This window comes from Stigmatopora argus, chromosome 22 (assembly GCF_051989625.1).
Source record: "Stigmatopora argus isolate UIUO_Sarg chromosome 22, RoL_Sarg_1.0, whole genome shotgun sequence".
NCBI classification, from domain to species: Eukaryota; Metazoa; Chordata; class Actinopteri; order Syngnathiformes; family Syngnathidae; genus Stigmatopora; species Stigmatopora argus.
In genome coordinates this window covers 236,655-372,500 of record NC_135408.1, presented here as the reverse complement: position 1 = coordinate 372,500, position 135,846 = coordinate 236,655, and the positions used below count along the sequence as shown (strand labels likewise).

Sequence of the window (135,846 nt, the reverse complement as noted above, 5' to 3'; positions counted from 1 at the left end):
CCATCTACAGGAGGAAGCTGGAGAACCAACTCCAGAGAGGCAACACCAAAGAGGTCTGGAGGAGCTTGAGGACCATTTCGGGCCATGGAGGCAACAGCGAGAGAGACCCGGAGTCCGGCGGCAGGGAGTGGGCCAATGAACTGAATCAGTTCTTTAACAGATTCAGTCCTGCCCCCACTCCCCTGACCCCCCAGACCAGAAGCAACGCTCACCCCTCATTCTCCTCCTCCTCTTCCTCCCCCTCTTCCACCGGTCTCTGCATTACTGTCGATCAGGTGATAAAACAGCTAAAGAAGATCGAGGCAAGGAAGGCTACCGGTCCAGACGGCCTCAGCTCCAGACTATTGAGAGAGTGTGCGGATCAGCTTGGTAAAGTGATTCTGCATATTTTCAACCTCAGCCTCAGTCTGCAGAAGGTCCCCACCTTGTGGAAAACTTCCTGTGTGGTCCCAGTTCCTAAGACTGCATACCCCAGGGAGCCAAACCACTTCAGGCCGGTAGCATTAACCTCTCACCTGATCAAGACATTGGAGAGAATCATCCTCAATCACCTCAGCCCCCTGATGAATGCAGAGCTGGACCCTCTGCAGTTCGCCTATCGTCCAGGCATTGGTGTGGAAGATGCTACCACCTACCTGATGCACAGGTCTCTTTCACACCTGGAGATCATGGGAAGCACGCTGAGAATGATGTTTTTTGACCTCTCCAGTGCGTTCAACACCATTCAGCCGGTCCTACTGAGAGGGAAACTGGAAGAGGCTGGAGTAAGGAACCACCTAGCCGCATGGATCATCGACTTCCTCACTGACAGACCACAATATGTGAGACTCCAGGACTGTATGTCTGATGTGGTAGCTTGCAGCACGGGGGCCCCACAAGGCACAGTGCTCTCCCCACTCCTCTTCTCCCTCTACACAACGGATTTCAAACATAATACAGACACCTGCCACCTCCAGAAGTTCTCTGACGACACCGCTATTATTGGACGAGTGACGGACGGGAACGACCTGGAGTACAGGGGAGTCATCACAGCCTTTGTTGACTGGTGTAGGCAAAACCACCTCTACATCAACACCAGTAAGACAAAGGAAATGGTCATCGATTTTCGGAGGAATCCTCAACAGACCACTCAGGTGAACATCCAGGGTACAGACATTGAAATCGTGGAGAATTTTAAGTACCTGGGTGTTCACCTCAACAACAAACTAGACTGGTCCACAAACATAGATGCCCTGTACAAAAGGGGCCAGAGCCGCCTCTACCTACTGAGGAGTCTACGGTCATTTGGAGTGTGCAGGACACTGCTGAAGACTTTCTACAACACTGTGGTGGCATCTACAGTGTTTTATGCAGTGCTATGTTGAGGATGCGGGAGCACGGAGAGGGACAGGAACAGGCTGAATAAGCTGGTCAGGAGGGCCAGCTCGGTTCTGGGCTGTCCTCTGGACTCTGTGGAGGAAGTGGGAGAGTGGAGAATGCTGACCAGGATGATGTCCATCATGGACAACACCTCCCACCCCCTGCATGAGTCTGTGGAGTCCCTCCGAAGCTCCTTTAGCAATAGACTGCGGCACCCTCATTGCAGGAAGGAGCGCTTCCGCAGATCCTTCCTCCCATCAGCTGTCAGGCTCTTTAACAAAAAAATGGCTGAGTGTTGAGACCTACCGTATGCATGCATGTATATTTATGTGTATGTATGTATATATGTGCTAAGCAACACGCTTATTTATTTATATATTTATTCATGTATTTATTTATTAACTTACTTTTACCTATCTATTTATGTCTAAAATGCCTTTCCTATTCCTGCATCCTCACCCTCTTGCTACTGTGACAACAAATTTCCCAAATACGGGATGAATAAAGTTATCCAATCCAATACACATATACACATACACATATACCAGTGGCGGGCCGCCAGGGCCTTCAAGGCCTTCTCTGCTGGCCTAAGAAATATCTGAATCATATTATATTTTGTCCATCAATACTTATTATTCCAAATGGTCTGTTAGCTTCCTTTCATTGCTTTCCCCCCTTGTTGCACTGCTTCCAGATGTGTGTTTTCATATTGAAGCATTTAACCAATCACATTTCAGCCATTATTTGTTGCCAGATCAGATCTGCCTCAAAGCCTTCACAATCAGTTTTGCGGGGTCTGCTGCATTAAAAAGACTGTTGCTTTTAACCAATCAGATTTCGAGTTGGCAACCCCACAATGATTTTTCATAGGCGTTAGCATTTTGCTGGCTGGGATACGTCATTGCTTTTGTTACACCCTGCATTTAATCTTGAAAAACAGGGAGAAATAATCAGAGCAGTGATCCATTGTTGTTTCTTCAATCCAACTTTTACTGTAATAATCAACACAAAAACCCATAACATACAATTACACCTATATATATATATATATATATATATATAATATATATATATATATATATTATATATATATATATAATATATATATATATATATATATATATATATATATATATATATATATATATATATATATATATATATTATATATATATATATATATATATATATATTATATATATATATATATATATATATATATATAAATGCACAATCACACTCGTTCAACACACGGTCATAACTTGATATATCTTTTCTTTTTACAACTTTGAGTAGTCCTACTATTCCACAGGGCAAACAATGCAATATCAATAATATAACATCCTTTCTATGACCGTTATAGACACTGTCCACGATAATGGTGGCCGAAGGTAGCATGCTAAATGCTATTCCATGTGCGTGACCCGAGACTCGCACATTCACGCCCGTAATTCAAAGGTAAATAAACATTAATAAACATTATCTATTTTCTCACACGCTAAACAGTGTATATTACAAACCCCAAACTCAACCAGCCTTTACAACAAACAGCATACCTTGAAACACAGGGAGAAATAATCAGAACAGTGATCCATTGTTGTTTCTTCAATCCAACTTTTACTGTAATGATTCAACACATCTCCCGTGCCTCAAGCTATTTGCTAAGACATCAATAATCGAATACCGATATTCTTTAACATGTCCCACACTTGCCATGTGGATCAAAGGATCAACAATCGAACACCGATAAACACATCCAATCCAAACTTGTTGTACCTTCTTTACATGCGATCGTTAATAAATCAAACACTCTAGCATGTCACACTTTCACCAACTATAATTGGCTAGTAGGCGGGCCAAAGCCATAGTGAGGCAGACTCCACCCACAATGCCGGAAATATGACAGGACAGGCTCGACTTTCATCATTAGCTTCGATGGCGATAGAAAAGAAGGAATAAAGAAAGGAGGATGGATATTGTGTACAGTTAAAAAGAATTTTTGGTGAGTATAATATGGCTATATTCCTAAATAATATTTCAATTTTGGGCCTGGTTGTGATGTCTAAAAAGCTCCAGTATTTGTATCTAATCAATAAATGCTGTTTTCGGCTGGATTTTACCCCATTTTCGGGCAATGTTTGCCCGTACGCCATTGGCGTTCATCGCTGTCTTTCCCCGGAAAAATCGCCCCCCTGGCCTGGTTTTAATGTCTGAAAAGCTCCAGTATTTGTATTTAATCATGAACTGCTGCTAGGAAGTGGATTTTACCCCATTTTTGTGCATTGATTTATTGATTATTTTTTATGCGACGTCCCGGTTCAAAATCGAGAAGTGCATCAGGAGGAGCCCCAATAGCCAAATGACTGCATTTAGTGATGTTGAGCTGCAAGTCCCAAAGGTTCGACCATCTCCACACGTGTTGAAGGCACCTACGCAGGTCCTCGAAGTCACTCCGGGGAGCAACGAGCTTCACATCATCAGCAAAGAGGAGAACCCGCTGGGAGATGTGCTCTGGCAGGTCGTTGACAAACACCACAAACAACAGTGGTCCAAGAACGGAGCCTTGGGGGACACCGCTGGGGGCGTTGTGAGTCTCTGAGAGTATGCCGTTGACTTGAACTTGAAAGGTGCGGCCAGCCAAAAACGCACCAATCCACCTCACGACCGCTGGGTGAATTGCATAAGCTTCCAGCTTGCGGAGTAGCAAGCGATGGTTGACCGAATCGAACGCCTTGGCGAAGTCCAGGAAAACCAGGTCGGCAATTTGTCGATCGTCCATTAATTGACTGACCCATTCCTCCATCATCAGCAAGTTGGTGAGGCAGGATCTCTTGGACACGAAGCCATGTTGACTATCGGAGATCACCGCTGTGTTCTGGAGATGGGCCATCATGGACGTTTTGATGATAGATTCGAACATCTTGCAGACCACTGAAGTGAGGGAGACCGGTCGGTAATTCAACGGGTCTTCTCGGTCTCCTTTCTTGTAGATAGGGCAGATGACGGCTCGCCTCCAGTCTTCGGGGATGTCACCTGATTGCAAGGACAGTGTGAAGAGATGAGCGAGGGGAAGTGCTATGGTCGGAGCGAGTGCCTGGAGGACCCTCGGGTGAATACCGTCAGGACTATGGCTTTTAGTGGCGTCCAGACACATCAAGGCTCGGTAGACTTCAGGAGGTGTAATGGCAACTGCAGGCATTGGGGGAACATCCCGAGCAAATGGAGGTGCTGGTCGCCCATCATCGACTTTGTAAATGTCTGCGTACACCCGAGCAAAAAGAGAACTTTGCCCCTCTGCATCCGTGACACCGACCCCATCAGCATCCTTGAGTTTAACCACTTGATTGTGTAGACGTTTGTTGGCTTGAACATGGGCAAAGAAGCGTTTGGGGTTTGCACGAGATGACTGCGCTAACCTCAGTTCATAATTGCTCCGCTCTTGCCTTTCAGTGAACACTGCTCTATTTCGTTGCTGCTTGTAAACCTCATACGCTGCCGCCGTGCCTCGTTCCTGGAATTCGCGCCAAGCAACATCTCTGAGAGTCCGTTCCCGCTTCACTTTTTGCGTCGCCCAGGGTTTGTGCTTCTGGTGCCGTGGCATCGACAATGGTACTGAACGCTCCGTCACCCGGAGTATGGATTGTTTCAACGATGTCCACAGCTCGCCGACTGAAGTGATGTCCATGAAGGAAGCCCAGTCAACAGCCTCGGAAGCCTCCGCCAGTGCGTAATGATTCAGGGCAGAAAACCTTCTCTTCGGAAGCATCTCACTCTGTAAGGCCGGAATTGTTGCGTGCCAGTTGAACTTAAGTACCAGTTTACCTTATAAATAAATTATTATCCTTATACTGCAAATTCTTACGCAGGTGTTTTGGTTTCGATCTAATAGGAGCAGTTGGTTTTTGACCTTGATGGTGTTATTCGGTTAGCTTATGCAATAGTTTTGAATCAGATTACATTAAATGTTTTGAGTATGTCGCGACTAAATGGAGAGAACAGTATGCCGCTCGTCAGAATCCTCTTGAACGAAGGCGAGTTATGAGTGATTTCTCCTTGCAAGTTGTAAAAGCAATGGAAGGAAGCTAACAGACCATTTGGAATAATAAGTATTGATGGACAAAATATAATATGATTCAGATATTTCTTAGGCCAGCAGAGGAGGCCTTGAAGGCCCTGACGGCCCGCCACTGGTTTCTACCAGGCTTAGGCATTCTGGCCATGGTTTTCCTGTGTCTTCCATGGTTTTTCTTATTCTGAGTTTTACTGTTCCATTGGTTCTTTCAATGAGTCCAGCACTTTGGGGGTGGTAGACGCAATGATATTTCAGGTTGATTCCAAGATGTTGTCCCATAGTTTGGATCACGTTGTTCACGAAGTGAGCACCATTATCACTCCAAATGACTCGTGGTATTCCATGGCTTGGAATGATCCTTTTGCATATGGCTTTTGCGACTGCCATGGCATCAACTTTCTTGGATGGGCATATCTCAACCCACTTGGTAAGTGTGTCAATAATCACGCCATATCCGGTGTGTTTTTTTCCGTCCGGGGTTTTTGATGATGATACATCCACATAGACAGTGTGTCTGGTGGGCAGTGGGTTGTCCATTAGGTCAGGCCTTGGTTTGTAATTCTCTTCGGTTCTTAGTTGACAAGTGTGTGGATCTCCATCTTCCTCGGTGGGCAACAGTGTGGCTGGTTTCAGGGTATTACATCTTTGAACTGTGAGGTGTGGTTGTGAGAGCAATGTCGTGGTGAGGGACAGGTGTCGAGCTGGAGATAGAAATGCGATTTTGGTCTGGGTTAACAACATGTCAACTGCGTGACTGACCCGTAGGGTCAGTGGATGGAAGAGTATGAGTTCAGCGGAACTTTGGACGGCCATGGCTGCCGCACATATGGCTTGCATGCATGGTGGGAGGGCTTGTACTACAGCGTCTAGTCGTTTTGAATAGAAGGTGACGGGGCGTAGTTTAGCACCATGTTGTTGGAGAAGGGCAGACGTCATGAATCCTGACTTGCAGTCAACTGTTTGAACAAAAGGCTTGGTGTAGTCTGGCAGGCCCATGACGGATGAGTCTAGTATGGCTTGTTTAATGGTGTTGAAAGCTTCTTCAGCAGCTGGAGTCCATTCTACAGGATCTGACAGGTTGAGGTCTTTGTCACTCATGAGGTCCAATAGTGGCTGGGTGATTTGTGCGAAGTGAAGGATCCATCCTTGACAGTAGTTGGCTAACCCGAGGAACGCCATGACTTGCTTCTTGGTCTTGGGTCTGGGGGCATCTCTGACAGCCTTCTTCCTGTTGTCTGTTAGCCTTCGACCTTTTTGTGACAAGAGATGTCCCAGAAATGTTACTTCAATCTGGCAAAATTGAAGCTTAGATAACGAGGCCTTGTTCCCCGTCTTTTCCAGGTGTTGGAACACTCTGATGGACTGTTTTCGGTTTTCTTCTGCTGTTGGGCTTGCAATTAGGATGTCGTCCACATAAATGAGGACTTGTGTGGACTCTGGATGTGGATGATAACTCATGCATCTCTGGATCTCTGTGGAGAATATGGTTGGGCTGTCGCAGATTCCTTGTGGCAATCTGGTGTGGGTGAACTTTCTGTTGCCAAAGGTGAAGCCGAACCATCCTTGTGCTGTGGCATCCAGTGGGATTGAGAAAAACTGATTACTTAGATCAATGACGGTGAAGTATTTCTGTGTCGGTTTCAGTTCGTTCAGCAGCGTGTAGGGGTCTGGGACGTTGGGAGCACGGGACTTCACTGCTCTGTTGACATGGCGTAAATCTTGGACCATCATCCATCCTCCCCCTGGTTTCTTTACGGGGAAGATTGGCGTGTTGGATTCTGCACGATCACCTTCAATGGTTATGCGTGCGTCAAGTATCTCCTGGATGACTGGGCGAATGCCTTCTTTTTGATCTGGCTTGAGCAGGTACCCGAGGGCGGGCAGAGGTTGTGGCTTCGATGGTGACTGGTTTTTCTGTGTTCATCTGTCCGACATCAGTTTTGGACTTGGACCATAGATTAGCTGGTACCGTGGGGATATCTGTCTCACTGTAGAGTAGGTCCACGGGTTAGTCTAGTCATGCATACTTGTGTGTGGAGGGGATGGTGTCGATGACCCAGCCCAAGCTCCTTCTAGTCACTTGTCCAAATTCAGGGATCTCACACCACTGATCCCCTTCATCGCTGTCTTGCCACTTGGATTCTTTTGATTGCAGCACAAAGTCGGTCAAGGGTCCAAGATCCTTCCATTCCATGGTGAACAACTTGTTCAGTGGGACATGAGAGCGATGTCCCGTTGAGGTCAGGTTACTGAAGCCGGCGGGAGGGTCACGGTGGCAAAACAGACTACTTGGTCGGTTGCATATACGTGGTTAATTATGATTCGTTGAGTGGGCAACTGTGAGAATTGCTTTAACCACTTGTCGTCCGGTCTCCGGTCTCCCATGAACTTCAGGGTGGCATGTAACGGCCATGTTTGTTGTTCCTGTCCTGGTGCTGCCGGGCAGATATCTATAGCCTGTTCTTTCAGACTTTCAGCTACCTTGGCAGAATCTTTCCTGACAATGTCAAGAGAGTAGAAGGTGTTGGATGTGGTGGTGTGGAAGATGTTTCGGGTCTTTAATTTCCTGGGTTGGAGGCCATATTGGGTGGCCACTAGGCTTAGCCTAAGATGGACCATGATATCTCGTCCCAGTAGGTTGATCGGACATTCGGAGCATAGGACAATGGGGGCAGTGACTTTGATTCCGTCCTCATCTTCTAGGACGATGGCTTGGGAGTAGAATCTTCTCTGTGCGACGCCGGCTACTCCTATAACCTGGAGGGACAGGGTGCTGGGCTTGACTCCTGGAACCATCTGACAGGATGGTCCGATCGGCCCCTGAATCCACCAGGAACCAAACTGGTGTGCGATGAAGTTGTACTCGGGGTTTGTTGTCCAAGGATTGGGAGTCCGCGGAATAGACTGACAGGTCCATAACTGGGAAGGGGAGGGGTTCCTTGTTACCTAGGTTAATTTCTTCTTCCCCCTTGCTTCCCTCGTCCTCCCATCGCCTCATGGATGGTTCGAGGGAGTCCTCTTGGACGGACTTCTGGCGTCACTGTGGTTTGTCGTATCGGGGTTCCCTGTCCTCCCATTGTCTCTGTGGTCTTGAGTGCCAGAGTCCGAACCGTCTTTCTGGGTGAGACTCGAGACAGTCTCGGGCCCAGTGTCCTTTCTGGTGACAGTTGTAGCATCGTCTTTCAATTCGGTCACAGGTTTGCTGGTAATTGTTGCGGGGTCCTGGGGCATTTCTCGGGGGTCTGTATCCTCTGGCTGCAAACATGGTGGTGGCTTGAAGCGCCTCGGTTATCATTTGTGCGCCGACTGTCACCTGGGCTCTTTTCTTCTTGGAGTGAATGTTCTTGTCTGCGTGGTTTGCCCATTGGAGTAGGTCAGCGCATGAGAGAGTCTTGTAGGTGACAAAGTGCTTTCTGATGAATCCAGAAATGGGAACTTGGAGTCCTTCGATAAACCATTGTTTCAACTGGACTCGGAATGGGCCATTTTCATCGCCGTCATCCATCATGCGGCTGTTGGACTTGACACAGCTTTCTAATCTGGCATAGTAATCATTTGTGGTCTCACCCTCTTTCTGCGTACATGTCCTTATTTTTTGGTATTCGGGGGTCTCTGGAACATTGCCACTGCTCTTCCTAGTAGCTTTTCTATTTCTCTGGTTAGGGCTTGGGAGTCGTAGGCTAATACGTTTCCCCCTGCATCATGTCCTGTGAATTGCTCTCTGACTCTGCCCAATCTATGTTTCAGAGAGTTCTTTAAGGCTTTCTCCACTTCTGCTCCATTCAGTTGATAGGATGCCACTAACTCACGGAAGTTTCTGGCCCATTGTTCCGCATTTTCTTCCACATCTCCTAGTCCCTTGCATGCTTCCAGGCATTCGGCCTCGGTCCAGGGTCGGTAGACCAATAGGGTCGGTGGTTGTTGTTTTCCCCCACCTTGGATTCGCCACAGCCATCATTGGGTAGGCTTCGAGATTTCCTTTTTCTGTCACCATCATTTGTATTGGGGACTGTAGAGTTCCTCTTCCATTCCAATAGTCTCCGGAGTTTTGAGGTCGGTAGGAGTTGCCGGATCTGGTGTGGGTCGGTGACGAATTGCTGTCGTCAGCGCGCGGGGCGGAGGTATCATATTCGGGGGGCGTTCCAGTTCTATGAGGGAGGGGTAGATGGGACCAGTGGGTGGCGCCGCTGGAGGAAGAGGGTTGGGCAATCTTTCTGCAGCTTGAGCATTTCCCGGTTGTGTCGGTCTCCGATGAACGTTGGTTTCCTCATCAGGGCTGATTTTCATGGTGGCGATGAGACCTTGTTTTTGCTCGTTCTTCTTTTTCTTCTTTTCTCCGATGTCGTGTAGACGTTTCACACACTGTTCTTTCCATATTTTCAACACCAACAACTGTTTCTCAACTTCCTCACTTTTCTTTCCCTTTCTCTCCCTTTCCTTCAACAATTCCCTTTCTAAGTTCATCAAACCTTCCATATCCTTCAAATTGGGCCAGAAACCATGTTTCTTCTCCCATCTTGGCAGATACAGGTCACTCCCCATTGAATGCATTTGCATATATTTCACATCCGGTAACTCCGATTTTCATTTTGCAGTCCGGCAACAAACCCACCCCTTTTGTCGCTTTCTGACCCATATTAATCACTTACTTAATAGTTTAAACAACAATTCTATTCTAAATTACCCGAAATTGATCTCAATACTTCGTCATTCACCCAATATCTCTGAATACACCAAGACCACAAGTCCCTGACTTTGTCTTAGCAGAGTCCCTGACTCTATTAACACACCAAGACTATAAGTCCCTGACTTATTCTTAGCGTAGTCCCGGACTCTATTCTTGTTCTACCTACGTTGGTCCCAAACCACAAACTATAATGTTCTACGTACGTTGGTCCCAGACCACAAACTATTATGTTCTACGTAAGTTGGTCCCAGACCACAAACTGTTACTACTACCGCAGTGATAATACTCATTCAAATTATCACACTTCCTCGGAGACAGAAATCAAAGGGTGAACTCACAATCTTTCTCGTTCCGAACCTGCCCTAGTTCGGGGGACCCGTCACCAGATCACCGGAGCGGCGAGGGAACGTCCGTCGGGTTGACCCTTTCAATGGAGGATGCTGTCGTCGTGCTCCGTCGTCGCTCCGGCAATTGTTGGCTTGTTGGGTCTCGGGTATCGGCACCAAAGTATGATAGATCTGAAAATACAATTTCAGGAACAGGTTAAGAAAGAGTGAGATCAATTTAAAGGAAATAGGTTTATTACCGGACTGCAAGATGGAGAGAGAGCTCTAACAGCTGTGAACCGCTCACAGTCTGTTGTCCTTGCAACTCTCTCCGAATGAACAGTGGGTCAGTCTTTATATAGGAAAACAGGGTAATATTTCTAAGACAGCGATGTAGGACAAAGTTTATGTAAACAAAACTTTAGGCTGATATGGTTAGACATTTGCAGGGCTAAGTTGTATGTAAACACTATGTTTTTATAGCTCACACAAACTGCTGCAGCCTATCCTACATTGCGCAATGCGATCAAACAATTGCAAACCGAGTTTGCCACATCGCACAATACAAGCAAACAATTGCAAACTGAGTTTGCCACATCGCACAATACAAGCAAACAAATGCAAGGCCAGCTAGTTAGCCTATCTTACATTCCACGATCTTAACAAACAATTGTAAAGCCAGTTTGGCCAGTCTATCTTACCTTTTACGATCTTAACAAACAATTGTAAAACCAGTTTGGCCACATGGCGCGACATGAAGAAACAATTATTAAGCCAACTGGCCAGTCTATCCCACAGATACATTTGGCTACAAAAAAGTAAATGCTTTGCTCCTGATAACATTTGGTCCTTTTGCCGGGAAAGAGCACCTTGTGGAGAAGCACTACCAATTTTGTCATACGCAGCTGGGTATGATGACAATCAGGCTTTTGTCGAGTTAATGATGATGACAAAGCCTATGTCCGATTATTATTATTAGATAGTCTAAACAAAGAGGATCCAGAACGCCTTGCAGTGCCTCAATTTTGATCTGGGAACTGCACCAGCGTCCACCAAAGACTCTACAAGACGTCTAGACCTTCATTTGTGTTGACTATTGACGTCTCACTTCTATTTGCACCCCTCCCTTGAGAGTTGACACGTCCATTGTAACTAGGGTCCTTGAATTTAAAAAACAACAGGAGGAGTGTGAGGGCAGAACGCAGTTGAGACTTGGCACCAACGGTTCAGTTCGTTCTCCTTGCAAATGAAAAATCGAGAAGACTCCTTTCCTCTATTTGTGCGTGCATTTTGGGAATGCCTACTGGTGAACCTATCAGGGTGGTTTTGTGTGTGTTTTTCGGTGAATATGTGAAAGAAAAGAAGTAAGAAGGGAAAAAGGGAGGGTGTTCTTGGGCAAATGCCAGTGGAGGTCCACGGTCCTGGGCAGTGAGCACAGGGCCCACTACAAGACAGCAGTCCCCCATCAAGTCTGTTCCTGACTCTTTGGGTAGAAACAACCTTACCAGTGGCCCTCTGAAGGTCATTCTGTAGGGCACCAGCAGTGCTCAGCCTGTTCCACCTTGCAGAAAGGAGCACGTATCGATCCTGCTGATGGGTTGAGGACCTTCCACGACCCTGTCTAGCTCTCCGAGAATATCCACCAGTGTCCTGACGTTTCGATGTTCTAGAGATTGTGCTGGGAGACACATTAAGTCTTCTTGCTGCAGTAGGTGTGGTTGTTCCATCCTGGAGAAGTTAGACAACCTTTGCAACTTCTGTAGGGTTAAAGAATTGCCTCAGTTGATGTACAGTTAGGTGTTTTTCCGGCTTGGCATTGCTGCCTATCGCACCTCCTCTGGTGCCCACGGGTCAGCTGCAGGGTCATCAATGAACCACTATTGATGTTTCACTCCTTTAATCCTGGAACATCTCCTGGTGGCGGAGCAGTGACAAGGAAGTCTCCCAAAACGCCCGCCCCCACCCCCGCAGTTGATAGCTGTTGTCTCCTGCCGCCGTTGTTGGGGTTAGCTGTTGTTACCCCAGTTCCCGTCCTTCCTCCTAAGCCAGGGCCAAAAGCTGCCTTCTCTGCCAGCTGTTTTATGGCCTTCCTGAGGTTGCATCAGTCACTCCTGCGTCCCTCAGGAGGCGTGTTGTTGACAGCCCGATGTAGCCTCGCCAGTCAACCTCAACTGGGTAGATGTTGCACTTCCAGCCAATTTCCTGGCACTCACCTGCCACCTCCAAGTATTTGGTCTTGCACTCAAAAGCGCCCTCAATCCCCTCCTCTGATTGTACTGTTAGTTCTATGAGCTGCACTGCTCTTACCTTGTAGGACCATACCACAATGTCTGGGCGAGTGATGTAGTGATGATCTCCATGGGGAATTGGAGCTGCCTGTTGAGGTCAACTCTAATGTCCCACTCCTGGCCATGGGAAAAGGGCCTTAGTATCTATAGTGCAGTCTTGCAGCCTGACAAGATGTCCTGGAGGCTAGCATTGGAAAGTGTGCAGCAAACCTCATCCCCGAACCATTGGAGGAGGTTACAAGCACAGGGAAGCGTGTCGTAGGTTGCACAAGTGAGGAAGCTGATCCTTGCCTGTGGGATCTTCCACAGGTCGGACCAACTGATGTTTCGGTTGACAACTCCCTCCTAGGTTGTCCAGCTTCCTTGCCTCCCTGCGATACGGCCTTCATCTTGTAATGCTCTTCCCCCATCCTTGTCTACTCCACCACCACATCTCCTTCCTCTCTTTATGGTTAGCTCTGGACCAGAATCTTTTCCCCATCCTAGCCCTGCTCTTCTTGCCTGGACTCTGCCCATGATCTCCTGATGCTGCTGCAGTCTATTGATGGCTTGGTCAACTTCAGCCTGGGCGTTCCACCTCCGGCAGTGGGGAACCCTGATGTTGGGTCAAATAAACATTGTTTTTGTCATGAATCGCCTCGGGTGTGCGGCGTGGTCGGCCCCAAAGATGCAGGAAGTTGACGGAAAAAGGAGTTCTGGTCCACAAGACTGGAAGTTTTAATAATACTAAGAGAAAAGCCATACAAACTTAGGACTTAGTAAAAATCAATAAAGAAACAAACCTAACGTGGATAGAACGTACGCTCACTGACAGGGAGACAACATGCCCAAACACAAGCAATACTCCGACGTCACCAAACATTCTCCTTATATACCTTCCAGGGCTAATCAAATGAACACGAAACAGCTGGCTAAGAGTGGAGGTGAAAACCCGCACACATACACACACATCTCCACCAGAACGTGAGTTTTCAGGGTGCGGCTTATACGTGCGGGTGGCTTATATGCGAGGAAATACGGTACCTCAAAGGCTGCCACAAAGAGGATTGGAGATATGGTGCAACCCATTGCAATTCCCACTTCTAGCTGCTGCAACCCGGTCGTAAATTTCTGGAGGGCAAAGCTCATCTGTAGGTCACTGAAGTACAGTACTACCAGCTTCTTGATGCAGGGAGGCATATGGAAGTACTCCAAGGCGTAACTGATCAGCAGGAGTGGGACATCCATACGCATTGGCGAGATCGAGCTGGTCCCTGGAAAGCCCAGGATTCCTGCTTTTTGGCAGTTGGTATCGATGTGGCCATTCTCTAGAAGGTAGGTGGTCATCCTTCTCACTAAAACCGAGATGTTCCCCTCCCCCCTAGGTCCAGCAGGGCGATGCTTCTGAATTGGCCTATTTCTTTGGAATTCGCTTCCTTCGGGATGAAGACCGCTACAGCCCTTTACCACTCTGATGGAATGAGCTGCTTCATTAGGCAGTTGTCATTAGGTACCAGAGTAGCTCTAATACCTTGGGGCAGTTTTTATATAACTTGTAAGGGACACCATTTGGGGCAGGTGCTGATGAGGACCTTGCCTTCTTCACTGCTTGCCTAACTTCGCTGAGCTTGGGGGGCATGATGTTAAACTCAGCCGTCGGTGGTGAAGGCCAGGGTATGTACCCTGGTGATCCTAGTGGGATGCCTCTTAGTTTGTCGCTGTACTGTTTTCTGACAAGCTGTTTCATTACCTCCCTGGTGGTCTCGAGCTTTCCGGACTTCTCCTCCAGCAGTTGTCTGGCGTGCTTGAAGGGGTCCTTGTAGAAGCTGGCTTGTTCTTTTTGCTTGTTTGCTACGCTTGTGGATACGTTCAGCTCTGCGAAGTCTGGATAGTCTATCCCTGACCTCTTCCCACAGGACTTTCAGGCCCTCTCTCTCTCTCTATGGTTCAGTTGCCTTCCTCCAGTTCTTGGGGAGTTGTCGGCGTCATTGCACAATCTTCTTTTCCCTCCTCCCCCGGTCTTCTGCTTGAAGGTAATTTCACCGAACCTGTCTCTTCAGGTCTGGTATATGACATCCTGAAACAGGTTAAGCTTGGCTTTGACACCTCCCTGCAACCTTTCCTCCAGGGTGTTGATCAGGTCTGTGTCCAAAGAGCACCATGTCTCTGCTTCGTTTGATTTTGGCCATTTGACCTAATTCCTTTGCTGGTTTCTTGGCCTCTGCTTGTGGCTGTTCTATGTGAGATGGTGTGGGCTGGGTCTTGGTGTGCGTGTGGGGGCTCAGCCTCCACAATGGGGTTTTCTTCCTCTGCGCCTTCCCAGCTTTCAGCAACATTGGGTCCTTTGACACTGTGGTTGTCTACCTGGCTCCTGGTCCCTCCTGTCTCACCCGCTGCCGCGGTGCAAGGTCGCTGTTGGCCTCTCTGATCGCACTTCATCTTCCCCTTGTGGATTCATACATGGTCATCTTCTAAGATCTTCTCATTAACTGGAGTTCAGATATGCTCGTTTTCCTTTATACTGCCAGTAGAGATAATTCCCATGGTTCCCATCCCAAATCAAGAAAATGACATTTTTTGGATTTGCAATTAGTGGTGCACAATGTGGTTGGGGAAATGCATAAGCCAACCAACTAGCTCAAAGTCTTCCGACCAATAATTAGGTGCTTTGCGATCACCCGGATTACTCATGCGTGCACTGCACAAACTCACACCATTTGACTTTGAACGCATGAAGAAATCTTTGCAATGTGTGTGCTAGCGTGCAGGTGTGTCTTGTGTTTTTTTTCTGTGCACAAGCATTTGCAAATTTCTCTTGCGCTACGGAGAATGGCTGAGGAAAATTGTTGCAAATAATTTTGGTCCGGCAATCAATAATTGATCATTTTTCAGCATAAAAATAAACATATATTGCAAAAGCTCAACTGAAAATGTATTTATGGGAATATACTGTAATAATTTTGTACCAATTACTTATTCCCAACCGCTGTTTAGGAAAATTAAGTGGTTGGACCAGGCCATAACTAGGTTTGGTGAACAACTATCTCCAAGCATCCACATGATGGCTAGAAACAAAGCAGAAGGTATCCTCTTTCATAGGCACCAAAACCACTGGTGGAAAACTGCCAACCTGCGGGTGAGACTTGGGTGCCATGTGTGCGGCTATTTCAACACCTTTTAAGGTGACAGATTTGGGGCAAAAAAGGCTGGTCCCCCATTGGTGTCAGGTTGCTCTCCCCGTGCTTCAAAGACCTCCACCTTGCGCACCCACCACAAAGGAGGGTGACAGGATGGATACAATTTCTTCCTTAGAATCAACAGGTTGGTAAACACAGGACAAGGCTTCCCCTTGTTCAAACCTGGGATATAGGGCAGTGTGAAATCCATGAAAATCATGGCCCACCTAGTTTAAGGGGCATTTCATCTGTGGGCTGACTTGAGATACATAAGGTTTTTGTAGGCCATCCAAACCACAGACGGATGGCTAGCCCCCTCCAGCAGGTGATACCACCCCAACAGGGCCAACTTCATAGCCAGCAGCTCACAATCCAGAGGTGAGACAACAGAATGGCACGGGTGGACCTTTTTATCATCTGGCCTGCACTGTGAGAGTACTGCCCCCATGCCCTGCATCAAGGCATCCACATAAACATGTACTGCATCGCAGGATCTGAGTGGACAAGCAGAGATGAAATGGTGAGGAGGCAGGAGGCGACCTCGGCAGTCTCTGACCAGCGGAGAGGTGAGTTGGTGGACATGAGAGAGGCAATTGAGCTGGCGGACACCTTCACAGGGTCCATCCTAAGCACCTGTTAGTAACCTCGAGCTCCAAGAGAAATCCTGGATACTTCTTTACTTGGACATAAAGGAGTTTCTCCATGAGCCACTTTACAACCTGTCCCCACGTGATCTGCGCATCTGTTTGGAATATCGTCTAGAACTCTAGATATACAAATATGAACATGTACTGACAACTATGGGGCCTTAAATAGAAAGGTTTGCCTTTTTCTATAATTCATTCAGTTTCCGCCCTGGTTATTGTTGGGTTTATTCTGGGATGTTACTATATGTTCATTAAGCATTTAATAGGTAATGAAGTTATAATTTAATTTGTGCTATGCTTTGTTGGGACCGAGTAAGCTCGAGGACATTTTACCCCCACAGCTGCTTTCGAGACCAGTTAATTGTTTTCAGGACTATTGACCAAACAGGACACCATGTTCCAGGCTGAGACTGTTGATCTGAGTTAGCCATGAAGATCTACGAGGGACTCTTAAACTGCTTTGACTTGGATTCCGGCAGATGGCGATAATCGAATCAACTTCCGGAAATACTCGCATTATTGTTTAAAACTACTGTCGCTGTTTACCTTATAAAGAAATTATGCTTATTTGTGCAAATTATTACGCAGTTGTTTTGGTTTCCGATCCGCTCGGGTCACTTGTGCAAATTCTTACGCAGGTGTTTTTGGTTCCGATCTAATGGTTGTTGTGGCAGTTGTTTTTTGACCTTAATGGTGTTATTCGGTTAGCTTATGCAATTTGAATAAGATTACCTTAAATGTTTTGATTATGCGCCGACTAAATTAACAGAGGAAGATGCCGTTTCTTCAGAATCATCTTGGACGAAGGCGAGTCGGGAGTGATTTTCCTAGCCGAGTATGTTAATGATGTCTCCCTGTTTTGATTAAAGTGTATTAATAATAAACCTATCATTATCAAGTCACAGGGGGTAGTGGAGCCTATCACAGCTAACTATGGACATCAAGCAGGGGACACCCTGAATTGGTGGCCAGCCATTCACAGGGCATGAGATGGACAATTATTCACTCAACTATTACAATTTAGTGTTCAACCAGACTCACACTCACAAGGGTGCAATTTATAGTTCAAACAGCCTACCAAGAATGTTTATGGTATGTGGAAGGAAACTGGCATACCCAGAAAAATCCATACATGTCCAGAAGATGCAAACTCCATAGTGAAGACCCACCTGGGATCAAACCCTTGATCCCAGTAATGTGAAGCAGACCCACTAATCACAACCACAGGGCCATCCTTTTATATCAATTAACTAAATTTACCACAGATAAATACCAATTAAGGTTTGGAAACATCTCAAGAATGACAAAAGACAGGTTTTGATCCAAAAAAAGCATTGCATGTTTTTATTGTCAAGCAAAAGACAACATTCAGACATTTGGAATACATAATCTTTTTACCAGAAATATGCACCACACAAGTTATTCAATCAAGTTGATGAACAAAACAGTGAACCCTATTTTATAAACAATGCAACTACACTCTTAAGCATGGAGTCAGTGCTACAAGAGGGCTATGTTCTTCGATGCAGGAATTTTTTGTAACTTATGATGCAATACTTAGTCAACTTCCTCAATGGTAGGGCCAGATGATCCCCCACCAGGAGCAGCTCCACCAGCACCAGGGAATCCACCAGGCATGCCTTCTGGCATACCACCAGGCATGCCTCCAGCACTTTGGTACAGCTTTGTGATGATTGGGTTACACACCTTTTCCAATTCCTTCTGTTGGTGTTCATATTCATCTTTCTCAGCGGTCTAAGCAAATACATAAACAAAATGAATATGTGAAATTGTTATTAGGGATTAATTACCATATTTTCACAGCTACTTTTCACACGCACTCAAGTCTAAAATTTCTCTAAAATGAAAAGGGGCCTCCCATCAGTCAGTGCGCCTTGTTTATGGGCTAAATTCAAAATTTTGTATTACCCTGACGCTTGACTAACTGGTTTCATTTCTTGCCGACACGCTACTTATTGCGATCAACCCAGCGGACGTTCACCCTAAAAATAGCCTCCCCGCGTATTCCAAGCATTACGGTAAATCCATTCAAAACATTCAAGACGAGTGGCAAGGCACTTGACTTCGGGTGCTCATAGCGCTTTTAACCCTCAATACAAAGATGAGTTACGCAACGATTCGGAATGGATTGTCGATGCCTGGGCCAAAGCACTGTAGTTTTGAGCTTTCGTTAAAGCTGGAATCACTATTACGAAACCCCACGGCGACAACTCTGACCCTGACAGTGAGTTGGAACCCAGCATTGTTGGGGAACTCGCCTACTAGGCTGAGCTCTTTATGTCGGATACAGAGGATAAGGACTACTTTGATAAATTTGTAGATGTTTGAATACTTTGACTTATTTTCCCCGATACACATTACATCAATAAAACAAAATCAAACTCAGTTTTGCTCCTGTTGCCTATATTTACATGTTACCATGCATGCTAACACAAAGCACCTTTGTATTGACAAGATACAGAAAACACACCTGGCAACTGACACGGCACCCTTTCAGGCGGTGCGTCGTATAGGTGTGAAAATACAATAAGTTATCACATACCTGGTTCTTGTCAAGCCAGCTGATGACTTCATTGCATTTGTCCAATATATTTTTCTTGTCTTCATCACTGATTTTGCCAGAAAGCTTTTCATCCTCCACTGTTGATTTCATGTTGAAAGCATAAGATTCCAATCCATTCTTTGCAGACACCTTGTCACGTTGCACATCATCCTCTTCTTTGTACTTCTCAGCTTCCCGGACCATGCGTTCAATATCATCCTTACTGAGACGTCCTGAAATTATATAACCATTTTTTTAAACAAAGAATTCAAACGTTTGGTTTTGCTTTTCCACACCAAGCATTATAAAATTGATAATGTACCCTTGTCATTGGTGATTGTGATTTTATTCTCCTTGCCAGTGCTCTTGTCAACTGCTGAGACATTCATGATGCCGTTTGCATCAATGTCAAATGTAACTTCAATCTGAGGAACTCCACGGGGGGTTGGTGGAATGCCTGTCAGCTCAAACTTGCCAAGCAAGTTATTGTCCTTGGTCATTGCCCGCTCACCTTCGTATACCTGGTGATGGGGTAATGTGTATTAAATTCATATAATAGTCCTTTATTTATGCACCATGAGGGAAATTCAAGTATTAACACACTCAAAAGAAGGCAGCAGAAAATAACTAAATACCATGTACATATTTTAAGATCAGGATAACTAAATATTATGTACATTATACATTTGTTTGGTTATTTTTACATCAACATGATGGGCTCCTAGTGATTTTCTTTAATATTTACATTGACTTTGTATGTTTAATGCCACAACTAGTCATTCATATCATACATGGCCAGAAGAATGTTGTACATTTTAGTCAACCGGCGGGATATCAGTCAAGACTGCACAGGCAATCAGAATCGGCAGGTATAAAATCATTTCAGAACACCATCAAAAGGTTATACTTACCTGAATAAGCACTCCTGGCTGGTTATCAGAGTAGGTGGTAAACGTCTGAGTCTGCTTTGTAGGAATGGTGGTGTTACGCTTTATCAAGACAGTCATGACACCTCCTGCTGTTTCAATACCCAGTGATAAAGGAGTAACATCAAGAAGGAGCAAGTCCTGCACATTTTCTGACTTGTCACCTGACAGGATGGCAGCCTGGACAGCTGTGGACAAAAAAAAGCAGGAACAATATTACCCACTAATAACACTAATGGCCGGCATGCCCTTAACACTCCATCTCCCCACCAAACACACCAAGATGCCTAGTCTTGGGTTAAAAATGTTCTTGTTTCACAATGTAGACATGACCAAAACACTTGAAGTCACAGTAAAACAGCACACCAATGCTCAACATATCTTGGCTGACAGGTTTAAGTGAACGATTCACAACAGGCTTGTATGGGACAAAATTCATAAGTCAGCAAAAACATAACTAAAACATGGCAAGGAAAACATATCACAATTTAATGTTTTACTTATCTTATATGAATATTAATTACCAGGGTTATGGATCAATCGCAATTGGACGTTTTGGGTTCTTGTATTAAAAAAATGAAAATCTTGTTTTGCATCATTATAAGCTGGCTGCCACTTGCCAAAGGGTATAAGTTAATTTATTGATTAAAACTGTCCAGTTTTGTTTTGGCCTTTATTTATGTGAAGACACCTACCAGCACCATAGGCAACTGCTTCATCTGGATTGATGCTCTTGTTCAGCTCTTTGCCGTTGAAGAAGTCCTGCAGCAGTTTTTGAATCTTGGGGATGCGAGTCGAGCCCCCAACCAAGACAATGTCATGAATGAGCCCTTTGTCCATTTTGGCATCACGCAGTGATTTCTCTACTGGGTCCAAGGTGCCACGGAAGAGGTCAGCATTGAGTTCCTCAAAGCGGGCTCTGGTGATGGAGGTGTAGAAATCAACTCCCTCATACAGGGAGTCGATTTCAATGCTTGCCTGAGTGCTGGAAGACAATGTGCGCTTTGCTCTCTCGCATGCTGTGCGTAAACGCCGAACAGCTCTTTTATTGTCGCTAATGTCCTTCTTGTACTTGCGCTTGAACTCTGCAATAAAGTGGTTGACCATACGGTTGTCGAAATCTTCTCCACCAAGATGAGTATCGCCAGCAGTGGACTTGACCTCAAAGATTCCATCTTCAATGGTCAAAATTGACACATCAAAGGTACCACCACCCAGATCAAATATGAGTACATTCCTCTCTGCACCAACCTAAAATATATTTTCAATTAACATGGTTATTTATGATAACACTAAGACGCCACAAGTCTAGAAATTAAAAAAAATAAAATCTTGATGAGCTTACTTTTTTGTCTAATCCATAGGCTATAGCAGCTGCTGTTGGCTCATTGATAATGCGCAAAACATTAAGACCAGAAATTGTACCAGCATCCTTTGTGGCTTGGCGCTGGGAATCATTAAAGTATGCGGGCACCGTAATTACAGCATTGTTGACAGTCTGTAAACAACAAAAATTAAAGAAATTTCAAAAATTATTCTTGTAAAAACTAATTATTTAAAACTTACTTTTCCAAGATAAGCTTCAGCAATCTCTTTCATCTTTGTCAGTACCATTGAGGAGATCTCCTCAGGATAGAAGGACTTTGTCTCACCCTTGTATTCAACCTGAACCTTTGGGCGAGTGTTGTCATCAACTACAATAAATGGCCAGTGTTTCATATCAGACTGAACAACTGAATCATCAAACCTCCGGCCAATTAATCGCTTGGCATCTGTCAAGACAAGAATGGTTATCAGTATTCATGTTGGAGAATCTGTCCCACAGTGGAGAAATTAGCATCACTTGAGCCACAAGAGTGGATTGTGGGGAGAAAAAGAAATACGCAAAGTAGAAAGCAAATGTGACCATTGCAGTGCTCAACCACATTTCCAAATATATTAACTTTTACTAGTTCAATATTGTTCTTGTTGACTTAAATGTAACTTAATGTTTTTTCTACAGGATTCTTACAAATGCAACAAGTGATATTTAAAGCTCTATAAAAATCTTTAAGACCACTTAACAGTACAGCCCAGTGAACCTCACCAAAAATCTGTACCCCCTCAAGTCAGAACATTTACAATTTCACACAATGCAGGCAATTTTAAAAAATTAAATCATACCTCAGATAATGGATGAGTTGGAAAAATAAAAGTGTCGGCAAGCAAAACATACTGTCGACGGTTGATGATGATTTATTCGAGTATAACGCGCACTCAATTTGTGACAAGTTTTTTTGTTTTTCCTCACACCAAGGATTTCACCAGTACTGGGAACTGTCAAATGCTGAACACATGTTGCCATGAGAAAACAATTATTCCCCACATATGCTACGGAAACCTGGTAAAACAAACTACTACCAGTAATGAACACAATTCTCAAATGGAATTTACAATTTTAAATCTTCAGTCTAATTTATCATCATAACATTTAAAAATTTTCTAAGTCTGATTCATCATCATCAGATTCACCAAACAATTGATTCCATTCTTAAGCGACGATAGCGCTCCCTGGGTGGACTCGTGTGAACAGGCCCCACTGTTGTTTCCCTTAAGCAACCTTTTTTTCTTTTTTAACCCCTTTTACCTGATAAACTTGCCATAGGCTATTTGGAGAGGGCTGGCTTTTGTAAAAGAAGGAAGATTATCGCCACCTGGCGGACAAATTTTTACATCTCTCATAATAATGGTTGGGGAGGGGACTTTTTCACCGGCGGAGGGCAGGCAGTCTTTTTTACCAGGATTTGGTCATAAAAGCGCAGATCTCGTGTAGAACACGGACCCAAACTTTGCTTAAGTTTTTGGTACAACATTTTTGTGCGTTATACTCGAATAAATACGGTAAATACATTTCACGATGAAGTCAGTTGAAAATTAAATTGCATGGCGATGCTCAGTGTGAATGCGAATGGGTGTCTGACTTTTCATGTCCTTTGCTGACTGGCGATCACTCTGGGACAGGGGTGGGCAAACGATTCCACAACGGGCCTCAGTCGGTACGGGTTTTCATTCCAACCCATCGAGCACCTTTTCACCAATCTGGTGTCTTACAAGTGCAATAAGTGGATTGCAGTCAGGTGCTTCTTTTTTTCTGCAGAATGTAATTGGTTCAACTGCCTGTGCTGGATCGGTTGGAACAAAAACCTGCAGCAACAGCGGCCCTCGAGGACTGGTTTGCACACCCCTGGTCTAGGATGTTGTATGCCTTTCGCCACAAGTCAGCCGAGATTGACTCCAACAACCCCTGATAGGATGGGTGGTACGGTTTAGGAATAAATGTTTATAAAGTACCTTGTTTGGCCCCCTGGAACTTTTTAACCTTTTGCCACATTTCAGGATTCAAACAAAGATATTTTTTGTCAAGAATCAAGAGGTGGGACAAATTGCATAGTGGAATAAAATTCATTGGATATTTTAAACTTTTTTCAACAAGTGAAAAATTGAAAACTTGGCGTGCAATATTATTTACCCCTTTTACATTCAAAGCAGCAAACGTACTCCAGGAATTCAGTGAGCATCTCTAAATGAACCAATGTCGACCGATGATGATAAAAAGGATCGACCTGTGTGTAATTATGTCTCCGTAGAAATGCACCTGCTATCAGGGGTGCTCAATACGTCGATACGTACAGTGGTACCTCAACATACGAGCAGCTTGAGATTCGAGGAAAATTTTGAGAAAATAATTATCTCTCGATACGAGAAAAAATTCGAGATGTGAGAAAGCCAGGTGGCCAAGACATGAGGCTTTTTATCATTGTAGCGCTTTTTTGCCGCATGTCTTTCGTGTATAACAGATATCTACAAGCACTGAACAGTTTCTTCACACGTGATTCACCTACACATGGACCAGAAAACGCACATGCACGGGCAAAAAGAGGGCTTTCTGGGTAATGAAGTATACTCGTGCACACAACACCGATAGCCAATGGCACCCTTTCTCAGAATAAAACTTCATTACCCACTATCAATACGTGGGTAGGCTGAGCTGTTGCATTTTTTCAGTGCACCCCCCCTTAGCCTGTTAGCTCCTGTTAGCAGAGCGATCACTCATTCAAGACTACTTCTCGTTGGCAAGTGGTCGTGCGTTATCCTATAGTGAGGACATTTGTGTGCATCATTTTTGGAATATTTTGAACGGAATACAACAGCAAACAGCCCATCGATAGCGAACGTGAGGGTGGAGGCATGGCAAGCAGCTAACCCAGCCAGAAGATATAAAAATGTAAAACAAAATTAGATTTCAGTTTTGTGTAAAGTTACATTAGGGTTGTTTGAGTGTGTCTGTATATATTAATCCAAGTTAATTTAAATTTGTTTGTTCTGTTATGAGTGCGTCGCCGTGGAAAGCTACCCCCGCCTCCGTGTATGTCGCTGTCTCTACCCTTTGCGAAATAGGTCTAATTTTAGTTCTATTAAAAACATTTTATTACTATTAAACCACTAGCTATGTGTTACTTTGTTAATAGATGGCGAATTAGAAGAAATAAAACATTTTTTTCCAATCCAATATCCTGTTTTGGGTGTTTTTTCAGAGGGTTGGAACAAATTAATTAGTTTTTAGTTCATTTCAATGGGAAACATTCGTTCGAGTTACGAGAAGATCGACATACGAGCTCAGTCCCGGAACAAATTAAGCTCGTATGTAGAGGTACCACTGTACTACTGTGATCCTTCACTTCGCGGCTTACTACATCGCAGATTTTTTCTTATGTATATGAAAAAAGTTCAGAAAAATGTCTAAATATATGCTGAAACTCACAACCAGAAGACAGATGAAAAATGGCAGAAGTCAGGGCACCGCTTCTTCGGCGCTGAAATGGTTGGCACTCAGCGCCAAAGAAAACACGATAAGTGAGATGTACTACATCTTGCCATTTCCTGTTTTGTTGAGTAAATTTTGCTTTGCTCCTCCTAAATATTGACATTCCCTGATATGTTAAAAGGCATAGCACGCCAGTGCTGCATTAATGAATCTACACTGTGGTGTTCTTTCACAATAATTTAGTTGGCAAGAACCATGTGATTGATAATGGGCTCCGCCGTGTGATTAAAAGGGAGATACAGGAACTGAGGGGCACTTCCTCTCTGGACATGCATGCGTGCTGTGGCAATCTGTATGCTTCTGACTATTTTTTGAGTAGTCGTTGAAAATGCCTCCTATACTATGACGTGCCTTGATATGCTAAAGGCGTAGCACACAATTACGGCATAAATTAATCTGCACTGTGGCATTCTTTTGTGCATAATTCATCTGGTTGAAATCATTTTAATGTTAATGGGCTGTGCCATGTGGTTAAAAGGGAGACAAAGGAAGTGAATGCACTTTTCTGGAGATGCACGTGTGTGTGTGTGTGGCTATCTCTATGCTGCAAATAAATATAAATTTGCATTAGCTGAAAAGGTCCGAGATGTAACGTCTGGTCTCTCCACCCAGGTTGCCTTGCTGTACGTTGCAGCGAGTGTTATTCTCCACAAAGCGCTGTTGCTTTCGCTTGACCACCGGGCGCACACGCTGCTGTTCACCACCAAAGCGCGAAACTGAAAATTCTTGTGTGGACTAAGACACTCCTTCGACTCCAAGGATTAAAAAAAAAAAATTAACCAGCGTTATGAAAGATTTGCGCCAGCCGTGAAGCTGGCATGACGATGGCATGGCAATAGGACATCAACACACTGCATGGGGCTACTTGAAAGGAGACTTATGACAACATGGTCCTGGTCATTGGATTCGCAATCATCTTGAGTGTCAAGACAACTGCAATATTTGTACTAAAATGCCCTTCGAATCTGACGAAGAGGACTTGGACTTAAACTCGAATAATCTGTTTTTAATTATTATTATCTAAATCGATTGGAGATGAATTATTTTCACTATGAATACAGTACTTAAAGAAAGTATTTTAATTATTTTTATGGATGAGATTAATGTTAGTCTTCATGCCTGTAAATGTGATAGTTCATAAATACACTTCTTGATTGTACTTGTATTTTTGCAAAAACAAGTCGTATGGTATGTAGTAACAATAAGGGTGATCCCACTTCCCCTTTTTTTATTTTCGCGGCCTTGTCTGGTCTACATTAGCGGCGAAAAACAAGGCATTAGTTTATGAGTTGATCGCATGACAGTTAGATTTGATCCAAGGTTTGGATTTGTAGTAAAATTTTAAATGGGACCCAAACAGCACCATCGCGAATCAAAGCATGAATAACTGCCTAGGCTATTTTGGGCCCTGCTAGCATCAGCATACATAACTGCTGAGCTTTGTCAAGGGTGCGGGGAAAAAGGGTAGATTGTGCAAAGTTGGCTCTTTGAAAAGTACATCTTTGGGCAAAACAGTTCGTGCCCCCTGTGCTATATCATAGTCTCAGGGTCCTGTTTAAAGTGCAGAGAGCATCATGAAGACCATGGAACACACCAGACCGGTCCGAGATACTATTGTGGACAAGATTAAAGCCAGATTTGGATACAATATGATTTCCCATGCTTCAGACATCAAAGAGCAATGTGGAAGCAAGCATATTGAAATGGAAGGAGTATCAGACCACTGCAAATCTACCAAGACACATTTGTCACTCTAAACTTTGTCCTCAAACAGGAAGAAGACTGATTAGCGATGCAGCCAAGATACCCATGATCACTCTGGATGAACTGCAGCGATCTACAGCTTAGGTGGGACAGTCTGTCCATAGGACAACAATCAGTCGAACACTGCATTTATGGAAAAGCGGCAAGAAAAAAACATTTCTGAAAGATGTCCATAAAAAGCCTCAAAGTTTGCCACACCAAACATTTGGAAAGGTGCACTGGGTCAGATGAAACCAAAAATCAAACTTTTTGGCCACGAGGCAAAACAAAATGTTCGGCGTAAAAGCAACAGCTCATTATCCTGAAAACACCACCCTAACTGTCAAACATTGTGGTGGCAGCCCTGCTTTTCTTCAGCAGGGACAGAAAAGATGGTTAAAATTGATGGGAAGATGAAACCTGTTGGAGATGCAAAGGACTGAGATTTATCTACCAACAGGACAATGATCCAAAATATAAAGCCAGATCTACAATGGAATGGTTCACAAATAAACGTATCCAGTTAGAATGGCCAGGTCAAAGTCCAGACCTGAAGCATATTGAGAATCTGTGGCAGAGGTGAAGACTGCTGTTCACAAACACTCTCCATCCAACCTCACTGAGGAAGCTGTTTTGAAAGAAAGAATGGGCAAGAATTTCAGTCTCTCGATGTGCAAAGCTGATAGAGACATACCCCAAGTGATTTGCAGCCGCAATTGCAGCAAGGGATGGCGCCACAAAGTATGAATGCAAGGGGGCCGAATATTATTGCACGCCCTACTCTTCAGGTTTTATTTGCTAAAAAGGTTTAAAATCTCTCGCCCATTTTCTGAACCACTTTATCCTCCCTCACTAGGGTCGCGGGCAGTGCTGGCTGCCATCCCAGAGGCGGAGGAAGCCCATAATTAGTGGCCATCCGATCGCGGGGCACGAGGAGACGGACAAACATTCACTCTCACCCTCATAGGTGTGGGCAATTTAGTGTGTCCAATCATCCTACCATGCATGTTTTTGGAATGTGGGAGGAAACCAGAGTACCTGGAGAAAACCTACAAAGGCCCAGGGAGAACATGCAAACTCCACATAGGTGGACCGACCTGGATTTGAACCCAGGAGCCAAGAGCTGTGAGGCCAACATTCTAACCACTCAAGCCGCCAGGCCACTAAAGTCTAATATGCCCAATAAATATCATTTCACTTCATGATTGTGTCCCACTTGTTGTTGATCAGGGGTGGCCAACTCCGGTCCTTGAGAGCCCCTATGCAGTCTGTTTTCCACATCTCCCTCCTCTACTACACCTGAATCAAATGATCAACTAATGAAAAGGTTGTTCAGAAGGTTGATACCAATCCAGATTATTTGATTCAGGAGTTATGGTGGAGGGAGATATGGAAATCAGAACGGATAGGGGCTCTTGTTGATTCTTGACAAAAAGTTTTAATTGTCTTTGTTTGAAGCATGAAATGTGGCGAAAGGTTGAAGAGTTCAATGGGCCCGAATACTTTTGCAGAGCTCCCAACTTATCCGTGATTTCCGGAATCTGAGTATATGAGTTTGACCGGAAAAGAACGCAAACTCTGGAAATAAAATAAAAAATTTAAAAAAGTCATTTAAATTTTGGGGGGAAACAACCATCTCGGAAAAGTACCAAATTTTCAATTTAAATGCCTCGAAATTCAAACCATCACTACGGCTAACGCATCTTCGCATTTGATTTAACTGCACTGTAAACCAGTTGAATCCGGTAACATGAGTGCATTGTGGTTCATCCAAGTTACTAGTTCAGACAAATGATTTGTCTTGTGCGACTTTAGCGTGGCAATTGATTGCATAGAAAGCTTCTATCGCTTTAACATTTTCCTTTTTTTCATAAGGGAAGTAGTATTAAGGCTGACTAAACCACTATCCTATCCCAGCCAGGGTTGTTCTAATCTATAGGAAGTAGCATACACACCACTGGTAAGTCTTATCAATCTCCCTGCTCAGGTTAAGCGCAAAATGGATGGCCATTTGGATGAAACTTCTAATAATAAAAACCCAGACACTTGCAGAAGTTTATTTGGTTCGTACTCGACGAAATATCCCATGTTGAAGCAGTCTCGAAAAAGGACTGACATTTGCACATTGCACTAAACACATGTGCAACTTCAGCGTGACACATGGTAGAATTACTGAGTGTAAAACGCACGTAGAACCCAAACACAAAGATAAATTTATTTTCATTATGCTGTACTTTTTCAATAGATGGCAAAAATACAATTTTCAGTTAATGTAAAAACATGAGGTTTGATTTAAATTGCCCTACGTTATGTTTTTTTTTAATACATTTTATATCGATTTTGCGTGAATCGCATTCACTCCGGAAAGACTCCGGAAATGGGACCACAAGGGTACTCCTGAAATTGGGTCGAGGGAGGTCGGCAGTTCTGCTTTTGCAAGGCACTATAGGTATTATAAGTGCGCCATACATTCATAATTAGTTTTGGAAGTTTAGCCGGAGCTATTAGTCATCATAGTAACTGCCTTGCCAGTGGAGGTGATTAAAACTATACAAATTTTAACCTCCTAGTTTTGCATTAAGTTACATAACTCTGTTATAATGCCATCAGTTTAGCTGCAAGAGCATGGTAACACGGTGGTAATGGTTATGCTTTTCAAATTTTAGTAGCAGTCAATACATATCCTGTATGAGTTTTGCCCATTTCATTTTTCTTTCGATGACCCACCTACAAAAAGAATTTTGCCTTACTCAGGTTCATTTTTCATAATTCAGAAGTCCTAAAGTTGACTATACCCTAGAAGCCATTGTATTATGCCACAAAAGGCACATTCAGCTTCGGGCGTCCATTGTAGAGCTAATTTCCAAATTTTCCTCATACAATATTTTTGAAATGGGGGCCACATTGGGGCCGAATACTTTCACAAGGCACTAAAATTATATTGTTGTTTTATTTCTAATATATTTTTGTAAAATATATATGCCAGGGGAGGCATATTGATAATGATAAGACCTACCAGTGCGGTGTACGCCTACTTCCTTTAGAACAGTGGTTCTGACGGAGTCGGTCTCAAAGGTTTGGTGGAGCCTCTGCCGCGGAGGTCAAGACACATCAACTCATCATGTCTATTCATGATAACATACCCCGTTTGACCATCACTCGCTGCAGATGATCATGTAACATTGCTTGGCCAAATCAGTGCTGCAAGGAATTTATATTTCTTGAAATTAAAAAAAATAAAAATAAATTCATATTTTATTTTACACTAAAGTAGGGTTCGGTGTACGCGCATATGAAACTGGTGGGGTTCGGCCGCTCCCACAAGGTTAAGAACCACTGCTTTAGAACAACCCCGGAAATTATAGGATTAGTTTCAAAGCAAAAGACTGGTGGTTTAGTCAGCCTTAATAATACTTAAATTCCTTATGAAAAAACGAAAACAAAAATGTTAAAGCGATAGCGATAAAATGCAATTGATTCCAAATCGATTGCCACGCTAATGTCGCACAAGACCAATCATTTGTCAGAACTTGTAACTCGCATGATTCACAAGGCACTCGTGTTACCGAATTATTCTGGTTTACTGTGCAGTTGAATCAGGATGGCGGAAGCCGTAGCGATGGGGTCAATTTCGAGGCATTTAAATTGGAAATTTGACACTGTTCCAAAATGGGTGCGTCAAAAAATTTAAGTGACAATGTTTCGGGATTTCCGGGGTTTAGGGAGGTTGTCCGGGGTCCCAGAGTTTGCATTGTATTTCCGGGTAAATCCCGGAAATTCTGGGGTAGTTGGCAGCTTTGCAAATCGAAAATATAGTCGAGAGATTAGTCAGAAGAAAACTAATCTTTTAACAGCATGTCCTACTCAAAAGAATAGCTGGATTAGTAGAGTTCCTTTTTTTTTTTAAATTATTTTTCATTTTTCAAACGATCCTTTTCATCAAAGAAGCCACCAGGCTGATTCATGACTGCACATCCTTTACTGGCAGCCAATATGGACAAGTAAATTTAATTAAAAAATATATTGCTGTTAAACTGAAATACATCTATGGAGCTGTATTGCCTTGAGGCAGCTTCCTCAGTTAATCTCATTAATAACAAACAAGCAATGCACTTAATGGCCAACAGTACATTTCCATGATTAGAAGGTATACCTTACTCACCAAACACAGTATTAGTAGGGTTCATCGCAACCTGGTTCTTGGCTGCATCACCTATCAGCCTTTCAGTATCTGTAAAAGCCACATAGCTAGGTGTTGTCCTATTGCCTTGGTCATTGGCAATAATTTCAACTTTTCCATGCTGGAAGACACCAACACAGGAATAGGTGGTCCCCAGATCAATACCAACTGCTGGTCCTTTAGACATGCTTGCTTTTCCTATGGAGGACAAAAAATATGCAACTTTTTCACGCAATCATTCATTTTCTGAATTGCTTTATCCTCACTAGGGTCACGGGGGGTGCTGGAACCCGTCACAGCTGACTTCGGGCCGGAGGCGGTGGACACCCTGAATTGGTGGCCAGCCGATCGCAGGGCACGAGACGGACAACCATTCACTCTCACACCCATACCACTCAAGCAGCCGGGCCACCCGCAAGCATAACTTCCATGTTTAAAATGTTCAACTTCAGAAATACATTTCTAGAGACCAAACTGAATGAATGTTGTTTATAACATCAAAACATATCTAGTTTTTAACAATACTCTCACATGAGCAGTAAGGGTGAACACAATTACTGTTTAACAAAAAAGGAGGCTATTATCCACTTTACCAGTTTAACTTTAGGTCACCGAAATCTTTTGCTCTTTAGTCACCGTTAGGAAAAATAAGTGATTTCTAGTTTTGCTACCTCATGCACAATGAATCGACACAAAATGGTGACAGTGGTTCTATGATGCCGTGCAAATAATGTTCTCATTAGACTGCTCGAATATTGGCTCATGAAAGAAACACATTTACATTTAAAACAAAAACAAAAACAAAAACAAAACACACACACACACACACACACACGCGGCCAAATTGATTTTTTTAGAACCCGTTCTTTAAATTGAACTTTGGCCAAGGCATTAAGATTGCACACTTCATCTTGACACAACAGTCGAATTCAAGTAGACGGTTGGCTCCGGATAACGGATTCGAGAACGTTCCAGAATATATTGGATCCACCCCCATCCGTACATTAATCTCGCTTTATTTGCAAACACCAAATCGGATTGGATTGTTTTTAAGCACTCAGAGAAAACTAAGTACACAAAAAAGCGGGATAACGTTACTATGTAGGAACCATTAAAGCACAATTAAATATATTTAACGCCCATTAAGGCAGGCTGCCTTATTTTCAATAGTTCAGACAAACAGTGGCGAAAATACAGGACAAACGAATCGATAACTAACCAAATCAGTGTGTCTTGTTATAATTTTCAAAGCGTAGATAGCTGAGGCGGTGCAGATAAATTACCCTTAGTGGTTAAGCAGGAAAGGATATTTAGCTTGAGCTGACCGTTGTTTAATGCAGCCAGGTCACCCAATCACAAGCTACGTTTTCCACGCGTACTCAACGCAGAGCCAATGAGTAATCTTGTGACATGCAAACGACGCTTGACCGAATGTGACGTGTGGTCGTCGCACATTAATTTGTACGTCGTGGCTTCTTAAAAGAGTCTTCGATTTCCAGAAAATTCTTACGCAACGAATGCGACATCTTGAAAAAAAAAGTCTGGAGTTGGTTTTCTTGAAAATTTGATTGTGTAAAAAGACTAGTGATGGGAGGTTTGGGGGTGTCAGTGTTGGCTCTTGACCTCGTACCCACAACACCATGTGCTCGTTTTCCCTTGTTAAGGATTTGTAATAAACGGGGACAACAAAGAAACTCCACGACTACGCACTCGTAACAGAACAAACAAATTTAAATTAACTTGGATTAATATATACAGACACACTCAAACGTATGTTTAATGTAACTTTACACAAAACTGAATTCTAATTCTGAAATTGTTTTAATTTGTTTTACCTTTGTTCTCCGGGTTGACTCCACCCGGACGTTCAGCAGGAGTTTTTAAAAGGAGCGCATCAAGGGTTGTTTGTTTTTGCCTCCCTTTCAAAATATTTTGAAAATGACACCCACAAATGTCCTCACAATACGATAAAACGCGACCACTTGCTAGCTTGTCAGGGTGCCTCTTTTGTACAAAATCAGAAAACTCTTGCTACTTCGCTAGCATGTCTTTGATATCCTTTGTAGCCAGGCGGCCCCCCTCTTCCACCTACTCCTCGCTACTGAGTTCCCGCAACATCTCCAAATGTTCACTCTCCTGGAGCTTGATTAAATCCTGTGTCATCAGTTCTTCGTGGTGCTCGGCGATTAGATCATTCACATCTGCCTCGTTAACCTCCAGCCCCAAGGAATTTCCAAGTGACACGATATCATCCATGACAACGAGCAAGCTCTGTGACACGTACCCCACTCTCATATTTTACAATTATTTCACGCTTAACGGGTACTCGGATGATTCGCCTAAAGTCGTTTCGCCGACGGACGTTTGACAGACGGACAGGTCGCCGAATGGACGTTCCGCCGAACGTAGGTTTCGCTGAAACGGGATTCGCGTGCTCGCCCCGCCCCCGGAAAGTGTGTGTACAAGTTTTGCAACCTCGGCCCGCGGGCCATATACGGCACGTTAGGATTTTTAATCCGGCCCGCCGATTAGGTAAATCATATCCCTACGGTCATCGGAGGGGTTTCTCCCCGGGAACAGTGCTTCGTGGGCGGATTTTAATGACACATGCTGAGTTTCATTATCGAGCTCCATATATTTCCCGAGTTTGAGCACTTTAAAAATCGGCGGGGGTTCCCCCCGAGCCTATCCGAGAATAGTGCGCCGTGAGCGGACTGGGTTGGACGACGTCCCGCTGAATTTCTGCAGCTCCAGAAATTTTTCAAATTTGAGCACCACACACATTGGAGGGGTTTTTCACCGAGCACAGTGCTCTGTGGGCGGACAGGGGTGACACATGCCCCGCTGGAATCCTGAGCACCATAATTTTTTTCTAAGCGTGAGCACCACACACATCGGCAGCGTTTTTTCCCGAGCGTAACCAAGGATAGTGACACATGAGCGGATTGGGTTGGCTGATGCCCCGCTGAAATCCCGAGCTCCATAAATTTTTCTAAGTATGAGCACCACACACATCAAAGGTGTGTTTCCCCAGTGCCTACCCGACATTTGATGTCGCAAATACAAATACTAGTATTTGTATTTAATCATTAAACGCTGTTTTAAGATGGATTTAGAAAAATTTCTGGAGCTGCAGAAATTCAGCGGGGCGTCGTCCAACCCAGTCCGCTCACGGCGCACTATTCTCGGATAGGCTCGGGGGGAACCCCCGCCGATTTTTAAAGTGCTCAAACTCGGGAAATATATGGAGCTCGATAACGAAACTCAGCATGTGTCATTAAAATCCGCCCATGAAGCACTGTTCCCGGGGAGAAACCTCTCCGATGACCGTAGGGATATGATTTACCTACTCGGCGGGCCGGATTAAAAATCCTAACGGGCCGAATATGGCCCGCGGGCCGAGTTTGCAAAACATGTACACACACACGATCCGGGGGCGGGACGAGCGCGCGAATCCCGTTTCAGCGAAATCTCCGTTCGGCCGAACCGCCATTCGGCCGAATGACCGTTCGGTGGAACGTCCATTCGGCAACCTGTCCGTCTGTCAAACGTCCGTCGGCGAATCATCCGGCCACGCGCTTAACGTTGATTGTCAACGTCCGCCTTTTCTTTGCACAACTCTTCTTTCCATCTGTTTGCTTTGGATCCATTGTTGTTCACTTTGTATTATGCATTGACTAACGGGGAAAAAAACACGGGAAAATGCAAGCTCCGCCCAGTGCTCGTAGATATCTTTTATACACGAAAGAGATGCGGCAAAAAATAATACAATGATAAACAGCCTCTCATGTCTTGGCCACCTGGCTTTCTCGCATCTCGAAATTTTTCTCGTATCTAGAGATAATTATTTGCTCGAAACTTTCCTCGTATCTCGAGCTGCTCGTATGTAGAGGTGCTCATATGTAGAGGTACCACTGTACAAGGAACATGGCTGGTTTGAAATCTAATATTCTTGGGTCATAACTTGGACATCTGTCGAGATAGAGATTCTGAAGAAATGACACTTCCCTTCGAACCATAAAAACATGATCTTTAGGCAGGTCAGGAAAAGTTTTACAACTGCCAGAACACTGCTCAATTGTTCATACAACAAACAGCCAGAGCAACCTGCTGTTTTTCCACACATTATTGTGAAGACTGCCCAAACACAATAATCAGATAGAAGCAATCACTTTGGTCTACAAGTATGAAGCATCCTACATCCTGGCGGGAAATCTTTTGAATCTGAAACCTTTAAGTTAATTTTTATAGCAAATAATTCATAACAGCTTTAATGAAAGAAGCGTACATGTTTTGACACCTGACTCCTGTATATCTTATTTCCGGCAGACAAAAGTGGGTGTTAATTTGACTATTAGGGGACATATTTCCGTTTAGAAGTGCAGTAATCGCTCGTTTATCGCGACTTCACTTATCGCGAATTCACTGCTTCGAGTTTTTTTTCCGCAATTAATTAATTATTTAAAAAAAAGTTCGCAACTGTAAGACAGGCAAAAATTGTGGCGAAAATGGCGGCAAAAGATGGCAGAAGTCAGGGTACCACCTCCTATTCTGGGCTGTAATGATTGGTTTGTCAATTATGGCATCAATTAATCTACGGTGCGATACATAAAAAAGAAGAGGCTAACATTCGAAAGATGGCCACACATTCATTGACAAGCGAAACCAAGCGCATGATAACCACGAGGAATAAAATGGAGAATGCCCTCTCAGTCTGGGTACGGAATGTAGGGCGAAAAACATTCTTCTGGATACCAACATCATCCGAACCAAGGCCAAGGTTCGAAAAATTCAAAAACAGGCATTTCTGCCTGTCTACAGATGACAAAAGCTCTCCATAATGTGTGTTTTTTTAACTGCTTAATCCCGAACGCGAAGCTATATTCCTCGCCGAAAGGGGGCTGGATTATACAATCATCCACCTGTTTTTTTATTATACATTCATCAACCTGTTTTTTTTAAATTATACATTCATCAACCTGATTCATTTGATTACAAACATTAACCTGATTTTTTTGGACTATTTCAAGTAGAGGACTTTTTTCACTGTGAGTACAGCATTTAAAGTATTTACAATTTTTTATATTAGATTAGAACTTTATTTCATCCCGTATTCGGTAAATTTCTTGGTTGCAGTAGCAAGACAGACACAAAACATTGTAGACCTAGGTAAAAAAAAAAACTGGAGCCACACACAGGAAGTCCACAAGGTGGGGACCTTCTGTAGACTGAGACTAAGGTTACCGCACAGTCCCTCAGTAGTCTGGAGGTTTTAAAGATCATCTTCCTTGCCTAGATCCTCCTAAACTGTCCAATCACCGAATCAGCAGCAGCGGAGGGGCCGGTGGGGGGCTTCAAGCACACAAGCAGCCCAGCCAGCACCGGCAGCTCCTCCATCTGACCGGGGAGAGATCTCACGCTCCAATAACAATGATGGAATGCTCGGTCTGGAGCGTTGCCTCTTCTCCCGGCACTATTGTCCACTGCTCACAGGTGATCCTGCGTGCATGACAGCGTAGGCACGGCTGAACGGCTCCAAAGACACCTAGGATGAGTACAAAGAAATCAAGCCACGCAACTGGGTGGGGTCGAGTCGCAAAGGTCGCAGAACAACAAAGCAAAAAGCACAAAGTGCAAAGCAAAGTATATAGGAAAGCATTAAGAAATATTAAAATGCAATTAAAAAGATAGAAAAGCAGCAAAAACACAAAACGAGCAAGAGCTGACGGAGCTACCGCTACCGGCTGCCAGTTGAGAAGGGCCATCTTGGTTGCAGTAGCAAAAACGGATACAGCCACATGAAAAAGACATAGTAGAGTTGGATAATCCTGGAACCACACAAAGGAAGTCTCCACAACATGAGGAACTTCTGCCGACTGAGACCGAGGTTGAAAATAGGCAGAGTCACTCTTCCAAGCTTGTCCGCACAGTCCCTCAGTAGTCTGGAGCAGAAGAATCAACAATAACAGAGTACAACCTGTTAGAATTATTATGGAATATTCTATATGTGTTGTAAGCATTTTTTAATAAGTAGTAAGGCTATAAATCAAGTCATGGGAACATGGACTTTTTCCTCCACATTCGTCTCCTCAAGGACAAAAAGAAAAGAGGACACAGTGTTACGGACACTTCTCCCGGCAGGACCCAATGAGACTGTTATGACGAGACTCCAACAGCAGACATTGCTTACATTATAATACTGCTTTGTTTACATTATAATACTACTTTGTTTACCTTATAATGCATTCCTCACACTGTTGTTTTTCTAAACATCTAGGGTGTTATTGTACTGATTACATAAACATGTTTTTCGAATGTCGCGATTAAATACAATGATTCAGTTACTGCAATTCAGAATGCACTGTGGACTGAGACGACGTCACAAGGCATCTCCTTCGAAGTTGTAAGCAGAATTTGTTGAAAGATGTTTTTCCTTTTTTAATTAAATATTACTAATAATGATTTAAAAGGTTTGAATCATTATTCCAACATTTGGTCCTTCGAGTAGCCGGGGTCAACACACCGATAAGGAATCCAGACGCTGCAGTTTAATATCTGGAGTGACCGTGCACGGCGAGAGAATCCCTTTTCCAGGCTGGACTATTTCTCAGCAGCGCCTGTTTTCTAATCGGTTGACGACTATCCTCTGGGTAAGCATCTATCGACATTGCTGCCGAGTCCGCGTGTGATGGCTGCATATTGTTGACGGGATCCAAACGCGCGAAGGGCATCACACGCGAAGGCCTTATTTTGAGAAGTAAGGCTCGCGTCCTGGGGATTAGCGATTTTAAAACCCTGCGAATACTAGTCACTAGCAGGTAGACACGGTGGGGTCTATAAAAATGTGGTGGTCGACGTTGGTTGTGTGTGCGTAGTTGTTAATGAGAAAAAAAAAAGGTACTACGGGGATACACACAAATCCACTCCAAAAATGGGTGGTGCAAACAGTAAAGCGGCTATTGACGACGATCCAAAGATGCGTCTGCCGTGTAAAGATTGGATTGTTGAAAATCAAAGCGCTACAAGGGTTAAACACCTAAACTTATGGATAAATAAATATGGATTTGCTGGCCAGCTTAATATGCATAAGATATTGATACTGCAGGATAAAATACGTGCTAAGCATGGGGGAAACCTTAGCAAAATGGAGCAGGAGGGATATAATGATACCTATTATTGGTTTATGATGGCAAGGAAACGGAGTGATACATGGGTTAAATCAGTTGATAACGGTGGGACTGGAAACACAGAGGCTGTGTTATTCCACAGAAAAGAGGACGATGAGACTGGCCCGGTGGGGAAGAAGTGTGTTGTTGTTGTTGTTAAAAAGGAGGGCCCCCTCCGACAAATATGAACGACCGGCTGACCAGGTCGGGAGGGCCCGTGGGGGACATGGGGAGAAAACGCTATCTCCCCAGCCTGGGGCGCCGCCAATGAGTGATGTGTTTATTGAACAATATCCCATGATCGAAGTTGCTAATACTAATGTGGGCAAGGAGCAGGCTCCTACTAAATTTGGATGTTCGCGTTAAAAGGTGATTGGCATGCTGTTAGAGGTGATTGGAATCCAAAAGCTGATGGTGGCCCGTTGTGTCATGACGGTCGTAATTTGAATTTGAGAGTGCATGAACTGATTGATCGGGTTACGGGGAAGTTTAAAACAAAAGTTAATTATACCGTGATCAGCAGAGCTAAGCAGAGGGATGGTGAGCCTTTTGCAGAATATCAAATCAGGATGACGGCTTGTTTTAAGGCCAACAGCGGCATCGCTGAAGACCACGCGGTGGGCAGCCTTTATCAGGAGCAGCTAAAAAATGTGTTGCATGCTCATTCAAATGTGTTGCATGCTCATTCAAATTAGACTTATATATATTACATATATCGCTTGATTGCCTGGACAAAAAGGTCTCTAAAAACAAGGCAGGCCTGCTCAAAATGATTTGAATGAGGATTTTGAACATGAGGATGTTGAGCTAATTTTAAACCAGAGATCACATTCTTTGGGAATGAATTCAATTGGATTTTTTTGTGTGATGCTGAAAGTTGTAAAATGGCAATTAAAATGGTTAATAGTAACTAAATGTACTGTCAATGTACTGGAATGAAATGGCTTATTGTGGCTTATCCTGGTTTCGTTCCCGTCTGCTAGCGGGAATATTTTGGTTAACAGAAATACAAAACAGCCAATTAAATGTTTAGCGGGGTTGCCAAAACGGCGTTTTGGTCATACTCTAAACTTGCCGAATAATGCTTCGATTGCGGGGGAAGCGCTCTGTTTTGGTGCGGCTGATTTGATGGTGTTAGACATTATAATACAGTATAGTAGGCGCGCGGACCGCACAACCGACTAAAATTTTTGGGGGACCCCTTCCGTGGAGAATATTACAATTATTGGCCTTGAGGGCGCTGAAGCAAACTTGAGGGCAGAAATGGGTTTTGCTATGATATAGTTGTCCTTGCAGCATATTGTGATTATGGGGTCTTGGCAAAATATTGTGATATAGTTGGATATCGGGAGTGTAATTAATTTAGTCTTCTCTAAAAAGCGTTATAATTGTGTGCACAGGAGGACAAAAAGGAAAAGAGAGCGTTTTGGAATTTGTAAACAAAAGATAAGAATGCTGCTTCTGCAGCGAGCGTGAAGGTCACAGTCAGCGGCTAAGGGCGCGCTTCCGTTTAAACATTTCAGAATAAGAACAAAACATAGTCTGCAAGGGATGCAAGGTTCCGCGATTATCTTCGCATTTATTTTTGGGATTTAATCAGAAATGTCTTTCGAGGTGATAGAAAATCTGTTTGGCAAAGATTGATTTGGTAAAAGCTTTGGAATTGGGAATAATACTATTATTATTATTTTATTTTTTGTTTTGTGAAGTTCAAAGGGCTCTTAATTGAAGAGAGCTAGTTTTGTATGTTTCTACCAGGCTCAGGCATTCTGGCCATGGTTTTCCTGTGTCTTCCATGGTTTTTCTGAGTCTGAGCTTTACTGTTCCATTGGTTCTTTCAATGAGTCCAGCACTTTGGGGATGGTCGGCGCAATGATTCCGAGATGTTGTCTTTACACCGTGGAGATTGCCGTCTGGATGTTTGCAGAGTGTGCGGCTTCTTTGGCTGCTTTGTCTGCTTGCTTGTTCCGCAATGAGACAGGGTCAAGTCCAGTCGTGTGTGCTTTACATTTGCAGATAGCCAGCTTCATTGGTAGCTGTACCGCTTTGAGGAGTTCTGTGAGAAGCTCTGTGTGTTTGACTGGGGATCCGTTGGACGTTTTCATTCCTCGTTTATTTTAACCCTTTGTAAGAAGGTTTAGTCTCAATTGAATTTCTTTGTGCAAAAGGTGAATCCTCATCCCCTTCTCGGCTATTTTCATGTCTGCTGGTTGGTCAGCAACACTTGTTATGGACAGTCCCACTTTGGGTCATGCTTCTTTATACTGTAGCTAGAGCACCCTGGCTCCTGGCACCACCGTTGGTCCGTTTCCTCTTGAGAAGCACAGTCTCCTGCTAACCCAAATTCAATGTTTCCTTAAATATTTTTCCTTTTTTTCTTTTTTTTCCAGTGCCCCAGAATTCCCAATTTCGCAGAGCAGCTTATTTGTTCCTCCACGTCAAGTTTCACATTTGGAGTACTGCTGCTGAATTTTCATCAAAAATTTCATTTGGCGAAATATTTTTTCCATAATATGTCGCCGGCATCCCTGAAAAAGGGCTTATTGGCGATTTCAGAAATCAATTTCAAATTTCCAAATCCTTTGCCGCCATCCCTGAAAAGGGGCTTATTGGCGATTTCAGAAATAATTCCCAAAGGAAACAGGTCAATGTCATTTGGTTGACATTAATTGTTCGATGCTTATGCAATCTGTAAATTCTAATAGTCATTAATATGACCCACGCCAAAGCATATTTCACCTGGTCAGGACAAAACAAGGAATGTTTAGCGTGCACTGAAAACATCCCATGCCTATTCCGTCCTAGGGAAATCATGCATATCCTAAATTAATTATCTTATCTAAACCAGCCAGTTACAATTTACCTAATAATTTGGATGAATGCCATTTTTTGCATTGTCATTTTCATGTTTGATATCATTAACAACCAAATAATTCTTAATACTTAAGGTCTAATTCGCAAATCACCCCTATACAGTGGTACCTCGTCATACAAAATTCTCGTCTTACGGTGGAAATTTCGATCGAATTATTCGCTCATCATGCGATCAAAATTTCGTGATGCGACCAAGCCAGGTCTTTTTTGCATATCTTTCGTGTTTAACAATATTTGCGAGCACGGAACGATTAATTCAGATGAGTTTCTCCTAAGACCAGGAAACGCGCAACGCAAATCCAAAAAGAGGGGTTTCTGGGTATTGAAGTACACTCGTGCACACAACACCCATAGGCAATGGCAACCTTTCTCAGAATAAAACTTCATTACCCACAATCAATACATGGGTAAGCTCAACTATTGTATTTACTGTTACTCTTTCTAAGGAAAGAAGCTCCCGCGATCGTTCTTTAAAGACTATTTCTCGTTGGCAAGTGGTCTTGCGTTATCCTATTGTGAGGACATTTGTGTGCATCATTTTGGGAATATTTTGAAGGCAATACAACAGAAAACAGTCCATCGATAGCGAATGTGAGGGTGGAGGCATGGCAAACCGCCAACCGGGAAAACGAAGGTAACAAAAGATTACAACAAAATTAGAATTCAGTTTTGTGTAAAGTTACATTAAACGTATGTTTGAGTGTCTGTATATATTAATCCAAGTTAATTTAAATTTGTTTGTTCCGTTTACGAGTGCGTTGTCGTGGAACCCCCCCCCCCCCCCCCCCCCACGCCCCCAAACGTCTCTGTCTCCCGTCGGCGAAATCTGCCCAATTTTAGTAAGAGTAAACACATTTTATTACTATTAAACCACTAGTTATGTGTTACTTTGTTAATAGATGGCGAATTAGAAGAAATAAAACATTTTTTCCAATCCAATATCCTGTTTTTGGTGTTTTTTCAGAGGGCTGGAACGAATTAATTTGTTTTCCATTCATTTCAATGGAAAACGTCCGCTCGAGTTACGAGAATCTCGTCATACGAGCTCAGTTCCGGAACGGATTAAGCTCGTATCTCGAGGTACCACTGTATTGCTAACTCACCCAAGGATAGCTAAATTTACTGGCTGAATTCCTATTGAATTCCTATTGACTCATCTCACCCCCACCAAGGAGAGGATGTTTACTTAAGATAAGAGCCATTTTCTCTAGCAACACTGCACACAAAATATTTTAACTCCACTCTATGCACCTCAAGTCAACTCTCTGCACACCTTCAGCTGCTTTTCCCACACTTTCTTTTCTATGCACTTGCAATAATCTTTTTTCATGCTTACTGTCAAGTCAACTATGCAGAAGATATGTCTGTCCCCCTCCAGACCAACAGGGGGCCGAAAAACCCAATCAAACCAAACTCACTTCCTGCCTGAGGTCATACGTCATAAGCCAGTATATAAACTCAGTAGGCCAGCCTTGAAAGAAGAGAGGCAACCAAGGAACCCCAACCCTTCAAGCCTGATAATACCCAACTGGTAGGATAAAATATAAGTACACTTGGATTCCAGCTGATTGAGGCTTAGTTTGTTTCTCAACCATAAGTTGCATTCTTTGTGCTTTCCTTTAACTTGAATGATCTCATGCTTCTTTCTTTCCCCCTTTCTCAAGGTTTTCTACCACTAATCTGTTCAGAAACAGCTAATTCTCTCCTCTCACTGGAAAACTTCAATTAAATTGTAAACTGGAAGGATTCTAGTTGTTCCTGCTGTGAAAACATCGGGGCGCCTTTCCAAGTTTGGGGCAAAATTTGAAGAAAGTAGAGAAGAACTTGACAGTTAAAAACTAGTGGCATCAAAGACAAAGGATTAAAGGCCTTGAGTCAAAGCCAACACAGTCATTGAAAGAAACAACTGCAAGCATGGCGGAAGAAGCCACTGGTAGAACAATTGAGCTGCTAAAGCAATCAAATCACTGCTAAAGCAAGCCTCAAGCGGAGCAAGCCTCAAGCGGAGCCAAGCCTCAACCGGAGCCAAGCCTCAAGAGCAAGAGCCTCAAGAGCAAGAGCCTCAAGAGCAAGAGCCTCAAGAGCAAGAGCCTCAAGAGCAAGAGCCTCAAGAGCAAGAGCCTCAAGAGCAAAAGCCTCAAGAGCAAGAGCAAAAGCCTCAAGAGCAAAAGCCTCAAGAGCAAAAGCCTCAAGAGCAAAAGCCTCAAGAGCAAAAGCCTCAAGAGCAAAAGCCTCAAGAGCAAAAGCCTCAAGAGCAAGAGCAAAAGCCTCAAGAGCAAGAGCAAAAGCCTCAAGAGCAAGAGCAAAGGCCTCGAGAGCAAGAGCAAAGGCCTCGAGAGCAAGATCAAAGGCCTCGAGAGCAAGAGCAAAGGCCTTGAGAGCAAGAGCAAAGGCCTTGAGAGCAAGAGCAAAGGCCTCGAGAGCAAGAGCAAGGGCCTCGAGAGCAAGGGCAAGCGCCTCGAGAGCAAGGGCCAGGGCCTCGAGAGCATGAGCCAAGGCCTCGAGAGCATGAGCCAAGGCCTCGAGAGCAAGAGCCAAGGCCTCGAGAGCAAGAGCCAAGGCCTCGAGAGCAAGAGCCAAGGCCTCGAGAGCAAGAGCCAAGACCTCGAGAGCAAGAGCCAAGGCCTCGAGAGCAAGAGCCAAGGCCTCGCGAGCAAGAGCCAAGGCCTCAAGAGCAAGAGCCAAGGCCTCAAGAGCAAGAGCAAAGGCCTCAAGAGCAAGAGCGAAAGCCTCAAGAGCAAGGGCCAAAGCCTCAAGAGCAAGGGCCAAAGCCTCAAGAGCAAGAGCCAAAGCCTCAAGAGCAAGAGCCAAAGCCTCAAGAGCAAGAGCCAAAGCCTCAAGAGCAAGAGCCAAGAGCCGAGCATGTTTACTCACCTAAAAAAAGGAGTGTAGAATCCTGGAGAAAGATTCTTATGTTGACGATGTGCTTACACCTCAAAACGACTTGGAGAAACTGGATGAATGCACCAGAAGAGTCGAACAGATCCTGAAAGCAGGCGACTTCTTCCACAAACCCTGTCTCCAGTCAGGTCAAAGTGGGAGGGAGATACTCACATCAGGAGTATCATCCAGAAATGTACTCATTCTGCCAAATCAAAGAGGAGGAGAAGATGACAAAGCTCTTGGACTCGGCTACCTTGTTGAAAGTGACAAACTGTACCCAATGACCTCAATTAACTTCTCAAAGAGAAGAAAGAAAATGAGTGGGTCAAAACCTCCTGGAAGAAGAGGTGAGAGGGTTGGGGTTAGCCCTATTCCAAACCACTGACTAGGAGACAATTACTAAACCAGGTAGCTGGCCTCTATGATCCGACAGGCCTTGTCACCCCCACCAAACAGAAGGGTGACATTCTGGTCGGGAAAGCTTTCCAAGAAGCTGGAACCAGCAGAGTTGGAGAAATTCAGAAGACCACGTCCGCTGACGACTGGTGGTGGATCGAGGGAGACATCAATGTAGCGGACATACTAACAAGAGGAGCTGCCCTGGAGGACCTCAGAGAGGGCTCCGCGCGGCAAGATGGACCTAAATTCTTAAGGCTGCCCATAGAAGAGTGGCCAAAGAAGTCTCTACCTATACCAAGGAAGGTGTTCATAAACTGCAAAGAAAATCCTTCGCAGCAGTACAGACAAGATCACAGACGAAGAGAAGTACGAGTGATGCACCATCTGCCGGAACAAGTAATTCGACCCATGCCACGAATAGGAGAGATCGGAGTATACCACGAGACGCTGCAAGCGGAGATGAGCCCCATGCCCGAAGACCTCCAGCTGGATCTGCTGTGAAAGAACTGATCGATAGAAAGAAATGAAGCAGCCAAACCAAGTTGATCAGGGGCATAGCCTGGGTATGGAGAGCTGCTACAAAATGGAAGAGTACTGGAAAAAAAAACTTACAAAATCCCTTCCACAATTCTGCATAGAGATGTACGACACATCATTGTCCTGATACCTGTGGAAGAACAAATATGAACCAACGAACCAACAAAGAAACGGACGATGAGCAACCAGTAACTGTGTGACCTCTCTGGGTTCAAGAACCGAGATGCCAAGTGGGAGGTGTCAAGTCAACTATGCAGAAGATACGTCTGCCCCCCTCCAGACCAACAGGGGGCAGAAAAACCCAATCAAATCAAACTCACCTCACTTCCTGCCTGAGGTCATAGGTCATAAACCAGTATATAAACTCAGTAGGCCGGGCTTGAAAGAAGAGAGGCAACCAAGGAACCCCAATGCTTCAAGCTCAATAATACGCAACTGGTAGGATCAAATATAAGTACCACTTGGATTCCAGCTGATTGATGCTTAGTTTGTTTCTCACAACCATAAGTTGCATTCTTTGTGCTTTCCTTTAACTTGAATGATGTCACATGCTTCTTTCTTTCCCCCTTTTTCAAGGTTTTCTACCACTAATCTTAAAATCTCCGGAGTGATGATATATAAGTCAAAGTATTCAAACATCTACAAATCTGTCAAAGTCCTCATCTTCTGTATCCGACCTAAAGAGTTGGCCAACAATACTGGGTTCCATAACATTGTGAGGGTCAGCGTGTTCGTCGTTGGGTTTCGTAGTAGTGATTCCAGCTTTGACGAAAGCTCAAACTACAGTGCTCGCCAGAACTTTCGCCCAGGCATCAACAATCCATTCCAAATTGTAACGTAACTCGTGCGATGCTGCATGCCGGTCTTTGTACGGAACCTCTATGTTGGCGGCCATCCGAAATTCATCACTCCCAAGCCGTTTTCAAAGCTGTCCCTCCTCGTTGTTAAATTGTGTTCGATCCATGGCTTCAGTCCATTTTCCAAGCGTTCACACCAGCATTCTGTTGTCATTCACGTCTGCTTCTTTGGGTATTGAGTGTTTTTTAGGGTTAAAAGCGCTACGAGCGCACGGAAGTCAAATACCTTGCCACTTGCCTGGGATGTTTTCGAATGGATTTACCGTAACACTTGGAATACGCGTGGAGGCTATTTTTAGGGTGAACCTTCGCTGGGTTCATCGCAATAAGTGGCGTTTTGGCAAGAAATAAAACCAGTCACTCAAGTGGTCAGGGTCATACAAAAACTCGAATTTAGTGCAGAAACAAGGCCCACCGACCGATTGGGCGCATCGACCATTTTAGAGGAATTTTATTTTACTTTTAAGTGCTCCCTAAATGTGAAAAGATGGTAGGTTGTGTCCTCTGTGTATGAGACAAAGGCGTGAGCTGTGCTTGAAGTGAGTGTAGTGTCTGAGAAATCTTTGATACCCCTGTCAAGAAGAAATGAGTCGCCTGATGGTGCTGGTCCATTAGTGGTGGTGGTTGGTTGGTGGGAGTTTGGTCAGAGCCTGCGGTCTCTATGCTTGGCTGGATCATGCTGTTACAATCGTGGGAGGAAGACCCCGAAGCAGGCAAATGCACACAAGCTGGACGTGGAGCTTTCTATTTATTGAGAATGTTGCAGGGGGAAGGTTATCATTTGACGTAGCGGGGAGGTCGGTAGCCGAGGGGTCCGTAGAGAGGTCCAAAACAGAGGTACAAGATGTGTGGTCGAGATCGTGATCCGTGGTCGTGAGCGTGGTCAAGGTCCTGGGGGAAAAAGCAAGAGGTCGGTGATCAGGCGAGTTAAAAAAAGGAGGCAGCGCGACAAGGTACTTGACAATAAACTGATTAAGACAATCCAGCGACGTGGTCATGCTCTGGTTGGCTTTAAATATTCCTTGCTGACTGATAAGCGTCAGCTGACACTGCTTGAGCCATCAGGCGCTGGACCTGTAATTGGATGGAATACCAGGCAAAGTACTTAAGGCCTGTGCTGAACAACTAGCACCACTCTTCACGGACATTTCCAACCTTTCACTGGAACAAGCCTCCGTCCGAGCCTGTCTGAAATCGGCCACCATCATCACAGTACCCAAGAAGTCACCTTCTAACGATCTGGGCGACTACTGCCCAGTAGCTCTCACACCAATCATCACTAAGTCCTTTGAAAAACTGGCACTGAAACACATCAAAGCCTGTTTTCCCCTCATCCACGACCTGCCTTTGGCCCGAAGTCAGCTGGGATAGGCTCCAGCACCCCCCGCGACCCTAATGAATGCGTGTTTGTGTGTCTGTGTCTGTGTGCGTGTCTTTACCCTCTGTTCTCTGGAACAGGTGGACCGATTTTCATACAAATTTACACGGTTGTACTTTAAACATCAGTGAGTGTTCTGAGCTTGGTTTTCTATCGAAATTCTTCCGATAAGTATCGGGGTTAGGGGTTAGTTTGCAAGATCAGCGGCCTCTTAACAGCAAATAAAATCGATAAAATATAATTTTTAAAAAACAAACACTAATCCCCCTCCACCTTTACATCCATCGGAAATGGCTCCCAGGAAGACCCAGCTCAGACGTCGAACAAGGAAAGCTGCCGCCATTTGAGCCAACAAGTAGAAGGCCCGGCAACACCGGGCTTTTCCGCTTGGGAGTTTATATTCATTCATTTTCTGAACTGCTTCATCCTCATTTGGGTCGCGGTAGGTGCAGGAACCTATCCCATGTGGCAGGGCACAAGGATACGAACAACCATTCACACTCACACTCATACCTAAGGGCAATTTAGAGTGTCCAATCAGCCTACCATGCATGTTTTTGGAATGTGGGAGGAAACCGGAGTTCACCGAGAAAATCCACGTCGGCCCGGGGAGGACATGCAAACTCCACACAGTTGGACCGACCTGGATTTGAACCCAGGACCCCAAAGCTGTGAGGCCGACGTCCTAACCACTCAAGCCGAGTTCATATACCCTCTTAAAAATGTTTCAATAAACTGCTCCCCCGACAATTTTCTTGTTTTAGATTCTTAATTGATATTGAGTTGTTCAGATATAATTTTTATTTTCAATTAAAGAGGACAAAAAAGTTTCTGGCTTTAAGATGGCCCCTGATGGCCTACGGGGCCATATCCGAGTTTCTGCATCTCACTTTTTAAAAATGTGATATCTACGACCTAAAATTATTGCTTCCGGTTTCCTGTCCGTGTATGAGCTGTCACGTGATACACTGAAACTCTGTGTCGTTAATGTTAAACGATGGCAGCATTCCTGCAATGGAGAAAATTTTTATTTTTTGATAAAGAGACTGTAAAGGATCCTTCAGATCACGGAAAAACATTTAATCTTCCAAATGGAATATCGGCTTGCGACTCCGGAAGAGGCTACATTGTTCTGGGAGATATCCTTCAATGGTTAGCCCTAGCCGCTAATGTTACGTTGGGCAGTTTAATCGTAAAACAGTATAAAAAAACAAGTGTTGCCGACCACATCACACTGTGCTTTAGTAACGTTATATCAAAGAAAGTTGACGGGATCCAATTATCTCATTTACCTTACCTATATAGTTCAATAACGTCAATCCATTCATTTTCTGAACCGCTTATCCTCACAAGGGTCGCGGGGGACACCCTGAATCGGTGGCCAGCCGATCGCAGGGCACTAGGAGGACAACCATTCACGCTCGCACTCATACTTTGGAATGTGGGGGGAAAAACCAGAGTACCCGGAGAAAACCCACGCAGGCCCGTGGAGAACATGCAAACTCCACACCGGAGGACGACCTGGATTTGTGAGGCAGATGTACTAACCACTCATTCGCCGGGCTGCCTAGCAATGTCAACGCGATGTATATCTGCAGTGCTGCATCTAAAGGAGCGGTGGCCAACTCCGGTCCTCGAGAGCCGCAATCCGGTCTGTTTTACATATCTCCCTCCACCAACACAGCAGAAATAAATAATCGGGATCGGTATCAAGTTTCTGGACAGCTTGCTGATGAGTTGATCATTTGATTCAGGTATGTTAGAGGAGGGCGATATGGAGAACAGACCAGATAGTGGCTTTCGAGGACCGGAGATGGTTTAAACATGATCTAAAGTTATTACAGTAATTCCTTGACACACGAGTGCCTCAACATACGCGGAATTTGAGATACGAAGAAAATTCGGAGCAAATTACGGGGGAGTGGGCGGTCCAAATAGTTGCCTTGAGATACGAAACAAATTTGAGATACGAGCATACGAGACCCCCAGGTGGTCGAGTACGCGGGACGCTGCTTATGATAACTGCACACTGTCTTTCTCGACTCATCTCGCTTGTGTAAAGATATCTACGTGCACAGGGCGTACAAATTACTTTTTTTTTGCGTTAATCACTCCAGAATTAGGGGAAAACAATGGGTCCTAAGCAAGCCGGTGCAATGAAGGGTAGTGAGAAAAAAAGTGTACGATGAGAATCGATATTAATCACGAGATTTTCGAAAAACATGAGGTGTACGCGTGACTGAGCTGGCTTGCCAATACGTGAGGAGTACTTCGACAATAAGTACCATGTACTGTCTAACGTATAACCACGCCTTCTTGCTACTGTCACAATGAAATTTCCCGAATACGGGATGAATAAAGTTATCCAATCCAATCCAATCCTTAAGCAGAAGGATGCTATAAACAGAGATCGGCAAACCGGTACTCGAGGGCTGCTGTGGGTGCAGGTTTTTGTTCCAACCGATCCACTTTAACCAATGAGATTTCTGTAGACAACAAGAAGCACCTGACTGCAATCCACTGATTGCACTTGTAGGACACCAGATTGGTGAAAAGCTGTCCTGTTTATGGGTTGGAATGAAAACCTGCACCCACTGTGGCCCTTTGTGGAATAGTTTGCCTAAGCAGGAAGCAGGAAATTCTACCTCTAAAGCCACGGTGAAATACATTAACATCTTTGACTGGTTTATTGCACAAGAAGGTTTAAATATAGTGTAACATAAGATTAAAACATATTTGTGTGTGTATAGTAATCTTAAATTTAAAGTTCATGTTATTTTACAAGTGTGTCCGTCCTGTTCTCTCTCTCTCTCGGTCTCTCTCTCTCTCGGTCTCTCTCTATCCGTCTCTCTCTCTCTGTCTCTCTCGGTCTCTCTATCCGTCTCTCTCTCTCGGTCTCTCTCTCCGTCTCTCTCTCCCTCTGTCATTTAGTGTAAGGTTAGATTAAACTTATTTTTGAGTGTGTCTGCATCGAAATCCAAGTTTATTTAAATTTGTTTATGTTATGTTACGAGCGCGTTGCCGTGCAAAAGTCTCCCCCCCTCTCTGTCCCAGTCTTTCTCCCATCTGTGAAATCCGTCTAATTTTAGTACTATTAAACACATTTCAGTACTATTAAACCACTAGTTATTTGTTACTTTGTTAATAGGTGGCGAATTAGAACATTTTTTTTTTTCCAATCCAATATCATGTTTTTGGTGTTTTTTTCAGATGGTTAGAACGAATTAATTTGTTTTTAGTTCATTCCTTTGGGAAACGTTCATTTGAGTTACGAGTAAATCGACATACAAGCTCAGTCCCAGAACGAATTAAGCTTGTATCTTGAGGTACCACTGTAGTTCATTTCTATGGGAAAAATTGACATAGCAGCTTGGACCCGGAAAGCATTAAACTCGTTACTCAAGGTATTACTGAACGTGCGTGTGTCACAAATTGAATGCAAAACTTTGTATTTGCAGTAGTTTTATTTAAAATTACGACACAATTGGGCTATCACTCGGCAATTTGGCAATCCCCAAATTCTGCCTTTTCCTGCATAGTTTCAATGTTCTTTTTGTTTTTGTTTTTTGTAAATATTGATACCTCTCTCTGTGTCTTCTCTTTGTATTGTGTCTGTCAATTGGCATGACATTACCAACATAATTGAATGAACTTGTGTATATTTTCCTTAGTTATATTACATATGAGTGGCAACATCTGGCTTTTGATGCGACTTTTGCAGCTAACAACCTTCCAGGCTTATAAATTACGTGTTACGCATATTTTCCAACTGAAACAACACAGCATTCTTGTAACAGTGGGACAAGACGAACATGGAATAAACCCTCTAGTAAGTACTGTAACCAAATAATTTATTTTATGCTAATTATAATGGACAACCTCTAAATCAATTTGCTTCTCAGGTGAAGGTCTGGAACTTGGACAAAAGAGACAGTGGAAGTCCGCTTTGCACAAGAATTTTCCCTGCAATCCCAGGCAACAAACCAACAGAGGTTTCTTGCCTCAGTGTACATGAGAACCTCAACTTTATGGCCATTGGTATGCAGCTAAAAATAAGGTTTTTGTTTTCACTGTATGACTCAGTGTAGACCTGGGCAATAAAACGATAACCATACTAATAATTTTGTCAACAATAATAATAAAAACTTTTGATGAATAGCGATAAATATAAACTGCAGTTCCACCACTCGAACACCACAAAGAATGGGTGCGCTGATTTGACGTGAACGTTCAGTAGACAAAGATGGTGAGGAACAGCTAATCATTTAGCATCAGGGTTAGCAATAGACCAGCACACACAGAGCAGGAAATCAAAAGGGCTATAACACAGACAAAATCAGCAATTATGAGATGCAGGACTACACCGAGCCTACCCACTAAAAGATCCAAGTCTCCCTGTCGTTTTCTTTATCTGTACTTATGAACACACCTGAGGAAAACTGAGATGAAACTGGATTGACTGAACCTCCGCAGCACTAAACATAAACTCCCAATCCTAACCCTAACCCCGCAAACTACACACATTAAGGACCAACCTGGGATTGAACCCTTGACCCCAGAAATGTGAGGCCGAACTGCTAACCACTCGGCCTCCGGGTACGGCTCTTCTAAACAAAGACACGGAATGGATTTCTTTTTGCACAAACTGCAGCCTTATTGACAATTTCCCTAACCCATTTTAACCCACTCTTCTCATTTGGCAAAAGTTGTCTTATCCTTATTGCACAACAATTTTTGAAATCATATTTTATATTCTTTTTTTTAAAGTAAGGTAACATACAGTGCCTTGAAAAAATATTTGCCCCCTTCCTGATTTCTGTGTTTTTGCATATTTACTCCACACACAGGTTTCAGACCATCAAATCATATTTTTGCGACACAGAGACAACCCAAGGAAAGAGAAAATGCAGTTTTAAAATGATTTTATTTGCCTAGGCTGCCCCTCCGTGAAAAAGTAATTGCCCGCCTTTGTCAAATCACAAAATAACTGTGACTAATCACAATTGTAGGAAAGCTGTGTTGAATTTCACAGGCCGCACCCACACCTGATTATCACCACATGTTGAATCAAGAAAACACAAATAGAATGTCTCAGACAAAGTGAAGTAGGCTATAAGATCAGCATCATGCAGAAATGCGAAAAAAAAAGTGATGGACATCAATCAGAGTGGAAAAGGTTACAAAGCCATTTCCTAGGCTTTGGGGCTCCAATGAACCACTGTCCAAGCCATTAACCGCAAATGGAGAGAACTGGGAACAGTGGCAAACTTTCCCCGGAGTGGTCGGCCTGCTAAAATTACTCCCAAGAGTGCAACGACTCATCCAGGAGGTCACAAAAGAACTTGTAACAACATCGAAAGAACTGCAGGCCTCACTGGCCTCAGTTAAGGTCAATGTTCATGACCATTATAAGAAAACACTGGTCAAAGCTGGCATCTATGGCAGAGTTCCGGTACTCGGATGATTCGCCTAAAGACGTTTCGCCGACGGACGTTTGACAGACGGACAGGTCGTCGAATGGGCGTTCCACCATTTCCTTGGGTTGTCTCTGTGTCATACCAAAATTGGTTTGATGATCTGAAACCTTCGTGTGATATTCAATCATTCATTTGTTTTATGAACCGCTTCATCCTCACTAGGGTCGTGGGCAATGTTCTCTCTAATTTTTTGTTTGTCTGGGCAGAAAGACAACCGCCCTGAGCACACTGAGTACCAGTGTGAGCAACATCATCATTGCTCGCTATGGGCACACAACAGTATCACACCTGCCATAGGCAGGTGCATGTCTAGTACACAAATTATTTAGTAATAATAACATGCAATGATTAATATCTATGAATGGGCGGCCCGGCAGATGAGTGGTTCGCGCATCGGCCTCACAGCTCTGGGGTCCTGGGTTCAAATCCAGGTCGGTCCACCTGTGTTGAATTTGCATATTCTCCCTGGGCCTGCGTGGGTTTTCTCTGAGTACTCCGTTTTCCTCCCACATCCCAAAAAGATGCATAGTAGGCTGATTGTACACTCTAAAATTGCCCCTAGGTATGGGTCTGAATGTGCATGGCTGTCCGTCTCCTTGTGCCCTGCGATTGGCTGGCCACCGATACAGGGTGTCCCCTGCCCCTGGCCCAAAGTCAGCAGGGATAAGCTCCAGCACCCCCAGCGAGTGATAAAGTGGATAAAGCGGTTCAGAAAATGAATGAAAAAATATGTATAAATAAAACATCTTCATAAATGCCATTAGAATATGCACAAATCCGACTTAAATTTTACCTTATTTTACACATCTGTCCTTCTCACTTCTTATTTTCGTTCAAATGACTTTTCTGCTGAAAGTGTCACTTGAGATAGTCAAGTTTCCATTTATATGCAATATTTTTCCATGATTTGGCTTTGATTTAATTAATAAGGGATAGCACATATTAATGAACATCCTTATATTCATGTTAATGAACATATATATGTAAGATTGTAGCCAAGGGCTAATTTCCATTTATAGTCTATTGTGTAGGTTGAAGACAAACGATCACATATACTAGACACGAACGCACGCGCACACAACCACACACGGCAGATTTAGACAGTTCTCACCCGATTTCACCGCTTGTTCTTCTATTTGCACAGTAAAGTAAAAAGGAATGTATTAAGAAATATTAAAATGTAATTAAAAAAAAGATAGAAGGGCTGTAAAACACGAAAAACAAGAGTGAACAGAGCTACTGCCACTGGCTGCCGCGTGAACGGCACCAGCATGGGGGAAAAAATGGATTTTATTTTGTGCGCTCCCTATGATTTGCTGTGCGCGGAGAAGACAAGAGTAGTGCGCAATTGCGCATGCGCGCAGCTTAGAGGGAGCATTGGTCGTGGGGGGTGCTGGAGCCTATCCCAGCTGACTTCGGGCCATAGGCGAGGGACACCCTGAATTGGTGGCCAGCCGATCGCAGGGCACGAGGAGACGGACAACCATTCACTCTCACACTCTTACCTAGGGGGAATTTAGAGTGTCCAATCAGCCTACCATGCATGGTTTTGGAATGTGGGATCAAACCGGAGTACCCGGAGAAAACCCACGCAGGCTCGGGGAGGACATGCAAATTCCACACAGGTGAACCGACCTGGATTTGAACCCAGGAACCCATAGCTGTAAGGCCGATGCGCTAACCACTCAATCCACCGGGCTGGCTTGTGTGTGTTAAATATGCAAAAAACACAGAAATCAGGGAGGGGGCAAATACTTTTTCACACCACTGTATTTGCTTTCATAATTGAATGACGAGGATAGTAATTTATTTACTTATTCACAGAAGTTTGAAGTTTCAAATTTGAAAGACAATAGCTGTGATAGTTAGCGTGATAATTATCGACTGATGATTTTTTTTTAAATTATAATTTTTGTCATATCGCCCAGTGTTAGATTGATGCAGGCTAAAGTGCATGGTTTCTCCTTATAGGTTTCACAGATGGCAGTGTGGTTTTGACGAAAGGTGACATAACTCGAGATCGTCACAGTAAAACTCTTACTCTGCATGAGGGAACCATCCCAGTCACTGGCCTCGCATTCCGTCAAGTTGCTAAAGTCACACATTTGTATGTTGCTACTCTCGAGAAAGTTTATGTAAGTTTGGCAGCTATAAAAATAATGTGTTGTTGCTATTATCAATTTAAACTGCGTTTTACATCAATATTAATGTGCAATTGATTTCTATACTAATTCTCTTCTCTCCATTATTTAGTGTTATTCTCTTTCTCTGAAAGAGTATCCAAAGGTAGAGCTGGATACACATGGCTGTGCACTTCACTGCTCATCTCTCACAGATCCTTCACAGGATTCTCAATTTGTTGTGGCTGGTGATGAATGCGTGTATCTGTACCAGCCTGATGAACGAGGTCCCTGCTTTGCTTTTGATGGAACCAAGATTTTGGCTCGCTGGCATCGAGGCTATCTTTTCTTAATTATTCAAAATCCAAAGTGAGAACATTAACCATCATTACACAGTCACATAACAATTAAAGAAAAATCCTGTAAATGAAGATTTGCTGTGATTTGTTAAAAAAACACATGAAAAGGGTTGTTTTGTTCTCATATGCTCTTTAAATGTTAATATACAATCTTAAAAAGTTTTTCTTTTTAATTAATTTTTAGTGACCTTTTTTATTGTGACATTTTGTCAGAACTACAGTAGGGCAAATAAGTATTTAGTCAACCACCAATTGTGCAAGTTCTCCAACTTGAAAAGATAAGAAAGGCCTGTAATTGTCAACATGGGTAAACCTCAACCATGAGAGACAGAATGTGGAAAAAAACAGAAAATCACATTGTTTCATTTTTAAAGAATTTATTTCCAAATTAGTCGAAAATAAGTATTTGGTCACCTACAAATAAGCAAGATTTCTGGCTGTCAAAGAGGTCTAACTTCTAACGAGGTCTCCACTCGTTACCTGTATTAATAGCATCTGTTTCAACTCATCGGTCTAAAAGACACCTGTCCACCACCTCAGTCTCTCACACTCCAAACTCCACTATGGCCAAGACCAAAGAGCTGTCGTAAGACACCAGAGACAAAATTGTAGACATGCACCAGGCTGGGAAGACTGAATCTGTAATAGGTAAAATGCTTGGTGTAGAGAAACCAACTGTGGGAGCAATTATTAGAAAATGGAAGACATACAAGACCACTTATAATCACCCTCGATCTGGGGCTCCATGCAAGAATTCACCACGTGGAAATATCAGCAAGGACATTGAAGATGAGACGTGGCTGGGTCTTTCAGCATGACAATGATCCCAAACACACAGCTAGGGCAACAAAAGAGTTGCTTCGTAAGAAGCATTTCAAGGTCCTGGAGTGGCCTAGCCAGTCTCCAGATCTCAACCCCATAGGAAATCTGTGGAGGGAGTTGAAAGTCCGTGTTGCCCAACGACAGCCGCAAAACATCACTGCTCTAGAGCTCTGCATGGAGGAAGGCCAAAATACTAGCAAGTGTGTGAAAATCTTGTGAAGAGTTACAGAACATGTTTGGCCTCCGTTATTGCCAACAAAGGTTACATAAAGTATTGAGATGAACTTTCCTACCTTAGGTACTGACCAAATACTTATTTTTTTACCATGATTTGCAAATAAATTCTTTAAAAATCAAACAATGTGATTTTCTGTTTTTTTTCCACATTCTGTCTCATAGTTGAGGTTTACCCATGTTGACAATTACCGTCCTCTCTAATCTTTTCAAGTAGGATAACTTGCACAATTGGTGGTTTACTAAATACTTATTTCCCCCACTGTATTTAAAACAGGAGTGGGCAAACTATTGTACAAAGATAAGATGGGTGTGTGTTTTCATTCCAACCCATAAAGACACCTTTTCACCAATCTGGTGTCCTACAAGTGCAATCAGCGGACTGGAGTCAGGTTCTTCTGGTTGTCTGCAGAAATCTCATTGGTTAAAGAAGGAGGACCGGTTTCCCCACCCCTGGTTTAAAATATTGTTCTCTATAAATTAAAATGGCTGCGCATAAAACAAGATTTTGTTCCGTTTTATTTTATTTTATATTTAATCATTTATATTGCAATATAGTTTTATTATACACCATCTTGATTACTTCCATGAAAAAATAACTCATGTAAGTTTGTCAATGATTACACAGGACAAGGTTTGGCAACAGGGAAAGCTGTCCATCAGATAAGCAGCTACTGACCATCTATGACTTGGATAATAAGTTCATTGCCTACAGCGCTTTATTTCAAGATGTCATTGATGTGGTAGCAGAATGGGGCTCTTTCTTTGTTCTCACTAGAGACGGAAACATGTATATTATCCAAGAGAAGGACACACAGACCAAGCTTGAAGTAAGTCATGGATACCCAAACTTGTCACAATACCTAGAGGACCTTCTCCTAATAATAACAATGTAGTGCTTATTTTAAGTGTGTCAGAATCATCATGTACGATTTGCCTCACTGCTGATTTTTTAACTCTTGTCTTCTGTTAAAGATGCTGTTTAAGAAGAATTTGTTTGTGATGGCTATAAACTTGGCTAAAAGCCAACATCTAGATAGTGACGGATTATCAGAGATCTTCAGGCAGTATGGCGATCACCTTTACCTTAAGGGAGACCATGATGGTGCCATTCAGCAATATATTCGGTAATTAGATCATGTCTGACTTGGATGACTTGGGCAAAAAAGAGCTTTATTCTGAAATTATTCATAAGAAATATGGTAGGTAAAAATACCACATTTGTCGAGTTATGCTCCAATATTGTGAATTTAAAAAAAAATCCTCCTGCTATAGTTCTGATGATGGTTTGGCACATCCTATAATGCTCATTTATCTTTTACTCTTCACTCTTTTTATTAATTGTCACCGGATTGTACATTTGGACAAAGGGACATTTTGCAATCAGTTTATTTTAAATGTCAGCCTCCATTCCTCCTGTAGGCCTGTTAGCATATACAGTGGGGCAAATACGTATTTAGTCAACCACCAATTGTGCAAGTTCTCCTACTTGAAAAGATTAGAGAGGCCTGTAGTTGTCAACATGGGTAAAACTCAACCATGAGAGAATGTGGAAAAAAAACACAGAACATCACATTGTTTGATATTTAAAGAATTTATTTGCAAATCATGGTAAAAAATAAGTATTTGGTCAATACCTAAGGTAGTAAAGTTCATCTCAATACTTTATGTGCGCTTTGTTATAATAATAACGGAGGCCCAACGTTTTCTGTAACTCCTCACAAGCTTTTCACACACTGTTGCTGGTATTTTGGCCCATTCCTCCATGCAGATCTCCTCTAGAGCAGTGATGTTTTGGGGCTGTCGTTGGGCAACACGGACTTTCAACTCCCTCCACAGATTTTCTATAGGGTTGAGATCTGGAGACTGGCTAGGCCACTCCAGGACATTGAAATGCTTCTTACGAAGCCACTCCTTTGTTGCCCTGGCTGTGTTTGGGATCATTGTCATGCTGAAAGACCCAGCCACGTCTCATCTTCAATGTCCTTGCTGATGAAGGAGATTTTCACTAAAAAATTCTCGATATATGGCCCCATTCATTCTTTCCTTTACACAGACCAGTCGTCCTGATGCCTTTGCTGAAAAACAGCCCCAAAGCATGATGTTTCCACCCCCATGCTTCACGTTGGGTATGGTGTTCTTCGGATGCAATTCAGTATTCTTTCTCCTCCAAACACGAGAACCTGTGTTTCTACCAAAAAGTTCTATTTTGGTTTCATCTGACCATAACACATTCTCCCAGTCCTCTTCTGGATCATCCAAATGCTCTCTAGCGAACCGCAGACGGGCCTGGATGTGTACTGGCTTCAGCAGGGGGACATGTCTGGCGGTGCAGGATTTGAGTCCCTGGCGGCGCATTGTGTTACTGATAGTAGCCTTTGTTACTGTGGTCCCAGCTCTCTGTAGGTTATTCACGAGGTTTCCCCGTGTGGTTCTGGGATTTTTGCTCGCCCTTCTTGTTATCATTTTGATGCCACGGGGTGAGATCTTTCATGGAGTCCCAGATCGAGGGAGATTATCAGTGGTCTTGAATTGCTCCCACAGTTGATTTCTTTACACCAAGCGTTTTACCTATTGCAGATTCAGTCTCCCCAGCCTGGTGCAGGTCTACATTTTTGTCTCTGGTGTCCTTTTGACAGCGCTTTGGTCTTGGCCATAGTGAAGTTTGGAGTGTGAGAGACTGAGGTGGTGGACAGGTGTCTTTTATACTGATAATGAGTTGAAACAGATGCTACTAATACAGGTAATGAGTGGAGACCTCGTTAGACCTTGTTAGAAGTTAGACCGCTTTGACAGTCAGAAATCTTGCTTGTTTGTAGGTGACCAAATACTTATTATCCACTTTAAAAATCAAACAATGTGATTTTCTGTTTTTTTTCACATTCTGTCTCTCATATTTGAGGTTTACCCATGTTCACAATTACAGGCAAATTACAAATAACATGTTTTCAAGTAGGATAACTTGCACAATTGGTGGTTGACTAAATACTTATTTGCCCCACTGTAGGTGCAGGGCTGCTAACTACTACGGAATTTCAGGAGTCTCTCCGGAAATGCAACGCAAACTCCGGGACTCCGGACAACCTCTTTAAACTCTGGAAATCCCCAAAATTGTTCACTGAAATTTTTTTTGAAGCAACCATTTCGGAAAAGTACCAAATTTCCAATTTTAATCACTCGAAATTCACACCATCGCTACGTCTTCCGCCATCTTGATTCAACTGCACTGTAAACTGGAAGAATTCGGTAACACGGGTGCATTGTGAATCATCCGAGTTACAAGTTCTGACAAATGATTTGTCTTGTGTGACTTCAGCGTGGCAATCGATTCAGAATCGATTGCGTAGGTAGCTTCTATCGCTTTAATATTTTCGTTTTCATTTTTATTCACAAGGGAAGTATTATTAATGCTGATTAAACCATGAGTCTTGTGTTTTGAAACAAATCCTGTCATTTCTGGGTTGTTCTAAAGGAAGTAGGCGTACACAGCCCTGGTAAGTCTTATCAATATGCCTGCTCGGGTTAAGTGCCAAATGGATGGCAATTTGGATGAAACTTCTAATAAGAAACCCAGACACTCACAGAAGTTTATTGGTTCGTATTCAATGAAATATCCCATGTTAAAGCCATCTCCAAAAGGACCGACATTTGCACATTGCGCAAGTGCGACTTCAGCGTGACACATGGTGGAATTACTAACTCTAAAACGCACCTGGAAGGACCCAAACACAAAGATAAACTTATTTTTTGCAAAAACACAATATTTCAATTAATGTAAAAACATGATAAGAAAAGTTGTATTTAAATTGACCTACGCTTATTATTATTATTTTTACATTTTATATTGATTTTGCGTGACTCGCATTCACTCAGGAAATACTCCGGAAAATGGGACAACAGTACTCCTGAAATGGGGTCGACGGAGGTGGGCAGCTCTATAGGTGGGCGAAGAAATATTTGGTTAGCCTTCAATTGTGCGACTTCTCTTACATAAAAGAGAGAGGGCTGTAATTTTCATCAAGGGTATAACTCAACCATGAAAGATAAAATAAAAAAATTCACGAAGGATGTTATTTAAAAAAAAAAGGAAATTATTTGTTAATTACAGTGGAATTAAGAAAAAAATCAACTACCAACAATATAAAATATTTCACAAACCTGTGACTTATTCTGTAAAAATCTCCGTTAGCTTTCACTCATCTGTTTGAACTCTGTTTGTAATCAGTGTAAAATTCAATATTGCCCCAAAAAATACGATCCTGATTTTAAGACGAACCCCTTTTTTCAAGACTCAAGTTTTAAAAAAATACACCAAATTCAAAGTATACATCTGAAACAAATGATTTACAACAATATATTTAAGAGAAATAGCATGTCGTTTTGCCTCATTCAAATCATGCAAAACCTGTCTATCACATCATAATATCTGAAAATTTCAATATATAAATTAAGTGCAATCAAATTTTAAAAAAAATGGCCTCTGGTTTTTGAAATGTAAATTAAATAATAAATCAACAGAATTGCAATAACTGCATTAACTATAAAAGTGTTCATCATTCGCTTTAAAGATATCTGGCGCCATATAGTGTTGTGAATGGGTATAATGTCTAGACACCAAATATAAGACGACCGACACTTTTTCAGTCTTATTTCAATGCAAAAAGCACTGTCTTATATTCGTGCCAAAAATAGTGTCATAGAATGAAGGAATCATTCAGAAGTGTAATCGTATGTACCCACACATTTGGATGAAAGGAGCTTCATATCTTTACACCACTAGTCTTCCCAGCCTAGGGCTGGTGTATAATTCATTTCTTTGGTCCTTTGCTCTTGGGTTTTCGTCATAGTGGAGATTGGAATATGACTGTCTTAGGTTGTGAACATGTGTCTTTTATTATGGGACGCTGTTTGTAAAGCTGCACTCGGTTAAAAAGACAACATGTTCTCATATTTAGCACTGCACAGTGTTTCAAATATGGTGTGAATATTTTTGAGTCACTCGTTTGCACATTTACAACAATATTTATTTATTTTAGTATTAGGGAGCTCAATTGATTGTTTCATTATATAAAAAATGCTCTCCTCCAGCTTTTATTTTGTTACTTCCGGGCTTCGGTCTTTTGAATTAGCATTTTAGCTGAATATTTACCATATTTTCTCTCATATACGCCGTATTTGTCGCTAAAAAAAAGATAACCGAATCCAGGGTACAGCTTATATGAGCACAAATTAGACTTGACATGCACGAAACTGCAAGGTGACAAAGACGAAACGCCATAACGCATTGAGGCCGATACAGTCATTTATTTCAAAATAGAGAATGAAATTCAAAGAAAAAAAAACTTCTATTGTATTAAATGTGAAAAAACTCACTTGTGCCTGCCATTGCTCACTCAGGGCGCCGCCATCTTACCATAGTTAAACATGCTCTGATTGGCCAAACCCGAGTGGCCTTGATACATGTGTTCGTAGTGTTAACCATGTCAACACATCTCAATAGTTGTTAAGGCTAATCGAAGGTCTTGCAGTCGATCATTAAAATATCAGCCTTGATACCTGGCTGTGTATTTCATGCTATTATTGCACCCAGACACTTGGTGAAAATTAGACCGCTACAGACACACTTCCTGGTTGTACTGCTCACGTGAGTTCCTTTTTGAATTTGTCTACGTGCAGGCAAACCCTTTCAGAATGTGCAATCCAGCAGACGATCCTTTCAATTCATACAGTATCTCAGAAATTCCACTTGTGATGATTTTTCTTAAGATTTTCACTTCAAAGTAACACATTTGTACTCCCTATCAAAACAATGAATATGCAGGTGAAAATTGTGAATCAGGGGGCGTATTATACGAGTGAAATTGTAAAATTCAACAATTGTAAGCCCATGTTAAGGGTTCGGCTTTAACGCGGAGGGGGCTAATATGCGAGAAAATACGGTAATCATATTTTGGCACGCCTTCTATAGTTCAAATGTCATGCCACCCACCCCAAACTGGCAAACCACTTCTTGAAACAGTCATGTGGTCTGGGCCTTCAGAGGGTTTCAATGTCATCGATTACATCATCAGACCACTTTCCGACCCACACTTTGGCTGCGTTTTGCTGATTAATCAGCAAACACTTTGATTCCTTAACACAGAACATAATGTCAATTAAGGAAGAATTGATCTACAATTGGTAAACAGCTTGGTGTGGAGAAATCAACCGTTGGAACAAATATTGGAAAATGGAAGATAAAGTACTCTCCCTTAATCTGGGGCTATACGCAAGTGCTCAAATACAGGGGACAAAAATGTCGCAAGAGCGGTGATCAAAAACCCCAGAAGCGACCCTAATGAATACCTTCAGAGAACTCGGAGAACAGTAAAAATATATATACTTCAGTAACACGCTACATCGCCATGGACTGAAATCCTGTCGAGCATAGGTGTCAAACTGATTCCACAAAGAGCCAAGTGGGTGGTGATTTTCCTCCCAACTGAAACAGCACAGACAGTTTAATGAGGTTTCTCCTGAGGCAAGCAGCACCTGACTGCAATCAACTGACTACAATTGTAACTGAACAGATTTTTGAAAATATCTTGTATTAACTGGTTAGTAGGAAAACCTACACCCATTTGGAATCGGTTTGACACCTGTGCTGTATAGTGTGTCCAATATCCTCAAGGGCTGGACGTGTCCCCCTGCCTAACAGTACATGCCCAGGCCCTTTAGTTAGTATTTGGATTGTCTTTGGGTCAAATTAAACCTAAATAGAACTTTTTCATGTTTGGAGGAGAATGCAGAGTTGTAGCCTAAGAAACCTCAGGGTTTGGGCTGTTTTTCCTTCAGTGACCAGCGTGGATTAATTGTAGAAACATGGCTGGGTGTTTCGTAATGCAAATGATCCCATACATCATTGTCATTTTGAAGGTTCAGTTAATGAACAAGTTGCTCTTTACGAAGCATTTCAATGTCTGAGTAGCTCGTCAATCTCTAGATCTCAACTCCATGGAAAATCTTTGGAGGGATTTGAAAATCTATGTTGCCCACCATGCAGCCCCAAAACACTGCTCTAGAGATCTGCATGAGGGAAGGACTAAAATATTCTTCTTAAATTCCTTGCTTATTTGTATTTACTCCTTCTTATTTTTCCCCATGTTCATTTGTTTATTTTTTATTATTGTTTGTGTTAATATAAATGATAAAGACCCAAATGGCATGCCACCATCATCATGTTGAATTTTCATTATTTCTCTTCGTTGAAATATTTTTATATTATAAACATTTTCATGTTTCCCCCAGCACCATTGGGAAACTTGAGCCATCATATGTCATTAGAAAATTTCTGGATGCACAGAGGATCCATAACCTGACAGCTTATCTACAAGCATTGCATCGGCAATCACTGGCCAATGCAGACCATACCACACTGCTGCTCAACTGTTATACAAAGCTGAAAGACAGTTTAAAGCTGGAAGAATTTATTAAGGTGACTTGAAGAGATGTAATAATTCATTAAGATGTGATGATAAATAAGATCTCCATCTGATGTACATTTTAATGTTCCACCAAATAAAAATGAGACAACTTGTACTCTACATTTATCCTAACTGTTTTCCCATGTTCTGTATTTTCAATAGAGCAGTGAAAGTGAGGTTCACTTTGATGTTGAGATTGCCATTAAAGTTCTTCGACAGGCCGGGTACCACAGGCATGCGGTTTTCTTGGCAGAGAAACACATGCACCATGATTGGTATTTAAAGATTCAACTGGAAGATCTCAAGGTAAGAGAAAAATTCTGTGATGCTCTGACATCAGAAAGCGCTTCCAATAGGGGAGGTGCAGCCACAGGGGGATTGTATTATTGTGTAGAAATGTATTTGCAGGCAATGGCATAAGGCCTTGATAAATGTCTTTCCTGAGCATTGGGCCATGAAAGGAGGCTTTCAAACATTTTAATAGTAGTTTAATAGCACCTTCTCTGTTCGTGCCTCACATACCTGTAACTCAATTCCAATTGGATTGGATAACTTTATTCATCCAGTATTCGGGAAATTTCATTGTCACAGTAGCAAGAGGGTGAGAATACAGATACAGGAAAGGCATTTTAGACATAGATAGGTAATAAGCAAGTTAGTAAATAAATAAATAAGCGTGTTGCTGAATATATATATATATATATATATGTATATATATATATATATATATATATATATATATATATATATATATGTGTATGTGTATATGTATATATATGTATATATGTATGTGTATATATATGTATATATATGTATATATATGTATGTATTATGTATATATGTGTATGTATAATATATATATATAGTATATATGTATACATATGGTTGGTTTTAACATTGTGTGTGCCTATCTTTGTAAATGCAAAATATCAAATTATTCAATTTGAAAAAAGAAATAACTATCTTGATGAGAACCTGATGCTTTTTAATGACAGAAATTTCAATTTTTTTACCAGAAGTTTAATATGTTGTGCCGACCAATTTGCTTCTAATGTCGAAATGTCTTGATTCTTTCGATTGTTCATATTACTGCAATAGTTGTCAGTTCCGACCAAGAAATAAAAAAAATAAAAATCAAAGTGGAATTTTGTTTTATTTCAAAGTCAAGGCTACTCGCGTCTGGCCAGTCAGAGCATGTTTAACTAGGTAAAACGGTGGCGCCCTAGGTAAGATGGCCGCGCCCCTATGTAAGATGGCGACCCCCCTGGGCGAACAGTGACAGGTCCAAGTGAATTTTTTCACGTTTTATGCAAGATATACATTTTTTTTCCTTGAATACATTCATAGACATCAAAATAAATTTTGTTTAGTGTTTTATCTGTTTATCTTTTCTCCATTTTGAAATAAATGACCGTATCGGCCCCATTGTCTTGTGTCATGGCGTCATCGTTGTTATGGTGTTTCATATTTGTCACTGTGCAGTTTCGTGCATGTTTTCTATTTATGCGCATATAAGCCGTACCCTCAATTCAGTCATCATTTTTTTTGTCCGACGAATGCGGCTTATATGCGAGTAAATTCAGTTGATATGAAGCATTACGCAATTATATGCGATGAAATGAGAGCCCAGCAGAGGGTAGTGAGGCCTCTAAACTGAGAATCAATGCATCGGCGACAATATTTTCAAAATAAAATAACAGATAAGGAAATGCATTTACTTTTAGGGGGATTTCGTAACTTTTTCATATCTTGAGTCACTTGACAAATGCGCTCGTAACGTAACATAAACTTGAAATTTAACTGAAATGAACTTGGCTTCCTATAAACACCTTTAAAAAAGCTTTAATCTTACGTTACACTAAAATTAAACCTTCTTGTGCCATGACCAAGGCAAAGAGATTCATGTGTTCCACCGCAGCTTTCGGGCCAAACTTTCTGCTTCTCCATATGTATTGATGAGCCACCTCAGTCACGCGTATACTACTCATGTTTTTTGATTATTCCGTGCTTAATATCTATTGTCATCATACGCCTTTTCTTCGCACTACCCTTCATTGCACCGGATTGCTTTGGATCCATTGTGTTTCCCTTAATTCTGCACTGACTAATGCGGAAAAAAAACGGAAACAATTTAACGCTCCTACCAGTGCTCGTAGAGATATTTGCACGAGGGAGATGCGGCCTGAGAGACAGTGCGGTGAAATTATAAGTAGCCTTTCGCCGTGTGCGCTCGTTTGGTCGCCGTCTTTTGGTCGCCGGTCTTTTGGTCGCCCGGACCCAAACACCGGGCGACCAAAAGACTGGCGACAAAACAAGGTAAAACAACACGGTCTACGCATCAATAAAAGCCAACAATGGCCCTGAGCAGTTTCACTGAGCGGACGTGTGAGTGTATAAGAGTTTGTATGTACATGAGTTGTCCCCTTAGGAAGGGACGTCAGTCAGGGTCTTAACAAGTTCTCCAACAAAACACAATAAAAGTACGGGAAATTTGGAGCTTTTCTTTAGCCTAATAATTAATAGTGCATTAAGTATAACTAAATAATAATTCGCAGTTTGTATTTAGGGAATTTGAGCAACGATTTAAATGGTAATTATCAATAACCTTCCGGGCGACCAAAAGACCGGCGACCATAAGACCGGCGACCAAATGACCGAGTACCGCCTTTCGCGGCCTGGCCAACTGGCTGTCTCAAATGCTCGTATCTCAAAATTTGTCTCGTATCTCAAGGTAAATATTTGCTTGGAATTTTACTCATATCTCAAATTCCTCGTATGTCGGGGCACTCGTATGTCGAGGTATTACTGTATTAACATCTAAATATAATGTATATATTGAAAAATGTAACTACTTTAAATTCTGTACTCATAGTGAAAATAGTTCCTCTCCGCTTGATATAAATAAAATTTTTAAAAAAAGGAAAATGGGAGTTTTAGTCCAAGTCCTTTGTGTTCTTGTGGCCATGGGTCCATTGTCCGCGATATTCGCAGGATTACTGTACTCCCCTGACTAAACATGTTAGGTATCAAAACAACTTAAAAAAACACCATTCTCTTATAAACAAATCTGTCAAAACATAGGCTTTGTTCTTGTTTTTTAAACCATAAGGATGGTCGAACTTGTTGATTAAGGCTGGCTTTTCTATGGAGCCAGCCAGCAGCATCCCCACATATGCGCTCCGTGTGAAGCCTGAAATTTGCAGTTTGTTTTTCGAATAAAAATGTCCGGCATCCTCTTCCCAAAAACTTGTCGTTGCCTGTTCCGGGGCAGACCTTGCTCACCACAGGTAGGGGCTGCCGAAGCTCCGACCAACGCTGTGGGCACGGGCCGCCAAAGCTCCGGAAGACGCCGCGGGCACAGACCGCCGAAGCCCTGGCCGACGCCGCGGGTATAGTCCACCGAAACCCCGACGACGCCGCGGATATGGGCCACCGAAACCCCGGCCGTTGAATCGTCAACCGACTGGCCCGGAAATTAAACTACCACCGTAATGTCACCCGGGGTTCGCAATTCTAAAAAATACTCCCCCTTCGCTGATGCTCTCTGCCTTCCTATTTGCCGAGCAAGTTTTAAATTCAAATAAGTGCCACAGCGTAAGGTTGCACGGGGCTCGCATTTCTGAAAAAAATCTGCAATGTAGTGGATCCGCAATTTGTTGATGCCGCGATATTCGAGGGATTATTGTACTGTAATGTATTCATATTTAAATAGAATGTATATATAAAAAAATAAGTTGTTCCAAGTCAGGTAAATCCTCTTTGTCAAATTCGAGAGCTGTTATCTTGTCAGCAGGGGTTTTTGGCGCACAGGGAAAATATGGTGATGGGAAGTGTTAATTTTTTGTACAAATATGGTTTTGTACAAGGACAAGGACGCTCAGATAGTAGTATCAGTGATTCAACAACTTGGTGGCATTCAACAGAGCTAATGTTTCCAAATGGTTACATTGAAAAATTTCTCCAAGTGAGAAAGTATTTGGAACAGTGCATTCATATTTTCCATATGGGTGAAACACAAATTTCTTATTTATTTATTTTTACTACACACTTTATAAGAACCACATGATTTTACATTGTATTTGTAATCTGTTCCTGCATAAATATTAAAAAATACTTTCTCCTCAAACCCAGAACTATGAGGAAGGGTTGCGCTACATTGGACGCCTTCCTTTTGAACAAGCTGAAAGCAACATGAAGCGTTATGGCAAGACTTTAATGCATCATATTCCTGAAGGTACAACACTGCTGTTAAAGGGTTTATGCACCAACTATCATCCGAGTGGCGACACTGCTGGAACTGACAGTCACTTCGAGAAGAACCTGCTTAAGGTTGGTGACCAGTCGCCAGGGTCTTCCTCTTCCGATAACTTTGTAATGGATAACAACTAAAGAGGTCAAATGCTTCATACGGAAGATACACTATTATTCAAATGTTTTGGCTCAGCCAGACAATTTTGTGCTTTCCAGGAAAAGTCACTTTTGTTCATGAATTCTATTTATTAATAGATTATTTATATTGATTTAAAATTTGCATTTTGCCTAAAAATGCTCACTTTTGAGCAATTAGAGCATCGTAGATTTTTGCACTCTAGCTGTTGTTTTCATATGGTCATATGTAAAAAAAGAATCACCCCAAAAGTGGTTGTTAATGAACTGGATTGGTTTGGTGGGGACTGTTACAGTGGGGCAAATAAGTATTTAATCAACCACCAATTGTGCAAGTTATCCTACTTGAAAAGATTAGAGAGGCCTGTAGTTGTCAACATGGGTAAACATCAACCATGAGAGAATGTGGAAAAAAACACAGAAAATCACATTGTTTGATTTTTAAATAATTTATTTGCAAATCATGGTAAACAATAAGTATTTGGTCAATACCTAAGGTAGTAAAGTTCATCTCAATACTTTATGTACGCTTTGTTGGCAATAACGGAGGCCAAACGTTTTCTGTAACTCTTCACAAGCTTTTCACACACTGTTGCTGGTATTTTGGCCCATTCCTCCATGCAGATCTCCTCTAGAGCAGTGATGTTTTGGGGCTGTCGTTGGGCAACACGGACTTTCAACTCCCTCCACAGATTTTCTATAGGGTTGAGATCTGGAGACTGGCTAGGCCACTCCAGGACATTGAAATGCTTCTTACGAAGCCACTCCTTTGTTGCCCTGGCTGTGTGTTTGGGATCATTGTCATGCTGAAAGATCCAGCCACGTCTCATCTTCAATGTCCTCGCTGATGGAAGGAGATTTTCACTCAAAATCTCTCGATACATGGCCCCATTCATTCCTTCCTTCACACAGATCAGTCGTCCTGGTCCCTTTGCAGAGAAAACAGCCCCATAGCATGATGTTTCCACCCACATAGTTCACAGTGTGTATGTGTTCTTCAGATACAATTCAGTATTCTTTCTCCTCAAACACGTTAACCTGTGTTTCTACTAAAAAGTTTCTATTTTGGTTTCATCTGACCATAAGTCATTCTCCCAGTCCTCTTCTGGATCATCCAAATGCTCTCTAGCGGACCACAGACGGGCCTGGATGTGTACTGGCTTCAGCAGGGGGACACGTCTGGCAGTGCAGGATTTGAGTCCCTGGCGGCGCATTGTGTTACTAATAGTAGCCTTTGTTACTGTGTTCCCAGCTCTCTGTAGGCCATTCACCAGGTCCCCCCGTGTGGTTCTGGGATTTTTCCTCACCGTTCTTGTTATCATTTTGACGCCACGGGGTGAGATCTTGCATGGAGCCCCAGATCGAGGGAGGTTATCAGTGGTCTTGTATGTCTTCCATTTTCTAATAATTGCTCCCACAGTTGATTTCTTTACACCAAGCGTTTTACCACTTGCAGATCCAGCCTTCCCAGCCTGGTGCAGGTGTACAATTTTGTCTCTGGTGTCCTTTGACAGCTCTTTGGTCTTGGCCATAGTGGAGTTTGGAGTGTAAGAGACTGAGGTGGTGGACAGGTGTCTTTTATATGGATAATGAGTTAAAACAGATGCTATTAATACAGGTAACAAGTGGAGACCTCGTTAGAAGTTAGACCTCTTGGACAGCCAGAAATCGTGCTTGTGTTAGGTGACCAAATACTTATTTTCCACTGTAATTTGGAAATAAATTCTTTAAAAATCAAACTGAGGTGGTAAAATAGTGACTAAAGTGGTTAGCAGCAGCTGAGGTATCTATAGATTTTTAGTGCAAGATAGAATTTTGCACTGCTAAGACTGAAGTAAAAGTCTGAGAACATTCATAATTGATATGGCTCTGGCAGTGTGATGGCATTTTACATACATGGTACTTAATTGAGTCTAGATTTGGTCCTCTTAGATGCAGAACTCAAGTTGAGTATGGTGACGGCTCCTGGGAAGAAACTGTCCATGAGTCTGTTTGTTTTTGGTGGTAGCGCCTGCTAGAGGTCAGCAGTTTGAAAAGGTGTAAGCCGGAATAGTGAACAGTAATTCATCAAATTCTGCGCATAATGTAAAATCAGACGTGGCTTTTCAAGGAAAAAAAGTTCATAAAAATGTGAAAATCCACGCTGAAACTCGCAAGCGGAAACCACTCCCCTGTCTTCCGCTTGACACTAGGAAAATGTTGGAAGACAGAGGACTCAGCACTGCAGAAAAAAATGGCTGGCAGCAGGCATTGGCATCATTTTTATCTGAAAATCGAGGTTTCTGAGTGTCCGGGAGCTGCTGTGAGGGTGGATTTTTATCAATCAATCAAAACAAAATCCTTTATTGTCATTATACACAGCTGAGTATAATGAAACTGGTGATGCTACTCCACAAAGTGTGTTTATCCCAGTAAAAACAAATAAGTAATTTTTAAAAAGTCACGTCCGGGCAAGGTAATTCTAAAATATTGCACAATCCAAGATATTGCATTGTTATTGCACAGAAGGGATTGTGTGTTGTGCTAATGCAAGATCAGGGGGGCAGCAGCTGAAACAGGTTGTGACCAGGGTGGTAGGGTCCCTAACAATGTTCTCGGCTGGCTCTGCTGAGGTAGCGAGGGCTGGCAATGTCATCCAGTGAGGGCAGAGAGCAGCTGATGATCTTCTGGGCGGTGTTGATCACTCACGGCATGGCTTTTCTGTCTGCTGCCGTGCTTCCAGCGTACCACACTAATGTAGTATGCCAGGATGCTCTCCACAGTGGCTCTATAGAAGATTACCAGAAGCTTAGTGTCCAAGTTGTTCCTCCTTAGTACCCTCAGAAAATGAAGTCGCTTCTGGGCCTTCTTCACCACTACTGTGGTGTTGGTAGACCAGGAGACCATGTCTGTGACGTGGACCCCCAGGAATTTGAAGGACTGTACCCTGTCTACGCATACTCCACTAATGAGGGTGGAGGCCAGATTTGTGTTCCGTTTGCGAAAGTCCAGGATTATTTCTTTAGTTTTTTTGGTGTTTAGTGTGAGATTGTTCACCAAACACCACGAAGACAGTTTGTTGACCTCCTCTCTGTAGGCAGACTCATCCCCCCCTGAGATGAGTCCGACCACAGTGGTGTCATCGGCAAATTTGATGATGGAGTTAGAGTGGTGGGTCAGTGTACAGTCGTATGTGTACTGGGAGTATAGAAGAGGACTCAGTACACGACCTTGAGGGGAGCCAGTGCTCAGTGTAATGGAGGAAGAGAGGTGGGGACCAAGTCTAAGAGTTTGTTGATTGTGGGTTAAGAAGTTATTAATCCAGCAGCAGATGGAAAAGGATAGTCCAAGGTGGGAGAGTTTGTCAGCCAGAATGTCCAGTATTATAGTGTTGAAGGTGTTCCCCTGGTGCTCCAGGTGGCTCAGTGCTGTGTGTAGAGCTATGGCGATGGTGTCCTCAGTGGACCTGTTTGCTCTATAAGCAAACTAGTGAAGGACAACTGAGGGAAGGATTGTGTCCCTGATATGGAGGGCGACCAACTTTTCAAAGCACTTCATGATCACAGGCGTAAGTGCAACAGGCCTGTAATCATTCAGGCTGTCAATGGTTGGCTTTTTAGGGACAGGGATAATGGTGGCAGATTTCAGGCAGGAGGGGATGATGGATTGTTGCAGGGAACAATTGAAAATATTTGTGAGAACCCCAGTCAACTGGTCAGCACAGGCTTTGAGCACCTTCCCAGGCACTCCATCAGGGCCAGCAGCCTTCCTGGTGTTCACAGTCCGCAGTACCTGTCTCACTTCGTGTTCCTGAAGCTTCAGTGTACTGCTGCAAGGTGGTGGATGTGTTGAGACTGAATCCGATTTGTCAGTCTTAAAGCAGGCAAAGAAATGGTTCAGTTCCTCTGCTAGTAAGACATCTGTGTCAACTGACACCTTATTATTGTCATTGTAATTGGTAATGTATCGTTATTCCCTGCCACATCTTCTTTGGGTTATTTTCTGTGAAGTGCTCCTCAATTTTCCTTGTATATGCTACCTTGGCCTTTTTAATGCCTCTCTTCAGGTCTGCTCTGGCAGCGCTGTATTGTAACTTGTCCCCTGACCTGAAGGCGGTGTTATGGCATTTAATGAGTGCCTGTGTCTCACTGGTCATCCAGGGTTTTTGGTTAGGAAAACCCCAGATACCTTTATTTACAGTTTTTGATATAGGAAAGTACAGTGTCTGTGTAGTCCTGGAGGTTGTGGTGTTAATAAAGTTCCCAAATGGTGCGGGAAAAACAGTCCTGCAGCTGAGAAAGGGCATCCTCAGGCCATATTTTTATTTTCTTTTTTGTGGCCTTACCTGGCGTCCGCAGTGGTGTGTATGAGGGGGTGAGGGACAGGCAGAGATGGTCGGATCCAGCGAGGCGAGGGAGGTGAGTAGCTCTATAAGCATGTTTAATGTTAGAATAAACATGGTCTAGAGTTTTATCTCCTCTGGTGTGACACTTCACATGCTGGATAAACTTAGGCAGAACAGTCTTTAAACATGCTTTGAAGTCACCGGCGACATTAAGGACTCCATCAGGGTGGTCAAGCTGCTGTTTGTTTACAGTCGCTAGCAGGAGGCTAAGTGCCGTGGTAACGTTAGCATCCGGTGGGATGTAAACAGCCATTACAATGACTACCGTTAGCTCCCTTGGTAGATAGAAGGGCCTGCACAGAACTGCCAAGAGCTCAAAATCAGGAGACTGTAGAAAATGTTTTGCTCGCAGATGTTTGTAAATAACAAAAAGACTGAGGAAACAAAGCACCAAACTGGAGAGCAAAGACCCGCTGCACCCGTGCGCACCACCATCTTGGATCCAGCCCAATAAATCCGAGCCCCATGCGACCTTACGCCGTCCATGGCGCTTATTTTATTATTTCGGACAAGGCCAATAAGCATCCACGTTTCACGTTTTTATGATTTTTTTCCCCCCAGAAAAGCCAAGTCTGATTTTACATTATGCGCGGAATTTGATGAATTACTGTTCACTATTCCGGCTTTCACCTTTTCAAACTGCAGCCCTCTGGCAGGCGCTACCACCGAAAACAAACAGACTCATGGACAGTTTCTTCCCAGGAGCTGTCAACAAACTCAACTTGTGTTCTGCACCTAAGAGGACCAAATCTAGACTCAATTAAGTATCATGTATGTAAAATGCCATCACACTGCCAGATCCATATCAATTAATGTTCTCAGACTTTTACTTCAGTCTTAGCAGTGCAACATTTTATCTTGCACTAAGAATCTATAGATACCTCAGGTGCTACTAACCACTTTAGTATATTTCCAAGTTTATTTCCAAATTATAGTGGAAAATAAGTATTTGGTCACATGCAAACAAGCTAGATTTCTGGCTGTCAAAGAGGTCTAACTTCTAACAAGGTCTAACGAGGTCTCCACTCATTACCTGTATTAGTAGCATCTGTTTCAACTCATTATCGGTATAAAAGACAGCTGTCCACCAACTCAGTCTCTCACACTCCAAACTCCACTATGGCCAAGACCAAAGCGCTGTCAAAGGACACCAGAGACAAAAATGTAGACCTGCAACAGGCTGGGGAGACTGAATCTGCAATAGGTAAAACGTTTGGTGTAAAGAAATCAACTGTGGGAGCAATTCAAGATCACTGATAATCTCCCTCGATCTGGGACTCCATGCAAGATCTCACCCCGTGGCGTCAAAATGATAACAACAACGGTGACCAAAAATCCCAGAACCACACGGACGGATCTAGTGAATGACCTACAGAGAGCTGGGACCACAGTAACAAAGGCTACTATCAGTAACACAATACGCCACCGGGGACTCAAATCCTGCACTGCCAGACGTTTCCCCCTGCTGAAGCCAGTATACATCCAGGCCCGTCTGCGGTTCGCTGTAGAGCACTTGGATGATCCAGAAGAGGACTGGGAGAATGTCTTATGGTCAGATGAAACCAAAATAGAACTTTTTGGTAGAAACACAGGTTCGCGTGTTTGTAGGAGAAAGAATACTGAATTGCATCCGAAGAACACCATACCCAACGTGAAGCATGGGGGTGGAAACATCATGCTTTGGGGCTGTTTTTCAGCAAAGGCATCAGGACGACTGGTCTGTGTAAAGGAAAGAATGAATGGGGCCATGTATCGAGAAATTTTGAGTGAAAATCTCCTTCCATCAGCAAGGACATTGAAGATGAGACGTGGCTGGGTCTTTCAGCATGACAATGATCCCAAACACACAGCCAGGGCAACAAAGGAGTGGCTTCGTAAGAAACATTTCAAGTTTCTTGGAGTGGCCTAGCCAGTCTCCAGCTCTCAACCCTATAGAAAATCTGTGGAGGGAGTTGAAAGTCCGTGTTGCCCAACGACAGCCCCAAAACATCACTGCTCTAGAGAAGATCTGCATGGAGGAATGGGCCAAAATACCAGCAACAGTTTGTGAAAAGCTTGTGAAGAGTTACAGAAAACGTTTGGCCTCCGTTATTGCCAATAAAGGGTACAAAACAAATTATTGAGATGAACTTTTGGTATTGACCGAATATTTCTTTTCCACCATGATTTGCAAATAAAGTCTTTAAAAAATCAAACAATGTGATTTCCTTTTTCCCCCACATTGTCTCTCATGGTTGAGGTTTACCCATGTTGAACAGGCCTCTCTATTCTTTTCCAAGTTTTTTTTCAACTTGCACAATCGGTGGTTGACTAAATACTTATTTGCCCCACTGTATAACCGGATTATCAGGCGCATGGTCAGCTTTTGAAAAAATTGAAGGCTCTTAGGTGCGCCTTTTAGTGCGGAAAATACGGTAACAAATTCAACAATTTTAAGGAAAATTTAAGGGTTATATGCGGAGCCGTCTTATATGTGAGTAAATACGGTAAATATCTTTTAAGTAGAAAATTGTATATACTTTAAGTACAGTATTCACAATGAAAATAGCTCCTCTCTGCTTCATTAAAAAACAAAAACAGCTTTAGTCCAAGTCCTCTTAGTCAGATTCGAGAGGCGTTCGTTCATCGATGGAATCTTCAGGAGGTGCCGTAGGGGCAGCAGAAGGAACTTTTGTGAGAGGAAGACGATGATGGGGAGTAGTGACTGCTGTTTCTTTTTTTCTACAAATATGCTTTTATTGACGTCCACCCCTCTGAGAAGCCTTCAGTGGCTTCTAACTGAGCCACCTTCTCTGCCCTATTTACGTCGTAAATCCCTCATAATCCTGTTTCATTTTTTATTCCTAGTGGTTACCACTTACTCGGTGTCCTTGGAAAAGGATATTGTTGCCGTTTTCCGAATGTCCACTTAGTCTTTTTTTATATAACACACGGAAGATTTAGTTGTGCCGTAATGATGTGCTGCATGGGCAACTTATTGCCTGCCTTTACCATATTATTCGGCGCGTCATTGTTCTATGGTGAAATTTTGCTTCTTTTTTGGCGCTGAGTGTCACCCAGATCAGTGCCGAAGAGAAAGTGGTGGCCTTACTTCCCCTATTTTTCATCTCCTGTCTTCCGCTTGTGAGTTTCAGCGTGAATTTTGACATTTTTATTAATATTTTCTTTTTGGATACTTAACATAAAAAACATGATGTACTGATGCCGCAAAGTGGTAAAGGATGACAGTATTGTCTTATATTGTTTTTATTGCTTTTATTATTTTATTGTCTTTACTATTGTCTTTCCTAGGCACCATGAGTTGTAGATGGTGGACGGGAGGTTGGGGGCAGCTGATGATCTTTTGAGCTGTATTGATCACCCTCTCTAGTTTTTTTGTGACGGCTTCTGTACAGGTTGAGTGCCACACTGACACAGTGTAAGTCAGCATGCTGTCTGACTGGTAGAAGGTCACCAGCAGGTTGGTGTTGAGTTGCTTCTTCCTGAGTACTCTTAGGAAATGTAACCTCTGTTGTGCCTTATGGATGAGTGCTGTGATGTTTGCTGACCAAGTGCGGTCAGTAGAGATATGTAACCCCATGAATTTCAAAGACTTTACTTGCTCCACACATTCGCCATTGATATACAGGGAGGAGTGGCTTTATTTTATTGTAAGTCCAGGATAAGTTCGCTGGTTATGGAAATGTTCAGCGCCAGGGTTTGAGAGCGTACCACTTGCTGAGTCTAAGGACCTCATCTCTTTAGGCCATCTCATTCCCCTCTGTGATCCGTAAATCTGGAAGAGTGGCAAGAAGCCATTTCTCAAAGATGTCTATAAAAAGACTTGTTTAAATCTTGTCCCAAGCCACCTGGGAGACACACTAAACATGTGGAAGAAGGTGCTCTGGTCAGATGAAATGTAAATCAAACTTTTTGGCCACAATGCAAAACGATGTTTTGCGTAAAGCAACACAGTTCATCACCCTGAACACACCATCTCCACTGTCAAACATAAACATGGTGGTGGCAGCCGCATTGTTTGGGCCTGCTTTTCTTCAGCAGGGACAGGGAAGATTGTTAAAATTGATTGGGAGGTGAATGGAGCTAATTACAGGACGATTTTGGAAGAAAACCTGTTGGGGTCTGCAAGGGAGCTGAGACTGGGACAGAGATTTATCTACCAACAGGACAATGATCCATAACATAAAGCCAAATCTGCAATGGACATGTTCGCAAATAAAAATATCCAAGTGGCCATGTGAAAGTCCAGACCTGAATCCAATCGAGAATCTGAGGTTGAGGGTTCAATCCCAGGTTGGTCCTCACTGTGTGGAGTTTGCATCTTCTCCCCGGGCTTGTGTGTTTTCTCTGGGTACTCCGGTTTCCTCCCACATCCCGAAAATAACATGCAGACTGGGCTGGTTGAACTCTCTAAATTGCTCCTAGGAATGAGTGTGTGCGTGAATAGTTGTCCGTCTCCTTGAATGGCTGGCCAATAATTCAAGGTTGCCACCGCCTGGTGCCTGTAGTTATCTGGGATAGGCTCCAGCACCCTGCGTGACCCTTGTGAGGATAAGTGGTTCAGAAAATGAATGAATGAATATTGGCCGGTCGGATTAAAAGGACTGATGCCGATCTACTTCAAACTGCCAAATTCAATCACTAAATTTTGCCCTATCTCCAGACCAACGTTCAGGAGACAAAGAAGATGGTGAGGAACAAATCATTTAGCAACAGTGTTAGCAATCAAGCTGGGGTTCACGCATGAAAGCCAAAGGACTATAACACTTCTTTTTGTGATGCTGAAAATAGCCTGCTTCCAAATGGTGATATCTTTTATCATTATTATTTTCTTTATTTTATTGCACAGCAGTTTTGAAAGCAAATTCATAAAAATAAAGATGGCTATTAAAATTTATTATGATTACTTTTTGTAGTGTTCCGAGGGATTTGTCTTTCTATTGCACGACAAAAAAACAAAAACGCTATTTTAAATCATCATATTTCATATTCTTTTTTTAAAGTTATTGTAGTTGCATTCATAATTGAAGAATGACTAAAGTCATTTATTTACTTATTCATAAAACGTTGAAGTTTCAAACTTGAAAGACAGTAGATGTGATAGCTATTGTGATAATAATCTATATCGACCGATATTTTTTTATCGTCATAATTTTTGCCATCACCCAGGCCTACATGATATTGATTTAACCCAAAGATATATATATGAACACAAAGGCATTGTATGTAAATCAATGAAAAATAAATCACCGTCTTCCACATCAGGATGACGGCGTACTGTGAGTATGCTGGGTTTTGACATGTCACCACTCCCAACTCACTCACCTGTTCAATGTGTGTGACCGGTATCGGTCCGCGGATGGGTATTTGGGGACCAATAATGTAAAGGACCAAGTTTAAAAAAAAAATATTTTATAACCTTATCATAATGTCTTCACTATTTTCTATTAATTTTTCAACTAATTTTATGAACAAAAATGTGACTTTACATTGAAAACAAAATTGTCTGAGTTTTGAAAACTTTTGAAAGGTAGTATTTTATTTCATGGTGTAGAATATTATAGTATTATATTATAATCCATTCTGCATATACCGTATTTTTTCGCATATAAGCCATATTTGTCACTCAAAAATGATGACTGAATCCAGGGTACAGCTTATATGTGCATAAATTAAACTTAATAATAATAATAATCGGACATAGGCCCTGTCGTCATTATCAACAACACAAAAAGCCTACTTGTCATCACACCCAGAAACTGCGTGTGACGAAATTGGTGGTGCTTCTCCATAAGCTGCGTTTACTCGGCAAAAGACCTAAATAAGTGCAAGTTACGGACTTGTAATTTGGCATTCTGCTGTTATGGATACAGGTCGCTTAAACTTGCATGAAACTGCAAGGTGACAAAGACTAAACAAAATTTATTTTGATGTCTATGAATAAAATTCAAGAAAAAAAATCTATCTTCCATAAAACGTGAAAATACTCACTTGTGCCTCCCATTGCTCCCTCAGGGCGCCACCATCTTACCGTAGTTAAACGTGCTCTGACTGGCTAGACGCGAATAGCCTTGATACATCTGTTTTTAGTGTTTTCCATGTCAGCACATCCCAATAGTTGTTGGGGCTGATTGAAGGTCTTGTGGTCAATTATTAAAATGCCAGCCATGATACCTGCATAATGTGTATCTCATGCTATTGTTGCACCCAGAGACTTGGTGAACACCAGACTGCTACGGACACACTTCCTGGTTGTACTGCTCACATGACTTTGTTTTTGAATTTGTCTACGTGCAGGCAACACCCTTTCGGAACACAGAAAGGAACAAAATTCCGCGTTGATTTTTTTTCTTTTTATTTCTTGTTTGAAAGTGATAACTATTGCAGTTATATGAACCATTAAAAGAATTGAGATATTTCTACTTTAGAAGTAATAAGGCTCCCACAACATCTTAAACTTCTGCTAAGAAAATTTTAATTTCTGTCATTAAAAAGCATCAGGCTGTCGTCAAGACAGACTTATTTCATTTTTCAAATTGAATAATTTGATATTTTGCATATTGGACAGGCATATTAACTTCCTTATGATATTGACCCAAATAATGTGCAATCCAGCAGACGGGCCTTTGGATTCATACAGTATCTTAGAAATACCACGTGCATTGATTTTTGTTAAGATTTTCCCTTCAAAGTAACATATTTGTACTCCCTATTAAAACCATGAATATGGAGGTGAGAATTTTAAATCAGGGGGCGTTTTATACGAGAGAAATTGTAAAATTCAACGATCTTAAGGCAATTTTAAGGGTACGACTTATAGGCGGCTTATATGTGAGAAAATACGGTAGTCATTTGGTTGACCCAGATATTTGAAATTGCGTGTGTCTACATTTTGTTATGTCTTCATCCATATGTATTTTTATTTTAGGCCAACTCTGAGGAATTCATTCCAATATTTGCCAATAATCCCCGGGAGCTCAAAGCCTACTTGGAGCACATGATTGAGGTGGATCCCAATTCTCCACAGGGTGTTTATGATACACTCCTTGAGCTGCGATTTCAAGACTGGGCACATGAACAGCACCCTGAGGTCTGAAAAACATCAAGTATCTAATATTATGAGCTATTTTTGATTAACATTACAGTAATACCTTGGCATACGAGTGCCCCAACATTCGAGAAATTTGAGATACTAGGAACATTCCGAGCAAATATTTTCCTTGAGATACGAGACAAATTTGAGTACGAGCATACGAGACAGCCTTGTGGCCGAGTCGGTGAGAGGCTGCTTGTGATAATAGTGCACTGTCTTTCTTATCGCATCTTCCTCGCGTAAAGATATATACGAGCACTGGGCGTACAGGTTGCATTTTTTAACGTGTTGTTTTGCATTACCCAGTGCAGAATTAAGGGAAAAACAATGGGATCTAAGCAAGCCGGTGCAATGAAGGGTAGTGAGAAGAAACGTATTGAAGCTCGAACAGAGTGCACACTTGGACAGCAGTGAGACAGGAACAAAGACCCCCTTCATTGAACATCTCAGCATCTTTTATGCAGTACAGTGAAGGACATCCGCCTCCCTTCGCAATAGTTTAGTGGCACTGCATTCAGCCCAACACCCCCTTGTTGCGACATGAGACTTCCCATGAGTCAATATAGTAGCCCAACCACGAAAGTTTATCTACAAATGTGTCTGTTTTTTCCAGTGCTCCCAAAATCCTCATTTTGCAGAGCAGCTTGTTTGTTCATTCACACCTTAAGTTTCAAATTTGGACTTTGCTGCTGCATTTCATTAAATTTTAATATGATGAAATATTTCTGCCATAATCTGTCGCTGTCGTCCCTGAAAAGGGCTTATTGGCAATTTCAGAAATCGATTCCAACTTTCCAAATATTTTCCACCTTGATATCTGATCGATTAATTATATCTCGGTGGCCTGCCGATCAAAAGCACAAGACGGACAACATTCACGCTCACACTCACAGACAGGGGTAATTTAGAGTTAAACTAGCCTCACATGCATATTTTGGTTTGTGGGGAGGAAACGGGTACCTGGAGAATACCCACAAATTCTCAGGGGGCACCCTTTGTTTGCCAATAATGCAGTATAATGGGCAAAATTGTGACACATTGAAAACACACACCCCACACACGAACATTACAACCGTTTGTATAAATTCTAACATTGTTTGCATTAAGTCATACACCTGTGTTAATGCTATCAGTTTAGCTGTTTGTGTATAGGAATGAGGTGGTAATAGCTCTGCTTCTAAAACTTTAGTATAGTATATAGGTCAATATATTGCAGAGCTTGATAGATCTGTAAAACAACTTCAGGAGCAGGTTAAGAAAGAGGGAGAACAATTTCATGGAGATACGTTTATTACCAGACTACAGGATGGGGAGAAGTCGAACGGCTGCGAACGCACAGCCTATTCGCCACGACTCTCTCCGAACGCGTGGCCGGATGATTTTGGACATTTGAACCGAGCCCAGGGAAGTGAATTCCTCGTTAAAATGTCGCGATGATGTCGCGATAAGGCAAAAAAAACGTCTATATTCGTCCATTCGCCAAACGGGTCAAAATGCTCTCAAATTCGGTCAAATCCAGCCGAAAACAGCGTTTAATGATTAAATACAAATACTAGTACAGTGGTACCCCGAGATACGAGCTTAATCCGTTCCGGAACTGAGCTCGTATGACGAGATTCTCGTAACTCGAGCGGACGTTTTCCATTGAAATGAATGTAAAACAAATTAATTCGTTCCAGCCCTCTGAAAAAACACCAAAAACAGGATATTGGATTGGAAAAAATGTTTTATTTCTTCTAATTCGCCATCTATTAACAAAGTAACACATAACTAGTGGTTTAATAGTAATAAAATGTGTTTAATCTAACTAAAATTGGGCAGATTTCGCCGACGGGAGACAGAGACGTTTGGGGGCGTGGGGGGGGTTCGTTTTTTTTCCACGACAACGCACTCGTAAACGGAACAAACAAATTTAAATTAACTTGTATTAATATATACAGACACTCAAACATACGTTTAATGTAACTTTACACAAAACTGAATTCTAATTTTGTTGTAATCTTTTGTTACCTTCGTTTTCCGGGTTGGCGGTTTGCCACGCCTCCACCCTCACGTTCGCTATCGATGGACTGTTTGCTGTTGTATTGCCTTCAAAATATTCCCAAAATGATGCACACAAATGTCCTCACAATAGGATAACGCACGACCACTTGCCAATGAGAAACAGTCTTTAAAGAACGATCGCGGGAGCTTCTTTCCTTAGAAAGAATAACAGGAAATACAATAGTTGAACTTACCCACGTATGGATTGTGGGTAATGAAGTTTTATTCTGAGAAAGGTTGCCATTGCCTATGGGTGTTGTGTGCACGAGTATACTTCATTACCCAGAAAGCCCTCTTTTTGCCCGCGCATGCGCGTTGTGCGTTTCCTGGTCTTAGGAGAAACTCGTCTGAATTAATCGTTCCGTGCTCGTAAATATTGTTATACACGAAAGATATAAAAAAAAGACCTGGCTTGGTCGCATCACGAAATTTTGATCGCATGACGGGCAAATTATTCGATCGATATTTCCGTCGTAAGACGAGAATTTTGTATGACGAGCGGTCATATGACGAGGTACCACTGTATTTGTATATACAATACTAGTATTGTATTTTATACTAGTATTTTCATTAAAAGAAGACAAAGGAAATTCACTTATTCTTCGTCGTCTTCCTTCTTTTTTTTTGCTTGGTATTCCCATAGGTATCGTGTATACAGACTAGATCTCCGATGCGCGTTGTGAGGCAACGGAGCTGGACGTCGTCGCTTGTCGGCCATTTTAAGAACAGGGCCATTCGCCAAACGGCTCAAAATGCTCTCAAATTCGGTCAAATCCAGCCGAAAACAGCGTTTAATGATTAAATACAAATACTAGTATTTGTATATACAATACTAGTATTTGTATTTAATCATCAAACGCATTTTGAGCCGTTTGGCGAATGGACTGCCTTATCGCGACATCGCGACATTTTACCGAGGAATTCACTTCCCTGGGCTCGGTTCTAATGTCCAAAGAGCTCCAGTATTTGTATTTGATCATTAAATGCTGTTTTAGGATGTATTTGACCTGATTGCTGTCATTTCACGGCTCGGTTCTACTACATCTGCCCGCCCAAGAGTGCTTATTCCCGGGCTGACATGCCCGCCCAAGAGTGCTTATTCCCGGGCTGACATTGACGGTAGACTAATAAATTGAGAGTGATGAGCGGCAAAGGGAAATGAATCATTGATTTTTACTACAATTTGGACAACGCCGAGGTTGAAAAACTTGTACACACACGATCCAGGGGCGGGGCAAGCGCGCGAAACCTCCGTATCGGCCGAACAGACGTTCGGCTGAATGACCGTTCGGTGGAACCTCCGTTCGGCCGAATGACCGTTCGGTGGAACGTCCATTCGGCGACCTGTCCGTCGGCGAAACGTCTTTAGGCGAATCATCCGAGTACCCTCCGAACGAACAGTTTGTGCATCTATTTATATGTGAAAACATGATGCTGCACAGAGAAGATAACAGAAACAGGGTGTGGGCTGATACGCCCAAACATCTGTAGAGCTGATGTCTTAACAAGACTTGACATTTTTCATTTCTCACACCAAACTGATGCAACACTAACAAGCAATTGCAAATAGTGAATCAGCGTACTTACAATTCCTTTCTGTTTGTGAGTATAAAAAATATCAAAACCTCGTTTGTTAGCGACACTAATTTTGAACAAAATTCTTCACAAATTACTTCGAACTAGAGTTTAGACCGACAAATCAACCTGACAATCATGGTACGTTCGACTGTGGCATCAATGGTACGTTTGATCAAAGCTGAGAAGCAGGGCAAACAACAGGTTAGGATAACAGGCACGAGAGCAATAACAGTTACGAACGGCACCAGGGCTTCCAAAAGAGTCTGTGTCCATGAGCCCGAGAGGAACCAGTCAAGCCATCCCCGTTGCGGAACCGGCTCTCCCACAGTCAGTCCCCTGTATCCCCAAGTGAGCAAGCTGTAGGGTGATGAATGGGACCTGGACAACGATGGGTGTCCTGGCCGACGGGCTGCAGATATGGAGGGCCCCTGACCGCCTCCGGAACCAGCTAGTGGGGCACTCTCCTCCAGCGGGAGTGCACCAAGGTTCCGGGAGGTCCCCTCATGTGGTGGAACACAGAGCGGTGATGAGGATGACAGACCACTTCATTCTTCTACTTGTCCACAGTGGGACTGATGTAACCAGGTGTCTCTTCCTTCGATTTTGTCGACGGTGATTTGGACTTCTCGGCCTTGTTGTACTCGGACTGATGCGTTGACATATGCCTGGAATCTGGAGTCAATGGTTTCCAGACGTAGTGTGTTCTTTGCTGTTCCTTGACGAGAACTAAGGGAACAGAGCCATCAGGATTTTGGAGGAGACTGACCAGTGTTTGTGTTTGAGGGGGACATCCGAGCCCCACACTGGATCATGGTCGTGAGCTCCAACACTTGTTCATCAGCTTTGACGGTGGTGGCCAATTGGTGAAGTTAGCGGTCAAAATCACACGGTGAGGTCCTGTCTCAACGTGGAGATGTCCAGTACTTTCTTTTTATCACCTTGACGAGTACCAGGTCGCCTGGGGACAGGACCTTCTGTGTGGGAGGCAGAGAAGATGTCGGCAGATCATTTGCATTAATCACAGTTCTTTCTTGGAACATTTTGCATAACCACTGAGTGAGAGAATCTGGTTCTCCTTTCTCTTCAGCTTTCTTGGATGGGCATATCTCAACCCACTTTGTAACTGTCAATAATCACCAGACAGTACTTGTATGTGCCACTTTGGTTCAGTTTGATGAAATCCATGTTCAGAACCTCAAAGTGATATGTCCCTGTTTGCCTTGTTCCGCGCTTGGGTCGTTCTTTGCCTTGAGAGTTGTGTCTACAGCAGGTGAGACAGTTTCTGCAAAAAAATTTAAAGTAGGTTTGGAGACCTCTGGGGCTATACTATCCCTCCTCCTGAGACATTCATGGCTCAATTTTGGAATAAATTTTTGGTAGGCACGGTAGCCCTTTAGCTGTGTACAGTTCGTCTGCAGACTGTTCTTGAGATCGGCTCAGCTGTTGTTGCTGTGCATACTGTGCAGCAAGTGTTTGCGCTGCTGCTTTAGCTGCTGTGTTCTGTCGTTGTCTTCAACACGTGCTTAACATTTGCTTACAGCTATTTGGTTGGGCTTAAATACCTCAATGAACAAAAATCGCAACAATCTTACTTATTCCATCACTATAGTTTGTGAAAATGTAAATGCCTTATCAGTCAAAATCAAATATGCTAGCTGGTATTCTATTATGATCACTGCTTCCTTGTTAAGATCAAAAACCATATTTGTTTTTTCCTTTCCTGCAATTACACAAATTAACTAATCATACTAAAAATAGGAAAAATAAAAAAAGCAAACCAGGCTGCTTTCTCCTCAGGAAAACAGCTTTCCCGTTCTCTGCAACAGTTACATTCACATCAATTAATATCCAGAAACAATGCACACATTTATAATTCTGAATAGAATTGAACCCACTAAATTGTAATCACCCCTTGTTTGCAGGGTTAATATTTTTAGCATTATTGTGTCCTTTAGAGAAATTCAAACTCATTACTTATAAAATGCATACTAATCAAGTCCCAATTCCTTCAATAATGTGTATCGCGTTGCATATTGGAAGATGTGGCAAGGAATACGCCATATTACCAACTACAATAACAATAATATGTCTGTTAACGCAGATGCCTCACTAGCGGAGGAATTGAACTGTTTCTTTGCCCACTTTGAGACTGATAAATTAGACCCAGTTTCAACACCCCGACCACCACCCTGCAGCAATACACTGACATTCCGGGAACAGGAAGTGAGACTGGTAATGCGGTCTGTGAACACCAGGAAGGCTGCTGGCCCAGACGGAGTACCTGGGAAGGTGCTCAAAGCCTGTGCTGACCAGCTGGCTGGAGTCTTCACAAAAATTTTCAATTGTTCCCTGCAACAATCCATCATTCCATCCTGTCTGAAATCTGCCACCATTATCCCTGTCCCCAAAAAGCCAACCATTGACAGCATGAATGATTATAGGCCTGTTGCACTCACGCCTGTGATCATGAAGTGCTTTGAAAAGTTGGTAGCCCGCCATATCAGGAATACAATCCCTCCCTCAATTGACCCTCACCAGTTTGCTTATAGAGCAAACAGGTCCACTGAGGATGCTATTGCCATTGCTCTACATACAGCACTGAGCCACCTGGAACACCATGGGAACTACATGAGGATGCTCTTCATTGACTATAGCTCAGCCTTCAACACCATAAAACCGGACATTCTGACTGACAAACTCCCACTTTGGACTATCCTCTTCAATCTGCTGCTGGATAAAGAACTTCTTGACCAACCGACCACACTGTTAGACTTGGTCCCCACCTCTCTTCCTCCATTACACTGAGCCCTGGCTCCCCTCAAGGCTGTGTACTGAGTCCTCTTCTGCACTCCCTGTACACATACGACTGTACACCCACCCACCAGTCTAACGCCATCATCAATTTCGCTGACGACACCACTGTGGTCGGACTCATCTCAGGAGGGGATGAGTCGGCCTACAGAGATGAGGTCAACAAACTGTCTTCGTGGTGTTCGGTGAACAATCTCACACTGAACACCACGAAAACTAAAGTAATAATCCTGTACTTTCGCAAACACGGCACAGATCTGGCCCCACTCCTCATAAATGGAGTATGTGTAGACAGGGTCCAGTCCTTTAAATTCCCTGGGGTCCACGTCACGGATAAGCTCTCATGGTCTACAAACATCATGGCAGTAGTGAAGAAGGCTCAGAAACGACTCAAGTAGGCTTTTTGTTGTTGACGATGACGACAGGGCCTATGTCCGATTATTATTATTATTATTTCCTCAGGGTACTTAGGAAGAACAACTTGGGCACCAAGCTTCTGATAACCTTCTATAGAACCACTGTAGAGAGCATCCTGGCGTACTGCATCACAGTGTGGTACGCTGGAAGCACGGCGGCAGACAAAAAGGCCATGCAGAAAGTGATTAACACTGCCCAGAGCATTGTCGGCTGCTCTCTGCCCTCACTGGAAGACATTGCCAGCCCTCGTTACCTCAGCAGAGCCAAGAACATCATAGGGGACCCTTACCACCCTGGTCACAATCTGTTCCAGCTGCTGCCCTCTGGCAGACGCTATAGGTCCCACAAAGCACGGACAAATAGGCTTAAGGACAGTTTTTTCCCCACATCCATCAGAAATCTAAACTCGCGGTAACATAACACACTTTCCCTTCTGCGGTAATATGAATAGATGTTTGGGTGGTGATCTGCCTCCTACTAGCTGACTGAAGTAAGGTAAGTGGAAGACAGTGAGAGGTAAGCGAGAGGTAAGCGACCTGTATCCACAACAGCAGAATGCCAAATTACAAGTCCGTAACTTACACTTATTTAGGTCTTTTGCCGAGTAAACGTAGCTTATGGAGAAGCACCATCAATTTCGTCACACGCAGTTTCTGCGTGTGATGACAAGTAGGCTTTTTGTGTTGTGATAATGACGACAGGGCCTATGTCCAATTATTATTAAATTGATATCAATACTTCGTGATTCACCCAATATTTATGAACACACCAAGACCACAAGACTGTCTCTTAGCGGAGTCCCTGACTCTATTCTTGTTCTACCTACGTCGTTCTAGACCTCAAACATTCATGTTCTACCTACGTCGGTCCAGGCCACAAACATTCATGTTCTACCTACGTCGGTCCAGGCCACAAACATTTACCTTCTACCTGCGTCGGTCCAGACCTCGAACATTCATGTTCTACATAGTCGGTCTAGACCACAAACATTCATGTTCTACCTACGTCGGTCTAGACCTCAAACATTCAACACTACCTCAGTGATAATACTCATTCAAATTATCACACTTCACGGAGACAGAAATCAAAGGGTGGACTCACAATCTTTCTTGTTCCGAACCTGCCCTAGTTCGGGGAACCCGTCACCAGATCACCGGAGCAGCGACGGAACAGCCGTCGGGTTTACCCTTTCAATGGAGGAATGGAGGATGCTGTCGACAGTCTTAATTTGCCCTTCGTCGTGCTCCGTCGCCGCTCTGGCAATTGTTGGCGTGTTGGGTCCCGGGTTTCGGCACCAAATATGATAGATCTGTAAAACAACTTCAGGAGCAGGTTAAGAAAGAGAGAGAACAATTTCAAGGAGATACGTTTATTACCAGACTACAGGATGGGGAGAAGTCGAACGGCTGCGAACGCACAGCCTATTCGCCGCGACTCTCTCCGAACGAACAGTTTGTGCATCTATTTATATGTGAAAACATGATGCTGCACAGAGAAGAAAACAGAAACAGGGTGTGGGCTGATACGCCCAAACAACTGTAGAGCTGATGTCTTAACAAGACTTGACATTTTTCATTACTCACACCAAACTGATGCAACACTAACAAGCAATTGCAAATAGTGAGTCAGCATATCTTACAGAGCTGCCAACCTCCGTCGACCCCATTTCAGAAGTACCCTTGTTCTATTTCCGGAGTATTTCCGGAGTGAATGCGTTTCTATATTGAATGAGCGGTTCAGAAAATGAGTGGAGATGAGATGAAGTCGATTTGAGATACGAGTAAAATGGCATATGAGCTCGGTCCAGGAACGCATTAACCTCATATCTCAAGGTATAACTGAACTTGGGGACCCACTTTTTCGGAATGAAAAAACATTTTGGAGGAAAAAAACTAACGCTTTATTATTTGCAGAGAAAAAAGATCCTGCAGGGTGAAGCATTGTCACTCCTCAGAAGTGACAATACTGTGTTTGATAAGGCCCTGGTCCTCTGTCAGATGCACAATTTTAAGGAGGGTATCCTTTACCTGTATGAAAAAGGCAAATTGTAAGTAAAAGTCTGCACATACCTACTCCATAGTGGCAAGAAAACTATGAACCCTTTGCACTTAGATTTCTGGATTAATTGATACGAGTGTGTTCCTAATTTAATTTAAATCACAATACAATCGTACATTCCCTGAGAGTAATATTCAACAAAAATGTTTTTATTTTGATTTATTGAATACAAGATTTGAACATTCAAATGAAAGGGTGTAAAAAGCATGTGAACTTTAACATTTAGTAACTGGTTTTGCAGAAACAAGCAGCGGTTCAGAAAATGAGATGAGATGTCTGGGTGTGTGTGTGCACCTGGAAACTCGCTGGCGGAAATTCTTCCATAAATGACGTGGAAAGGCGTCCTACCTTACAACTAAATTGGGTCAGCGCGGCCAGCAGCATCGTGTCTCACCGAGTCTGCCCGTGACGACAGAAAAAAAAGTGTTTCGGGAGCACCCGGAAACTCCCTGGCTGAAATTCTTCCAAAAATGACGTTTGTAAATGACCTTACGACCAATCAGCCATGCGGTGCGTTAAAGGGACATCATGTAAAAACAATAATTCATACATCAACTCTGCTTTCAGCTTTAACAAATAAAAGATTGAGTTTACACACTTAGAGAAGGTGAAGAAATTCATCTATATCACAGCCTTTTCTCTACAATGCACGGTTTGGACAAACGTAGCAAGAGAATCCTATCAACCACACACACACATCCATAAATCACGCTTTATAAGGATTATAGATAACCTCAATTTCAATTTCCTATAGTTGTGGAGTTTTGAACCATTCCTATTCAAGGAATTGTTTTGGTTCGACTCTGACTGGGCCACTGCAGTAGGCGTAATGTTCTATGTTGGATCCATTCTGTTATTAATTTACTAGCATGTTTTGGGTCGTTGTCTTGTTGAATCACCTATACTCGTTTGAGCTTCAGCTGGTGGACCAAAGGTCTTATGTTTTCCTGCAGAATATCTTGATACATTTTAGAATTCATTTTTTCATTGATGACGGTAAACTGTCCAAGTCCTGAGGCCCTCAAAACAGCCTCACACCATGTTGCCTGCTCCGCCATGCAGTAATCTCTCGAATATCGTGGGTATTGTAGACCAGACATGGCCGCGATAGTCGAAAAACTACAAAGTAGCAATGGCGTCTGCCGTAACGTTGCCAGGAGCTTTGAAACATTTCTGGAGCAATTCTACCGTCAGCTCCGCCGCGGCGCTCAGTCAATTTTGCCGCCAAAGGGCTCTATGTTCGCCCAAGGGCAATGGCGGCCACCGTAACTACGCCGGGAGCCTTAAAATATTTCTGGAGAAATTCCACCGTCAACTCCACTACCATGAGGCTCCTGGAGTCCGCTGAGTGAGCTTTCTTTTGTTTTAGGACCATGGCATCCACCGTAACGTCGCGCGGGGCTCGCATTTCTGACAAAAATCACCCTTCGCCGATGCTCTCTGCCGTCCAGTTCGCCTATTTTCAAATAAGCGCCACGGTGTAAGGTCCCACGGAGCTCTCATTTCTGATAAAAATTCACCCTCGCAGTCTCCCGGCCGCTCAGAAAGCTGCTGTGCCACTTATCCTCCACACAGTGTACTGTGTTCCTTCCAAATTACTCAATTTTTAAATCTATCCAAAGAATGTTGTCCCAGAACTGCTGTGGAAAATGGAGGTAGGAACAGAAATGTTAACATGTGCCAGAGATGTTTTTAAGGCTTTGGCTCATTCTCAAGATTCGTTCTCACTGACCATTGCGGTCATCTGAGTTTGTGTTTGATTTATTTAATTAAGGGACAATACATATTAATTAACAATACGTGAAAATATGTAAGACTATAGCCGAAGGCTAATTTCCATCTTCAGTTCCTTGTGCAGGTTGGTGTTAAAAATAAAAGATTAATCAATAAGGCAATTCAATTTCAATTAACAATATTTGAACTGTCAGGCCGACATGCAAAAACACTCCACTGGGCCAACCTTAATAAATCATTTAATTTTCTCATATATTTGTTTTTTACGTATTTTATAACAAAATTGTGACCATTGGATTTTTAAAGGGTTTCATTGGACCGTGGAACGTATTTGAGAATTTATATTTAAAATACTGCGATAATCAAGAAAAATCCAAGTTAAGAAAAAAATTCTGGAACCAATTAATTTTATATGTAGCGATACAACTCTACTTTTGTATCCCTTAGAAGCCATATGTAGCTCAGCCATTCTTGCTCGTGGGTCTTCAGAGAGCTCTTTATTGCTGGGTATGTATCTCATCAGACAATGCTTCTTCTGAACAGCTATTTCAAAACTTGTGAGATTTCAGAGGACAGGTGTAGGACTTATGCGCACATCATCAGTGAAAATCCAAAAGTGTCTTCCTTTATTCCTGCATGCTTTTATGAAAGTCTAAACGGCAAGCCTGACAACAGGGCAGGCTGAATCGACTTCTGCAAACTCATCACACAAATTGAACTTGTTTGATGTCACGTGACTCAAATAACCTCTTATCGAAATCAATTACCTAGGGGTTCACATACTTTTTCCACCCTGTCATACTAGTTATAACAGAAGTTGTTTATCTATTGTGGGGACTTGCATGACAATCAAGACACGTTACAATGCATACAGAAATCCAATAAATCTCAAAGGTTTCACATAATATTTCTTGCCACATGCATGCAATTGAAATTCATGATGTACTACACTCAGAAAATGTTTCAAGTTTATCAATACTTACTGTAATTTGTCCTGAATATAATGTCTCATCAATGGTACAAAACTCACCTTTACAGTTTTTTTTGTTCATCCACTGTGCCTTTTCCAATGAAAAGAAAATTAAGCAGTGTTTTCTGCACAATATTTCATTTAAAAAGTTATTCTAAAGAAACATTTAAATCAGGGGTGGGCAAATTATTCCATAAAGGGCTCCAGTGCGTGCAGGTTTTTGTTCCAACCGATAAGAGGAAACCTTTCCTCCAATCAGTGGATTGCAGTCAGGTGCTTCTTGTCTCAGCAGAAACCTCATTGGTTAAACTGTTTGTGTTGGATCAGTTGGAACAAAAACCTTCACCCACAGCGGCCCTCGCGGACCGGTTTCTCACCTCTGATTTAAATACTGTTTTTACAGATTAAAAGAATTGTTGAGAGAGCTGTTGTATTAATTACTGTAATATCGTGATATTTTGATTTCCATGACATCCCTCATAGAAGCCAACTTGTTATTATTACCTAGTATAATGCTAAATAATGTATCAGCTCTCATCTCATCTTCTTCCTCTTATCCGAATTTGGGTTGCGGAGGCAGTAGCTTCAGCAGGAAGGCCCAGAATTCCCTCACTTCATCCAGCTCTTCAGGGAGTATCCCAAGACGTTCCCGGGCCAGCCGAGAGACATAGTCTCTCCGGCGTGTCCGAGATCGGCCCCGTGGCTTCCTCCTGGTGGGACGTGCCCGGAACACCTCCCCAGGGGGCATCCTGATCAGATGGCCGAGCCAACTCATCTGGCTACTCACGATCCAGTGGAGAAGCGGCTCTACTCCGAGCCCCTCCCGGATGACCGAGCTTCTCACCTTATCTCAAAGGGAGAGTCCGGACATCCTGCGGAGGAAATTCATTTCAGCCGCTTGTATCCAGGATCTTAATCTTTCGGTCACGACCCACAGCTCCCGACCATAGATGAGGGTGGGAATGTAGATCGACCGGTAAATAGAGAGCCTCACCTTTTGGCTCAGCTCGTTCTTCACCATGACAGACCGGTGCAGAGTCCGCATCACTGCAGACGCCGCCCCAATCCGCCTGTCGATCTCCCGCTCCATTCTTCCCTCACTCGTGAACAAGACCCCAAGATACTTAAACTCCTCCACTTGGGGAAGGACCTGATCTCTGACCCGGAGAGGACTGAGGACCATGGTCTCAGATTTGGAGGTACTGATTCTCATCCCTACTGCTTCACACTCGGTTGTGAATCGTTCCAGCGAGAGTTGGAGATCACGGCCTGTTAAATCCAACAGAACCACATCACCTGCAAAAAGCAATGATACAATACTGAGGCCACCAAACCGGACCCCCTCAACGCCATGGCTGCGCCTAGATATTCTGTCCATAAAAGTGATGAACAGAATCGTTGACATAGGGCAGCTCTAGCGGTGTCCAACCTCCACTGGAAACGGATCCGACTTACTGCTGGCTACGCGGACCAGACTCTGACACCGGCCTTAACGGGACCAGACCCCGCGTAACAGGGGTTCCGTGACCCCTTTCTCCCGGAGTACCCCCCACCAGACTGCCCGGGGGACACGGTTGAACGCCTTCTCCAAGTCCACAAACCACATGAAGACTGATTGGGCACGACAGGCACCGACCACTTTGCGGCTGCAGCTCCGGTCTGCCGCCTCAGCAATAGAAGCATGGTCCACTCGGACTCGATGTCCCCCGCCTCTTCCCGGACATGAGAGAAGCTCTTTCGGAGGTGGGAATTGAAACTCCTTCTGACAGGGGACTCCGCCAGGCGTTCCCAGCAGACACTCAAGAAATGTTTGGGTCTCCCGGGCTGCACTTGCATCTGCCCCCACCATCGGAGCCAACTCACCACCAGGTGGTAATCGGTTGACAGCTCCGCCCCTCTTTTTACCCAAGTGTCCAAGATATGCGGCCGCAGGTCCGATGACACGACCACAAAGTCCATCTTCTAACTATGGCCTGGGTTGTCCTGGTGCCAAGTGCACGTATGGACACTCTTATGCACCCTCTTTATTGTCAATCCACGACGAGCGCAGAAATCCAACAATAGAACACCACTTGGGTTTCGATCAGGGGAGCTGTCCTTCCCAATCACTCCCCTCCAGGTCTCACTGTTATTGCCCACGTGAGCATTGAAGTCCCCCAGCAGAACGAGGGAGTCCTCCGAAGGAGCACTCTCCTCCACCCCCTCCAAGGACTCCAAAAAGGGTGGGTACTCTGAACTGCTTTTTGGTGCATACGCACAAACAACAGTCAGGTCCCGTCCCCCAACCAAAAGACGGAGAAATGCTACCCTCTTGTCCACCCGGGTAAACCCCAACATACAGGCACCGAGCTGGGTGGGACCAAGTATGCCCACACCCGCTCGGGGCCTCTCACCGCTGGTAACTCCAGAGTGGAAGAGTGTCCAATCCCCTCAAGAGGAGTGGGACCGGAACCCAAGCTGTGCGTAGAGGTGAGCTCGACTATGTCGAGCCGAAATTCCTCAACCTCACGCACTAGCTCAGGCTCTTTCCCAACCGCCCCAAGAGCCAGTTTCTGCAGCCTGGGGATCGGGCCGCCAAGGATCCCTCCTTTGGCTGCCGGCTAACTGTTGACGCACCCGACCTCTTTGGCCCCTCTCACAGGTGGTGAGCCCATGTGAGCGGGAGGGAACCCACGTCATCTCTTCGGGCTGTGTCCGGCCTGTCCCCAGCTACATAATGTATTCAAATATACATCTTAATAGGGTAATCTCAACTATGATCCTCATTCATGTGCACATGTCAAGTCAAAGTCTATAAACAATGCACAAGAACCACATTTTAAAATAAATAAAAATGGACACTGATTTGCCAACCAACCACCTTACAGGTATCAACAGATTATGCACTACCACATGCAGAATGAGGTGTATGACAAAGTGGTTGAAGCCTGTAAACGTTATGGTGACCAGGAAGTCTGCCTGTGGGAACAAGCCTTGGGGTACTTTGCCAGGAAAGAAGAAGATTGCAAAGCCTACATCAGTGAGGTTTTGTGTCACATTGACCAAAACAATTTGATGCCTCCTCTACTTGGTATTTTTTTTAAATGTAGTAAATGAATGAATTAATTAACCTATCTTTTCTTTTTACCTTTTGGAAAAAAAATGTAGAGCTTTAATTCTGTTTCTTTGTAGTTGTGCAGACACTGGCCCATAACTCGACAGCAACTCTATCTGTTATTAAAGACTACCTGATAAATAAATTGCAGAGGGAGAGCCTACAGATAGAGGGTGACGAATGTAAAATACAGCAATATCGTGAAGAAACTACTCACCTCCGCTCTCAGATTCAAGAGCTCAGAACAAGGTGGGTTAGTTTTAGTGTGAGTTTGTCTTAGTGTTTTTAGTTTTCTATATGGATTTACACAAGTCTTGCTTTCAATTGGGGTGGCCATGTACATAGTTGCAATTAGGCATGCCACCGGTCACCGTTTCATAAAGACATTCATGCATTGATGTATTTTAAATTGTCGTTGACACTTATGTTCTTCCAATTAAGAATGACAGACCTCATCTTTTTAAATTGTTAAACTTGAAAATGTTTAAATTGCTCAAAACCTATTGGTCTGTAACTGAAAATCAATATTCTCACAGTGCGAAAATATTCCAGAAGACCAAGTGTAATATGTGCAACAGTCCCTTGGAGCTTCCATCAGTCCATTTCCTGTGCAGCCACTCCTTTCACCAACACTGCTTTGAAAGTTATGCTGACAATGAGGCTGAGTGTCCAACTTGTGCTCCAGAAAACCGCAAAGTAATTGACATGCTACGAGCCCAGGACCAGAAAAGTGACCTGCATGACCATTTCAACAGACAGGTACTTGAAACGTAATTCAGGGCTGAACGATTAATTGTATGTTTACCGTGCTAACAAATTTACCGTATTTTCACGACTATAAGGCGCAATTAAAAGTCTGAAATTTTCTCCAAAATAGACAGGGCGCCTTATAATCCAGTGTGCTTTATGTATGGACCAATACTAAAATTGTTATCACGATAAAATAAAATAAATCAGTAGATAGGGTACACCATCCTCTACAGCTCTCACAACTACGGCAAGAAGCCCCCGACTCTACTATTTTCCCCGTAGAAAAAGTACTGCGCAGTGACTGCTGGGATATATAGTTCTTTTGTTGTCAATACACCCAGTATGATGGCGAGCACAGTAATTTGGTGCTGGCTGGATTTACAAAAGAACTCCTGCCGCTAGATGTTGGCGTCAACAGAGCATTCAAAGCTAGACTGCGAACTATATATATATATATATATATATATATATATATATATATATATATATATATATATATAATATATATTATATATATTATATATATATATATATATATATATATATATATATATATATTATATATATATATATATATATATATATATATATATATATATATATATATAATATAATATATATTATATATGGATAAATATTGAACCGCAACAGCTATGGCAACTACAGCAAGCAGCCCCAGACTCTATTTCCGGTGCGCAGTGACTGCTGGGATATACAGTGGTACCTCGACATACGATCGTAATCCGTTCCGAGACTGAGATCGTATTACGAGATTCTCGTAACTTGAGCGGACGTTTCCCATTCAAATGAATGGAAAACAAATTAATTCGTTCCAACCCTCTGAAAAAATACCAAAAACAGGATATTGGATTGGAAAAAATGTTTTATTTCTTCTAATTCGCCATATATTGACAAAGTAATAAATAACGAGTGGTTTAATAGTAATAAAATGTGTTTAATAGAAGTAAAATTAGACGCATTTCGCGGAGGGGAAGGGAATGGCACACACGGAGGCGGGGGGAGGTGTTGGGGGGACTTTATCCACGGCAACGACGCACTCGTGTAAAACATGTTTTATTTCTTGTAATTCGCCATGTATTGACAAAGTAATAAATAACGAGTGGTTTAATAGTAATAAAATGTGTTTAATAGAAGTAAAATTAGACGCATTTCGCGGAGGGGAAGGGAATGGCACACACGGAGGCGGGGGGAGGTGTCGGGGGGACTTTATCCACGGCAACGACGCACTCGTGTAAAACATGTTTTATTTCTTGTAATTCACCATGTATTGACAAAGTAATAAATAACGAGTGGTTTAATAGTAATAAAATGTGTTTAATAGAAGTAAAATTGGACGCATCTTGCCAGGGATATCGACAGCGACATACACACGGAGGCGGGGCGATGTGTTGGGGGGGACTTTATCCTTAGCAACGACGCACTCGTGTAAAACATGTTTTATTTCTTCTAATTCGCCATATATTGACAAAGTAATAAATAACGAGTGGTTTAATAGTAATAAAATGTGTTTAATAGAAGTAAAATTAGACGCATTTCGCGGAGGGGAAGGGAACGGCACACACGGAGGTGGGGGGAGGTGTTGGGGGGACTTTATCCACGGCAATGACCCACTCGTGTAAAACATGTTTTATTTCTTCTAATTCGTTATGTATTGACAAAGTAATAAATAACGAGTGGTTTAATAGTAATAAAATGTGTTTAATAGAAGTAAAATTAGACGCATTTCGCGGAGGGGAAGTGGACGACACACACGGAGGCGGGGGGAGGTGTTGGGGGGACTTTATCCACGGCACTCGTAAACGAACAAACAAATTTAAATTAACTTGGATTAATATATACAGACACTCAACGTTTAATGTAACTTCACACAAAACTGAATTCTAATTTAGTTTTAATCTTTTTTACCTTTGTAACGGGTTGGCCCCACCCCGACGTTCCGCCGCAGCCTTCAAAACGAACGCATCAAGAGTTGTTTGAAACATGCCGCTTCCCCGTGTCTGATTACCGAGTGTATATTCCAGTTCTTTTCTTTGCAAAACTCTGCCGATCCATTGTTGTTTACCTGGTATGTAAATGTAGACCAAAGTGGGGGTGAAAACGGGTATGGAAATGCAAAGTCCGCCTAGTGCTCGTGGAAAGATTTTATACACGAAAGAGATGCAAAAAAAGACAGTGCCATGGCCACCTGGCTTGGTCGCATCACGAAATTTTGACCGCATCACGGGCGAATTATTCGATCGAAATTTCCGTCGTAAGACGAGAATATTGTATGACGAGCGGTCGTATGACGAGGTACCACTGTATAGTTCTTTTGTCAATACACCCAGTATGACGGCGAGCACACTAATTTGGTGTTCCCCGTCATTCCGGCTGGATTAACAAAAGAACTCCTGCCGCTAGATGTTGGCGTCAACAGAGCATTCAAAGCTAGACTGCGAACTATATATATATAATATATGGATAAATATTGAACCGCAACAGCTATGGCAACTACGGCAAGCAGCCCCAGATTCTATTTCCGGTGCGCAGTGACTGCTGGGAAATATAGTTTTTTTGTCAATACACCCAGTATGACGGCGAGCACTTTAATTGTGATGCGTCTTCTGTGTCAAATACAGAAATAGCACTTGTTACTGACACTGCGCCCATATAGTCGTGAAAATACGGTAGTCATCAAATGACCATGTCTGTGTGTGTGGAGGGGGAAGGGGGTGTACATAGATGGAGAGATAGAGAGAGGGGCGGTGGATATGGATGGGCATGGATAAGGATGGATATGGATGGATATGGATGGATATGGATGGATATGGATGGATATGGATGGATATGGATGGATATGGATGGATATGGATGGATATGGATGGATATGGATGATATGGATGGATATGGATGATATGGATGGATATGGATGGATATGGATGGATGGATATGGATGGATATGGATGGATATGGATGGATATGGATGGATATGGATGGATGGATATGGATGGATATGGATGGATATGGATGGATATGGATGGATATGGATGGATATGGATGGATATGGATGGATATGGATGGATATGGATGGATATGGATGGATATGGATGGATATGGATGGATATGGATGGATATGGATGGATATGGATGGATATGGATGGATATGGATGGATATGGATGGATATGGATGGATATGGATGGATATGGATGGATATGGATGGATATGGATGGATATGGATGGATATGGATGGATATGGATGGATATGGATGGATATGGATGGATATGGATGGATATGGATGGATATGGATGGATATGGATGGATATGGATGGATATGGATGGATATGGATGGATATGGATGGATATGGATGGATATGGATGGATATGGATGGATATGGATGGATATGGATGGATATGGATGGATATGGATATGGATATGGATATGGATATGGATATGGATATGGATATGGATATGGATATGGATATGGATATGGATATGGATATGGATATGGATATGGATATGGATATGGATATGGATGGATATGGATGGATATGGATGGATATGGATGGATATGGATGGATATGGATGGATATGGATGGATATGGATGGATATGGATGGATATGGATGGATATGGATGGATATGGATGGATATGGATGGATATGGATGGATATGGATATGGATGGATATGGATATGGATGGATATGGATATGGATGGATATGGATATGGATGGATATGGATATGGATGGATATGGATATGGATGGATATGGATATGGATGGATATGGATATGGATGGATATGGATATGGATGGATATGGATATGGATGGATATGGATATGGATGGATATGGATATGGATGGATATGGATATGGATGGATATGGATATGGATGTGGATGTGGATGTGGATGTGGATGTGGATGTGGATGTGGATGTGGATGTGGATGTGGATGTGGATGTGGATGTGGATGTGGATGTGGATGTGGATGTGGATGTGGATGTGGATATGGATGTGGATGTGGATGTGGATGTGGATGTGGATGTGGATGTGGATATGGATGTGGATGTGGATATGGATGTGGATGTGGATATGGATGTGGATGTGGATATGGATATGGATATGGATGGATATGGATGGATATGGATGGATATGGATGGATATGGATGGATATGGATGGATATGGATGGATATGGATGGATATGGATATGGATATGGATGGATATGGATATGGATATAGATATGGATATAGATATGGATGGATATGGATGGATATGGATGGATATGGATGGATATGGATGGATATGGATATGGATATGGATATGGATATGGATATGGATATGGATATGGATATGGATATGGATGGATATGGATATGGATATGGATGGATATGGATATGGATGGATATGGATATGGATGGATATGGATATGGATGATATGGATATGGATATGGATGGATATGGATATGGATGGATATGGATATGGATGATATGGATATGGATATGGATATGGATATGGATATGGATATGGATATGGATATGGATATGGATATGGATATGGATATGGATATGGATGGATATGGATATGGATATGGATATGGATGGATATGGATATGGATATGGATATGGATATGGATGGATATGGATATGGATATGGATGGATATGGATATGGATGGATATGGATATGGATGGATATGGATATGGATGGATATGGATATGGATGGATATGGATATGGATGGATATGGATATGGATGGATATGGATATGGATGGATATGGATGGATATGGATATGGATGGATATGGATATGGATGGATATGGATATGGATGGATATGGATATGGATGGATATGGATATGGATGGATATGGATATGGATGGATATGGATATGGATGGATAGGGATGGATAGGGATGGATAGGGATGGATAGGGATGGATAGGGATGGATAGGGATGGAGACGGATGGAGACGGATGGAGACGGAGACGGATGGAGACGGATGGAGACGGATGGATATGGATATGGATGGCTATTGATATGGATTTGGATGGCTATGGATTTGGATGGCTATGGATTTGGATGGCTATGGATTTGGATGGCTATGGATTTGGATGGCTATGGATTTGGATGGCTATGGATTTGGATGGCTATGGATATGGATGGCTATGGATATGGATGGCTATGGATATGGATGGCTATGGATATGGATGGCTATGGATATGGATGGCTATGGATATGGATGGCTATGGATATGGATGGCTATGGATATGGATATGGATATGGATGGCTATGGATATGGATATGGATGGCTATGGATATGGATGGATATGGATGGCTATGGATATGGATGGCTAGGGATATGGATGGCTAGGGATATGGATGGATATGGATGGAAATGGATGATATGATATGGATGCTATGGATTTGGATATGGATGGCTATTGATATGGATGGCTATGGATATGGATGTCTATGGATGGATATGGATGTGGATGGATATGATATGGATGCTATGGATTTGGATATGGATGGCTATTGATATGGATATGGATGGCTATGGCTATGGATGGCTATGGCTATGGATGGCTATGGATATGGATGGATATGGATGGCTATGGATATGGATGGCTATGGATATGAATGGATATGGATGGCTATGGATATGGATGTCTATGGATGGATATGGATGTGGATGGATATGATATGGATGCTATGGATTTGGATATGGATGGCTATTGATATGGATATGGATGGCTATGGATATGGATGGATAGGGATGGATAGGGATGGATAGGGATGGATAGGGATGGAGACGGATGGAGACGGATGGAGAGGGATGGAGACGGATGGAGACGGATGGAGACGGATGGAGACGGATGGAGACGGATGGAGACGGATGGAGACGGATGGATATGGATATGGATTTGGATGGCTATTGATATGGATTTGGATGGCTATGGATTTGGATGGCTATGGATTTGGATGGCTATGGATTTGGATGGCTATGGATTTGGATGGCTATGGATTTGGATGGCTATGGATATGGATGGCTATGGATATGGATGGATATGGATGGCTATGGATATGGATGCCTATGGATGGATATGGATGGCTATGGATATGGATGGCTATGGATATGGATGGATATGGATGGCTATGGATATGGATGGATATGGATGGCTATGGATATGGATGGCTATGGATATGGATGGATATGGATGGATATGGATGGATATGGATGGATATGGATGGATATGGATGGATATGATATGGATGCTATGGATTTGGATATGGATGGCTATGGATGGCTATGGATATGGATGGATATGGATGGCTATGGATATGGATGTCTATGGATGGATATGGATGTGGATGGATATTCAATTCAATTCAATTCAATTTATTTGGCAAGAAAAAGCACTAGGCTAAGGGCCATGTAACAAGACACAAGAAATGTGCAACAAAACGCGGTGAAGTCACTGGTTCACGGCCAAAAAGTCATCCAGAGCCCGCTTGAACTGGGCGACCGTCGGCTTCTCGACCACACCCTGCGGAAGCCGGTTCCAAGGACCGGCGATGCGCACTGAAAAAGCAGCCTTCCGCCGATTCAACCGGAACCCGGAATATGATATGGATGCTATGGATTTGGATATGGATGGCTATTGATATGGATATGGATGGCTATGGATGGCTATGGATATGGATGGCTATGGATATGGATGGCTATGGATATGGATGGCTATGGATATGGATGCTATGGATATGGAAATAAATATGGATATGGATATAAATATGGATATGGATATAAATATGGATATGGATATAAATATGGATATGGACATAAATATGGATATGGATATAAATATGGATATGGATTTAAATATGGATATGGATATAAATATGGATATGGATGGATATGGAAATAAATATGGATATAGATATGGATTGGATTGGATTGGATAACTTTATTCATCCCGTATTCGGAAAATTTCGTTGTCACAGTAGCAAGAGGGTGAGGATGCAGGAATAGGAAAAGCATTTTAGACATAAATAGATAGGTAATAAGTAAGTTAATAAATAAATACATGAATAAATATATAAATAAATAAGCGTGTTGCTTAGCAGATATATACATACATACACATAAATGTACATGCATGTATACGGTAGGTCTTAACACTCAGCCATTTTTTTGTTAAAGAGCCTGACAGCTGATGGGAGGAAGGATCTGCGGAAGCGCTCCTTCCTGCAATGAGGGTGCCGCAGTCTATTGCTAAAGGAGCTTCGGAGGGACTCCACAGACTCATGCAGGGGGTGGGAGGTGCTGTCCATGATGGACATCATCCTGGTCAGCATTCTCCGCTCTCCCACTTCCTCCACAGAGTCCAGAGGACAGCCCAGAACAGAGCTGGCCCTCCTGACCAGCTTATTCAGCCTGTTCCTGTCCCTCTCAGTGCTCCCGCATCCCCAACAGAGCACTTCATAAAACACTGTAGATGCCACCACAGTGTCGTAGAAAGTCCTCAGCAGTGTCCTGCACACTCCAAAGGAACGTAGACTCCTCAGTAGGTAGAGGCGGCTCTGGCCCCTTTTGTACAGGGCATCTGTTTGTGGACCAATCTAGTTTGTTGTTGAGGTGAACACCCAGGTACTTAAAATTCTCCACGATTTCAATGTCTGTACCCTGGATGTTCACCTGAGTGGTCTGTTGAGGATTCCTCCGAAAATCGATGACCATTTCCTTTGTCTTACTGGTGTTGATGTAGAGGTGGTTTTGCCTACACCAGTCAACAAAGGCTGTGATGACTCCCCTGTACTCCAGGTCGTTCCCGTCCGTCACTCGTCCAACAATAGCGGTGTCGTCAGAGAACTTCTGGAGGTGGCAGGTGTCTGTATTATGTTTAAAGTCCGATGTGTAGAGGGAGAAGGGGAGTGGAGAGAGCACTGTGCCTTGTGGGGCCCCCGTGCTGCAAGCTACCACATCAGACGTACAGTCCTGGAGTCGCACATATTGTGGTCATCCATATGGATGATATGGATATGCTCCGACCAAGAGTTGATACAGTAATCACTCAAATATCGTGGTTAATGTAGACCAGATGTGGGCACTATAATCGAAAAGGGTCACCGCTATTATAACTTTTTTTTCTTAATTTTTGATTCCTAGTAGCAAGAGTTGCTTCTAACCTTAGTGAGTTTCAGCGTGGGTTTTCATATTTTTGTGAACTTCATAAAAAATATAAAATAAACTTTTCTTCAGTGCTGAGTCCTAGTAGCTAAAGTGGCTTCCGCTTACAAATCAATCAAAAGCCTTTATTTTCATCATACACAGCTGCATATAACGAAATTGGTGGTGTTACTCCAAGCTTTTCAAAGTGTGTTTTCCCAGTTAAAAAAACATAAATAGTAGTATAAAAGTATAAAAAGTCATATCCCGGCTAGGTGAATTCTAAAATACTGCACAGATTCTAAAATATTGCACAGATTTCTAAGATATTGCACATTGTTATTGCACACCCCGAAGTTATTGCACAGAAGGGATTGTGTGTCGTGCTAACTCAAGTTCAGAGTCCTGATGGCTGTGGGAAAAAAACTGTCCTTAAGTCTATTTGTCCGTGCTTTGTGAGACCTGTAGCGTCTGCCAGAGGGCAGCAGCTGGAACAGGTTGTGACCAGGACTGTATTGGTCCCTGACAATGTTCCTGGCTTTGCTGAGGTAGCGAGGGCTGGCAATGTCATCCAGTGAGGGCAGAGAGCAGCCGATGATCTTCTGGGCGGTGTTGATCACTCTGCATGGCCTTTCTGCCTGCTGCCATGCTTCCAGCGTACCACACTGTAATGCAGTATGCCAGGATGCTCTACACAGTGGCTCTATAAAAGGTTACCAGAAGTTTGGTGTCCAAATTGTTCCTCCTGAGTACCCTGAGGAAACGGAGTAGCTTCTGGGCCTTCTTCACCACTGCCATATTTGGCCTTGAAGACTGGGACGTTTTAATCTTGTGTTTGGTTCATTGCACCCCTGCTGAGCCCACAAATCATCCCAGTGAAGCGGGCCTTCGCATTGCTTCTTTGGTGACACGCGCGGGGAGTGTTTCCCTTTGATCCATGCGGGTACTTCCACCGTTGCATGCGCGAGCAGAGTGTTAGCGAGACATCTGGACGATCGCAGGTGAGGGCGGAGCCCTGGGGCCATCGCTATTGCGATGCTATTCAAGCATATAAAAACTGTGCAACCTGAACCTTTTTGAGAACGGAATAATGGCGAAAAGGTTAGTTAAGAGAAAAATTGATTCAGAATGCAGGGTATTTAACCTGCAGTGGACAAACGATTATTTTTTGTTCAATGCAAAGAAAAGGCTGTTTGTCTCATCTGTCAAGAGGCAGTATTCAAAGAATACAATCTTCGCCGGCACTATGAATCCCGTCACAAAGACAAGTACGATAGCGTGCAAGGCCAAATACGAGCAGACAAACTCTCAAAGCTAAAAGTTGGACTATTATCTCAGCAGACTACATTTCTACGCCAAGCTCAGCTGAACCAGGCATCCGTTCGGGCCAGCTTTCGGGTTGCTAAACTGATAGCAAGCAACGGTAAGCCTTTCACTGACGGAGAGTTTTTTAAGAAATGTATGGATGTTGTCGTGGAGGAAGTGTGTCCCGAGAAGAAAGATGCATTTAATGCCGTAAGTCTGTCGGCGAGTACAATCACCAGACGCGTTGAAGAAATCAGGAGTAATGTATATGCCCAGCTGCAGCAGAAGACGAAAGAATTTGACTTTTTTTCATTAGCACTGGATGAAAGCACGGACGTGCAAGACACAGCGCAACTGCTCATTTTTATTCGTGGACTTAGCGCAAACTTTGAGATTTTGCGATCTGTTGTGCCATGCACAATCTTCTCCCTTTGCTCTGAAGTTTATGCACGACACCACAACCGTCATTACAGAATCCCACGTCAACATTTTGCAGCACAGTGCTTGCTGGTGAATTCGGCAGTGGACTCGTAGCGGGGTGGTGAGACCCCTTTTTTCCAACTCCCGGTTCATGCGTCCCATTATTAGACCGCAAGTTTTGGCCACCATGCTAGGAGCCCCGTCAGTCGTGATGCTAGCTAGCTTTGACCAGTCCAGGTCCACAATACCAATATTTTCCACTAATACTCCTCCCACTCAAAATGGATGGGCTATCTAGTGCAGCCAATGATTACATTAGATTAGATTAACCTTTATTCATCCCACACACAGGAAGCCAACACAAGGCTGGGCCCTTCTGCAGACTGAGGCTGAGGTTGAAAATATGCTGAATCAGTAGTAGGACCGGTAGCCTTCCTGGCCTGAATGGTTCCCAAAAAAAAATTCAGGACTAGCATAAAGAAACTAAGCTAATAGAACAATCACTGCCTGTCACACGTGATGGGTGGATTTGAGTCGTAAAGGTCATGATAACATTAAAGTAAAAGGTATAAAGTACAAAGTATAGTATAAAGGAAATATATTAAGAAATATTAAAATGTAATTGTAAAAAAAAAAAAGATAGAAAAGCTGTAAAATCAGAAACAAGTATGAGTGGACGGAGCTACTGCCACTGGCTGCCACTTGAGCAGTAGCAAGAACAGATACAGACACAAGAAAAGACATTGTTGAGCTAGATAAAACTGGAACCACACACAGGAAGTCTTCCACAAGGTGGGGACCTTCTGCAGACTGAAACTGAGGTTGAAAATATGCAGTACAACACTCCCGATAATCCCTTTCCGGCCTGGTAAGTGCTGACAGCTCTTCCATCTTATCGGGGAGGAATCACATTTTCACCATAATAATAGATGATTTCCAGCGGCATTGAGATGTTGCTCTTTCTGCTGCAAATTTTTCACAGCTGATCCCATGTGTAAGACAGCGGAGGCATGGCTGAACGGTTCCAAAAAGAACTAGCAGAAAGAAACTAAGCTAATAGAACAAAGAAAGTTGTAAAATCATGAAAGTAAAACGTGTAAAGTGCAAAGGAAGGTATTAAGAAATATTAAAATGTAAAAAAAAAAAGATAGAAAGGCTGTAAAACAGAAAACGAGTAAGAGCATATGGAGCTGCTGCTGCCTGACCGTGCCATCTTGAAAAAAGTGATAGAAAATTAGCCTAATATTGTAACACAATTTTTTAAATTAATTTTCTTTTCAGTTTTATATTTTCCAGGATTTTTGGCATTTGTTTTCCGTGTACAGTGGTACCTCGACTTATGAGTGCCCCGAGATACAAGCAATTTGAGATATGAGACAAATTTTGATATACAAGCAGACAGCGGACGGCAAAAAGACCCCCCTCTCTGTCCGTCTCTCTCCCCTCCGCGAAATCCGTCTAATTTTAATAATATTAAACACATTTTAGTTCTATTAAACCACTAGTTATTTGTTACTTTGTTAATAGATGGCGAATTAGAACAAATAACGATGTTTTTCCAGTCCAATATCCTGTTTTTGGTGTTTTTTCAGAGGGTTGGAACAAATTAATTTGTTTTTAGTTCATTTCTATGGGAAACCTTCGTTTGAGTTACGAGAAAATCGACATACGAGCTCGGTCCCGGAACGCATTAAGCTCGTATCTCGAGGAACCACTGTATATTGTTTCAAAGACATTATTGTCGATTGAATGACTATTTGACACATCCATTCATTTTCTCCGGTTTATCAGTTCATCAGAAATTTTTATTTCGCCATATTGTGAGCTAACCATTATTGTGAGCCTTGTATCCCACCCCTGTCAACTGTGGTGTAGTGCATAAAGGTTTTGGGGGAAATGCAACCTGTTTGGTTTTATTTTGTTTTTGTTTTTTTTCAGTTGCAGAGCTCTCATGATGGATTCTCTGTTGTGGCTGACTACTTTGGCAGAGGTGTTCTTAACAAACTCACTCTTCTTACGGATCCGCCTGGCAGAAAACCTGTTGGAAATGTAGAAGTGAATTTGTAGAGACTTCATCCGCACCAAAAGAAACTCCTAAAACAATATAGAAATGTGTTTTGAATTATGTCTGTGGTTTGTTCTAATCATTCTGAGCTCACATCTATTTTTTTCCCCATCTATCCATTCTGTTTTAGCCCATTAAAGAAACTCATTACTTATTCTTGTCTGGTATGTGATGCACTGAACACAGTTTTTCAGAATTGTAGTTGGTATAGTCTGTCCAGTCATTAAAGGGAGTGATACAGAAATGAAATTATACGATTGTACTGGTTGAACAAGTGGTGGTAGCTTTATTCAGACAGAAATCTCATGTTTCCTAATGAACCAGCTGCATTTGATTGCACATTAGTCAACCCGACAAACAAAAGACAACAGAAATAATGATAAATGAATTCTCAAGTAAAAACAGTCATTTCGTGTCTCTGTTTGTCGGCAGTCGCACCAGTCCATACCTCAAATACAATTTGCATGTGAGTCGTTGGCTGCAACTCTCACACTTCCCCAATTTTATTCCCAATCCATTTCCACTCATGATCATTAGCTTTGTTTATTTTAATTTCCAGTAATATATTTATTCACTTCTTTTTAAGTCTTTGGTAGCTGTTGTATCAATTTTAATGTTGCTCTTCAATAACGCATTCAGAACTTTGGTTTTACATAGAACCTGTTTTAAATCACCTGTTCAGCCTCAATGTCCATGCATATTCATTTTTTTAAGCCAAATAACTCGAACGCACGAACCACTCATCCACCGGGCCGCCCATTCATAGAAATGAATCATTACATTTTATTATTAATAAAACATTTATGTGTAGTAGACATGCACCTGCTTATGGCAGGTGTGATACTGGTGTGTGCCCATAGCGAGCAATGATGATGTTGCTCACACTGGTACTCAGTGTGCTCAGGGAGGTTGTCTTTCTGCCCAGACAAACAAAAAATTAGAGGGAACATTGGTTATAAGACAACTTAAGTGCTTAAGCAGGGGATAAGACAACGCCCACACAATGTCAAATTACTAGCAAAAACAGCCATTGAGATCACCACAGAGAAGGCCAATTCTTCACACTTGCCAAGGTCTTATCCTATCAGTCTGTCCAGGCGGACAATTCCACTCCAGAATGCCTCTTCATATTCTGGTTCATCGGCTCTGGCTAGGGACCCATCAGGTGACGTGTCAGGAATAAAGGTGCTTTTTGGTTTAGGGTCAAATTAAAATGAATATTTTAGATGTATATCATGTTTCCTGATTTCCCCTTTTTAAATCAATAATTGCATTTTTTAATCCATTTTTTTTCAGTTCAAAAAGCATTTTGTAAAATCTAAAAAATATATAAAAATACTTTCTGTTTTCCACTTTAATATGAAACAATTAAAAAAGATTTGGTTTCCTTTTGAAATGAAAAACAAATGATTAGAAGACATTTTCCCTTACTAAGAACAAAAAGCTCAAATAAACATTGTTTTAGATCTATATAAAAAATGAAATATTTAGGGCTTTTGATCCAGTTCTTTAAATCCAAAAAATCTACATATTCGATCTAAAATGGTCCGGCCCACATGTTGACGTTAATGCGGCCCGCGAACCAACCCGTGTTTGACACGCTTGAAATAGATTAAAAACCCAACGCAAGTTATACTCACGCCTTCAGCAAATCAATCCAACCCTCAAAAACTATTTTATGGCTATAAAACCTCTACTGCAGCTACAGCTGCGACACACAAAAAATAATCAATAACCTCATAAAATTTAAATATTATTTAGGAATATAGCGATATTTTACTCAACAAAAATCCTTTTTAACTACACAATATCCATCCTCCTTTCTTTCCTTCTTTTCTCTCGCCATCGAAGCTAATGCTGAAAGTCGAGCCTGTCCTGTTGTATTTCTGGCATACGTTTTTATTCGATTTAGTGCTGAAAATGTTGGTTCCAGTTGTGACAGATTTGCTCGCTTTGGAGTTGTCCGACCTTTCTTAATGATGTCCAGCTTTTTTTTCTTGAAAAGTCCGTCTTGGAAATGGTTTTAAATCAACACAACAATATATTTGCTTGTGCAGCTCGCTCCAGATACAGTTTGGTAGCTCTGGCTAGTCCACTCTATCATTAGCCAATCATAGTTGGTGAAAGCGATGACGTATCCCTACGCCTGCGAGAAGGCATTGTGGTGTTGCCAACTCGAAATCTGATTGGTTAAAGCAACAGTCTTATCAACGCTTGTTTAATGCAGCAGAGTCTGCAGAACTGATTGTGAAGGCCTTGAGGCAGATTTCTGACCCTGGCAACAAATAATGGCTGAAATGTGATTGGTTAAATGCTTCAATATGAAAACACACATCTGGAAGCAGTGCAACCAGGGGGAAAGCAATGAAAGGAAGCTAACAGACAATTTGGAATTATTTAATAAGTATTGATGGACAAAATATAATATATGATTCAGATATTTCTTAGGCCAGCAGTGAAGGCCCTGACGGCCCGCCACTGGTAGAATCCGAAAAATGCGACAGTAACCACAGAACCTTGCAATTCCTGCAGACCATGTTTTGCTCTTATTCTAAAATGATCAATGGAAGCGTGCTCTTAGCCGCTAACTGTGAGCTTTAGACTTCTTTCACACAACTTATTTGTCATAAATTCCTTGATGTTTTGCTGTTTACAAATGCCTCCCCAGCGAAGTATCATGTTTGAAATGTCACCTTTTAGCTGTGAGTATTGCATATTAGAAAAGACTGCCATAATCTAAAAATAATGCTGCAAGCACAACTTTATTCCATAGCAAAAACATTATTCTGCACGCACAAGGTTGTTTCAGCAATCTAGAGCCAAGTGACAATGTTTTCACGGAAGGGATCCGCCAATGTTTATTTTTGAGAATTGCTTAAAGACTGCTTTCTATTTTCTGACACCCACTGTTAAACGATAAGCCCTGGTATTTGACTCTAACGGCTTTTATCTATTTGAAACTATGACTGACTTATCGTCCTAACAATAGGACATGCTCAGCTTCGACAGAGATGACCAGGATACGATGGGTTACTCCCCAGAATATTTATTCCTCATATATAAATCCAATACAGAGCTCTGGGTCGAAAAGAACACATCCAAACCGAGTTGCCCAGCTTTTATAATACAAACATGAATAATATATCAACTGATTAAATGTATGATGCTGACTGGTCCACGACAGTCCCCAGGGCTCCGCCCTCTCCTGGGGTCCTCCAGCTGCCTCCAGACCAGTTCGCTGTACACGCATAACACTCCGCTCGCGCGTGTCACCAACCTGAAAACGTGTGATCAATCATACAGTAGCAACAAAGCCCCATGCTTCACTGCCACTGCAATGATCCATCTGTAACAAAACACACGATCAAAAGATGTCCCAGTCTTCACCACATATTTCACTTCCACAGACAATATCTATTAAATTCGTGCTGACACCTTCAAATCATACGATCACCCCACTGAATTAACATACAGACACATTTAAAATAAAATTCACAACACTAATCCACTAGACGCCAACAAATCCGATGCTTGGACACACTCGCCAGTCTTAAAAATAATCTAACCCAACTCATACAACACACTGCCGTAATGCCATTATAAACAATATTCACAGCTAAAGAGTTTCCGCAATTAGAGAAATTTGGAAAGAATTATGACAAAATAGTCACACTTTCACTTTCAATAATCAAACTTTTCCCACACTTTCAATAATCTTTCTTCACACTTACAATAATCTTTTCTTCACACTCATATTTTCTATACACTTACAAAAACTTTTGTATTCACTTACAAAAACTTTTGTATTCACTTACAAAAATCTTTTCTATTCACTTACAAAAATCTTTTCTATTCACTTACAAAAATCTTTTCTATTCACTTACAAAAATCTTTTCTATTCACTTACCAAAAATCTTTTCTATTCACTTACCAAAATCTTTTCTATTCACTTACCAAAATCTTTTCTACTCACTTACAAAAATATTTTCTATTCACTTACCAAAATCTTTTCTATTTACTTACCAAAATCTTTTCTATTCACTTACAAAAATCTTCTCAATACAGTTCTCTAGCATCTATTCACAGAGGAATTGATCGCTTATCGCCACAGTCGCACGCCCAAGGAAAACACCAAGCACTTAATCCAGATTTCTTTAACAAATCCGCAACAGAATAACCAATATGATCGCTTTTGCTCAAATTCCAATATTACAAACTAACCAGCATCAAATTTTAATTTCCTGTTCCAGAAGTGACCACTCAAACAACAGCAATTTTCCACAGCTTCAACACTACGTTTAAACACTTTTATTTTCTACAGTCCCAAGCATATCATACGTTTTACGGCACGTATCCTTATGCTTCACGCCTTAATTCTTCTTTGCATCTCAGCTGGCAAAGACTCCCACACGTGCAGGCGTTTAGCAACTTCCGCGCCCATGGTAATGTAAACTCTTAGTATTGCTATATTTTAATAGATGTATTTATTATTTTAGTCTGTTCTGATAATGGCCGCATGACTTAGGGTTAGGGTTAGAATTCTGGTTTTAGAAAACTGGTTTGAATTCTCTTAGGTGGGTTCACTGAACCCACAAATTATTTTTAGGGGCAGGCCGGGATTGATAGTGCGTTTCTTCCTGACACGTTTTTTGGAGGTAGTAACTTCAATTCTACCAGCGCGCTAAACCTGAAATAACGTTCAAACAGACATTACAATTTACTTGCTGGCCTAATCTGACCAGTTCACACTTGTATTAGCTTCGAGACCGAAAAGCACTCGAGTTTCTTCCATGAGACAAACAGCTCGGAAAAATGGCCGTGGGTAAACTGCCCTCTTTTTCCTTCTTTCCAATGAAATTCCAATCATGAACACATTTTTCTATCTGCCACAGTAGGTGTTATCTAGACTAACAAGCACCTCAATATTCCACAATAGGAACACTCAAAAGGGGACAGGTTGGAAGAATATGCGAGTGAATTGTGGGCATAGTCAATCCAAGGCAGCTGGTTGCTCTAGGTGGTCGGGTGGGCATGGGTGGTGCAGCAAAGTGCTGCTTCCAGCTGCTGATTGGTATGTTCACATTGTTCATTCGTCTGTGTGTCATAGCCAGAGGAGAGGCTCACCAGAGCTGAGCAGAAAGTGGACCAGACATGCCAGGTGAATTGGGGGCCCCGGTCAGAGACAATGTCGGCAGGTATTCTATGCAGACGGAGCACATGCTACACAAGTAAGTCAGCAGTCTCCTGGGCTGAGGGTAGTTTGCAGAGGGCGACAAAATTTGCGGCCTTGGAACAATGGTTAATATGACTGTGTTGCCACGAGAGCTTAGGGGGCCTGTGACGAAGGCGAGAGATCAAGGGCGGTGTTACGGCTGTCAGCCTGGGTATACATTCTGTAGTAGGTTGTGTTGTTTTGTGTTTGGTTTTTTTCTGCAGGTACCTGGAGCTGTGGCTCCACCCCTGTGGCAAAGCCCTGGCCAGGCCAACACAGCTGTGACTACTTCCCACTCATCCCTCCTCCAATCAAGATCCACTTCCTGCCCTTATTTAAACCCTCTTATTTTTCAGTTCTGGGCTCGACTGCCTGTGATGTAGGTGCTGAGGCAGTGGAGTCCTTACTTTCTTTAGATAGCACCCATTGTCTAGAGATAAGTAGGTTTTGTTTGCCCCAGATTTGTAAGTACGCTATTCATTGTTATATTGAGTATTTATGTTGATAAAGTTAATTATTTTGGGCTACACGGGGGACTTGAGATAAGTTTAGACACCCCCGGGTATACATATAGTTTGTTGCACTTATAGACGTAGCTTATTCCCATGTCTAGACTTTTATTACATCAGTTCTGACAGTGGCACCCTTAGGCCTTATTTCCTGTATTTTTGGGGGTGTTCATTTCGTGTGCGGTCGATTGGTCGCCGGTCTTTTGGTCGCCGGTCTTTTGGTCGCCCGGAAGTTTGGTCGTCGTCTTTTGGGTCGCTGGTCTTTTTTGTCGCCGTTTTTTTTTTTTTTCGCCGGTCTTTTGGTCGCCTGATCGGCTGCTGCCATCTACTGTCAATTTATTAAATAGCAGATGGTGTTTTTATTGAAGCAGTCCAATGAACCTTCATTCTCTCTGGGAGAACTTGCAATGTTGAAATACTTTAGATTAGATGGTCATTTTATCAAACAAATAAAAGTATTAGTATAATTTTAGTTAGACAGTATTTAGATCGTTTCAACAGTATCAAACAAATAAAAGTATTAGTATACTTTTAGTTAGACAGTATTTAGATCGTTTCAACAGTATTTAGACTCTAAATACTGTTGAAAAGATTCAAATACTGTTGAAACGATCTAAATATCTAAAATCAAAATATCAATAAGAGCACTCATTTAACACATCGGCTGCTGCCATTGACTGTCAAAGGCGTCCAATGAACCTTCATTCTCTCTGGGAGAAATAAGAGCACTCATTTAACACATCAGCTGCTGCCATCGACTGTCATTTTAGCTCCAGTATTTGTATTTCATCACTAAGTGCTGATTTTACCGCATTTTAGTGCATTTTTGGCACTTTTGCGAATGGTCGCATTTGGTCGCGCCGACTTTTATCGCTCTTTCCCCCAGGTAAAATCACCCCCAGAGCCCGGTAGTTATGTCTGATAAGCTCCAGTATTTGTATTTCATCAATAAGTGCGTATTTTATCCCGTTTTAGTGAAATGTAGGCCCTTTCGCAAATGGTCGTCGCATTTGGTCGCACCGACTTTTATCGCTGTCTTTCCCCCGGGAAAATCACCCCCAGAGCCCGGTAGTCATGTCTGATAAGCTCCGGTATTTGTATTTCATCAATAAGTGCGTATTTTACCCCGTTTTAGTGAAATGTAGGCCCTTTCGCAAATGGTCGTCGCATTTGGTCGCGCCGAGGTTTATAGCTGTCTTTCCCCCGGGAAAATCACCTCCAATTAATGTCTGAAAAGCTCCAGTATTTGTATTTAATAATTAAATGCTGTTTTAAAACTATTACTCCGCTTTTGGAACACTTTTCTGGGCATTCTTAACCATTTTTCTACCTTAAGAGAGATTCTCCCATTCATTCTCCCAGGGAGAATGAAGGTTCATTGGACGCCTATGACAGTCGATGGCAGCAGCCGATGTGTTAAATGAGTGCTCTTATTGATATTTTGATATTAGATATTTAGATCGTTTCAACAGTATTTAGATCGTTTCAACAGTATTTAGATCGTTTCAACAGTATTTAGATCGTTTCAACAGTATTTAGATCGTTTCAATAGTATTTAGAGTCTAAATACTGTTGAAACGATCTAAATACTGTCTAACTAAAAGTATACTAATACTTTTATTTGTTTGATGAAAATGACCATCTAATCTAAAGTATTTCAACATTGCAAGTTCTCCCAGAGAGAATGAAGGTTCATTGGACTGCTTCAATAAAAACACCATCTGCTATTTAATAAATTGACAGTAGATGGGAGCATCTGATCAGGCGACCAAAAGACCGGCGACAAAAAAGACCGGCTACAAAAAAGACCGGCGACCTAAAAGACGATGACCAAACTTCCGGGTGACCTAAAGACCGCGACCAAAAGACCGGTGACCAAAAGACCGGCGACCAATCGACCGTTCATTTCAACACCTGTCTGGGAGGGTGTTTTTTTTTACCTTTTCATTTGAGGGTGCCACTTTAGTATCTTTTGCTTCCCCTATGTTGTCCCGTAGTCCAGGTTTTCTGTGGACTTTGTTTTAAATAAATTATCATTTAATGCTACTTGCCTTGTGTGTTTGGCTCCTAACTGGCCGGGTTTTTCTGCTGTGGTAGTTGCGACTCCCTGGTACCTCTTACCACCAGGGGGAGTCGTAACAGACGGCCAGGAATCTGCAGTGGATGGAGTTGACCGGGCACACACGTGGCAGGCAGAAACGAAGGAGCGTGAATCCTCCCTCATTGTTGGCCACCAAAAGCGATGGCGCAACACCGCCAGTGTGCAGGTGACTCCTGGGTGGCGAGAGGTGTTGGCCCATTTTAGGACCCTGGAATGAACCGACGTCGGGACATAAATGTTTTTCTGTGTACCTTCTCTAGGGTCAGGTTTCACATCTTGGACCCGAAGGACCTCGGCCTCAAGGTCAGTCATCAGTTTCCACTAAACAGGACTCTAAAAATATATAAAAATAGCTAAAATAAACATTGTTTTACATCTATAAAAAAACTGAATATTCAGGGCTTTTAATCCAGTTATTTTAATCCATTTGTAAAACAAATCTAAATATTATATCTAAAATGGTCCGGCCCACATGAAATCGAGTTGACGTTAACGCGGCCCGCGAACCAACCCGAGTCTGACACCCCTGGTATAGACAAACTTGCCTCGCCTGAGTAGGTACTCTGCACTTCACAGTCAACATGAATCGGGCGTCTACCGCCGTCAATGGCAGCCGATGGGTTAAATGAGTGCCGAGTACTCTGCACCTCACAGTCAACATGAATCGGATGTCTACCGCTGTCAATGGCAGCCGGACGTCCGGGTACTGATCTTGCTGTGGGATAATGAGCTTTTCTTATAGCAAAAAGAAAAATCCAAGGATGACAAGGAGAGAAAAACATTGTACTATTTTGAAGTGGTGTTCATTGAGCCTTATTTAACTCAGATTAATCTCTGTAAGAAACTCAAGTTTGCTCATATAAAATTGCTAAACACTGAATAAATTGAATAACTTGGTTAAAAGTCACAATGAATGACTTCCAGTATTGTTTTTATTTTTGTTTTCTTCTATAAAATAAGAGACAATTCTGTTTCCCACAGTTGTACCTGTAATAGAGTTACAGACTACTTTAGATGGATAACCTGCATAGTTGATGGCTGCCAAATAAGTGTATGAGTGCTCTATAATCTGTAGACCTCCCCAGGGAGAACATGCAAACTCCACACAGGTGGACGTGGCCTGGATTTGAACCCAGGACTCCAGGGCTGTGAGGCCGATGCACTTACCACTCGCTCCACTGGGCCGCCCTTTGGTTAAATTCTATTAAGAAATATAAATTTATTCTTTTGTTTCTGAATGTTAACTGATGTGAATATAACATGTTCACTGGTGAGTAGTGAATTTGCTTATGGGGGAAGCCAGTCTGACTATTTATTACAGTAAAAAATGATGAGGGGAAAAAAGAATGAAACGGTGTCCTGATTCGAAAAGAGTAAACGTCAAGCCAATTTTTTCCACTGAAGATGCCTTTGCTAACTTTACCTGTTTTTAACCTTACAGGGAAGGGTCTGAATCTGGGTGCAGTAAATGAGACATGGTTTTCCCATGTTCCAAGACAAACCGCGCTACTGATTCCATGTTTTGACCTATGGTGGTGATGTGGTGCAAAGAAATTATGTAACTCCTGTTAAAAAGAAACAGGATTATGTGCTTTGGTTTCACTGCCATTACCTGTATCTGTTTTTCCATCTACAGTCCTTGACTGTAGATGGAAAAACAGTAACTGTTTTAGAGTGGAGGAGATACAATTGGCGGCTCAGAATTTCAGTGCGGCAGCTGGCCTCTCTTGAAAAAAGTTTTAGTGTTGTTTTGCAGGCCGATGACCAACTTCTCAGGCAGTAATTTATCTGTGATATGATCATTGTGTCAAAATATAATTTTGCTGACTCAGGTTAGATTGTTTCTAATAAACCGAAAATTGGACAAATTGTATTTAATTTTATTCAGGGTGTTTATCTGTCATCTAAAAACAAGTTGAGAGCCAAGAGTGATTCCTAGGTGTTTGAATTTTTGGACTACCGTAATTACTCGAATATAACACGCAGGTTTTTGCAAAATAATTAATTCCAATAGTTGGGGGTGCGTGTTATAATCAAAAACATTTTTTTTTTTTTTTTTTTTTTTTTTTTTTTTTGTGTCTTGTTACATGGTCTTTAGCCTGGTGCTTTTTCTTGCCAAATAAATTGAATTGAATAAAATAAATTACAAATTTTCGATCGAAAAAAGCATTGTCAAACTCACTTTGAAGCACGGATTTTACGTCATCTCGTAGAGCCGACGCACGGATTTTACGTCATCTCGTGAAGCCGAGACCACCACTGCCCCCCTCTAGCCTCGTACCCGTCTCAGTTCACCCTCTCTCAGTTCAGTGTTATAATCAATAACTAAAATAAATGACAAATTTTCGATCGAAAAAAGCATTGTCAAACTCACTTTGACGCACGGATTTTACGTCATCTCGTAAAGCCAATCGGATGATGTGTTGTGGGAGGAAGAGGAAGTGGATGAAGGAAGCGTGGACGTTGATAGGATTCTCAACGAAGAGATGTATGAGAGGACAGACAAAGAGAGAGAGGAACTTTTCATTTGAAGGATTCTAATGAATAAATTTGTTTGAACAAAACAATCGTGAAACGAAGAAAAAAAGGTAAGATTTCTGATTTTCGTCAGCGGGAAATTTTAGGTGCGCACTATATTCGAGTACTGCGTTTTTCCAGATTTTTTGGGCCCAAAGTTATACCTGCGTGTTATTTTCGAGTGCGCGTTATATTCGAGTAATTACGGTACCTTGATTGTTTTTCCTTGGACAAAAACGTTGAGGTCATTGTTGTTTGTCGCTCTTTCTTTTTGAGACGTACATACAGACAGTCATCGCTATGTTTAAGTGAAGTTGGGATTTTTCAAGCCAGTTATTCATGCTCGTCATTGTATCTGAGTTCCTGTAGAGCACTTTTTTTGTCTTTCGCGTGGACATAGAACGGAATCCAGTGGCGGGCCGTCAGGGCCTTCAAGGCCTTCTCTGCTGGCCTAAGAAATATCTGAATCATATTATATTTTGTCCATCAATACTTATTATTCCAAATGGTCTGTTAGCTTCCTTTCATTGCTTTCCCCCCTGGTTGCACTGCTTCCAGATGTGTGTTTTCATATTGAAGCATTTAACCAATCACATTTCAGCCATTATTTGTTGCCAGATCAGATCTGCCTCAAAGCCTTCACAATCAGTTCTGCGGGCTCTGCTGCATTAAACTAGACTGTTGCTTTTAACCAATCAGATTTCGAGTTGGCAACCCCACAATGCTTTTTCATTCGCATTGGCATTTTGCTGGCTGGGATACGTCATTGCTTTCACCAACTATGATTGGCTAGTAGGTGGGCCAAAGCCATAGTGAGGCAGCCAGAGATCGCAAACTCCACCCACAATGGCCGGCAGAGGCAAAAACAAATGGATTCTGTTGCAGATTTGCTCACAAAGCTATTTTCCAGACGGACCTTTCCAGAAAAAAATGGACATCATTAAGAAAGGGCGGTCAACTCCGAAGCTAGCAAGCCTGTTACAGCCGGGAAAATGGTGTGTGCGCCACTTTCAGTGCGCTAACTTAGCTGCACAAGCAAATATATTGTTGTGTTGATTTGAAGCCATTTTCAAAACGGACTATGCCGGAAATATGACAGGACAGGCTCGACTTTCATCATTAGCTTCGATGGCGATAGGAAAGAAGGAAGAAAGAAAGGAGGATGGATATTGTGTACAGTTAAAAAGAATTTTTGGTGAGTATAATATGGCTATATTCCTAAATAATATTTCAATTGTGGGCCCGGTTCTGATATCTGAAAAGCTCCAGTGTTTGTATTTAATCACTAAATGCTGCTAGGATGTGGATTTTACCCCAGTTGAATTTTTGCCGTTTCGTCATTGACGTCCATAGCTGTCTTTTCCCGAGGAAATCACCCCCCTGGCCTGGTTGTAATGTCTCAAAAGCTCCAGTATTTGTATTCAATCAATAAATGCTGCTAGGAAGTGGATTTTACCTAATTTTAGTGTATTTTTTGTCATTTCACGTATGGACGTATCGACGTTCATCGCTGTCTTTTTACCGGGGAAATGATACTGCGGGCCCGGTTCTGATGTCTAAAAAGCTCCAGTATTTGTATTTAATCAATAAATGCTGTTTTTGGCTGGATTTTACCCCATTTTCGGGCAATGTTTGCCCGTACGCCATTAACGTTCATCGCTGTCTTTTCCCGGGAAAATCGCCCCCCTGGCCTGGTTTTAATGTCTGAAAAGCTCCAGTATTTGTATTTAATCATGAAATGCTGCTAGGAAGTGGATTTTACACCATTTTTGTGCATTGATTTATTGATTTTTTTATGTGTTGCAGCTCTAGCTGCAGTAGAGGTTTTATAGCCATGAAATAGTTTTTGAGGGTTGGATTGATACGTTGAAGGCGCTACGAGAAAATGCACCGACCGCCACTGACGGAATCGTCAGCATATATTTGGCTGGTGACAAGTGAAGGACAACAGTTTGACAGATCATTTATGTAAAGACTGAAGAGCAGTGGACCTAGCGCGGATCCCTGCGGTACCCCAAGACTATTATTCCGCGAAGTACATTTTGCGTTTTATTTCCTGACGCACTGTGATCTTACAGATACGTATGATTCAATCCAATTTAGCGAGCTTGGTGAGAAATTAAACTTAGACAGTTTAGCCAGCAGTATCTGGTGATTGATGGTGTCAAATGTATTTTTGAAATCAATGAAGACTGCACCAATGAGCCATCCTTTCTCTAGTTTTGATTTTATGTTTTCTAGAAAGAAGCAAATCGTCGTTTTGGTAGAATGATGTTTTCTAAAGCCGAATTGCAGCCTGTTAAGGGTGCATTGCCTGCTGTTAATGTGATCCACAATTTGCTCCGCGATGAACCTTTTTCCAAATTTTTGGAGATGGCTAGAATGATGCGTATAGGTCTGTGGTTGTTGGTTATTGCGGGGTTCCCTGATTTGAGGACCGGTGTGATAACTGAGCACTTCCAGGGTTCAGGGAAGACTCTCGTTTATGGATTTGTTTGCAATAGTGGTTAATGGAGCTATGAGGGATTCTTTGTGGTATTTCAGAAATGCTACATCCATATTAAACACAGCTTTTGCTTTGGAGCTTTTGAGACCAGAAACCGCTTTCCCAACATTCCTTCATTGATTCATCTTCCACACCACCCATCCTCGAAAGGGTTGCTGAGCCTAACCCAGCTGTCTTCCGGTGAAAGGCAGTCTACACCCTAGATTGGTTGCCAGTTGAGTCCGCGCCTGCCCGCACCGAAGTCAGGCGAGTGAAACTCAACATTATGAGGCGGCGCTTTCCCAACATGTGACTGTGAAACTATGTTAATATTAAGAATGGGTTCATTGGTGTTTAGTGGTTGTGGCAGGTGATATTCTATTTGAAGGATGGTAGGTGTCAGTACTTTAGCAGTCTATTAAAATAAGCATTGAAAGTTGTAACCATGTCCATTGGATCACAGATTGTTTTATCCTTCGATTGTAGTTCCTTTATTTGTTTGTGCTTTTAAGTATTTCCTGCCAGTTTTTAAATATTTTTCCAGATCTCTTTAGTGTTCCCTTTCGCGGTGCTAATTATGTTTATAAAGAAATTAGATGTTGCAGTTCGAATTTCTGTTATGACTTTGTTTCTTAGAGCAGTAAATGTCTTTCTGTTATTGTTAGGTTCACTAATAGGCATTCCCAAATGGAATTTTCACTTACAAGGAGAAAACGACCGTTGAGGCAACCTCCCAACTACGTTCTGACCTTATACGTCTTTTCTGTAGTTTTATTAAATTCAGGGACCACTTGTTACAATGCAAGTCTCGACTCTAAGGGGGAATGGGTGGAAACACAAGTGAGACGTCAATAGTCAAAACAGATGAAGGTCTCCAAGTCTTGTGGAGTCTGTGGTGGATGCAGGTGCAGTGCCCACATCACATTCGCAGCACTGCAAGGCATTCTGGATCCTCTCTGTTTAGACTTTATTAGATGTTCTTATCTTTGTTCTGAAAGATTTGGTGAGAAAAGTGACAAAATATAGGCAAGATATTATTGAAGCTTCCATTGTCAATTCTCTTTATTAGCAAGGGAAAAGACAAAGACCCTTGTCCTCTGACTCCATTTAAAAAAGCCCCCTTTATCTCAGCCCAGAGAACCCAGTATATATATATGTGTGTGTGTGTGTATGTGTATGTGTGTGTATGTGTGTATGTGTGTATGTGTATGTGTGTATGTGTGTATGTGTGTATGTATGTGTATATATATATATATATATATGTGTATGTATGTATGTATATATATATATATATATATATATATATATACATATACATATATATATATATATATATATATATATATATATATATATATATATGTATATATATATGGATGAATATCGAACCGCAACATGAGATTATGGCTACATGAGGCGTATGTCAAGCGACCGGATGGCTTTTTTCACGGCTCGCCGTCACTTTTGATTGGCGACCAAGTCACGAAAATGAACTCAGAGCTTGCCGTCATTCCCGGAGGCTTGACTAAAGAACTTCAACCGCTGGACATCGGCATCAACCAGGCTTTCAAAGCAAAGTTGCGAGCGGCATGGGAACAGTGGATAGTAGGTGGCGAACACAGCTTCACCAAGAGTGGAAGGCAGCTAGTTACGCTACGATTTGCGAATGGATTGGGGCCGCCTGGACGAACGTATAAAACAGCGTTTTCGATGACTAATTTGGACAATTGTTCAATTCGGACACAGAAAATGAGTACTTTGATGGATTTGTGTGTGATGATGACGTGAGTACGTTGTAAAATGGCTAATTAAAGTACAACCGAACTCAGTTTTGCTTCCGTTGCCTTTTTAAAAACGTGTTTTACCAATGACGCGTACAAATGTCCTCACAATACGATAACGCGCGACCACTTGCCAGCTTGTCAGGGTGCCTCTTTTCTACAAAATCAGAAAACTCTTGCCACTTCGCTAGCATGTCTTTGATATCCTTTGTAGCCAGGCGGCCCCCCTCTTCCACCTACTCCTTGCTACTGAGTTCCCACAACATCTCCAAATGTTCACTCTCCTGGAGCTCGATTAAATCCTGTCATCAGTTCTTCTTGGTGCTCGGCCATTAGATCATTCACATCTGCCTCGTTAACCTCCAGCCCCAAGGAATTCCCAAGTGACACGATGTCATCCATGACAACAAGCAAGCTCTGTGACACATACCCCACTCTCATATTTTTCAATTATTTTGCGCTTAATGTTGATCGTCAACGTTCGTCTTTTCTTTGCACAACTCTTCATTCCACCTGTTTGCTTTGAATCCATTGTTCTTCACTTTGTATTATGCATTGACTAACGGGGGAAAAACATGGGAAAATGCAAGCTCCACCCAGTGCTCATAGATATGTTATACACGAAATAGATGCAGCAAAAAACACTACGCTAAATTGATAAACAGCCTCTCATGTCTTGGCCACCTGGCTTTCTTGGATCTCAATTTTTTTCTCGTACCTAGAGATAATCATTTGCTCGAAATTTTCCTCGTATCTCGAGCTGCTTGTATGTAGAGGTGCTCGTATGTAGAGGGACCACTGTATTTGCCCCACAGTATGTGAGTAAATGTGTCACGTTGCAATTTTTATTTTTTTATTTATTTTAATCGCTTAATTGGAAATTGCAAATCATTAATAAGGGGAGGTACGTACCAGGTATGTACCATACTACATTTTTGCACCTATACGAAAATAAAAGTATACACAATTATCAAGTGTATTTATCAAATATCAGTTACAGGGCCATATGAAGACTCATCTAAATATAATCTATATATTAAAAAAAGGAAATAGTCGTACCTCTACTTACGAAAATAATTGGTTCCAGAACTTTTTTGGTAAGTTGAAAATTTCCAAAGTAGAGCAGTACCGTATTTGTAAATACTCCAATTCGTTCCGTGGTCCTCATAAAAACTAACCAACTAAACCCTTAAAAATTCATCAGTGTCACAAAAAGTGTGAATACACACAAAAATTAGAGAAAATGATCATAAAATTATTTAAAACGCCATTAAAATGAATAGAAATGCAAAATCTATTTGTGTCAGGAAGCTAATGTTCGGCAACAGGCATATGGCACACGAACACATCTAATAATCATAAAATTAAGAGTTAAAAATTATTACATTACTTTTAATCTTTTTCATTAACGTTTTATGATTTCTTTGACATCTAATTTTTCACCCATTTTATTTATCACCACTGCTTACCTTTGGATTTAAGTTCCCTTTGGCGGTGTTTGTTGACAGACGTTTTGAGAAAAATCGATCTTAATATAATTGCCTTGGCCAAATGTTTCTAAAATGCACAAGACAAACTTCATCAAAGTGGGCGATCGCACGACTCGTGGACGCTTTTTTAGGATGTTTTTTTTTCCACGAAGTTGAGAAGTTCGTAAAATTTCTCCCGTTTTTCTGATTTATGCTGTTAGAATGGTGGCTGCTTCCTCAGCTGCCTTCTCGTTGAATTCCTCGTGTATTGCCCAGCGTTGCATTAACTCCTTTATTTTGGTGCCCCTCGACCATCTCATCAATGTCCCCCTTAATGACCACCAGCCCCATCGCCTGCCCCCGCGACAATTTCTCCCACCGTCGGGCTCAGGGGTTCGGTGGAGGCACTGCCACGGAGATCAAGACACATCATGCCTATTGAAGGAATAATAGTTTAACGCTTAAGGTATTTCATTAGATCTCCCTGCATTTCCTGTGGTATGCGAAGGTCACTGGACAGGATGTGGGGGGGGGGGTGCAAGATTGGACTGTTTGCAGGTACCAAGACGAGAGAACAAAGAGGCAGATGCCCTGGAGTGGAAAAGTACAACTGGGCGGAACCGCGAGAAGCTTCGGCGTGAAATAAAGACCAATGGCCAGGAGGCCTTCGTTGTTGTGTCATTTGCATATTGTGGACTATAACTAAGTTCCTGGGCAACTCGGAGGAGGAGAACTACGACGACTGGTGGCAACAGAGACGCTGAAAGATGGACTGAGAGGAACCTGAACCACAGGCTTATGTCTTAGATTTGTGTGTTAGAAATAAATCCACCCATGTGTGAAAATGTCGGCTTCCTGGTACCTTCCTATTGCAGAACGAGCGCGCAAATTGTTGGATGAGTGGCAGTCGGGTAAGGTTGCAAATTGGAGTCAGATTATTAACTTAACTTTAATATAATTATAGAAAATTACCCCAACAATTCTGGTGACCCCGACGTGATGCAAGATTGAGTTAGAGGAGCCACAAGAGTCTGGGACTCGGGTCTGGGACCCACGTCCACACCAGGTGACGACCTGATAAAGGAGCCACACGCGTCCAACCGTCTTTCCTCTTGGGTGCACAGTGAAACAAGGTAAGCAGATTCCTTTTCAAATTCTGCACATTGACAATGCTAAATTATAAGAGGAAGGAGGACCGGAATGTCTTAAAATGTAAGGGTGGACAGTAGGGTATAAAATCTGGGATTTACCTACGTAGAGTAGTCCATTAGTGGCTTAAAAGTGTAAGTGTGGATATTAGTAGGGTATAAAATCTGGGATTTACTTACTAAGAGTAGTTCCATTAGTAGGGTATAAAATCTGGGATTTACCTACGTAGAGTAGTCCATTTGTGGCTTAAAAAAAGGATGGACAGTAGGGTATAAAATCTGGGATTTTACCTACTACAATAATGTGGAACTACTCGTGGTTCGATACGGTTTAAAATCTGGGATTTACGTATCAGTGTGGAAGCGGTGTGTGTGAAAACTAAAATTAAAACTAAAATTGTTCTGCGTAAAAAGTGTTTGGGACACGCACGGGTGGATTTCAAGATGGCGATGATAGGAAGTCTGATAGTGGTTTCAGGTTCCTCTCAGGTTGTCTCAGCAGACGAATGGAATGCAGAATGGAGATCGGAGAATTGGTGTGTGTGTGCATGCGTGTGTGCGTGCGTTTTGAGAGGAGGGGTGTGTATGTGCGAATGCGTAATGTGGGGGTTGCCTTTGTCTGCCGCGATGGGTTGAGAGGCATGGTGTCTGTCCAAATTTGAAGGATGTGGAAGGTTTGGTGAAGGTTTGTGAAGGTGATGAAGGTTTGAACATAGAAAGGGAATTGTGAATAGAAAAGATTTTGGTAAAGCATGAAGAAAAGAGTTTTGTAAGTGAATAGAAAGGATTTTTGTAAGTGAGCTGAAGGAGAATGGAATTAATTGATGAGTTTATAGAAAAGATTTTGGTAAGCAGGAAGAAAAGAGTAATTAGTGGAATAGAAAGTAAGAAAGTTAAGATTAGTAGAATAGAAAGTAAGAAAGTTAAGATTAGTGGAATAGAAAGTAAGAAAGTTAAGAAGGAAAAGGAATGTTGAGAGAGGGCCTGGGAGAGAATGGTGTGTATGTGTGCGTGTGCTCGTGTGTGCGTTTTGAAAGGAAGAAAGGAAAAAGATGCTGAATGAGAATGGAATGGAATTAATTGATGAGAATGTGAAGATGTAGAAACACAGGTTTTCAAAGACAAGCTAAATTAAATGTGAGTTGGAGAAACAATTTTGTACGTTGAAAGGAAATTTACATTGTACGGGTCAAAAGCGTTTGTCCGTCGCATTGAGAAAAAAGAAAGAAAAAAAAAGGAAAAAGGAGCCGGAGGTCACAGCTAGGGCAGAATTAAAAAAAAATGGTTGAAATGAGAGAATGAGTGGTTGGGGGCATGGCCTGGTGCAGGGAGAGGAGGTACCTTTCCCCTTTGCCCTCAGGGAGGAGGCGTGATATATGATCCTTTTTGGAGATGTGGCACTAACCCCCCCCTCTGGTGAGGGTAGAAAGTTCATGGCGGGGGAGGCTTTTGGCCTGGATCAGTGGACAGAGCTGCGCGCTTGACATGAGACATCAGGTACGAATGATTGGAGCAGCTATTGTCAAGGGTCTTCCAGAACCTATAGATGATGACGAGAAGGTCAAAGAAAAATTCTAAACAGGAAAAGATAGAGCAATCCGTCCAAATGTTCCAAGCTGTGGTGGGGCCCGAGCTGGTCGGTTAAGTGGTGGACACTGTGGTCATGGGTGTGGTTTTCTCTGGTGGCCGGGGAAGAAGGTACTCATGACAAGGCCGACAAGGCAAGGCAACTGTTTTGTGTGTGGCGGTATTCACGGGGCACATGATTGTCCCAGTCAACAGCAGCAACCGCAACAACTGTTCCCACGGCAACCCAAGCACAGCAGTATGGCCCATTACAGCAACAGCGACCTACGCGCGGAGGAGGACGAGGCACTGGCGGACCATGGCGGCCCACAGCAGCCGGCCCAGTCACCTGGACAATATTACCAGGGCGGAGATGATTATTACGGTCCATGAGAGCCTCCACACTCTGAATAGAGGTGCACGAGAGGCTCCTATGAATTTGATGGGAAGAGACTTGTTGATGTCTATTGGAGCTACCATCTTATGTGGACTGGATGGCCTCACAGTGACTTTACCAAATGGTGCAAGGATTCCGTGTTCACAACCAACATGAACATGTGGACAGTGGGGGACAATCTATAGGTCACGTCTTGAGCCTGAAACTTCGGCCACTGGGGGGACTTGTCCGTATATCACCGGTGGAAATCAGTCATTGACTCGCTCCGGCCTTACCATTCACCTATGGATGATTTTCATTGTACGTTGTTTTACTGTTTTCAGAAGGTTCTTGGAACACCCTGGCAGTTGAAAGAATGCTTTGGCTGTCTCCTGGTCATGAGGCTCGCCGGCTCGGTCCAGTGATCACGACCAGCACCCCTTCACAGATGCGGACACCCCTCACCCAAAGATAACAAAAAAAGAGGGGGTCGCCCATAACTGCTTTTTATCACCTAGAGCCAGGGGAGAAAGAGAGCCCCCACCATCCCAGCCCAAGGCCCCCTCCCTCTGCGCAAACAGGGAGAGATAGAGAGAGCGAGAGAGTTGACAGTATTGGGATATATTAGTGACAAATTATGGGTCCTCTATTAGACACTGAAATTTATAATTAGGAAATGGCTAAGTGGAAGGTTAGTTTCTCAAAATTTTAATTGTGGTAAGAGTGAGCTACAAAAATGGTTCTTATATTAAATAAACACAAGCTTGGAGCAGAATAGCAATTCAACAAGTGCAATTTAGCTATTTTAGCAAAAAGAGAGGGATTTGCGATTTAGACTTAAGTATTAGGCATCATCCAAATTATTAATGATATCAAACATGAAGATAACAATGCAGAAATGGCATTGATCCAAATTATTAGGTAAATTGTAGCTGAAAAGTTTAGATAAAATAATTAATTTAGGATAGGCATGATTTCTCTGAGATGGATTAAAGAATCATACATATTCAGTGCACGGGATATGTATCTTGTTTTGCCCATCAGCAGATGAAATATGCTTTAGCGTGAGTCGTAAGAATGAATGACTATGAGAATATCTCGGATTGCATTAGAATCGAACAATTGATGTCAACCAAATGACGTTAACCTATTTCTTTTGAGAATGATTAGGCTGATAGGACAGCAAAATGGAGGTAAGCTGCCAAAAAGCTCAGACGTGGGATGGCGCTCTTCACCAGTGATAAAAAAAAAAAATTGCAGACCACTGATGTCTGAAAATGAGTGTGAGCATGAATGGTTGTTTGTTTGTCTTTTTGTGTTTTTGATTGGCCGACCACCGAGATATGATCAATCGGTTAGGTATCAAGGTGGAAAATGATTTAGCAAATTGGAATCGATTTCGGAATTTGCCAATAAGCCGTTTCACGGATGGCAACGACAAATTATGGAAAAATATTTCGTCCAAGGAAATTTTTAATGAAAAAAGCAGCAGTACTCCAAATGTGAAAATTGAAGTGGAGAGACAAATCTGCTATGCGAAATTTGGGAGCACTGGGAAAAACAAAGACAGTGCATGATATGAAATTCCAAAGTACTATTGATTTATAGTGATAATGGCATCAAAGTTGTGTTAATAGAAACATTGACTGAATTGACAAAAGTTTCCATATTTCGTTCCGGAAAAATGTGGAAATCCAATTTAGTGGAATGTACCAAACGCCATTATTCACTACACGATTGGAACTGGAGGATGAGGCTAATCATATGTCTGCATAAAAGAAAAAACTTTAAAGAAACGCATTAATTTTGGGTGGCGAAGGGAGATGGTGTTTCTTAACAGGAATCATGGAGAGCACGCATGAGCAACCCAGGATAAGAGTGTCCGTGCAAGATCCACCTGGTGCACTGTAAGAAGGTTCTCTCAGTTGAAACGTTTGAGGAGACAGGTAAGATAAACTTTTGACGGAATCAGTTGTAATGGCAAGTACTCCAATATTGATTGGAAAGATTATCGCTCAAGGAGCAATGCGAAAGTCATAAGGAATTTTTATATGGGTTTTATTGTCTCCATTAAAAAAAAGGAGTGAAAAGCGTTTCAATTGAGACCAAACCTTCTTACAGATAGTTAAAGTAAACAATTGAGACTAGATCTTCTTACAAGATAGTTAAAGTAAACAATTGAGACCAAACCTTCTTACAGAATTTTAAAGTAAACAATTAGAAAGAGAATGGATAGAAATGTAACTGGATTTTAATTTTATGCCTGAATATTGGAAAAGATTGATTAAGAAAGTTTTAGAGGAAATGATTGGCAAACTCCAAAGACAATGGAATTTTACATTTGATAAAAAGACTACTACACTGGGATATTTGGAATTTCAGACAACTGAGTTTACTATGCAACGCGATACACATTATTGAATGAATTGGGACTTGATTAATATGCATTTTTAAAGTAATGAGTTTTAATTGGAAACTAAAGGACAAAAGTGGTACCATTACTCACAGTTGCGCCCAGCCCCAGACTTTGTGCCCGCCAATGGTGAGCTTAAAGGTTGACCGCCCGGACGGGCAGGTCAAGAGAGGGAATGTGACGATGGCAAGAATTGGATCAAAATTGGACTCAAAAGTGTCTGAACAAAGACGACGACGATGCAAATGTTTAACGTTATTGACTATTTTGCTTGCTGGCGTGTGCTTTGTGTGGACTATGTTGATGGTGCAGGATGACAGAAGGAATGGAGTGAAAGGAGAACGAGTGATGGTGTATCATTCCTGGAATGGAACGGTATGGTATGAAGCAGAGCGAGATGGTGGTAAGACGCTGACACAGACAACAATTACTGCTAAATCTGAAGTGTAAACAATCGACACAGGTGAACGCTTGGGTGACAATTTTGAACTGGACTCAACAATGGCTTGATTTGTTAATGGAAAAGAGAAAGCCCATTTTTGACACCCATGTTGCACAACAAAATTTCACCTGCCTAAAGTTAAATGGGACTGGCCCTGGGATTGGAAATATCCAGGAGTCATGGTGTAATGAAAATGTGTTTTTGCCAGCAGGAATCCCTCTCGCTCGTGCTGATGTTTGGCTGTGGTGTGGAGCGAAAGTGTTGTACGCTAAGTAACAAAATGAAGGAGCACTCGGATCATTAACTGTCAGGACAATTGAACGCACGTTGGGGCCACGCACTCCGGGTGGCCAGTACATGATGATCCCTCAGAAGGACCCCCAGGAGGCGGAGACAGCTGTGGCCCTCCGGGAGTTCGGGATGTGAGTATGGGGGGTAGCCTCAGGGAAGCTGAGGCCAGGAGGAGAGTATTAATTTTTTACTGATTTTTACTGGAATTAATTTTTTACTGATTTTTTTTACTAGAATGAAATCTAATACTGATTTTTAGTTTTCTACTGATTTTTTAATTGTTTACTGATTCTTAGCTTATGGCCATTGATTTTAGCTCGTGTTTAACAATAAAACAAGGTATTTGAGTGATGAAGTCAGTCGTCTGAGGTCATGAGAGGGAATGAAGGAATAATAGTTTAAAGCTTAAGGTATTTCATTAGATCTCCCTGCATTTCCTGTGGTATGCGAAGGTCACTGGACAGGATGTGGGGGGGGGGGGGTGCAAGATTGGACTGTTTGCAGGTACCAAGACGAGAGAACAAAGAGGCAGATGCCCTGGAGTGGAAAAGTACAACTGGGCGGAACCGCGAGAAGCTTCGGCGTGAAATAAAGACGAATGGCCAGGAGGCCTTCGTTGTTGTGCCATTTGCATATTGTGGACTATAACTAAGTTCCTGGGCAACTCGGAGGAGGAGAACTACGACGACTGGTGGCAACAGAGACGCTGAAAGATGGACTGAGAGGAACCTGAACCACAGGCTTGTCTTAGATTTGTGTGTTAGAAATAAATCCACCCGTGTGTGAAAATGTCGGCTTCCTGGTACCTTTCTATTGCAGAACGAGCGCGCAAATTGTTGGATGAGTGGCAGTCGGGTAAGGTTGCAAATTGGAGTCAGATTGTTAACTTAACTTTAATATAATTATAGAAAATTACTCCAACACTATTCACGATAACATGCCCCGCTTGACCATCACTGGCTGCAGATGATCATGTGACATTGCTTGGGCAATCAGTGCTGCGAGTAAATTATATATGTTGAATTTGAAAAAAATATATATATACATAATTTATTTTACACTAAAGTAGGGTTCGGTGAATGTGCATATGAAACTGGTAGGGTTCGGTAAATGCGCATCTGAAACTAGTGGGGTTCGGTAGCTCCAACAATGTTAAGAACCACTGCTCTTGTATCACCCAGCTGTTTGTTATTGTCTCGTCAACCCCTTTCTGTCTATTTAGACCAGTGTCTCCAAACTATTCCACAAAGGGCCGCAGTGGGTGCGGGTTTTCATTCCAACCCATTTAGAGGACACTTTTCACCAACATGGTGTCCTATAAGTGCAATCAGTGGATTGCAGTCAGGTGCTTCTTGTTTTCTGCAGAAATCTCATTGGTCAAAGTGTCTGTGTTGGATCGGTTGGAACAAAAACCTGTACCCACAGCGGCCCTTGAGGACCGGTTGGGGACCCCTGATTTAGACCCTTGGTCATTGCCTGCCCCTTGTCAGATCGTCTGATTATGTCCATCATTTATGTATACTCGTGTTATCGTGGCAAGTTTTGGTTTTACTCTTTGTTAACCTTTCCTTTGTTTTTTGTTTTTTCATTAAGGTTTATTTTCAGAGAACACATTTATGTTAAATAAAGAATCCCTTAGAGCACCCCATTCCCCTGCATCTGCCTGCTCCCCTGCATTTGCGTCCATTCCTCCGCTCACCCCACACGCAATTTCCAAACAGCATGATTTAATGAAACCACGGATCCAGGAAGTCACTGGTGTCTTTTATGTCTACCTTCATTGATTGGGACACAGTGGCGTGACCCAGTCTCTGAAGCCAGGAACAAAAGCAGCTAGGCCGCCAGCCATCCCGCATCTTCCGTCCGAAACCCACAGCGAGTACCTGGACGGCACTTCACTCTTCCGTTCCCATTAGGCTCCCGGCTACATTGCTTCTGATCTGGTGCCGCCAAAGTTCAGGTAGGTGCTAATGGGCAACCATGATGGCGATGCTTCTGCTCAGGCACTACCATTACGCTTGCGGATGCCTCCTGACGGTGAGGAGGCAGCTCCTCTTCTGGTGCTGCGTTGACGGGCGCCGACTGGTGACTATGGCCCTCTGCGTCTTCCGGCAGCAAGGCCTGCATCCCCTTTGCGTCTTCTGGCGGCATGCCCTGCGTTCTCTGTGTGCCTTCCGACGGCTAGGACTGCCAGTTACTCGTAGGCAATCCTGGACGCCTGTCGGTTCCATGTGAGCTATCCACACTCACCTGACTGTTCCCAAGTCAACTGTCTTTGAAAAACATTACATTTAATATTTCCTTTTCCTTTCTGGCATTCACATTATAATTACTGATTTTTCTAATGCCAATATACTTGAAGTAAACATTTCAAGAAATCAATCATATTAACTGAAAAGTATTTTATTAGCCCTGATCAATATTTTATTTTTTGGGAGAGGGGAATTTGGGGTATAAAAAATTAAGATCGGACAACATTGAGAAAGAAAATTGTGACCTTTTTCTAGCCAGATCAACTAGCCCTAATCCAAGGTGTTGTCAGCATTCGTCAATTTGGACAGGCTTCAGCTCACCCAAGTCCCTGAAAAGCATGAACTGTGTTGAAAATGGATGAATGAAATTAAGTTGATATAAACATGACAATAGCTTCTGTCAGTTGTTCCTACATTTCATTACACTGGATATTTCAGTTCCTTGTCTGACCTCAGGCAACTCCTATGTACTTCCTCTTCTATCTGCTGCACTGCCTCAGCCACAGAGTGAACCTAAAATGGGTTGAAAAAGGCATACAGTATTTAAAATTGCGATTAAATTTGGTGCTGAGCAACAATGTTCCCTCTAAATTTTCGTATGTCTGGGTATACAGACAACCTCCCTGAGCAAGTCAAGTCAAAAGCCTTTATTGTCATTATACAACAGCTGCGTATAACGAAATTAGTGGTGCTACTCCACAAAGTGCATGTTTCCAGTAAAAACATAAATAAATAATTTAAAAAGTCACGTCCGGGCAAGGCAATTCTAAAATATTGCACAATCTAAGATATTGCACATTGTTATTGTATACCCCGAAGTTATTGCACAGAAGGGATTGTGTGTCGTGCTAATGCAAGTTCAGAGACCTGATGGCTCTGGGGGGAAAAAACTGTCCCTAAATCTATTTGTCCGTGTTTTGTGAGACCTGTAGCTTCTGCCAGAGGGCAGCAGCTGGAACAGGTTGTGACCAGGGTGGTAAGGGTCCCTCTCTAACAATGTTTCCGGCTCTGCTGAGGTAGTGAGGGCTGGCAATGTCATCCAGTGAGGGCAGAGAGCAGCCGATGATCTTCTGGGCGGTGTTGATCACTCTCTGCATGGCTTTTCTGTCTGCTGCCGTGCTTCCAGACCACACTGTAATGCAGTATGCCAGGATGCTCTCCACAGTGGCTCTATGGAAGGTTACCAGAAGCTTAGTGTCCAAGTTGTTCCTCCTGAGTACCCTCAGGGAATGGAGTCACTTCTGGGCCTTCTTCACCACTGCCGTAGTGTTGGTAGACCAGGAGAGCTTGTCCGTGGACCCCCAGGAATTTTAAGGACTGGACCCTGTCTATATTCCCCATTTATGAGGAGTGGGGCCAGATCTGTGCTGCGTTTGCGAAAGTCCAGGTTTATTTCTTTAGTTTTTGTGGTGTTTAGTGTGAGATTGTTCACCAAACACACAGACAGTTTGTTGACTTCGTCTCTGTAGACAGACTCACCCCCCCTGAGATGAGTCCGACCACAGAGGTGTCATCGGCAAATTTGATGATGGAGTTAGAGTGGTGGGTCGGTGTACAGTCGTATGTGTCTGTACACATACGACATTGGTGTGTACAGGGAGTATAGAAGAGGACTCAGTACACAACCTTGAGGGGAGCCAGTGCTCAGTGTAATGGAAGAAGAGAGGTGGGGACAAAGTCTAACAGTTTGTGGACGGTTGATGAAGAAATTCTTAATCCAGCCGCAGATGGAAGAGGATGGGGGAGTTTGTCAGCCAGAATGTCCGGTATTATAGTGTCGAAGGCTGAGCTATAGTCAATGAAAAGCATCCTCACATAGTTCCCCTGGTGCTCCAGGTGGCTCAGTGCTGTGTGTAGAGCTACAGCAATGGTGTCCTCAGTGGACCTGTTTGCTCTATAAGCAAACTGGTGAGGGTCAACTGAGGGAGGGATTGAGTTGATTGATTTGAGTGTAAAATTTAACACCAAGTCTTTGGTTATTTTCTTTGCCTCCAGTTTAAGTTATTAAAGTTATGTTTGAGCACTCATTCCCTGGTCCAGTCCCTGCTTCTCTGCACTCTTGTCCCCTCCATGTTTCCAAGTCACGACGGCGCCAAAGACGTACCAAGTATTTAACTAAAGTGTATTTAATTTGTGTTAGTTCTTTAATATTTTAGTTCTAAATTAGAAGATTATTGTGATCTTGACATATTACAATAAATATATTTTATTATTTTTCGTTGTTCAAAATACACAATACTCTTGAAAGCCGGTATACGCGCCAAAACGCTGTCCATTTCTCGGGACTTTCAACTGCAGCAAGGCCAAGTACGGAGAAACGTAAGAAAAGAAAAATATCTAAAGAAAATAGAGCATTCAATGATGACTGTGCAGATTCATTGGCATTTACCTCTGATGAGAGTAGCCTACCAGGATGCCTAATTTGTGGAGAAAAACTGTCTAACAATAAACATTAATAAACACTAATAAGTGTACAGCTGGGATGAACCCCAAAGCATGAAAGGGAAGTTGTTGTTTTTTAAAAATATTTTTTCTTTCTAATAAATGTGTTCATAAATAAAGTCATTTTAGATGTCAAAAGTATTTGCGGCTCCCAGTATTTTGTTTTCCGTGGAAACAGGATCAAATGGTTCTTTCGGTGTTAAAGGTTGCCGACCCCTGCTCTAGAGGAAGTTCAAGTTGGCGTACACAGCACTGCTCAATGCCTCCTCGGAATAAACACAAAATGGATATGAATTGCAAATCTCGACGAAACGTTTGAGAAATCCAGACACTCGCAGAAATGTATTGCTTCTTATTCAACAAAATATCCCATGTTGGCGCCGTCTCCAAAAGGACCAACATTTGCACATTACACAACATGCAAGTGCAACTTCAGCATGGCACACTGGAATTAATGAATGCAAAACGCACGTGGAAGGACCGAGACACAAAGAAAGCTTTGAACTGACGAAGAGACAACCTTCCATCAGCCAGATGTTTGGAAAAGACTCAGGCGAAGAAGAGATGCGACATAAAACAACGACAGCAGAAATGCAATTCGTGGCGTTTTTACTTGAACACAACATTCGGAATATTGTGTTCAAGTAAAAACGCCACGAATGGAATGATTCCATTAAGTGCTGCCGGATAGTTCACCAGTGTTCGCCCTAAGTAGTGACGGCAGCAACGATAGCAGTGATAAATATTTTCCAGTGGTATTTACACATCCAGAAACTGGATTAATTAGGAAGTCACTGTTATCTGTACCCGTTGTTAAGGAAAGTTCAGCTACAGGTGAGAATATCTTTAAAACTGTGAATGAAGAACTGGACACATTTGGATTGAAATGGGAGTACTGCATTGCCTTTGGCACTGAACCAGCTGAAAAACTTATGTTAATGTGGTGGAAATTTGAATTTGCAAATAAATCAACAAATTATACTTTGTTCAAAACCACAATATTTCAATTAATGTAAAAACATAACAGTTTGATTTAAATTGTCCTACGCTTATTTTTATTTACATTTTATATAGATTTGGCATGAATCACATTCACTCCGGAAAACTCCGGAAATTGGACAAGGGTACTCCTGAAATGTGGTTGACGGAGGTTGGCAGCTCTGCGAGCAGGCATATTGACTAGACTTACCAGGGCTGTGTAGTACTCCTACTTCCTTTAGAACAACCCCGGAAATTATAGGATTTGTTTTTAAACAAAAGACTGCTGGTTTAGTCAGCCTTAATAATACCTACTTCCCTTACGAAAAAAAGAAAACTATAATGTTAAAGCGATAGAGGCTACCTATGCAATCGATTACGAATCTATTGCCACGCTGAAGTCGGACAAGACGAATCATTTGTCAGAACTTGTAACTCGGATGATTCACAATGCACCCGTGTTACTGAATTGATCCGGTTTACTGTGCAGTTGAAACAAATGTGTAAGTAAAATGCAGAAGCCAGAGCGATGGTGTTAATTTCAAGGCATTTAAATTGGAAATTTGGTACTTTTCCGAATTGGTTGCTTAAAAAAAATGACAATTTTTTGGGATTTCCGGTGTTTGCGTTACTTGTCCGGTTAAACTCCGGAAATTCCGGAGAAGTTGGCAGCTCTGCTACATGCAGGGTCACTCTCCTATTTTATTAAGATTGGTAGTGTCCTAGTTACACAACAGTGTAGTTAGGAAAATTCACACTTGAAGATAAAAACTTGAAATTCAAGGCTTAGATCAGGGGTAGCGAACTAGTTAGACACAAAGAGCCCAAATTTTAAACTGTGAGAGTCACAGAGCTACACCTTACGTCAGAAGCAGCATAAAAAGCCAAATTATTTTTTAAATATAATTTATTATTTGTTTTTAATGGGCCCTGATGAATTTGAGTGTTTTGAGAATAAAAATAAGAGAAACATGAGACGAGGGAAAGAGCCACAGAACATATCCAAAATATGATAAGAAGCAAAGAGCCACATTCATTTTGGCCAGGAGCCGCGTGTTCGCCACCCCTAGCTTAGATGAAGAACGGCCTTAGTTAAGTATGAACTAGAGTAATCAAAATGTAGCAGTATCATAACAGAACTGTATAAAATATAACAATATAAACAAAACATAAACAAGTTAACATATTTGTACAGTAATACCTCGACATACTAGTG

The 135,846-nt window shown here is 42.5% G+C and overlaps 4 protein-coding genes and 1 long non-coding RNA gene across 12 annotated transcripts in view; 2 read left to right on the top strand and 3 right to left on the bottom strand.

The window, feature by feature from the left end:
* Window positions 1–17,849: 17,849 nt before the first annotated feature.
* hspa8 (heat shock protein 8) lies at window positions 17,850–32,213 on the bottom strand. 3 transcript variants are annotated; one of them, XM_077592029.1, is made up of 9 exons: window positions 32,094–32,213; window positions 30,793–31,008; window positions 21,590–21,795; window positions 21,369–21,521; window positions 20,719–21,274; window positions 20,009–20,211; window positions 19,420–19,618; window positions 19,098–19,330; window positions 17,850–18,289 (listed from the first exon to the last, which is right to left on the bottom strand). In XM_077592029.1, the coding sequence occupies exons 2-9, from the start codon at window positions 30,995–30,997 to the stop codon at window positions 18,092–18,094; spliced, it is 1,953 nt and encodes a 650-aa protein (XP_077448155.1). In that variant the 5' UTR covers window positions 30,998–31,008; window positions 32,094–32,213; the 3' UTR covers window positions 17,850–18,091. The 3 variants fall into 3 exon arrangements, with proteins under 3 accessions (XP_077448155.1, XP_077448154.1, XP_077448153.1); XM_077592028.1 differs by having other exon boundaries at window positions 32,030–32,181; XM_077592027.1 differs by lacking the exon at window positions 32,094–32,213 and having other exon boundaries at window positions 30,793–31,027.
* Window positions 32,214–42,874: 10,661 nt separating this feature from the next.
* On the top strand, window positions 42,875–45,089 carry LOC144068471 (uncharacterized; the record flags this gene model as incomplete). Its single annotated transcript, XM_077593041.1, is given in 1 exon segment — window positions 42,875–45,089. A coding segment is annotated over 1 exon segment (966 nt), but the record flags the coding sequence as incomplete, so codon positions are not given.
* A 2,756-nt stretch (window positions 45,090–47,845) lies between these two features.
* Window positions 47,846–106,910, top strand: vps11 (VPS11 core subunit of CORVET and HOPS complexes). 4 transcript variants are annotated; one of them, XM_077592542.1, is made up of 16 exons: window positions 47,846–48,047; window positions 50,589–50,733; window positions 50,807–50,942; window positions 54,353–54,516; window positions 54,635–54,870; window positions 56,545–56,746; window positions 56,892–57,043; window positions 63,204–63,390; window positions 63,542–63,685; window positions 67,511–67,708; window positions 79,078–79,239; window positions 88,005–88,138; window positions 93,721–93,923; window positions 94,025–94,196; window positions 94,484–94,706; window positions 106,522–106,910. In XM_077592542.1, the coding sequence occupies exons 1-16, from the start codon at window positions 47,902–47,904 to the stop codon at window positions 106,648–106,650; spliced, it is 2,733 nt and encodes a 910-aa protein (XP_077448668.1). In that variant the 5' UTR covers window positions 47,846–47,901; the 3' UTR covers window positions 106,651–106,910. The 4 variants fall into 4 exon arrangements, with proteins under 4 accessions (XP_077448668.1, XP_077448672.1, XP_077448670.1 ...); XM_077592546.1 differs by having other exon boundaries at window positions 47,909–48,056; window positions 50,626–50,733; XM_077592544.1 differs by lacking the exon at window positions 47,846–48,047 and adding an exon at window positions 48,148–48,433 and having other exon boundaries at window positions 50,626–50,733.
* A 2,768-nt stretch (window positions 106,911–109,678) lies between these two features.
* LOC144068216 (uncharacterized) lies at window positions 109,679–116,431 on the bottom strand. 2 transcript variants are annotated; one of them, XR_013298136.1, is made up of 3 exons: window positions 114,722–116,431; window positions 114,421–114,643; window positions 109,679–109,994 (listed from the first exon to the last, which is right to left on the bottom strand). It is a non-coding gene; the product is annotated as an uncharacterized LOC144068216 (long non-coding RNA). The 2 variants fall into 2 exon arrangements; XR_013298137.1 differs by having other exon boundaries at window positions 109,679–109,925.
* Window positions 116,432–131,345: 14,914 nt separating this feature from the next.
* ska2 (spindle and kinetochore associated complex subunit 2) overlaps window positions 131,346–135,846 on the bottom strand; it is a 25,812-nt gene continuing 21,311 nt past the window's right edge. For both annotated transcript variants that reach the window (XM_077591643.1, XM_077591644.1), the window contains exons 4-5: window positions 131,625–131,723; window positions 131,346–131,539 (exon numbers count right to left, since the gene is read on the bottom strand). In XM_077591643.1, the coding sequence (XP_077447769.1) occupies window positions 131,631–131,723 (93 nt within the window). In that variant the 3' untranslated portion in view covers window positions 131,346–131,539; window positions 131,625–131,630. The remainder of the gene's footprint in view (window positions 131,540–131,624; window positions 131,724–135,846) is intronic.

What these genes read in the sequence shown, in the direction of transcription:
- hspa8 (XM_077592029.1), bottom strand. Translation starts at nt 30,997, where the DNA reads ATGTCTAAAGGACCAGCAGTTGGTATTGATCTGGGGACCACCTATTCC. An exon ending in CACAATCACCAATGACAAGG is followed by an intron (nt 19,331 to 19,419) that starts GTACATTATCAA and finishes ATATAATTTCAG; the next exon opens with GACGTCTCAGTAAGGATGAT. An exon ending in GCTGGCTTGACAAGAACCAG is followed by an intron (nt 18,290 to 19,097) that starts GTATGTGATAAC and finishes GTATTTGCTTAG; the next exon opens with ACCGCTGAGAAAGATGAATA.
- vps11 (XM_077592542.1), top strand. Translation starts at nt 47,902, where the DNA reads ATGGCAGCATTCCTGCAATGGAGAAAATTTTTATTTTTTGATAAAGAG. An exon ending in ACACACAGACCAAGCTTGAA is followed by an intron (nt 56,747 to 56,891) that starts GTAAGTCATGGA and finishes CTTCTGTTAAAG; the next exon opens with ATGCTGTTTAAGAAGAATTT. An exon ending in ATGACCATTTCAACAGACAG is followed by an intron (nt 94,707 to 106,521) that starts GTACTTGAAACG and finishes GTTTTTTTTCAG; the next exon opens with TTGCAGAGCTCTCATGATGG.